Below are 144,179 nucleotides of genomic sequence, written 5' to 3' on the forward strand. Positions count from 1 at the left end.
CACGGTAAAAAGCTTTGCAAATGCTCTGTGTGTTGGTTTTCTACTCTTTTTTTGAAGGGGAAGAGTTGTCAAATGGGGAGTGATGCTGAGGAAGTCACCAGAGGTGTTGTTAGGTGTTGGTGTGGTATCTGGTGTTTTTGGGCTTTTTATTTTACTGTTTTTGGTGGTTCAGTAGTACCCCCACTCAGCTCATCAGTTTCCAAGCTCAGTAGATATCTTGGCTCAGTAGTTCCCCAATCTGTATTTTTCTGGCTCAGCAGCTTCCCAACTTATTTGTACCCCCACTCAGTAGATTCCCTGCTTTCCCAATGCCCTGGCTCAGTAGTACTCCCAGCTCTGTAGATCCCCCACTCTGCAGTTTCTGAGCTCAGCAGATCACCCACTCAGTAGTTTCTCCTTGGCTCAGTAGTATCTTCCTTCGCTCTGCTGATACATCACCTTGCCCCCTACCCCCACCCTTCTTCCCACCCTCCCCCCTTCCATTTACCCCAGTCCATGTCCTATAACCCAGTTTCCATCTTCTCTCATAATTTTCTCTCTCACACCTCCACTTTCTCTTTTGGGTACTCCGTTGAGCCCTCTCTAGATTTCCCCCTATACTCTGACCGACTTCGAATATCTTTTAGATGTTTTAAAGTTTAACCAACTGCTCCACGTTTTCCTAAATTTTTCTGTTTTATCCTCCTCTATGTGATACAGCTCCTCCATCCTATAAATATTTTCCACTCTATTTATCCAATCATTTATTCGTGGCAGCTCTAGAGCTTGCCAGAACATGGGAATCAAGCCCAATTCTGTATTTTTGGGCAATCCCACTATATATGTACCATTGTTCACTTTTCCCCGTAACCTCTTCAAAACAACGTTGATACCTTTGCCTGTTGTTTTTGTGCCATACTCGCCAAGCATTTATAGTTCATTTCAACTGTGCTCATGTTTATCACCTTGTGTGTTACATTAAATATTTTATTCCTTTATTGCTCATTCAATTCTGTTCCAAGTTCCTTTTCCCTTTTTGCCCAGAACTGGGGAGGATCAGCTCCTTCCATATCCATAAGGATCTTATAAATCCTAGAGGTAGATTGTTTTGGACCTGTAGTTACATTCAACAATTTTTCAAATGGATACTGATCCTCCGACGTCCTCAGTGGTTTTGGGAGCATTGAAACAAAATGAACTAATTGACCATATCGCCACTCATCTAATGTAAAAAATAAATCTTTTTTCCTCTTTATATCTAAAAAAGTGTGAAATTTCTCTTCATTCAAAATATCCTTCAAACTTGCATTTTTATCTTTAATCCATTTCCCTGAGATATTATCCTTCCCTGGGGGAAAATACTACGTTCCCATCAAGGGAGTCAATACTGAATTATATTTCCATCCTTTTTGCTTAAACATTCTATCCCAAACACTTAAAACTTTCTTTGTCAATGGACTAGTATTCACATCCAATGTGCAAAATTTATGTGGAATCGAAACTATCTTCTCTAACTGTGCCTTACTTAAAATCCCTTCCATATTAACCCAACCTTTCCTATGTGAATTAAATGTCCAATCTACTATTCATGATAATAACACCGCTAAATAATATTTCCTAACATTAGGCAAACCCAATCCCCCCTTCCCTTTTGCCCTACATAATACCTCATACCTAATTCTCGGTTTCTTGTTAGTCCATACAAACCTGAGTATCATCTTCTTTATTATCCCAAAGAAAGATCCTGGTAGGTGTATTGGAAGCATGTGAAACTTATACAGGATTTTTGGTACTATCACCATCTTTACCAGATTTATACAACCTATCCAGGAGGCTCTTCCACAGTTCCTCCTTTATTTCATTTATTAATGAAATATCATTTGCCTGGGATAGGCCTTTTATTGAAGGTGTTAGTTTTATTCCCAGATAGCCTATTTCCTTTTCCCTCCAGTTTTGGTGTATTGATATTTAAAATTTCTGACTTTGCAGGGTTTATTTTCAGGTTTGATAGCTTACCATACTGTTTTAATAATCTCAGCAAATTGGGTAATGTTATTCTAGGATTTACAATATAGAATACCATATTATCTGCATATGCTGCTACTTTATGCTCCACTTCCCCTATATTCCTACTATATCTACGCATTTTCTTACCCTCGCCAGGACAGGGTCCAGGGATAGAACAAACAACAAAGGAGAAAGTGGACACCCTTATCTAGTACCAATGGACATTTTGAAAAACTGAGAGAGGGATCCATTAACCTTAATCACCGCTGACAGACCATTATACAACCCTTTTATTCACCTTATAATTTTAGGCCCTAATCCTAAGGCCTCTAGCGTTTCAAACATAAACCCCCAGTTAACCCTGTCAAAAGCCTTTTGACAGAAATATTGTCGGCTGATTCTCACTCTTTGTCTTTTGTAAGAGGAGCAGTGATCTCAGGCCATTGTCCTTTCCTCCTCTTCCAAGAATGAATCCTACCTGATCCAGGTGTATCCACTCTGGCATCAGTTCCTTCAATCTAGTTGCCAGAAACTTAGCGTACAGTTTAGTGTCAATATTTAATAAAGTTATGGGCCTATAACTGGCACACTGTGAGCTATCCTTTCCTTCTTTAAGTATAATCGTCATGTAGGCTTGCAATGACTATTCCCTCATTTCCAGCCCCTCCCCTACTGCATTCATATATCCACACATTTTCGGAAAAAGGAGATCTCTAAATTTTTTAAAATATCCCACCGTATATCCTTCCAGACCAGGGCTCTTTCCTGTGGCCATGTTCTTTAAGGCCAAGGTAATTTCCTCCGGGTTAATAGTTCTCTCCAGGGCCTCTAATTTTTCTTCTGCTATTCTTGGCAACTCCCCCTCCTTTATATATTCCTGCCTGATTTTCTTCTTTTCATCCTCTGTTTCTTTTTGAATTCTTGGGCTCACATCGTACAGTCCACTATAATATTTTTTAAACCTATTGGCAATATCAGTGGTGGAATAAACCATTTCTCCTTTTCCATATTTAATTTTTTCAATAAAGTTTTTTGATTTCTTTTCCTTTAACTTTTTCATTAAATATCTTCCAGGTCTTTTCCTCACTGATATCTTTCTTTTGAAACCCTATTAAATATTTTTCTCGATTCCTGTTCCATAAGATCTTTTAGTTCTTCTCTTTTGGAAATTATCTTCTGATAAACATCTGTATCTATCTTGTTTTTATGAAACTGTTCTAACTTATGGAGCTCCTCTATCACCGTCTTTAATTTTTTTTCCCTCTTTCTTTCTTTTTTTCCGCCCCTATCGAAATCAATATTCCCCTAATATATGCTTTGTGTGTCCCCCAAATTATAGCCACTGAAACCCCCTCAATTTCCTGCCTTAACCTTGTCTCTGTTTCAGGATCCTTTTTAAACATCTCATTTAGTCTCCACATAGTTAGTTTATCCTGACCCCCTCCTTTTTTTTTTCCATAATGTTTATTGGAAACAAGAAAACAATACAAGTCAAGAATACAGCATAAAGGAGATATCATAAGAACACAATGGTCAAGGCATGTAGAAAGGCACAAGCTTTTAGGCTATACAATTAGTCCGAAACACTCAATCAATATATAAGGTGGAGAGGGAATGTAGGGGAAATTACATCCAGACTAGAGGAAAAGCAAAATCAAACCAAGTGTCAGGGTCTCCGTCGCCGTGCAGCGGTGCGACGGTGACAGACCCCAGTGAGTTGCGGCGGTATGAGTGCGCATGCGCAGTAGCGTACCTGTCACGTCTGGTGGGCTATTTAAACCCGCTGTGAATAGTAATCATTGCCTTCTGGTCTAAACACGTTCCTGCATACAGTCCTGATCTGATCCTGGTACCTGCATTCTGTCTACCCGCCTGTGAACGAACTCTGCCTGCACCGACCCCGGGTATCCCTGACCATTCTCCTGCCTGCTCCTTGTGTACTGATCTGCCCACTAGTTACCGACCCTGCCTGCCTGATTCTGCTATACTGCTCTGCCTGTACCTGCACCTGACCGGCATCTTGTCAGCTCCTAAATCCCTTTACCGCTGCACCTACACCCCTGCATCCGCACCTAGTTTGTGCCCGGACCGCCTGGGTCCCCAGTTACCTGCTGACGGCTGCAAGACCCACACGACATTCCGGCCCCTCCTGGCTCTGCGCCCCTGCTCTTACCTTCAGGGGCTCCGAACAGGAGTTATAAGGAAATGCTCTCTCTCCACTTCAGGCTCCCCCAATCTGGTACATATTGCACTCTGTTCCTGCTGGCAGTCTCCTCTACCTCAGCTGGATGAAACTGGGGGCCGCGACCTGGTCCCAGCCTGCTCCAAGTCCATCCCCGCCATCAGGGGCCCTGGTGAGCAAGCAGACTGGGGCTTAGACTCCGCTCCCTGGGGAACCCCAAGCTGTGGATCTATAGAGCTATCCGCTATAGTCGTGACACCAAGTTTTGGGTGTATGGATCTGCATAAGGGCATAAATGTCCGTCTGGTCTGAAAGCCAATTAAAATATCCTGGAATCATATAAGGATCAATGGGGGATGAAGCTTGGCATGAAAACAGGTAAGACTACATGGGAGGGGAATACAGATTGGAATTTCAAGTAACTGTATGTCAAGCAAAGGGGTACATATTGTGTTTTCAGAAATGAAAAGTGTGCCTGGCAATATGAAACCGCAAGAACTTTAAAAAAGTGTATACAGGAAGAAGCTAACAATAGTGTGAATTGTAGGGCAGAATAAAGAGAAGATGAAAAAAAAAGGGAAATAGCAAAGAGAAGGAGATGGGGGAAAGAATCACCAACTGGAGGCAAGTAAGGGAGAGGTGGGGGGAGAAAGAGGGGGCAAAAGTAGGGGAGGGGTGAGAGAGCAGTGGAGCGGGATAAGGAAAGGAAAAGAAAAGGGAAGGGTGGGTATACAGAGAGAAAGAGGGGACAAAAAAAAAACGAAAGGGGAAAAAAAAAGAAGAACCCCGGGGGAGGGGGGGGGGGGGTGGACAGGGCCTGGGGTACAATTCAAATGGGTCAGGACTGGGAACCAATCATCAGAGGCCTGGTGAGAAGGCAAGTCGCAATTCCTCTGAGAATTAAGAGAAGGGCGTTCAAATCCAAGGGGGAAGGTTGGGTAGAACAAGCCCTCAAGCAAGTAACAACAGGCTGCAGAAGCAGTGGCAGTCAGGGAAGGGGGCCCATGATGGAGCGATACTCAGGAGTCGTTTGGAAGTGGATCCAACAGGCCCAAGTATGTGAGAATTTAGTCGGATTATCGCGTGAAGATTTGATGAGTTCCTCCATCTCTGCTATTCTATTCAAATGGATCATCCAATCTCGAATCGATGGCGGTCGGGATGATCTCCATAAGACAGGTATGCTTAATTTGGCAGCGTTTAACATATGCATAGCTAGCAATTTTAAATATAGGCGCCTAGGGATAGAGGTATGGTGGAGTAGGCAAAGGGCTAGGGAAAATTCAAGAGGTAGCGAGGAGACCGACAAGGTTATGCGATGAACCTCTTTCCAGAAGAGTTGGATGGCCAGACAGGACCACCAAATATGAAGGAGGGAACCTTCCTCAGAATCACATCTCCAACAGGAATTAGGTAAGCTGGATTAAAGCGATGAAGTCTAGAGGAGGTCCTGTACCAGTGGGAAGCCAATTTATATCCATTTTCTTGGGTTGAAACGTTCAAAGAACCTTTTTGCACAAAAGTGAATATTTGGTCCCAATCCAAAGAAGATAAATTGAGCTCCAAATCTCTCATCCATGCTCAGCAGACTGGGAGTGCGGAAAGGGATTCGGTCTCCAAATAGGAGAAGATACGTGGTGGAAACCAATTGCCGTTGGGGTTCCGTTTTGGAGCAAATGGCCTCGAAGGGGGTGAGTGGGCGAGTCCAATTGTTGTGGTGGGCTTTTGAGAGGAGAAAATGTCTTATTTGGAAATATGCCCAAAAGGGGAAGGTGTGATCCTTCATGGAGGGGATAAGTGAGGCTAGGGTCTACAGTTGGCCTTTACAAAAGAAATGTTGAGCACGCACATGTTGGTGAGGCCAATGCTCAGCTAGAAAAGATGGGTCCAAGCCCGGTGGGAAATCCGGATTCATGCGTAGGGAGGTAAGAGGATTAGGAGCATCTGAAATGCAAGCGGACTTACATTTCAACCGAAAGATCTTCAAGGTCGCTCCGATCAATGGGTGTATGTGGAGCATCATGGGGGTATGTTTCGATGGGAGCCAAGGAATCAATACCAAAGCAGAGAGAGAGAAAGATTCCTGGAGGCGAACCCATGCTTTTGTTGGGGAATGCACGATCCAATCAATAATTCTGTTGAAATGACAGGTCCATGATATTTTTGGAGATTGGGAAACCCGATACCCCCTTTGGATTTGGGGAGAGTCAAAAGAAGATACGTGGATGTTTATGACTCCAAATGAACTGTGAACAGATTTTCCTGGAAAGAGCAAAGAAGGCCGGTGGCAAGTGGATGGCAATGGTCTGGCAGAGGTAAAGTAAGCGGGGGAGGATATTCAGTTTAAGAATTGCAGCCCTTCCGAACAAGGAAAAAAAAGGGCGATGCTATTTTGAGAGGTTTTCCTGAATGGTTCGAAGGGCTGGGATAAAGTTTTTAGCGTATAAATCCTGGAGAGAACTAGGGAGCTGTATTCCAAGGTAAGTAAGGGCCGCCGATTCCCATTTGAACGGGAAGTGTGATTTAGACGTAACAACTACATCAGGAGGGAGGGTCATGTTGAGAGCAGAGGATTTAGAGAAATTAATTTTGAGATTGGAGAGGAATTGAAAGGAATGAAAGTCTTGAAGGAGATTGGGCAGGGTAGTTCTGGGTTTCCGAGAGAAAGAGTAAAATGTCATCCGCGTAAGCTGCGATTTTGTGCATGTGTCCCACGACAGAGACTCCTTTGATATTGGGGTTCGCCTGGAGTTTACGAAGCAAGGGTTCCAACGTAAGGACAAAAGAATCGGTGAAAGGGGGCAGCCCTGACGTGTGCCATTTTTGAGACGGAATGATTTTGACAAATGCCCATTTACCTGAACTTGGACCGTGGGACATGAGTACAAGGCCATGATGTATTGAAGCATATTATCTTTTATACCCAGTGCGCTCAGGGAGGCCTTTAGATAGTCCCAGGCCACCCTGTTGAAAGCCTTCTCAGCGTCCAAAGAAAGAAAGAAGCCAGGCTGTTGGGAATAGCAGAGGTAGTGAAGGATATTCAGGGCCTTAGTGGTATTATCCCTCGCCTCCCTCCCCGGGATGAAACCTACTTGGTCCAAGTTCACCAAAGATGGGAGCAACGGTAGCAGTCGATACGCCAACATTTTTGCGTAAAGTTTGAGATCGACGTTTAGTAGTGAAATTGGCCTATAGCTAGTAACTGAGTTCGCATCCTTACCCCCTTTGGGTATAACAGTGATATGGGCTTCCAGGAAATGGTTTGAAGGGGCAGAAGGGAAGTTAAGAGAATTGAAGGCCTCAAGACAGGGATCACGCAGGATGTCAATGAAATTCTTGTAGAAGGCAAAAGGGAGGCCATCCAGGCCTGGGTTTTTGCCAGGGTTTATTTGTTTGAGGGTGAGAAGTAACTCATCAGAGGAAATGTTGTGTTCCAGATCCTGTGCAAGGTCTTCTGAATTGCAGGAAGGCTGTAGAGGTGTAGGAACTCCGAAATCAGGGTGGATCTGGATTTTTCTGATTTAGTTGGTCGGACGTTCTGGAGGAAGGTTATAGAGAGGGGAATAATACTGTTCAAAGTGCGAAGCAATATCTGTGTTTGAGATGGCTAAAGAGCCGTCCGCACCCCTTTTTTATGGACTGTCAAATTGGCTTTTTTTGCTCGGAAGGCTCTCGCCAAGAATCTACCACTCTTGTTTGGTACTCATATAAAAGCTTTTGGGAGAAGATAAATCTGTGTTTGACCATCTTGCCGAGTTCCAACATCAGTTGTGAACGGGTGGTAGTGAGATCTTCTAAGGTCGTTTTAGCCTGGGTGTGCTTATGAGCCTTTTTGAGGTAACTGATTCGGTCCACTAAGAGTTTTATGGACGCCTGTCGGTCCTGTTTACGCTTGGTTGCCATCGCAATGGAAGTCCCTCGAATTACACATTTGTGTGCTTCCCACTGGGTAAAGGGAGAGGTGTCGGGAGTGTGATTGATCAGGAAGTACTCCCCTAATTTGAAGCGCAGATAGGCCTCGTTTACTACATCAGCAAGGAGGGACGTATCAAGCCGCCACACTTTAGTGCGGGAATGTTTCTCAGGGAAGCTTAAGATCATGGAAATAGGGTGATGGTCCGATATAAACATAGGCTCTATGGTGGAGTTGTGAAGAAAAGGAAGGTCCACTTGATAGAGGAAAAGGTAGTCGATTCTAGAGTATTTGTTGTGGGGGCTGAAAAGAACGTATAATCTTTAGGATTCGGGTGAAGCAGTTGCCAAGAGTTATGAAGTTGGAGATCTTGGAGTTGGGTATGAATCTGGTGCAAAGACCTGTAAGGCAGAAATGAGGAACCTGAAGAAGAATCTAATAGGGGGCAGAGAGGGACATTAAGGTCCCCCCCCCCAGGATCAACATTCCCGAGTGAAAGGAGGAGAGTAATGAGGTGATCCCACGAAAAAAAGGTACCTGCTTAGAGTTTGGCGCATATAAATTTGCGAGAGTGATGGGTCTGCCAGCTAATGTGCCTTTGAAGAATAGACATCTGCCTTCTGGGTCGATTAATGAATCCGAAACAATCAAGGGAATGTGTTTGGCAATTAAGATGGCGACTCATTTGGATTTGGCTAAGGGATTGGGAGCATGAAAGACTGTGGCAAAACTTGCATCGTATAGTTTGGAGACCACATCTTGCTGGAAATGCGTCTCCTGGAGAAAAACCAAGTCAGCCTTATGTTTACGCATGTAAGAGAGCAAGAGGGACCTTTTTTTGGGAGTATTTAATCCCTTCACATTAAGGGAGATGACTTTTAAGGTCAAACGACCTGGTGTGGTCATGGTGGTAGTAGGAGGGGGAAGGAAACCCAGGGGGAGAGATGGGGAGAGGAGAGGAAGAGAAAAGAAAAGGAAATGGGGGAGGGGAAGGGGAGAGACCAGGGATGGGGAAAAAGGGTGAAGAGGGGAAAGGAAGGGAGAGAGAGGGGGGATGGTGAGCAAGGGGGAGAAAGGGGGCAACAAGAGGATGAGGGGGAGAAAGAAGTGAAGGAGGGAAGGATATCCGGAGGGGAAAGAAGACCAGCTCAGTCCCTGAAAAAAACAAGGAAACAAAAAAAAGGGAAGAAGACAAAAGAAAGGAGGAGAGGGTTGTCAGGGCTCCCAGGTATGACCAGAGGTGTGTGACTGATGCAGGGAAACGCAGACTTCAGATATGTGATAAACAATACAATTTATTAACACTAACAATACAAACATAAACGCAGTGCAATACTAAAACATAACACAGTGCAACCAAACCAAACCAACCACCCACAGATAACAGTATATACAAGCAAGCGTCGTCAGGCAGGCCGGGTCAATATCAATGGGCAGGTAGGTACAGGGGGAGCAAGCAGAGAATGGTCGGGGTCACAGGCCAGGTTCAGCAGGTAGCAAGCAGCGTAGTACAGAGGGTCAAGCAGAGAGATGGTCAGGGTCACAAGCCAGGGATCAGGACAGGTAGCAGAGAATCAGACAGGAACAGGTAGCAGGAACAGGATACAGGGCCAAGAGAAACACAACACCAAGGCAGAGTCTGCAAGTCTGGCCATCCCTTAAATACCCCAGTATCATCAGTTCCAGGTGTTAGCTGGCTGAAAGGTTGAGTCTCTGATTGCTGGGAGCACCCGCTGGCCAGCCCTGGTACTGCAGATCAAAAGGCAGGTGAGTCCCACCATTGCTGGCCAGTCCATTCCTAACAGTACCCCCCCCTCAAGGAGCGGCCTCAGGACGCTCCAAACAGTCCTAGCTGGGCAAAATGTTCCACCGCCCGGGTCTGGTAACTGGCGGGATATCAATGACTGGCACACCGGGCAGGACTCCGGGCAGCGGCACACCGGGCTGGACTCCGGGCAGAGGCACACCGGGCTGGACTCCGGGCAGAGGCACACCGGGCTGGACTCCGGGCAGAGGCACATCGAGCAGAGGCACATCGAGCAGAGGCACACCGGGCAGAGGCACATTGGGCAGAGGCACATCGGGCAGAGGCACATCGGGCAGGACTCCGGGCAGAGGCACATCGAGCAGAGGCACACCGGGCAGAGGCACATCGAGCAGAGGCACACCGGGCAGAGGCACACCAGGCAGAGGCACATCGGGCAGGACTCCGGGCAGAGGCACATCGGGCAGGACTCCGGGCAGAGGCACATCGGGCAGCACTCCGGGCAGAGGCACATCGGGCAGGACTCCGGGCAGAGGCACATCGAGCAGAGGCACACCGGGCAGAGGCACATCGGGCAGGACTCCGGGCAGAGGCACATCGGGCAGGACTCCGGGCAGAGGCACATCGGTTTACCAGGCAAAGCAGCAGGCAGCGGGCCACCAGGCGGAGCAGCAGGCACCGGGCCCCCGGGCGGAGCAGCAGGCACCGGGCCCCCGGGCTGAGCAGCAGGCACCGGGCCCCCGGGCTGAGCAGCAGGCACCGGGCCCCCGGGCGGGGCGACATGCATCGGGCCCCCGGGCGGAGCAGCAGGCACCGGGCCCCCGGGCGGAGCAGCAGGCACCGGGCCCCCGGGCGGAGCAGCAGGCACCGGGCCCCCGGGCGGAGCAGCAGGCACCGGGCCCCCGGGCGGAGCAGCAGGCACCGGGCCCCCGGGCGGGGCGACATGCATCGGGCCCCCGGGCGGAGCAGCAGGCACCGGGCCCCCGGGCGGGGCGACATGCACCGGGCCCCCGGGCGGAGCAGCAGGCACCGGGCCCCCGGGCGGAGCAGCAGGCACCGGGCCCCCGGGCGGGGCGACATGCATCGGGCCCCCGGGCGGAGCAGCAGGCACCGGGCCCCTGGGCGGGGCGACATGCATCGGGCCCCCGGGCGGAGCAGCAGGCACCGGGCCCCCGGGCGGAGCAGCAGGCACCGGGCCCCCAGGCGGGGCGACAGGCACCGTGCCCCCAGGCGGGGCGACAGGCATCGTGCCCCCAGGCGGGGCGACAGGCATCGGGGCGACAGGCATCGTGCCCCCAGGCGGGGCGACAGGCATCGTGCCCCCAGGCGGGGCGACAGGCATCGTGCCCCCAGGCGGGGCGACAGGCATCGTGCCCCCAGGCGGGGCGGCGGGCGCCGGACCCCCAGGCGGAGCGACAGGTCTCGGGCCCTCAGGCGGAGCGGCGGGCGCCGGACCCCCAGATGGAGCGACAGGTCTCGGGCCCTCAGGCGGAGCGGCGGGCGCCGGACCCCCAGGCGGAGCGACAGGTCTCGGGCCCTCAGGCGGAGCGGCGGGCGCCGGACCCCCAGGTGTAGCGACAGGTCTCGGACCCTCAGGCGGAGTGGCGGGTGCCGGACCCCCAGGCGGAACGACAGGTCTCAGGCCCCCAGGCGGGGCGGCGGGCACCGAGTCACCAGGCACAACCGTGGGCTCCGAGTCAACTGGGATGACCGCTGGCACTGGGTCAGACATTGGATCGTCTGGCTGGACAGCGGTCATCGGGTCACCAGGCATCAGGTCATTTGGCTCGACAGCGGGCACCGCGTCATCTGGCAAGGCAGTGGGCTCCGAGTCAACTGGTATGACCGCGGGCACTGGGTCAGACATTGGATCGTCTGGCTGGACAGCGGGCACTGGGTCACCAGGCATCAGGTCATTTGGCTTGACAGCGGGCACCGCGTCATCTGGCAAGGCAGTGGGCTCCGAGTCAACAGGCACGACAGTGAGCACCGGGTCATCAGGTACCGGATTGTCTGGCTCGACAGCGGGCACCGCGTCATCTGGCAAGGCAGTGGGCTCCGAGTCAACTGGTATGACCGCGGGCACTAGGTCAGACATTGGATCGTCTGGCTGGACAGCGGGCACTGGGTCACCAGGCATCAGGTCATTTGGCTTGACAGCGGGCACCGCGTCATCTGGCAAGGCAGTGGGCTCCGAGTCAACAGGCACGACAGTGAGCACCGGGTCATCAGGTACCGGATTGTCTGGCTCGACAGCGGGCACCGCGTCATCTGGCAAGGCAGTGGGCTCCGAGTCAACTGGTATGACCGCGGGCACTGGGTCAGACATTGGATCGTCTGGCTGGACAGCGGGCACTGGGTCACCAGGCATCAGGTCATTTGGCTTGACAGCGGGCACCGCGTCATCTGGCAAGGCAGTGGGCTCCGAGTCAACAGGCACGACAGTGAGCACCGGGTCATCAGGTACCGGATTGTCTGGCTCGACAGCGGGCATCGGGTCACCAGGTATGACAGCGGGCACTGGGTCACCAGGCATCAGGTCATTTGGCTCGACAGCGGGCACCGGATCAGGTACCGGATCATCTGGATCAACAGCGGGCATCGAGTCAACTGGCCTAATAGGATCGTCAGGCTGGATCAGTTCATCATGCTGGGTAGAGGCATCAGGCCAAGTAGAGGCTTCAGGCCGAGTAGAGGCTTCAGGCCGAGTAGAGGCTTCAGGCCGAGTAGAGGCTTCAGGCCGAGTAGAGGCATCAGGCCGAGTAGAGGCATCAGGCCGAGTAGAGGCATCAGGCCGAGTAGAGGCATCAGGCTGAAGAGAGGCATCAGGCTGCGTACAGGCATCAGGCTGAAGAGAGGCATCAGGCTGCGTACCGGCATCAGGCTGAAGAGAGGCTTCAGGCTGAACCACGGAAGGCAGGTTCACCGGTTTGGATACTGGCAGGATGGTATTGGTTGGAAAGAATTTTCGCTTTTTTCTGGTTTTAACTACTGGAGCACTGCAAGTAAACGCAGGTCTGCAAACGAATGGAGCAGCTGGAGACAGAGAAGAACTGGAGGATGGAACAGGAGAGGGAGCGGTTGCTACAGAGGGCTTTTTTACAGGGTTAAAGGCAGGATAGGTGCAGCGAGTGGGAACAGGGTACTGACATGCGGTAGATAGCAGGGCAGGAGGAGCTGTTGGGAATGCAGGAATAGAGTTTTGAGGAAATAGACTAGAAGCAGGACTGGGTCTTTGTAAGCTGACTGAGGCTGGGTGCAACAAATCTGTCCATGTCTGCAGTATGGGTTGAACAAAGCTGAGCTTACACAAAGCCTGTCTGGTCAATGACTGCACTGCGTTTATACAGTCTCTTAGTACCTGTGGTGAACATGTGGAATAATGCTCCAGAAAGTAACCCACATCATCCTCTAATAACCACACCAGGGACTCTACCTGGTCTGCACTAAATGGTGGCAAAAATTCATCCCTGCATTCGGGGGAACCAGATGAAACCAATTCAGCACATACTTCAATCAAAGGCTGCACCTCAGAGAACTCTATGCCCTGATCTACTAGAACATGAGCGAGCCGTATACATTTTAGCAGTTCATCCCGGGTATACTCCTTCAGAGTCTGATAAGCATACTCCCTGTCATCAAACACTAGCAGATATAAATATTCAACCTCATCCAGATCCATCCTTCCCATCAACAAGCCAAGATGGCTTCCCTGTGCAGCCACTTCTGGTCAGGATTGGCCTTGGTGTAATGTCAGGGCTCCCAGGTATGACCAGAGGTGTGTGACTGATGCAGGGAAACGCAGACTTCAGATATGTGATAAACAATACAATTTATTAACACTAACAATACAAACATAAACGCAGTGCAATACTAAAACATAACACAGTGCAACCAAACCAAACCAACCACCCACAGATAACAGTATATACAAGCAAGCGTCGTCAGGCAGGCCGGGTCAATATCAATGGGCAGGTAGGTACAGGGGGAGCAAGCAGAGAATGGTCGGGGTCACAGGCCAGGTTCAGCAGGTAGCAAGCAGCGTAGTACAGAGGGTCAAGCAGAGAGATGGTCAGGGTCACAAGCCAGGGATCAGGACAGGTAGCAGAGAATCAGACAGGAACAGGTAGCAGGAACAGGATACAGGGCCAAGAGAAACACAACACCAAGGCAGAGTCTGCAAGTCTGGCCATCCCTTAAATACCCCAGTATCATCAGTTCCAGGTGTTAGCTGGCTGAAAGGTTGAGTCTCTGATTGCTGGGAGCACCCGCTGGCCAGCCCTGGTACTGCAGATCAAAAGGCAGGTGAGTCCCACCATTGCTGGCCAGTCCATTCCTAACAAGGGTGATAAGGAGGATAAGGGGGGGGGGGGGGAATGAAAGAGGAAATATCCAGAGTGAGCCAGTGAAAGCTCTGTGAGCTCACTGTGTGGGAAACGCGGAGGCCGAGGAACCAACAATAGGGAGCCTGCTGGCTGGGGGATCCAATTGAATGCTGTAAGTGCAGTGGCCAAATGGCTACATGACCATGGTGTAGGTGGTGCAGGTGATGCCGAGGCAATTCAGTCAGCAGAAGAAGAGGTTTCCCTAACGTGTGAGTGTACTAGGAGCATACTAAGAGCATGAGTCAATGGTCAGGGTGGTCTATATGGCTATAAAATCTGGTATCGGATAAATGTTGGCATAGAGAGCAGACAGGGGAAAAAAGCAGAGTGGATTGTCGGGAAAGCCTGGGTCAAGGGTGTGGCGTGAGGTATGACCTCAGAAGTGCATGTGTGATCCTGAAAGGAGTGAGCCTAACCATGAAGGCCTGCTATAATTGGGCCACCCTTGAGGAGCCTCAGTAGGGGAGCAATGGGGGCCCATACTCACCCAGATGAGGGCAAGCGGAGGGCCCAGGAGAGGATGAGGCATCATGTATCAAGAAGAGTTTAACAACAGAGTGAGCAAATAACATAAGCATTTTAACAGGAAAATTCAAACCACGGAACAAGTATGCAGTTCACATAAACCTGAAAACCTCGGGAGACCCGAAGGCAAGCAGCACTTTAATTCATAAGGGCCAATTAGTCTCCAAATATAGAATGGGGGAGAAGGAGTGGGGGGGAGTCCTTGGGACTATACCGGGAGCCCAAAAACATGGGTGACAACTCCGGGATTACATAATCAATTAAGATATGAATCAGATTGCTCTGGCGAGGCAGCCAACTGAGTCAGCAGAATCTTAAGCACCTAAAGAACTAATACCAGCACTGCTCGCTCACGGGACGGGGCAAATACCTTGAAAAAAACTATTCTTACATTCTAGACACAACCCCCCACCCCAAAACTACCCACCCACCTTCCCCCCCTCCCCATCAAGGACCCTTCTGCAAAAGGATAAGAGTCACTAGGAGGAACATGGTGCAAACATTAGGGCCATCCAGCTTAGTTCGGCTCATGTTGAAGCAACCTCTGTGTTGAGGTGTCGAGATCTGGAAGTACCGGTGGGGAGGCATTAGAGCCCATGGGCCAGAATGGAGATCCGTTGCGCCACGTGAGGGGGGGTAGAACTACTAGGACCATCTCAGGGCCTCCAGAAACCAACGGATTTCAAACTATCTAGCAGGAGAGATGAAGAGGCTGAGCAGAGGATATCCAGGAAACACAGAAAAATGACTTGGTTGAGGGATCAGAGGAGAAATCTTGGAGAAATTCAAAATGGGGGAGGAAGCCAAGATAGGGAGTGTAACAGGCATTCTGCGGGTGAGAAGGGACGAAGATCTGGAAGTCCTTTGTGTGGACAAAGCAGATCAAGTGGAGGAAATCCAGGGAGGTCAGATCAGTGCGGCCCCAGAGGGAATGCAGTAGATGGGATGTAGAGGCACTGGGGAGTAAGGCACACACACACACAAAAATTTTTTTTAAAAAGGGGGGGAATGGGAGGGGTGAGCCACTGGAGAGGTCTACACCTCTCGGCGGGGCCGCCGGTGTGCTGGAGATGCGGTCGGGCTGTTAATAGTGGCAGGTCCTCTGGAGGATGGTCTTGGAGGCGTCTCAGGGAAGGAGCGGCGGCGACAGGCAGAGTGACCTTGCCAATCCATGTCACTGGAATCTGGCCTGCCTTCCGTGATGCTTGGTAGACGCATGGTTCTGTATCAGTCTGGGAGCTCAATCATTGGGATTTCTAAAGTGGCGCAAAAATGCGGCAGGTCTTCCAGAACCCTCAGATAAGCTGTGCGGCCCTGTGCTTGGGCCAAGAGGCAAAAAGGGAAACGCCATCTGTATGGCATGTTATGAGAGCATAGCAAATCTAGAAGGGGTGGAGTTCCCTCCTTTGTTGCAGGGTAAGGTTAGAGAAATCTTGAAATAACTGAATCTCTGTACCACAGTATAGGAGGCACCTCCTTTCTCTAGCGCTTCTCAGGGTGTCTTCTTTAAGTGGGAAGTTTACTAAACAGCATATAATGGCCCGTGGTGGGTCGGTATCCCTGCCCGTGGGTCAAAGTGATCAGTGCACTTGTTCTAATTCAATAGGGGATGCTGGCGGACGCCCTAAGTTAAAAATCACCATGACCGTTTTAGAAATGTCACTTGACTTAATGGACTCTGGCAGGCCGCCAATGTGCCTGTATCCGCGATTATCCAGATCTTCTATGTGTCTGTAGAAATCGTGGATGTGTTGGGAGTGAGAGGTCATCATCTGCTTTATTTCCAATATGGCATCAGCCTGCTGTCTATTCGCAATTCGCATCACGGAGGTCAGACAGGGCTGTAGTTACGGTAATTTTAATATCAGCAGCCACTGCATGTAAATCTCTTAGGAGTAGTGTGTGGTTGTCATTAGGATCATGCTGTGGAACTGTGTCAACAGGGGAGTCTGTGACCGTCCCTGTAGAGCTGGCTGCTGTGGCCAGAGCAGAGGAAGGAGAGGGGGAGAAGGAGAGGGGGATGGCTGCGGCCTCTCCCTCTGCTGGGAGCGGAACAGCTCCTGAATATGTCGGGACTGCTGACTGCTGGAAGCCCATGGGGAGCGGGACCGGGATCCCTATGTACTCCGGTCCCCCTTCCCCATCATTAATTATGCACTACTCACCCGATCCTCTGTGAGCTTTGTGCAGGGATCCCCAGCCGGCAGGAGCTCCAGACTCAAGCGGCCATGTCGTGACTCGGCAGACCACGCCCCCCTGATCCTCTCCTATACGTAGCTTCATTGTGATGGGAGCATAATTAGAGAGGGACATAACTTCTATGTTGGAGCTAACCAACGACTCCAGTTGTCTATGTTCGATCATTATATAGTCCAGTCTTGAATACGAACCATGTACCGGAGAGAAGAAGGTATAATCTCTTTCTCTTGGATGTTTTACTCTCCTAGTGTCTGTCAGTTGGCATTGATATAATAACATGTTCAATAATTTTAATTTCCTACTCCCCTGCTCTCCGCATACCTAATGGTGTATCCAACTGAGGATCCAGATACAAATTTAAATCTCCTGCCAATATCAGGGTACCCTTTTTAAATTCAAGAAGCTTTCTTAACACACCCTTCAGATATATTACTGGGTTTTAATTCGGGCAATAGATATTAACTAATGTGTATTCAGATCCTTGTAATTTTCCCCTCAGGAACACATACCGACCTTCTGGGTCCTCTAATCTCCCCTCCAAGGTGAAACTTACATTTTTTGAAAACCCAATTGCTATTCCTTTATCCTTTTTAATTGGAGAGTCAGCATAATACCACCTTGGATAATGCTTTGAAAATAACTTGTTGTTTGTATCTTGAGTTATATGTGTCTCTTGAAGAAACAATATCTTGTTTTTTTGGTCGAAGAGTTTAACCCTTTCACATTATATGTCATAAATTTAATTAGGCTCATTTCTACTGTTAGTTCACTATACTACCTAACTCACCATCAAAGGAAGACATAGACATTTTAAGATATGAACGTTCTCCCTTCCCCACCGAAAATTTCCCTCCATTTCCCTCCCCACCCCCATGTATTCTCCCACTCACCACTCAACTTCCCCCCTCCCTTCCCCCTTCTTTTCTTACCCCTAAGACCCTCTGGGCCTACAAATTGTCCTGGAATCTGTCATGGATTGATCCCACTCGTGTTTCCTACTTTGGGGTAAGACTCAAAACATGCACGCCCCCTCCAAACCCTAGCTCGTGTCATCAGTCAGATTGGAGTTTGGAAGCACACATGACCTCCAGGTCACCCGCCAGGCCCACGCCTTCTCTCCCGCTCCCTCCCTCCCCTCCGAGATCTCACCAGATAGGATGGGACTGAGGGCGAAGGAGTCATAGAGCAGGGAGCAAGGAGAGGGGGGAAAGAGAAGAGAGAGGAGAGAAAATAAAAAAAGCCCCCTCTCTAAACCTTCCCCCATCCCACCCCACACCTCCCTACATCTTCTTTCTAGGTACCTACTGCCAATTCCCTGATCCCTGCCCTCCACTCTTTTTAAACCCCTCTGACCACCCTTCGATGTCTAATTTCTCACAAAAGTCGCTGAGATCTTTTGGGAACCTCAGCCTTGCTGATTTTCCGTCTTTCAATCCGATCAAGCATGCTAGAAAGCCCCAGTTCTATCGAACTTTTTTCTCTCTCATATGCTCCAACAATAGTTCCAGAGCTCTTCTAGCCAGTGTCTCTGGAGCAATGGCATAAAAAATATGCAACTTTGTTTCCTCATATTTTATTTCGGTAGTGTTACGCAAACTTTTCCATATTCTTTCTCTATCTTTGTAGTCATGTAATCGAACTATTACGTCTCTGGGGCTTTCCACCAGCACTCCTCTTGGCCGTCTGATCCTTAGTACTCTCTCAATTTTTAGTTTTTCTGTCACTGGTCTTCCCATTATTGGGTTACACATGTAGCAATTGTACGTACAGAGATGGACGCTGTCATCCATCTTGCTAAAGATCCTCCATCTTGTATCATTCTCTCTCCCTCCAATCCCCCTCCCTCAGGAATGTGGTCGGTGTGAATGCTGAATTCACAAGGCATCAGGCACAGCTGGATAGCCTTGGCCCAGTATGTCTGTGAGACTCTTGCTTGGAAATGATCGTAAAGCTATAAACCAGTCCTTCACTGGACATAAAAGACATTCCGAGATAACAGTAAAACATACATCCCATTTAAAACCACTTTTCCATACAATTTCATATCTTAAGATAGGAAATACTTCCAATGAAACAAAGCATATATTCCGAGAGGTCCCTTTAATACAAGTCACCTGATCCCTTACACCCCTAGTTAAAGTCTACAGGAGAGTAGAAAGCTATATAGTTCTAGCTGAAATAGTAAGATATGGCATATTTGATGTCTGGACGTTCAGGATATCATTCTGCATATTAATCTACTAGTGGCTAGGTTGCTACATGTACCTAGGGAAGGTTATTGACCATGGTATAATTTGGGAGGGATTTGGCCATAGCCTGAGTTCCCCGCCTAAACACCCATCCCCAAATGAGGCGATTGGTTCTCTGCTTTAAGCAGAAACCCTGCTGAGTTCCTAGAAAAGAGGTTGTCAGGCTTGGAGAAGTAAGATGAAGAATTCTCCCTTTTTAACATCAAGAAAAAACTTGAGAGAACGGTACCCTTTTGTTCAGGACACTTGATCTGCTTAAACCAAGGCTGACGGCAAGTATTCTACCTCTCTAAACTTCTTTCTGTTATCTCTTTGTTGTGTTATTGCTCTGTGTGTGTATATATATATATATATATATATATTTTGGCTACATCTTTTTCTGTAAATATTTTTATTGCACCATTTTGACCCTTTTAGTAATAAATCCTATTTTCTGAAAAGTGTTGAACTGTTTTTAAAGCTCTTTAATGCAAACTAAGAATCCCTGTCTCTGAAGAGCACTCCTGTGTGTTTTTTTAAACTTCTGCATACATCTGCCTGCGGTGACAGTGCGTATACAGACGCTTATTCCAACAACATAGAGTTATTGCTAATATTGGTGAGCTTCCTCCTTCTCTGTACAAAAAGGTGGTGGTGGCAGTGTGAAGGGTTAATTGCGTACTTAGCCTGACCCAATAACAATTGCTCTCAGGCTGCAGTACATAGATTGTGGTCCATTAGCTGGAAAATCTTTGTGCAGGGTGCAGCTGAGAGTGGCATTGTTATGCACATGACAGCGCAGTTTTAGATTGGCTAGTCCTTCTGTCACAAGTTGGTGAGAAGGGTTGAGGGTCTGATGCCACGACCGTCACAACACACTCTTTATTTTCTCCCATAGATCCTCTTCCTGTTCTTCTTCTGGTAGATCCTTAAATTTTTTCTTCTGTCCCAGTTCTCCTGATCTTCCAGTTTAAATTAAAGCTTTCACTGTTCTCTATGCTTCTCCTCCATCTGTGTTTCTAGTTTATTAATTAGTTGAACGTGTTCCTCCATTCTCCCCTCTACTTCTTCCACTCGCATTAGTACCCCCATCTCGTTTTTGAAAGACATCTCGAATTTTGCGAACATTTCCGCCATATCAGTTTTTGTTGGTATTTGTGACATGGCTCCTTGCTGTTCCGTGACCCTTTGTTCCATGACACTGTCCAAATGTATTGAATCGTTAATCTGGTTCCCTTCCCGGGAAACAGATAACAATCTAGATTGATCTCTGTAAAATTTTCCAGCTCCTTCTTGTTGTCTTTTCTGAGTTCGATTCTCAGGACTTTTTTCCTGGAAGGGCAGATATTTTTTAATTGCAGTAGCCTTCGCATTCGGTTCCTTCATTCCTAGTTCAACTCTGTCACACAAGTAATCACCTGCACATCCTCATACTGGAGTTTCTGTTATAATGCAATAGAATCATTCCCAGGAAGAAGGCCTTTTTTCTTTTACTTCTAATAAATTTTGCCACTCCTGTTCTATTACTTTGGGGTCCAGAATAAGTTGAGCAGTTCTGCCAACCCAAAAAGAACTAGTATGACCTAAGGGAACCCCCCCACAGTATAGTCCTCTGTCACCCCCAGTGTTCAGATATGTTTGACTTTGATTTGACACATATGCATCAGATACAACAAAAAGTTAAATACCCTGCCTTTACTCATGGCAACTCACTCTCTCCCTTTTCACCGACCATTCAGTACCAATCCATCCCTGTTCACTCTTCGGCCAAGGCCTCTGCGATGGGCTTCCAAACATACCTGTGGAGGGGACTCTTATGCATAGGTGATAGTCTGTGGGGTCTCTAGGTCTCCTGAGGTTAGTATCTCAGCACTGGAGGGGTCCTTCCGCAGCCTTGTTTCTGTTTCCTCCGCGGTGCATCCCTGTTCTCCTTTACCTTTGGGACTTCCCCTTTGGACTGGGAAGTCCTCTGTTACCTGGGCTCTCCTAGCCACAGCCACCCACTCCTGGCCCGCCGAGGACTCAGATCTCCTGCACTCTCCCGGCTGCCGCTGATCCTCTGCCCATACCAGTCACTGCCGTCCGGCCACCGATGGATCGCTGCCCCCTCTGCTCCTCTCCAGCCTGGGCTTTCCCTCGGGTCGGATAGGGGAGGTTGGGCACTTCACTTGCTACATTACTGGCGGGCACCTAGAGCACATGCTGCTCATGGCGCCATGTTCAGGCCCCTCCCCCTGAGACCTCCAGAATCACTACATCTGAGCACCGCCTGAGCAAGAACACTCCTCCATCTACGCTGACTGAACCAAAAGCAGTGCAAGGTCCTAACCATTTTATTTAGTGACAGGTGCATTGTTTAGCAGTACACATGTGCGATTCTTTTTTTTAGGGATTGAAATTTGCACGATTTGAAAATTAGGATGTATCCGAATCTCCAAATCACAACAGTAATGAATTCAACTAATCTGAAATAGGCTATAACAAAAATAATGAATTCATTCATATTCATTTGTTTCATTTGGATGACATGATACAATAGATTTGGCCTTTTGTTAATGTTTGAAGCATCCAAAATAACATAATGACATAACAAAATATCTGAATTGATCCGGATCCATTTGTTTTTATTCCAGCAAGCGTAGCGTGAATATTCTAACAAGATTCTTTTTGTATTGGGGTTGAACTTGAGAGACCATTTGTTAAACTTCATTGTGCACAGCCCAACAAACAAAGGCAGTTGGGAATGGGGAAATTAATTTAACTTAATAACATAATAAATGAATATGTATTAATTGGGTTAAAATGATTATAGCCAATATTCTGAAATAACTTCTGAACAACGAATATATACAGTTGTGTTGAAAATAATAGCAGTCAGACATCACTAACCTGATCAATCACTGTTTTTGGTAGAAATTATATTTCTACATGGCAAATAATTTACTAGCAGGTGTAGTAGAGTAATAGAAATCCTACAGACCCAACAGTCATGACATGCATGCTGCTGATTCTGTGTCATTGAATCACTAATTGAAAGGGGCATGTTCAAAATAATAGCAGTGTGGATTTCTATTAGTGAGGTCATTCATTCTTTGAAAAACAGGTGGCAATTATTGCCCTTATTTAAGGAAGGAAGGTAGCAAATGTTGTACATGCTGGTTACAGTGCATTTCTCTCTGAAATTCTGAGGAAAATGGGTCGTCCCAGACATTGTTCAGAAGAACAGCGTACCTGGATTAAAAAGTTGATTGGAGAGGGGAAAACATATAAAGAAGTGTAGAAAATGATAGGCTGCTCAGCTAAAATGATCGCAAATGCTTTAAAATGGCAACCAAAACCTGAAAGATGTGGAAGAAAGTGAAAAACTTCCATTCGAATGGATAGAAGAATAGCCAAAATGGCAAGGATTCAGCCAACAGTCAGCTCAAGGAAGATCAAAGGTCTAAAGTTACCTGTGAGTACTGTTACAATTAGAAGACGCCTATGTAAAGCCAAGCTATCTGCAAGAAGCCCCCGCAAAGTCCCACTGTTGAAAAAAAGACATGTGCTGAAGAGGTTACAATTTGCCAAAGAGCACATTGACTGGCCTAAAGAGAAATGGCGCAACATTTTGTGGACTGATGAAAGTAAGATTGTTTATTTTGGGTCCAGTGGCCGGAGACAGTTTGTCAGATGACCCCCAAACACTGCATTCAAGCCACAGTACACTGTGAAGACAGTGAAGCATGGTTGCGCAAGCATCAGGATAAGGGGATGTTTCTCATACTACGGTGTTGGGCCTATTTATCGCATACCAGGGATCATGGATCAGTTTGAATACATCAGAATACTTGAAGAGGAAATACCCTTGAAATGGGTGTTCCAACAAGACAACGACCCCAAACACACCAGTAACTGTGCAACATCTTGGTTCCAGACCAACAAGATTGACGTTATGGAGTGGCCAGCCCAATCCCCGGATCTTAATCCAATAGAAAACTTGTGAGGTGACATAAAAAATGCCATTTCTGAGGCAAAACCAAGAAATAGAGAACTGTGGAATGTAGTCCAATCATCCTGGGCTGGAATACCTGTTCACAGGTGCCAGAAGTCGGTTGACTCCATGCAACACAGATGTACAGCAGTTCTCAGAAACAGTGCTTATACAACTAAATATTAATTAAGTGATTCAAAGGAAAGCAAAATCTTCAAACATTTTTCAGTTTATATAGTGAATGTTCAAGTTTGTAAAGAAGAATACAAACACTGCTATTTTTTTGAATAGTCTAATATTCACTTTTCTTCAATTTTTTTTAGAGGAACAACACAAATTATATATATTTTTCTTCCTGTTTTGATTTGGAATAGAATGTGTAGTGTTCCCAATGCATTTGTGTGTATGGAAATAAAAGCTATTAGAAGGATTTTGAGCTTTATTCACTTTTTTCAACACACTGCTATTATTTTGAACACAACTGTACATGTGAGTATATTGGACCAATTAAAATATTTTGAAAGTATGTCTGTACATTTTATAATTATTTAATACCAACCATTCTAATCTTCTTTAACCTTTAGGATACATCGCTTATGCCCAGCACCTCTCTACCACTGCTGCCTTTGCCATGGTTGCCAGCAATTATTAGCTGTCAAAATGACATTTAGGGATTGCTTTGTACTACACAACAGCATCCACTGTCAAAATTGAGCATGAAAAATGTCACTTGCAGGCAGTCAGCAAGTTACATTGTTAGTTGAAAAAAGACATTACTCCATCTAGTTCAACCACTAAAAAATAGAAAACCTCTATATATACAATTCTATATCCACAGTTGATCCAGATGAAGGCAAAAAAACCCAGAATGACCCAATTTGCTCCAGTGAGGGAAAAAAAAAATCTTGATCCCCCATGAGGCAATTGAGTATTCACTAGATTAAATATTCCTGTTGTCAGGACATTTTTTCTCAGAGAATAAGTGAAAAAATGCATCCTCCTGGCAAACTTCCCACCCCCCAACCTTTGTGTTCCTGAAGGAGAGATGTAAAGCAGTGTCAAATAAACTGCGCATTCCACAAGGCATAGAGTAACTCTCTCAGTACTGCACAACAAACAGGGCTCAAGAGTGCATACTGTGCATTGCTGAGGTGTTTGTGTCACACAGGGCACAGAAAAATATCTGCACAAGGAACAATACTTATGTATCCCCTCCCAAAGTAACCATCTATTGCTTACCTCTGTACCCTCTGTCCACAGCTCACCTATGCCTCCCCTGTCCACAGCTCACCTCTGCAACCTTCATCCACAACTTACCTATGCCTGTTTACAGCTCACATTTTCTTTCCCCCAGCCATAGCTCACCTCGTCTTCTCCCATCCACAACTGCTCTCCTTCCCCTGTCCACAGCTCCCTTCTTCTCCCTCAGTCCACAGCTCCCCTCTTCTCTCCATTTCTACAGCTCCCCCTTTCTCCCCAAGTCCACAGTTTCCCCTTCTCCACCAGTCCACAGCTTCCCTCTTCTACCCAAGTCCATAGCCCCTTCTCCCCAAGTCCATAGCTCTCCTATTATCTCCAAGTCCCCAGCTCCCCCCTTCTCTCACAGTCCATGGCTCCCCTCTTCTCCCCAAGTCCACAGCTCCCCTCTTTTCCTCACATCCACAGTTCCCCTCTTCTCCCGAGTCTACAGTTCCCCCCTTCTCCCCAAGTCCACAGCTGCTCTATTCTCCCCAAGTCTATAGATCCCCCATCTCCTTCAGTCCACAGCTCACATCTTCTCCCCAAGTCCACAGCTCCCCTCTTTTCCTCACATCCACAGTTCCCCTCTTCTCCCCCAGTCTACAGTTCCCCCCTTCTCCACAAGTCCACAGCTGCCCTATTCTCATCAAGTCTATAGATCCCCCCATCTCCCTCAGTCCACAGCTCACATCTTCTCCTCAAGTCCACAGCTTCCCTCTTTTCCCCAAGTCCACAGCTCCCTCCTTCTCCTCAAGTCCACAGCTCCCCCTTATCCCCAAGTCCACAGCTCCCCTCTTCGCCAAACCAGAGCTCAACTCTCCTTGCCATCCACAGCTTGCACCCCCAGCTGGGGATGGGTGTCAGTTTACACAACCTACCCCCCACAGACACACACACACATCTCTCCCTTTGCACAAATGGTGCATCTTTTCCATCACAGCTCTCACCTTTTTTCACAAAAAATCCCCCTTAGCTAGCATGTCTGCACTACACTTCCAACCTCTCCATAGTTGCATCTCTGCACAAGCGCCCCCCCCTTTTCTCTTCACAGCTCTTTCACTCCTTTTTACAAAAGCTTCACAACATAACAGCCAGCAGGTGTGCGTGGGATTTTTTTTAAATGACCAATACTGTGCAATCTCTGCCTACCAAACACACAGGCAAATCACTTCACTCATTTCTGTCCAAGTTAAGAGTGAAGCTCGTGACGTCAGAACGCTAAGCGGCCGATGGCCGGAATGCCTGTGTAATGCATTGGGGCAACTGCAGCCCAGTGATTGTCTTTGACGACTTTATGTTTTTAGACAAATTGTAAGTGCAACATTTTACTTTCAATACATTTTTATGTAAGGACATACTGCACTATTAGCCTTTGCAGTATATCTTGCATGCCTCTATTGGTGGAGTTGGAGTAGAACCACAGGCTGAAATTGTGCCATCATCATAAATAATAGTGGGGTTAACCGCTAAAGTGCTGTTGGCTTTTCATTCATTTGAAAGCCCAATAGCACCAGTAAGTGCTCCTACTTACTTGTTGATGTCACCAGGGATTTTGAGGTGTCATCCCTTCTCTTCGGTTTCATTGAATGTGTGTGGTTTTTTTTCTCCTTTTCTTTTGATGATTGGATTCATTTTCCTTTATGGAGTTTTATTTGAACATGGACTTTAATTGATGGAATTTTTCAAAACAATATTTTTGATCATTAATATTTTAGCACTGCACTTTTAGCACTATTTGAGGTTTTTTATCTTTTACCTGTGCTAGTTGCTTTCACCATATCATGATTTAATCTGAGCATAGAAATTTAGTTGGATTTATACTTTAGGCTATTAGCATTTTTTGAGTTTCAGCATCTAGGAGAAGAAAAAAATTGTTTTTGTAGAGTTTTTTGGAGCATTTTTCCAGCAGAAAAAAACGCTAAACGCTAGTAAAATGCTCCTAACAACTTTTTTCGAGCTTTTATTTTTTTTTTCTCTACATGTTCTGTAAAAATGCTAATAAAACGCTCCTAAATGCTTCTGAATGCTACTAAAACACTACTAAAAATGCTATTACCAGCATTTTTTGGGCATGGAACCTAAAAGAGAAAAGAATGGATAATATGAGATTTATACTCTACATAACTGAAAAGGAAAGAGAATGAGTAACACCAAATCCTTTGGAAGGATGTGATGATGAATTACAGCTATATCAAGGGATTTGATAGGAATACTATAACCTGCCTGTCTGAGTACTAAATATATGATAACTTGGTCATGTAAGGGCCAAATCCACTATAGAGGAGCAGGGGTACATGTCAGCGATCAGTTCCCTCAGCCTTAACATTGCCCCAATAAAATGACAAAGGCAGGACATTTTAAAAAGTATTCAGCAGCACAAACATTGAGGTAGCTCCCAATTCATCAGTCCAGCTGGCCATACACACTGTCTGAATCTATAGAAACAGGGTCACAACTGTGCATGACAACCAATAGACTTCACTTGACACTTCCCAAACTTTGATGTACTGTGTTAACCTTCCAAGTTCAAAGCCATGACCTGAATTTGGATACAACTAAGGAAATGCTAATATAAGTCAGACCAGATGGCCTGTGTAATATAATAAGCCTGCAGAGATTGGACGTTGTGCCACAGTTCTGGACTTGGAGAGTGCTCTGCACCCAACTAATAGTGTAGAGAGAGGTCTGGGAAGCTCTAAAATGCAGAGCCCAATTTACAAGTCCAGTGGGATGTGGGTAGGGCCTCCAAAGCTATGAAAAAGAGATACCAGGTTTTTCATCCAGAATGGATTACTTACAAAGTGGGTCTTCACAGAGACTGGGTCCCATCACAGGCTGGGCCACAGCTCTGGACCTGTAAGGCCTGGAAAGCTCCAGAAAGTAGATCCCAGATCCCAAAGGTTACACTTCTGGATAACCCCACAATGTTTGGTCCAGTGGAGTCAGGGTGCAGACTCCAAAGCTGTTGTTGATAGCATGCCAATATGAACAATTGTTGTAAAGAGACTAGCTCAAATTTATCTATGGTGTACTAAATATCTTAACTGAAGAGATAATCCCAGTAAAAAGTATAGTCAGAGTTGAGAAAAAGGCATCCATTCTTCTAGGACACTAGCAAAAAAAGTCATGACAGTTGCAGGCAGAGTTATTACAAGATCATAAACTCACATCCATGGTGACTAGCTAACCAGGGCATGGTCTGTGACTGAGGTAACAGGGAATGAGGGGGACTTACTTTGACCATATAAGACTGGCTGTGATACTCTTTCCCATCCCACACTACCTCTGGCCAGCACTAGAGGGAGACTCCCCTCCAATCTATCTGGCTCACCACACACAAACATATTCGAATCTCATACACAATCTGGTGCACTCTAGGGGTTGGGAAGCAGTCTAGCAATTAGCGCACCCTTCTAGGATTTCTCCAGCTATCCTACAACTGGGCCTTGTTAGGAGGAAGTGGGCGTGGTTGTTGCAGACTGCTGTGTGTGTGTGGACTATCCTGAGCTCCACAGGCCTCATCTGGAGCCTGGGGCTCAATTTTGGAGCCTATCCCAAAAAGGATGGCAGAGCCCGGCCGTGACCCAGGTGGCGGTGGAAGTCATGGGGCACCGAGTACCGGTCCTGGGACATCTACAGAGGACCTGGGAAAGGGCCCTAAGCCTGGTGAGACATATACAGCCCATCGGGGATGTATTACTACGCATGTAAGGAAAATTTCTAAGGTGCAGAAGTTGGCTCAAATGAAACTTGAGCTGAAGAGGTTTAAGGCCTCTTTTGATCGTTTTCAGAGCACAAAGAGGAAAAGTAGGAAGCCAGAGTTGGAGAGCATGGAGCGGGCGGTCCGTGTGCAGAGTGACCTTGTCTCCACGCTGAAAGCAGCGAGCGGTATACTAAGGGAGAAGTATGTTAATGAGGACCGGGTAAAGCAAGCGTGGGAGAAAGCCTTGGGGCCAGATAGAGGAGACCCTTTCATCTGAGGAATCCTCTGACCCTGCAACAGGAGCACCGGCTGGTACGGTCCGGCAGGCGGGAGTATCTACACCCAGGGATACGGTGAGTGAGGGATCGAAGTCCATACCTCCCCAACAGCAAGAGGTGGAAAAAGTAGATTGGGCGTCCCAGGTGGAGCAGGAGGAGGCAGGAGGAGTAATGGAGTTTGTGACTGAGCTGGAGTCTCCCCTGCATGGGAGGCAGTTTGCCTTCTCATCTGAGGACACGGATGCAGAGGATGACAAGTGTCCAAGCACCTGCAGCAAAAGAGCAAGGAGAAAGCTGTGTTTGTTGTGCTGGAGAGGCTCTCCAGTGCACAGGAAAGAGCTGCTGGGCTGGATGTGAGCAGAGTGGAGGGAGAGCCGCAGGGGGGATCTAATCCCAGCGGGACTGTAAGTAACACAATGGTGGACAAAAGGGGGGATGGTGTGATTAATCCTGTGTGTGCAAATGCTGTCAGTGAGGCCTCCCCCCGGGCAGTGCACATGGTAACCGGAGCAAAGCAAGGGTCCGCCCACATCCCTGTCTCCCCATTGCCCAATGGATGAAATTCAAAACATTAACAATAACATATAAAGCCATTTATAACTCTGCTTCAAATTACACCACCAATCTTGTCTCCAAATATTATTTTTACTATTAATATTATACAGGATTTAAATAGTGCCAACAGTTGTGCAATGCTTTACAAAATGAAGGAACACATTACAGTTACAATACAATTTGGTACAAGAGGAAACAGAGGGCCATATCACCCAAACCATCCTCTCCGTTCCTCCCACAACCTCTTGCTCAATAACTCCCTTGTCCCATCCTCCCATGCTTGTCTCCAGGACTTCTCCAGAGCCTCCCCTATCCTCTGGAACTCTCTACCCCAATCTATCTGACTATCACCTACTCTGCCCACTTTTAAGCGATCTCTGAAAACCTACCTCTTCATGGAAGCCTATCCTGTCTACAGCTAGTAACTTAAGCTTCTGTTTCTCCTATCAGTTCATCCCCCACAGTTATTACCTTTTGTACCACCAGCCCCTCTCTCTTAGATTGTAAGCTCCAAGGAGCAGGGCCTTCCCAACCCTCTTGTATTGAACTGTATCTTTGTTGTATTGTCTCTCTTTATATTGTAAACTGTTGGCGCTAAATAAATCCTATATAATAATAGTAATGATAATAATCATTGTGTTCACCATTCCCACGGAAAGATTAATCTCTTTCACGGCAGGGTATGCGTTGAGTATGCGGATCAGCTGTTCCACTTGCTGAATGTTCAAAGGAACGACTTCTGAGGGTTGGGAACCACTACAACTGGGATCGTCACGGACAAATGTACGGCCATCTTTGAAATGTTTACACCTTTAAAATGTCTCACAGTGGCTGAGTGTCTCATCACTATAATGTGCATGAAGTCTTCTGTAGATATCTATGAGGTTTACACCTTTGTTCACAAGAAACTTCATCACCACACACTGTTCCATGCATGCACTTACACTGTTGTCTGCCATTAATTGTCTCTGGACTGGCCCACGACATGTGCACTGCCTATCAGTAATAGGACACACTTGCCACGTACTACTGCGTGTAGTACCACCATGCTAAGCAGCCCTTTTTATACCTGTAAAAGTAAAAGTCCCGGTTTGACTTGAACACCCCTCGTATTTCCACAACAAGATAACACCACCACCATGGTTCTCTATGGTGAAAGTATTCTCAGTGTGGTAAGCAGTGTTAGTTGTCCACAACAAACAGTGTTTTTGAGCTAAATCTAAAATATTCTTCTGGTCTTATTTAACTAAGAAAACTTTTTCTACTGGTAAACTGTGTTTTCCATATACCTTTTGGCAAACCACCATATGAGGTTTGAAATTGGCTTTTTTTCAGCTTGGGCTTTCTTCTAATCACTCTTCCACACCAAGACCAGCTTTGTGGAGCATCTGAGCTATAGTTGCTCTCCAAATGATTGTTCATATCTCTGCTACGTATAGTAGTTGCCATTCCTATTTAAACTACAGTTGCCAAATACTTTAAAATGTTATTTCAGCTTGCATTATATTTAAACTGCAATATTTAAATAGGATACCTATAATTTTAATATAAACCATCATCAATGTCCGGGCACACATTCTGGACACAGGACCCTGTTAGATAAACACAGTAGTCATCTAATTTCATTCAAAAATCCAAGCTAAACATTATTATTATTATTATTATACAGTATTTATATAGCGCCAAAAATTTTGCTCAGCGGTGTACATTATAGTGGGAGACAGTACATGAGACAATACAGTAACAATACAATACACGAGGGGTTTGAGGGCCCTGCTCCTTGGAGCTTACAATCTAGGAGGGAGGGGATAGTGGTACAGGAGGAAATGGCTGTGGGGGATGGAGTGGAGGAGATCGGCAGTTAGGTGAGGGCAGGGTAGGCTTCCCTGAAGAGATGGGTTTTCAGGGTGTGCCTAAAGGTGAGGAGGGTAGGTGACAGTCTAATGGATTGGGGTAGTGAGTTCCAGAGGATGGGGGAAGACCTGGAGAAGTCCTGGAGTCGGGCATGGGAGGAGGAGACCAGGGAGCTAGAGAGTAGGAGTAGGAGAAGTAGTGATGAAGATAGAAAAAAAGTCATGATAGAAAGACAATATGAAATCTATTGACTCCAATTTACTCAGGTAGTAGAGCATACCATGTTTTACTTTGCAATATCAGCACAATGTCCTCTCATTCATCAAGGTAAGTAAAAATTCCCTTTCCAAAAAGAAACACACTTTACAGTTAACTAATATCAGAACACCCCTAGTACTTCAACAAGCTGTGATTCTGTTGACCACAACTCTAATTAAATCTTCCATGATTCTACTTCTATTAGATGCTGGGTTATATGACAATGTCGAGAAAAAGGCATCTTTACAGTGTGAAAATGTTCTTATTACTTAAAGACAGAAAAGTCTTAAAACCTACTTAAGTCTTGTTTTAACTCTAAGGTACCCACCTGCTGTGTAAAACCTATGGCAGCTCTAGGTCCTACCAGTGTGTTAGAAGAGGTACATGGCATACAGGATTCTCACAGATGCTGAATGAAGGGCTCCCGAATGTCTGTTTTGAGTGGAAAATTGCTTTTTTAGTTTTGAAATGCCCAGATTGTGGTCTGGAGTCCAGAGGCTTCAAAGAGCTTTGGGAGGGAAAATCCTCTACCTCTGTGTTCAGGTTTTACCAACAACAACCAAAGTGTGCAGCTGTGTACACATGTCATAATTAGAGATGAGCGAAGTATTCAAAAATTCGATTCGACTGATTCGGCGAATTCGTAGAAAAATTTCGATTCGAGTCGAATATATTCGCTGTGAATTTAACTTAAAAAAGGGTGTTTCTAGGCTTCAGAGAGACTTAATATTAGTGCTGAACACTGTACCTTTAATTTAAATGCCCTTGGAGTCTGCTGGGGAAGAGAAATAATACTGTCAGGCAGTATGACATGCAGATGAGTGCCGTCGATCTTAGAATCACCGCACACTTCACTCATTTGGGCAGTCACGGGGCCAAAACCAGAGTGTGGAGCCACAGTGTGGCGGTGGAGGCAGCAGCAATGGGAGGCCATACAGCACCCTATGACAAAAATGGAAACCACCAGCAGTGTGAGGAGACCTGAAAGTGGCACATGGCAGAGTGTGGCGATAGAGACAGCAGCAATGGGAGGCCGTACAGGGACCCATGACACACTCTGGACCTGGCAGCAGCATGAGGAGGCGGTACAGGGGCCCATGGCAGATTACGGGCCTGGCAGCAGCATGAGGAGTCGGTACGGGGGCCCATGGCAGATTACAGGCCTGGCAGCAGCAATGGGAGGCCGTACAGGGACCCATGACACAATCTGGACGTGGCAGCAGCATGGGGAGGCGGTACAGGGGCCCATGACAGATTACGGGCCTGGCAGCAGCATTTGGAGTCGGTACGGGGGCCCATGACACACTCTGGACCTGGCAGCAGCATGAGGAGGCGGTACAGGGGCGCATGACAGATTACGAGCCTGGCAGCAGCAACTTGGACAGGAGGACGTTCAGTTTCTGCACCGTCTGGTGCGTGCTCGCAAACTGTTGTCTCTTGGAAATGGATTCCAAGAAAGACTGCTGACGGAATCCGTGAAGAGGAGTAGCAGGAGAAGGAGCATCTGAACGAGCGGAATATGCCAACAAGCGACAACAGGGGCCCATGGCAGATTAGGGGCCTGGCAGCAGCTATGGGAGGCCCGTAATCTGCCAGCACCCTATGTCAAAAAATTCTACACACCAGCAGTGTGTGAGACCTGAAAGTGGCACATGGCAGAGTGTGGCGATGGAGACAGCAGCAATGGGAGGCCGTACAGGGACCCATGAGAGACTCTGGACTTGGCAGCAGCATGAGGAGGCGGTATAGGGGCCCATGGCAGATTAGGGGCCTGGCAGCAGCTATGGGAGGCCCGTAATCTGCCAGCACCCTATGACAAAAAATGGAACACACCAGCAGTGTGAGGAGACCTGAAAGTGGCACATGTTTGGGGCATGATTCATGGCGGATTTAGTCAGTTGTGTCAGGAACTGGTGGTTTGAAATCCAGACTAATCCACGCCTGATTCATTTTCACAAACGTCAGTCTCTCCACACTTTGGGTGGACAGTCGTGTCCTCCGCGGAGTTGCAATACCTCCTGCCGCACTAAACACGCGCTCCGATGCCACGCTACTGGCCGGGCATGACAGCCTTTCAAGGGCAAATTCAGCTAGTTGGGGCCAAAGGTCAAGTTTCGTTGCCCAGTAGTCAAGGGGATTGTCTACCTCGGTTGGCAGGGTGCTGTCCAAGTAGGCCTAAGCCTGTTGTTTGAGGTCCTGCTCCAGGTCCACCTGATGCTGCTGCTGCTGCTGCTGCTGCTGCTGCGGCTGGTTAGTAGTTTCCTCACTGCGCTGGTGAAGAAAGCTACTCATCATCGACTGCAGACTGAGGCAGCCGCTGCTGGTGGAGCTGCCACTGCTCCTACCACCCCACCCCTCCCCTGCTGCCATGGCAGCGGAACGCGAGCGCACAGGGCCCACAGTGTCTGAGGATGGACGTTGGCGCAGACAGGCAGAGACCAGCTGACTACATAGGTGGTTTTTATAGTACGTTATTTTGGCCTCCCTCTCAGCAGGTGTGAAAAAGGCCACCATTTTTGAACGGTAGCGAGGGTCCAACAAGGTGGACAGCCAAAAGTCATCCCTCTGTCTGATGGTTATTATTCGGCTGTCGCTACGCAAGCAAGCGAGCATGCTATGGGCCATTTGTGCCAAGGAATGCGAGGGACTCCCTGCCTCCATCTCCACAGCATACTGCCACGGTGCGTCTGGGTCCTCTGTCTCCTCCTCCTCCTCCTCCTCTACCAGATGCTCCTGCTCCTCCACTCCTGTCCGCTGAGTGGAAAAACCACCCATTTCACTCAATAATTCCTGAGCACCAATGTCCTCCTCTACCTCCTCCTCTTCTTCCTGTCCTGCCCCCACAGGGGTCATGTGGCGTTGAGATCTGTGCGCCACGTCTACCGCACCCTGACCAGCCATTGTTAACAGCATTTGTTCCAGGACGTGCAACAGAGGAATGACGTCGTTCATCCCATAGTCCTGCCGACTCACGAATAGCGTGGCCTCCTCAAAGGGCCTGAGCAAGCGCAGGTGTCACGCATGAGCTGCCAATGGCTGACATCTAAGTTACACAGGGAGTACCTTTATCCGCTTTTAACATCAGGAAATCGGTGATGGCCTTTCGCTGTTCGTAAAGGCGGTCTAACATATGTAGGGTTGAATTCCACCTTGTTGCAACGTCACAGCATGAGGAGTCGGTACGGGGGCCCATGGCAGATTACGTGCCTGGCAGCAGCAATGGGAGGCCCGTAATCTGCCAGCACCCTATGTCAAAAAATTCAACACACCAGCAGTGTGAGGAGACCTGAAAGTGGCACATGGCAGAGTGTGGCGATGGAGACAGCAGCAATGGGAGGCCGTACAGGGACCCATGACAGACTCTGGACCTGGCAGCAGCATGAGGAGGCGGTATATAGGGGCCTATGGCAGATTAGGGGCCTGGCAGCAGCTATGGGAGGCCCATAATCTGCCAGCACCCTATGTCAAAAAATTCTACACACCAGCAGTGTGTGAGGAGACCTGAAAGTGGCACATGGCAGAGTGTGGCGATGGAGACAGCAGCAATGGGAGGCCGTACAGGGACCCATGAGAGACTCTGGACCTGGCAGCAGCATGAGGAGGCGGTATATAGGGGCCTATGGCAGCTTAGGGGCCTGGCAGCAGCTATGGGAGGCCCGTAATCTGCCAGCACCCTATGTCAAAAAATTCTACACACCAGCAGTGTGTGAGGAGACCTGAAAGTGGCACATGGCAGAGTGTGGCGATGGAGACAGCAGCAATGGGAGGCCGTACAGGGACCCATGAGAGACTCTGGACCTGGCAGCAGCATGAGGAAGCGGTATATAGGGGCCTATGGCAGATTAGGGGCCTGGCAGCAGCTATAGGAGGCCCATAATCTGCCAGCACCCTATGTCAAAAAATTCAACACACCAGCAGTGTGAGGAGACCTGAAAGTGGCACATGGCATGAGACACTGTGGACCTGGCAGCAGCATGAGGAGGCGGTATATAGGGGCCCATGGCAGATTAGGGGCCTGGCAGCAGCTATGGGAGGCCCGTAATCTGCCAGCACCCTATGTCAAAAAATTCTACACACCAGCAGTGTGTGAGGAGACCTGAAAGTGGCACATGGCAGAGTGTGGCGATGGAGACAGCAGCAATGGGAGGCCGTACAGGGACCCATGACAGACTCTGGACCTGGCAGCAGCATGAGGAAGCGGTATATAGGGGCCTATGGCAGATTAGGGGCCTGGCAGCAGCTATGGGAGGCCCGTAATCTGCCAGCACCCTATGTCAAAAAATTCAACACACCAGCAGTGTGTGAGGAGACCTGAAAGTGGCACATGGCAGAGTGTGGCGATGGAGACAGCAGCAATGGGAGGCCGTACAGGGACCCATGACAGACTCTGGACCTGGCAGCAGCATGAGGAAGCGGTATATAGGGGCCTATGGCAGATTAGGGGCCTGGCAGCAGCTATAGAAGGCCCATAATCTGCCAGCACCCTATGTCAAAAAATTCAACACACCAGCAGTGTGAGGAGACCTGAAAGTGGCACATGGCAGAGTGTGGCGATGGAGACAGCAGCAATAGGAGGCCGTACAGGGACCCATGACACACTCTGGACTTGGCAGCAGCATGAGGAGGCGGTATAGGGGCCCATGGCAGATTAGGGGCCTGGCAGCAGCAATGGGAGGCCCGTAATCTGCCAGCACCCTATGTCAAAAAATTCAACACACCAGCAGTGTGAGGAGACCTGAAAGTGGCACATGGCAGAGTGTGGCGATGGAGACAGCAGCAATGGGAGGCCATACAGGGACCCATGACAGACTCTGGACCTGGCAGCAGCATGAGGAGGCGGTATATAGGGGCCTATGGCAGATTAGGGGCCTGGCAGCAGCTATGGGAGGCCCATAATCTGCCAGCACCCTATGTCAAAAAATTCTACACACCAGCAGTGTGTGAGGAGACCTGAAAGTGGCACATGGCAGAGTGTGGTGATGGAGACAGCAGCAATGGGAGGCCGTACAGGGACCCATGAGAGACTCTGGACCTGGCAGCAGCATGAGGAGGCGGTATATAGGGGCCTATGGCAGCTTAGGGGCCTGGCAGCAGCTATGGGAGGCCCGTAATCTGCCAGCACCCTATGTCAAAAAATTCTACACACCAGCAGTGTGTGAGGAGACCTGAAAGTGGCACATGGCAGAGTGTGGCGATGGAGACAGCAGCAATGGGAGGCCGTACAGGGACCCATGAGAGACTCTGGACCTGGCAGCAGCATGAGGAAGCGGTATATAGGGGCCTATGGCAGATTAGGGGCCTGGCAGCAGCTATAGGAGGCCCATAATCTGCCAGCACCCTATGTCAAAAAATTCAACACACCAGCAGTGTGAGGAGACCTGAAAGTGGCACATGGCATGAGACACTGTGGACCTGGCAGCAGCATGAGGAGGCGGTATATAGGGGCCCATGGCAGATTAGGGGCCTGGCAGCAGCTATGGGAGGCCCGTAATCTGCCAGCACCCTATGTCAAAAAATTCTACACACCAGCAGTGTGTGAGGAGACCTGAAAGTGGCACATGGCAGAGTGTGGCGATGGAGACAGCAGCAATGGGAGGCCGTACAGGGACCCATGACAGACTCTGGACCTGGCAGCAGCATGAGGAAGCGGTATATAGGGGCCTATGGCAGATTAGGGGCCTGGCAGCAGCTATGGGAGGCCCGTAATCTGCCAGCACCCTATGTCAAAAAATTCAACACACCAGCAGTGTGTGAGGAGACCTGAAAGTGGCACATGGCAGAGTGTGTCGATGGAGACAGCAGCAATGGGAGGCCGTACAGGGACCCATGACAGACTCTGGACCTGGCAGCAGCATGAGGAAGCGGTATATAGGGGCCTATGGCAGATTAGGGGCCTGGCAGCAGCTATAGGAGGCCCATAATCTGCCAGCACCCTATGTCAAAAAATTCAACACACCAGCAGTGTGAGGAGACCTGAAAGTGGCACATGGCAGAGTGTGGCTATGGAGACAGCAGCAATAGGAGGCCGTAAAGGGACCCATGACACACTCTGGACTTGGCAGCAGCATGAGGAGGCGGTATAGGGGCCCATGGCAGATTAGGGGCCTGGCAGCAGCAATGGGAGGCCCGTAATCTGCCAGCACCCTATGTCAAAAAATTCTACACACCAGCAGTGTGAGGAGACCTGAAAGTGGCACATGGCAGAGTGTGGCTATGGAGACAGCAGCAATGGGAGGCCGTACAGGGACCCATGACAGACTCTGGACCTGGCAGCAGCATGAGGAAGCGGTATATAGGGGCCTATGGCAGATTAGGGGCCTGGCAGCAGCTATGGGAGGCCCATAATCTGCCAGCACCCTATGTCAAAAAATTCAACACACCAGCAGTGTGAGGAGACCTGAAAGTGGCACATGGCATGAGACACTGTGGACCTGGCAGCAGCATGAGGAGGCGGTATATAGGGGCCCATGGCAGATTAGGGGCCTGGCAGCAGCTATGGGAGGCCCATAATCTGCCAGCACCCTATGTCAAAAAATTCTACACACCAGCAGTGTGTGAGGAGACCTGAAAGTGGCACATGGCAGAGTGTGGCTATGGAGACAGCAGCAATGGGAGGCCGTACAGGGACCCATGACAGACTCTGGACCTGGCAGCAGCATGAGGAAGCGGTATATAGGGGCCTATGGCAGATTAGGGGCCTGACAGCAGCTATGGGAGGCCCATAATCTGCCAGCACCCTATGTCAAAAAATTCAACACACCAGCAGTGTGAGGAGACCTGAAAGTGGCACATGGCATGAGACACTGTGGACCTGGCAGCAGCATGAGGAGGCGGTATATAGGGGCCCATGGCAGATTAGGGGCCTGGCAGCAGCTATGGGAGGCCCATAATCTGCCAACACCCTATGTCAAAAAATTCTACACACCAGCAGTGTGTGAGGAGACCTGAAAGTGGCACATGGCAGAGTGTGGCGATGGAGACAGCAGCAATGGGAGGCCGTACAGGGACCCATGAGAGACTCTGGACCTGGCAGCAGCATGAGGAGGCGGTATATAGGGGCCTATGGCAGCTTAGGGGCCTGGCAGCAGCTATGGGAGGCCCGTAATCTGCCAGCACCCTATGTCAAAAAATTCTACACACCAGCAGTGTGTGAGGAGACCTGAAAGTGGCACATGGCAGAGTGTGGCGATGGAGACAGCAGCAATGGGAGGCCGTACAGGGACCCATGAGAGACTCTGGACCTGGCAGCAGCATGAGGAAGCGGTATATAGGGGCCTATGGCAGATTAGGGGCCTGGCAGCAGCTATAGGAGGCCCATAATCTGCCAGCACCCTATGTCAAAAAATTCAACACACCAGCAGTGTGAGGAGACCTGAAAGTGGCACATGGCATGAGACACTGTGGACCTGGCAGCAGCATGAGGAGGCGGTATATAGGGGCCCATGGCAGATTAGGGGCCTGGCAGCAGCTATGGGAGGCCCGTAATCTGCCAGCACCCTATGTCAAAAAATTCAACACACCAGCAGTGTGTGAGGAGACCTGAAAGTGGCACATGGCAGAGTGTGGCGATGGAGACAGCAGCAATGGGAGGCCGTACAGGGACCCATGAGAGACTCTGGACCTGGCAGCAGCATGAGGAGGCGGTATATAGGGGCCTATGGCAGCTTAGGGGCCTGGCAGCAGCTATGGGAGGCCCGTAATCTGCCAGCACCCTATGTCAAAAAATTCTACACACCAGCAGTGTGTGAGGAGACCTGAAAGTGGCACATGGCAGAGTGTGGCGATGGAGACAGCAGCAATGGGAGGCCGTACAGGGACCCATGAGAGACTCTGGACCTGGCAGCAGCATGAGGAAGCGGTATATAGGGGCCTATGGCAGATTAGGGGCCTGGCAGCAGCTATAGGAGGCCCATAATCTGCCAGCACCCTATGTCAAAAAATTCAACACACCAGCAGTGTGAGGAGACCTGAAAGTGGCACATGGCATGAGACACTGTGGACCTGGCAGCAGCATGAGGAGGCGGTATATAGGGGCCCATGGCAGATTAGGGGCCTGGCAGCAGCTATGGGAGGCCCGTAATCTGCCAGCACCCTATGTCAAAAAATTCAACACACCAGCAGTGTGTGAGGAGACCTGAAAGTGGCACATGGCAGAGTGTGGCGATGGAGACAGCAGCAATGGGAGGCCGTACAGGGACCCATGACAGACTCTGGACCTGGCAGCAGCATGAGGAAGCGGTATATAGGGGCCTATGGCAGATTAGGGGCCTGGCAGCAGCTATGGGAGGCCCATAATCTGCCAGCACCCTATGTCAAAAAATTCTACACACCAGCAGTGTGTGAGGAGACCTGAAAGTGGCACATGGCAGAGTGTGGCGATGGAGACAGCAGCAATGGGAGGCCGTACAGGGACCCATGAGAGACTCTGGACCTGGCAGCAGCATGAGGAAGCGGTATATAGGGGCCTATGGCAGATTAGGGGCCTGGCAGCAGCTATAGGAGGCCCATAATCTGCCAGCACCCTATGTCAAAAAATTCTACACACCAGTAGTGTGTGAGGAGACCTCAAAGTGGCACATGTTTGAGGCATGATTCATGGCGGATTTAGTCAGTTGTGTCAGGAACTGGTGGTTTGAAATCCAGACTAATCCACGCCTGATTCATTTTCACAAACGTGAGTCTCTCCACACTTTGGGTGGACAGTCGTGTCCTCCGCGGAGTTACAATACCTCCTGCCGCACTAAACACGCGCTCCGATGCCACGCTACTGGCTGGGCATGACAGCCTTTCAAGGGCAAATTCAGCTAGTTGGGGCCAAAGGTCAAGTTTCGTTGCCCAGTAGTCAAGGGGATTGTCTACCTCGGTTGGCAGGGTGCTGTCCAAGTAGGCCCAAGCCTGTTGTTTGAGGTCCTGCTCCAGGTCCACCTGATGCTGCTGCTGCTGCTGCGGCTGGTTAGTAGTTTCCTCACTGCGCTGGTGAAGAAAGCTACTCATCATCGACTGCAGACTGAGGCAGCTGCTGCTGGTGGAGCTGCCACTGCTCCTACCACCCCACCCCTCCCCTGCTGCCATGGCAGCGGAACGCGAGCGCACAGGGCCCACAGTGTCTGAGGATGGACGTTGGCGCACAAAGGCAGAGACCAACTGACTACATAGGTGGTTTTTATAGTACGTTATTTTGGCCTCCCTCTCAGCAGGTGTGAAAAAGGCCACCATTTTGGAACGGTAGCGAGGGTCCAACAAGGTGGACAGCCAAAAGTCATCCCTCTGTCTGATGGTTATTATTCGGCTGTCGCTACGCAAGCAACCGAGCATGCTATGGGCCATTTGTGCCAAGGAATGCGAGGGACTCCCTGCCTCCATCTCCACAGCATACTGCCACGGTGCGTCTGGGTCCTCTGTCTCCTCCTCCTCCTCCTCTACCAGATGCTCCTGCTCCTCCACTCCTGTCCGCTGAGTGGAAAAACCACCCATTTCACTCAATAATTCCTGAGCACAAATGTCCTCCTCTACCTCCTCCTCTTCTTCCTGTCCTGCCCCCACAGGGGTCATGTGGCGTTGAGATCTGTGCGCCACGTCTACCGCACCCTGACCAGCCATTGTTAACAGCATTTGTTCAAGGACGTGCAACAGAGGAATGACGTCGTTCATCCCATAGTCCTGCCGACTCACGAATAGCGTGGCCTCCTCAAAGGGCCTGAGCAAGCGGCAGGTGTCACGCATGAGCTGCCAATGGCTGACATCGAAGTTACACAGGGGAGTACCTTTATCCGCTTGTAACATCAGGAAATCGGTGATGGCCTTTCGCTGTTCGTAAAGGCGGTCTAACATGTGTAGGGTTGAATTCCACCTTGTTGCAACGTCGCAGATCAGGCGATGCTGTGGAATTCCGTTCTGCCGCTGCAGCTCAAGGAGGGTGTGCTTTGCGGTGTAGGAATGGCTGAAATGCATGCAAAGTTTACGTGACATTTTAAGGATGTCTTGCAGTGGGATGGTGGATTTTAAGAACCGCTTGACAACCAGATTGAACACGTGAGCCATGCATGGCGCATGGCACAACCTTCCTTGACGCAGAGCAGACACCATGTTCTTTCCGTTGTCGGTCAACATGGTTCCGATTTTCAGTTTGCGCGGAGACAGCCATCTGTCGATTTCTCTGTTCATTACACTCAGAAGTCCCTCCCCTGTGTGACTACGTTCGCCAAGGCATACCAGGTGCAGAACAGCGTGACACCGTTGCGCCCTGCACATGTGATATGCCGGTCGGGTAATGGGACTTGGCACGGGGGTGGCGGCTGAGGACACGGCGGAAGAAGAGGTGGTAGAGGCGGACATCTTTGCCGGACCAAGGACGTGCAAACGTGGAGGCAAAAGCGGCGTGACCTGTCCAAGTTGCTGGTGCGGCTGTGACGGCACCACGTTCACCCAGTGGGCCGTAAATGACATGTACTGTCCCTGACCGTAGTTACAGCTCCACACGTCGGCGCTGCCGTGCACTTTGGCAGAGACCGACATGCTCAAAGACTGGCCCACCATGTCTTCTACATGTGAATGCAGGGCTGGCACTGCCTTTTTGGCGAAGAAATGACGGCTTGGCACTCTCCACCGCGGCGCGGCACAAGCCATCATTTCTCGGAAAGGTGCTGAGTCCACCACTTGGAAAGGGAGGGACTGCAGCACCAGCAACTTGGACAGGAGGACGTTCAGCTTTTGCACCGTCGGGTGCGTGCTCGCAAACTGTTGTCTCTTGGAAACGGATTCCAAGAAAGACTGCTGACGGAATCCGTGAAGAGGAGTAGCAGGAGAAGGAGCATCTGAACGAGCGGAAGATGCCAACGAGCGACAACTCCCCTCAGCAGAGGTGTTGGAGCCTTGACTGGCTGATGGAGGGCGATTGACGTCGGGTGACGGAGCAAGTAACGGAGCGGGTGATGGAGCGGGGGCTGGGGCGGGCAGAACCGCCGTATCTTTATCACGGTTTTCCCAGGCCACCAAATGGCGACGCTGCATATGCTGCCGCAACGCTGTAGTCCCAACATGGGCCCCCTGGCCACGCTTGACTTTCTGGCCACATAGTCGACATACGGCTACGTTTACTTCCTCGGGCGGCTTGACGAAAAATTGCCACACCGCCGAGTAGGAAACTTTGCCCCCGATACTCCTCACTGGCTGACTGCTGCTTCCTCCGTGCACACCGGCACCACTACTGGCCGTGGTGGTAGGCTGCAGTGGAGCTGGTGCTCTACTCCGTGGACGTTTGGCTCCACTGACACTGCTGCGACCCTGCTGCTGTCTCCTGGGCAACCCACCGACTGTTTTGCTCGCTGCCAAGCTGCCACCCTCTTCTCCTGATGATGCGGAAGAAATTGCCTGATGACGACGAGGCTGCCAAGTGCGATCAACCTCCTCATCATCAAGTAGGGTCTCCGCCTCACTACTAGCCCCCTCGGCTGCGTCTGGGTCAGGAGACAGACCTGTCTCTAGACCGGCTACCGAGCCACTCTCCTCGCCACTACTTCTTCGCCTGGCTGCTGAAAAGGCGGATGTCTCCCCCCGTTCCTGACCGCCCTCTGTTAGCTCTTCCTCACTGTACAGTGGGGCTGAGCCCACAGCATGCGATACTTCGCTTGGTGAGGGAACACCAAAGGACAGGGGCAGGTAGAGGACACGTGATTTCAGTGGGCTTGGTCCCGGGCCATGCCAACTAACGGTTGTGTCTGACGTACCCACCGACCGTTGGCTGTAGGTGTCAGAGGTGACCTGGGAAGAGGAAGACGACCGAGCCAACCAATCGACGACGGCAGGGTTGTCGGTGGAGACACGACCGCTGGATGACACCGGGAGCACTGGCCTCTGGCTGCGAATAGTGCTGCCTCGACCCCTTCCTCTGCTGCCACGTCTGCTCGCTCCTAAAACATTGCCTCCTCTGCCACTCCTCTGCATGTTGTCTGACATACTCTTTAATTAAACGATTATGTGTCCCTGAGTAACAATTCTGTGTCCCTGAGTAACAATTCTGTGTCTGTGCGAGTAACAATTCTGTGGCCCTAAGTAACAGTTCTGTGGCCCTCAGTAACAATTCTGTGTCCCTGATTAACGTTTCTGTGGCCCCAAGTAACAGTTCTGTGGCCCTCAGTAACAATTCTGTGTCTGTGCGAGTAACAATTCTGTGTCTGTGCGAGTAACAATTCTGTGGCCCTAAGTAAAGTTTCTGTGGCCCTAAGTAACAATTCTCTGGCACTCAGTAACAATTCTGTCTGTCCCTGAGTAACAATTCTCTGGCACTCAGTAACAATTCTGTCTGTCCCTGAGTAAAAATTCTGTGGCCCTAAGTAAAGTTTCTGGGGCCCTGAGTAACAATTATCTGGCACTCCGTAACAATTCTGTCTGTCCCTGAGTAACAATTCTCTGGCACTCAGTAACAATTCTGTCTGTCCCTGAGTAAAAATTCTCTGGCCCTAAGTAAAGTTTCTGTGGCCCTGAGTAACAATTCTCTGGCACTCCGTAACAATTCTGTCTGTCCCTGAGTAACAATTCTCTGGCACTCAGTAACAATTCTGTCTGTCCCTGAGTAAAAATTCTGTGGCCCTAATTAAAGTTTCTGTGGCCCTAAGTAACAATTCTCTGGCACTCAGTAACAATTCTGTCTGTCCCTGAGTAACAATTCTCTGGCACTCGGTAACAATTCTGTCTGTCCCTGAGTAACAATTCTCTGGCACTCAGTAACAATTCTGTCTGTCCCTGAGTAAAAATTCTGTGGCCCTAATTAAAGTTTCTGTGGCCCTAAGTAACAATTCTCTGGCACTCAGTAACAATTCTGTCTGTCCCTGAGTAACAATTCTCTGGCACTCCGTAACAATTCTGTCTGTCCCTGAGTAACAATTCTCTGGCACTCAGTAACAATTCTGTCTGTCCCTGAGTAAAAATTCTGTGGCCCTAAGTAAAGTTTCTGTGGCCCTGAGTAACAATTCTCTGGCACTCCGTAACAATTCTGTCTGTCCCTGAGTAACAATTCTCTGGCACTCAGTAACAATTCTGTCTGTCCCTGAGTAAAAATTCTGTGGCCCTAATTAAAGTTTCTGTGGCCCTAAGTAACAATTCTCTGGCACTCAGTAACAATTCTGTCTGTCCCTGAGTAACAATTCTCTGGCACTCGGTAACAATTCTGTCTGTCCCTGAGTAACAATTCTCTGGCACTCAGTAACAATTCTGTCTGTCCCTGAGTAAAAATTCTGTGGCCCTAATTAAAGTTTCTGTGGCCCTAAGTAACAATTCTCTGGCACTCAGTAACAATTCTGTCTGTCCCTGAGTAACAATTCTCTGGCACTCGGTAACAATTCTGTCTGTCCCTGAGTAACAATTCTCTGGCACTCAGTAACAATTCTGTCTGTCCCTGAGTAAAAATTCTGTGGCCCTAAGTAAAGTTTCTGGGGCCCTGAGTAACAATTATCTGGCACTCCGTAACAATTCTGTCTGTCCCTGAGTAACAATTCTCTGGCACTCAGTAACAATTCTGTCTGTCCCTGAGTAAAAATTCTCTGGCCCTAAGTAAAGTTTCTGTGGCCCTGAGTAACAATTCTCTGGCACTCCGTAACAATTCTGTCTGTCCCTGAGTAACAATTCTCTGGCACTCAGTAACAATTCTGTCTGTCCCTGAGTAAAAATTCTGTGGCCCTAATTAAAGTTTCTGTGGCCCTAAGTAACAATTCTCTGGCACTCAGTAACAATTCTGTCTGTCCCTGAGTAACAATTCTCTGGCACTCGGTAACAATTCTGTCTGTCCCTGAGTAACAATTCTCTGGCACTCAGTAACAATTCTGTCTGTCCCTGAGTAAAAATTCTGTGGCCCTAATTAAAGTTTCTGTGGCCCTAAGTAACAATTCTCTGGCACTCAGTAACAATTCTGTCTGTCCCTGAGTAACAATTCTCTGGCACTCCGTAACAATTCTGTCTGTCCCTGAGTAACAATTCTCTGGCACTCAGTAACAATTCTGTCTGTCCCTGAGTAAAAATTCTGTGGCCCTAAGTAAAGTTTCTGTGGCCCTGAGTAACAATTCTCTGGCACTCCGTAACAATTCTGTCTGTCCCTGAGTAACAATTCTCTGGCACTCAGTAACAATTCTGTCTGTCCCTGAGTAAAAATTCTGTGGCCCTAATTAAAGTTTCTGTGGCCCTAAGTAACAATTCTCTGGCACTCAGTAACAATTCTGTCTGTCCCTGAGTAACAATTCTCTGGCACTCGGTAACAATTCTGTCTGTCCCTGAGTAACAATTCTCTGGCACTCAGTAACAATTCTGTCTGTCCCTGAGTAAAAATTCTGTGGCCCTAATTAAAGTTTCTGTGGCCCTAAGTAACAATTCTCTGGCACTCAGTAACAATTCTGTCTGTCCCTGAGTAACAATTCTCTGGCACTCGGTAACAATTCTGTCTGTCCCTGAGTAACAATTCTCTGGCACTCAGTAACAATTCTGTCTGTCCCTGAGTAAAAATTCTGTGGCCCTAATTAAAGTTTCTGTGGCCCTAAGTAACAATTCTCTGGCACTCAGTAACAATTCTGTCTGTCCCTGAGTAACAATTCTCTGGCACTCGGTAACAATTCTGTCTGTCCCTGAGTAACAATTCTCTGGCACTCAGTAACAATTCTGTCTGTCCCTGAGTAAAAATTCTGTGGCCCTAATTAAAGTTTCTGTGGCCCTAAGTAACAATTCTCTGGCACTCAGTAACAATTCTGTCTGTCCCTGAGTAACAATTCTCTGGCACTCGGTAACAATTCTGTCTGTCCCTGAGTAACAATTCTCTGGCACTCAGTAACAATTCTGTCTGTCCCTGAGTAAAAATTCTGTGGCCCTAATTAAAGTTTCTGTGGCCCTAAGTAACAATTCTCTGGCACTCAGTAACAATTCTGTCTGTCCCTGAGTAACAATTCTCTGGCACTCCGTAACAATTCTGTCTGTCCCTGAGTAACAATTCTCTGGCACTCAGTAACAATTCTGTCTGTCCCTGAGTAAAAATTCTGTGGCCCTAAGTAAAGTTTCTGGGGCCCTGAGTAACAATTATCTGGCACTCAGTAACAATTCTGTCTGTCCCTGAGTAACAATTCTCTGGCACTCAGTAACAATTCTGTCTGTCCCTGAGTAACAATTCTCTGGCACTCGGTAACAATTCTGTCTGTCCCTGAGTAACAATTCTCTGGCACTCAGTAACAATTCTGTCTGTCCCTGAGTAAAAATTCTGTGGCCCTAATTCAAGTTTCTGTGGCCCTAAGTAACAATTCTCTGGCACTCAGTAACAATTCTGTCTGTCCCTGAGTAACAATTCTCTGGCACTCCGTAACAATTCTGTCTGTCCCTGAGTAACAATTCTCTGGCACTCAGTAACAATTCTGTCTGTCCCTGAGTAAAAATTCTGTGGCCCTAATTAAAGTTTCTGTGGCCCTAAGTAACAATTCTCTGGCACTCAGTAACAATTCTGTCTGTCCCTGAGTAACAATTCTCTGGCACTCGGTAACAATTCTGTCTGTCCCTGAGTAACAATTCTCTGGCACTCAGTAACAATTCTGTCTGTCCCTGAGTAAAAATTCTGTGGCCCTAATTAAAGTTTCTGTGGCCCTAAGTAACAATTCTCTGGCACTCAGTAACAATTCTGTCTGTCCCTGAGTAACAATTCTCTGGCACTCGGTAACAATTCTGTCTGTCCCTGAGTAACAATTCTCTGGCACTCAGTAACAATTCTGTCTGTCCCTGAGTAAAAATTCTGTGGCCCTAATTAAAGTTTCTGTGGCCCTAAGTAACAATTCTCTGGCACTCAGTAACAATTCTGTCTGTCCCTGAGTAACAATTCTCTGGCACTCCGTAACAATTCTGTCTGTCCCTGAGTAACAATTCTCTGGCACTCAGTAACAATTCTGTCTGTCCCTGAGTAAAAATTCTGTGGCCCTAAGTAAAGTTTCTGTGGCCCTGAGTAACAATTCTCTGGCACTCCGTAACAATTCTGTCTGTCCCTGAGTATGAATTCCGTGGCCCTAACTAGCGTTTCTTTGTCCCTAAGTAAAGTTTCTGTGGCCCTCAGTAACAGTTCTGTGTCTGTGCGAGTAACAATTCTGTGGCCCTAAGTAAAGTTTCTGTGGCCCTAAGTAACAATTCTCTAGCACTCCGTAACAATTCTGTCTGTCCCTGAGTAACAATTCTCTGGCACTCAGTAACAATTCTGTCTGTCCCTGAGTAAAAATTCTGTGGCCCTAAGTAAAGTTTCTGTGGCCCTGAGTAACAATTCTCTGGCACTCCGTAACAATTCTGTCTGTCCCTGAGTAACAATTCTCTGGCACTCAGTAACAATTCTGTCTGTCCCTGAGTAAAAATTCTGTGGCCCTAAGTAAAGTTTCTGTGGCCCAGAGTAACAATTCTCTGGCACTCCGTAACAATTCTGTCTGTCCCTGAGTATGAATTCTGTGGCCCTAACTAGCGTTTCTTTGTCCCTAAGTAACAGTTCTGTGGCCCTGAGTAACAATTCTGTGTCTGTGCGAGTAACAATTCTGTGGCCCTAAGTAACAGTTCTGTGGCCCTCAGTAACAGTTCTGTGTCTGTGCGAGTAACAATTCTGTGTCTGTGCGAGTAACAATTCTGTGGCCCTAAGTAACAGTTCTGTGGCCTTCAGTAACAATTCTGTGTCTGTGCGAGTAACAATTCTGTGTCTGTGCGAGTAACAATTCTGTGGCCCTAAGTAAAGTTTCTGTGGCCCTAAGTAACAATTCTCTGGCACTCAGTAACAATTCTGTCTGTCCCTGAGTAACAATTCTCTGGCACTCAGTAACAATTCTGTCTGTCCCTGAGTAAAAATTCTGTGGCCCTAAGTAAAGTTTCTGTGGCCCTGAGTAACAATTCTCTGGCACTCAGTAACAATTCTGTCTGTCCCTGAGTAACAATTCTCTGGCACTCAGTAACAATTCTGTCTGTCCCTGAGTAAAAATTCTGTGGCCCTAATTAAAGTTTCTGTGGCCCTAAGTAACAATTCTCTGGCACTCAGTAACAATTCTGTCTGTCCCTGAGTAACAATTCTCTGGCACTCAGTAACAATTCTGTCTGTCCCTGAGTAACAATTCTGTGGCCCTAATAACGTTTCTGTGGCCCTAAGTAACAATTCTCTGGCACTGAGTAACAATTCTGTCTGTCCCTGATTATGAATTCTGTGGCCCTAACTAGCGTTTCTTTGTCCCTAAATAACGATTCTGTGGCCCTCATTAACAAGTCTGTGTCCCTGAGTAATGGTTCTCTGTCCCTAAGTAACTTTTCTCTGTCCCCAATTATCGTTTCTGTGGCCCTAACTCTGTCCCTGTCCCTAGTACAGAGCGGTCTGCCTCTGTTCAATAACTGCAGGCAAATGAAGAATTCCAAAATGGCCGCTATTTATAGCTCGACCATTACACAGTGCTGGCTGGCTGGCTGCTGATAGGCTGATGCGATCACATGTAGTTGAGGAATGCATTATGGGTCAGCGCGCCTTGTCTGCGCGCCTTCCCAGACATCCCCGCTCCGTCGCCGCACATGTCAGCCGCCATTTTCTGAAAAATTTCGATTCGCGCGTCCGAATTAGGCTATTTTTCGGATTCGGCACGAATCGAAATTTTTCCGATATTCGACTCGAATTCCACTTCGGATACTTCGATTCGCTCATCTCTAGTCATAATCAAGGGCATAACAGTGGTTCATGGCTCCACCTGAGATATAAGAGGCCAGGGTGTGAACCAGTGCAGCAGGGAACTGTGAGAGTGCAGAGAGGGCTGTGAGAGCTGAGAGAGAGAGATATATAGTTGTACATGAACACAGTGGTGTTATGTAATGGTCTGAGGGACCAGTCCAAAAGCATAGGCTTGAGGCCTGAGCAGCAGTGCTGCGAAAGAAAGCCAGGAGCCTTAAGGATAGTGGAAACCTGTTTGAGAAATGAAGCAGAAAGTGCCTCTAAGTGTAGTGTCATAAGACAATTTGTAACAAAAAAGGGGGGAGGGCTTACAAATAGCCGCTTACATGATATAGGAGGGTAACATGCACATCATAAAGTGCACTGCAAAATCCTTGGTGGCTGAAGAGGTAACCGCGAGCCATCTCAGATGACCAAGGGAAGAAGATCGCTAGATCTCTGTGTAGATGGTGGGGACCAGAAGCTCTGACAGGTGGTGGAGCAAATGACAATGCATAACTGGTTGTGAAGGAAAATACACCTATGTATAACTATCACATTGTGATTTGTGAATTAGAAATAGTCCCCCACCCAATTATTCCTTTTCAGTTAAAAAATCTTTATTGAGAATTGACATTAAGAATGAACATAAATGAAAATCAATTAACATCAATACATTAATACATAGGAAAAATCATTTTAATGTATTTATAAAGTTATGAACATCTTCCTAAGTAATTTGGAGACAAGTATACAGTAAGTTATTAACTAAATACAGTATGTTAATGGTATAGTGGTGTAGACAATAAGTTGGACTTCAAAAGCTGCATGTGAAAAATTAGGAAGAGTATGTGTTGTTTAAAACTGAAAAAATTGAAAAAAGAAGTAAAAATTAGAATGAACATTTGTAGGAATTTGGTGTATTATAGAAAGGGATGGTAAGTTTGTAAAAAAGGAAAAGGGTGTGAAAAAAGGGGAAGTGTAAAATTAAGTCTTGGCTATAGGTTATATAGTTACCCAAGGGAACCAAATTTTAGTAAATTTTGGGGTGGGGTCAGTAATAATCACAGATAATTTTTCATTAACCACTTGCCTACGGGGCACTTATACCCCCTTCCTTACCAGGCCAATTTTCAGCTTTCAACGCTGTTGTACTTTGAATGACAATTGTGTGGTCATGCAACATTGTACCCATATGAAATTTTTATCATTTTGTTATCACAAATAGAGATTTCTTTTGGTGGCATTTACTTTCCACTGGGCATTTTACTTTTTGCGCTATAAACAAACAAATAGCAAAACATTTGAAAAAAAAAAGTTTCTTTGTTTCTATTATAAAATTTTGCAAACAGTTAATTTTTCTCCTTCACTGATGTGCGTTGATGAGGCTGCACTGATAGGCAGCACCGATGGGCACTGAAAGGCGGCACTGATAGGCAGCACTGATGGGCACTGATAGGTGGCATTGATTGGCACTGATAGGCGGCACTTATAGGTGACACTAATGAGGTGGCACGGATAGGCGGCCTGATAGGCAGCACTGATAGGTGGCACTGATGATCTGGCACTGATGATGGGTGCTGATAGTCGGCACTGATAGGTGGCACTGACTGGCGACACTGTGGGGCACTGACTGGCAGCACTGCTGGGCACTGACTGGTGCAACTGCTGGGCACTGACTGCGGCACTGCTGGGCACTGACTGGTGCAACTGCTGGGCACTGATTGGTGGCACTGACTGGCAGCACTGCTGGGCTGCACTGATGGACACTGGTGGGTGGCACTGGTGGATACTGATGGGCACAGGTGGGTGGCACAGATGGGCGGCACTGCTGGGCACAGATGGGCAGTACTGCTGGGCACAGGTGGGCAGAACTGGTGGGTGGCACTGCTGGGCACCGATCATCAGGGCACTAATCATCGGTGCTGATCCCTGCTCTGACAACTGCCAGTTCTCTGCAGTACTTTCCTCACGCTCTGATAGCGTGAGGAAAGTGCAGCCAAGAACCGGCAATTGCATTTCCCGGTGATCAGCGTGTCATTGGACACGGCTGATCACGTGGTAAAAGATTGCTGTGATTGGCCTTTTACCACATCACGTGATCAGCTGTGTCCATCGGACACAGCGATCAAAAAAGATCGCCGGGTGTGTGCCCCCGGGTGCACGCAGGAGAGTGCGTTCTGGGAGGATGTCATATGACGGCCTCCCAGAACTGTCCGGCCGCAGTGCAGCCGTCATTCAGCTATCTGCTGTTGGCAACTAGTTAAAGTATTACTAAAGGCATTTTTTTTTTGGATAGAGAAATATGGGGTAATTTTAAATTTGCCATATGTATCCCATTGTGAAGATTTCCCTCCACTTCCTGTCCCATAGCCAACACAAGAAGAGAATGGAAATCTGTCCAAAGTGGGAGAATTCTAGGATGTCACCAGAGTCACCAGAACTAGTGTGCCCATTGGAAGATTTCTCCTCTACTACTTTTCTGGGGACAACCCAAAATTTGGGATTTTTGTTTTATTTTTTAGTGATAATGGTAAACATGGCAAATACAGAGGGTGAATCTTCCTATCGGAGACACAGACAGCACTAAAAGCCTGATAGGGATTCTAATCTCTCTCCATTTTATCCTAAAGTATTCACTTTAGTTGTACTTTAACCTTCGTTCAAGTATTTTGATTTTTGAAGGATTATCTTTATTACTTTTCATTTTATTATTTATCTGTAAAAGTTTAAAATGAGTTTTTTTAGGCTGTATGTTTGTTACGTGTTCCTATTCACACAGCATACCTAAAATGTTTTTAAAAATATATATTTCTTACCTTTTAGAAGTTTCTCAGGAGAAGGCCTAGTGGCAGACCACAAGCATTACTGAACAATTTCAGGGTGACTCTGTGCCAAGCACAGGTTCAATTTCCTCTCATTAACATACAATGCGGGAGGAAAGCCTCTATTTTAACCCTTTGTTATGACAGTGTTTAAATGTATCAGAAAAGATCATCTAAAATGGTAAGCAGCAATTATTATTATTTTTTTAAGTTATGCTATGTGAATAAGAATATGTAAGCTACCAAATATTATTGTATAATTTGTAATTATTTTTCAACACAAAGTTGGTTGTTAAAAAGCAAAGACACAGCGAAAGAGTGTCTACCAAGGGAACTGTGTGTCATTACATCAAAATTGGCTTATTTAACTTAGTCAAAAGTAGCTAATTAATATTAACATCAGAATTCACAGAACTACTGTGATGCCTAATAATGCATGCTAAAAATATTCTGAACTGAAAAATTCATAACAGAGCCATCATGAATACTAAATAATGCATTGTGCATTAAGCACGGATATGGGATTCATTAACAGAAATATTATCAGATCAGATAATGATTAATGAACTTTTTGGTGTTCTTATTTGTGCTATAGACTTATGTACCCTTCACTTATTTTTCCTAACAAGCTGATAAAGGCTACTTTATTAATGGGTTTGTAGCCTAATGGAAAACCTACCTAGGTTGTATGTTATCATACTGAAATAAAGGTCCGCCAGATGCAATGTTAGCAGTTTGATCGAATTTCTCCATGACCTCCAAACAGAAAATATTCTGCACAGGCCCAGGTGACCCAGTAGGCACTTGGGTGCTTAGGGCTTGGTGTGCATGAGGGAGCCAGGCCACATGATTAATGAACTATGGATCAGTTTTTTATATTTTTACTTACAGATAAAAATTTCTGTCTGTACATTGCTGGGCAGCAATACAATTAGCTTTGGACTTCCTTATCAATGTGGGTTTGTGTGCACAAGAAGTCACTTTTATGAGTAAATGAGAAATTTACTCTCACCACTTCTGCAGTATTAGCAAGCTTTGCTGGACCTGCAAAGTAATAACACTAGATATTTTTCTAAGGGTCTACGGCTGTTTCTGGGAATAAAGGAGATCAGTACCTTGAAGCCTTTTTTTGCCCACACAGCATTGTTAAGTATAACACGAAAAGTTAATAATATCAGATAGATTACACAATTCTCTGCATAAACTTAACACTTCTCACCCTTGCAATAATTTGGCTGAGCTCCTAAAATGATTTCAAACTTATTTACAACAGTATAATGTTGGAAAACAAAATGCTTGTTGTAATTATTATTATTATTATTATTAATAATAATAATAATAATAATAATAATATTAGACATCTTTTCTATAAACTAGGTTCTGGGGGGCAGTGAACAGAGAAGTGTATTCCATATGGTCAGCAAGGGTCTACAGGAGAATGGGATATAGAGGGGATAGAATAGTGAGGGGAGAGGGACTCAAACTAGACAGCAGAAAAGTTTCATCACCTAAATCCAATACAAAAAGAGGTGTAGACTCAAGTTATAGCTTGAAAATTATTAATAATTATTTTGCTGAGAATACCCCAGAAGACACATCCCCTCTATTACATGGGCTGCACATAAGGCGACGATTTGGGGTAAACGTATCCAAATAGCTTCTAGGGCAAAATGGAACAGGGACCGGCTTATACGCCAACAGGATGAAGAGCTTCGGGAACTACTCAGAGAACAAAAAAAGAACCCGCATATAGATATTAGACATAAAATAGATGTGGCAAGGACGTCTCTTAATCTTAGCTTAACCACGAAAGCCAAAAAATATCTTCGCTGGTCGAAACATCGCTTTTATACCTTTGGGGATAAGCCCCACACTTTGCTTGCACAGAAGCTTAGGCCACGGGTTTACTCCCCGGCCCTACCAAAATTGCGCCTGAGTAACGGACATAGATCTCAGAACCCTCAATTGGTGGTGCATGAATTTTTCAATTTCTATTCTAGATTTTATTCCCAACCGGAGCCAGTCCACCCATCTAAATTCAAAACTTTTTTCCAAAATCTCCCCTTACCGTGTATCACTCCAGCTCATATGGAACTCATGGAGTGGGAATTTCAAGCTGAGGAGATCGCGGAGGCAATAAAAAGCCTGAACTCCTCTAAAGCGTCGGGACGGACGATTTTTCGGGACATTATTAGAAAAAATATTAAGAAGTCTTAATTCCCCACCTATGTTTTTTTTCAATGACATTCGCCGGGGTACTCTGCTTACACATTTTGAAAATAATGCATTTATCCATGTACTACCTAAACTGGGTAAGGATCATGGTGACTGTGCTAATTATTGCCCAATTTCCCTCATTAATGTAGACCTTAAGATTATGACAAAGATACTGGAGTGTAGATTGAATTCCTTTTTGGCGGGCTTGATCCATCCGGACCAAGTGGGATTCGTTCCCCATAGACAAGCACCTGACCAAACGAGGCGACTGATAGATATAATATCTTCACTCAAATCTAACTGGGACAGCCGAGGGGAGGGGTAATGCTCCTGTCTCTTGACCTCCGTAAGCTATTCGACTCCCTGTCTTGGGAATATTTATTCCATACGTTTGACCATTATGGTTTCGGCAAGAATTTTCTTACCATACTCTATATGTTGTATAGTGGACCAATAGCCAGATTGTCAGTCAAGGGATATGGGTCAGATTATCTTTCCATACACAGAGGCACTCGGCAGGGTTGCCCATTGTCCCCTATTTTATTTGTCCTGGCAATGGAGCCTCTAGCTATTAAAATATAGATATATTGGGCATTCCATGTGGTGACTGGGAACATAAGTGTGCTCTCTTTGCAGATGATCTTTTAATACTCTTAACATCCCTGATCACGTCTATACCTAATCTGTATAGTGACCTATCATATTTTACAGTGCTCTCTGGCATAAGTGTCAATCACTCTAAGTTCCTGACCGTCAATTTGACTCTGGATGCTTCTACAGTTCATTCTCTAAAACAATATTTCCATTTTAAATGGCAAGTGGATACATTACCTTATCTAGGCATTAATCTAACTACGTCAGTTGACACCTTGTATCAACGAAACTATCCCCCCCTATTTAAAGAATTGAGAGATGATCTTTTCAAATGGGCCGTTCATTCCCCATCATGGTTCAGTAGGTTGTACTCTGTAAAAATGAACACTTTGCCTAAAATTCTGTATATGTTTTGTACCTTGCTGATAATGCTAAACATGTCAGACTTACAAATTTTCCAACAGCAAGTGTTAAGGTTCATATGGGGAAACAAGAGACCTAGGGTGAACAGATGTACACTCTTTGCTTCAAGATTAATGGGAGGGCTGGGGGCCCTGGACCTATCTAAATATTTTTATGTGGCTCAATTGGCCCTATTATTACACTTCCACTCTAAACACATCCGCCCCCTGTGGATGCAGTTGGAATCATCCCTTATCTCTATTACCCCAATCAGCCATATGTTGTGGCTGAAAGCTAAAGATAGCACATTATTGTTCTCTCTGTCCTTATGGGATAGATTGGCTAATAAACATGGTTTTAAATCCCTCCATACTCTTTTAGCTCCTTTGCTGGGTAACCTGGCTTTTTCCCCGGGCTTCAGCCCCTCTACCTTTGCATGGTGGATTAATAAGGGATTTCTTCGGTTGGTGGATTTTTGCGATCATAAAGGCCTCATACCTAGAATAGTATTTAAGGAGCAGCATCATCTCCCCACTAGGGAATTCTATCACGTTTCTCAAATAATTCATTTATTTTCAACCCTCAGACGTATTAATGACTTGTCCTCTCTGGAACATTTTTGTAGAACTCTAGATAAACACACAAGTCATATTTCCATGATCTACGCTATCCTGCAAATTGACTCTTCCATTTTGCCCTATATAGAGAGGTGGGAATGAGACCTGTGAGAAGTTATGGAAGTGGCTGAGTGGAATAAACTGGCGCAGCTTAACTCTAAAAATGTCATCAATACTTCATTGATTGAAGCTAATTATAAGGTCTTCATGTGGTGGTATATTGGTGCCCTACTGCTTGGCTTCCTTTGTTCCGTGGGCCTCCTCTGACTGTTTCCGCAGTTGTGGACAGGAGGGCACAGTCCTCCATACATGTGGACCTGTAGCAAAGTAAAGCAATTTTGGATTTGCACATATAAGTTTATATACTCACTGACTCAGGTTAATCTTATCAAATCACGGCTCCTGGCTCTCCTAGGGAAGCCGGTGGAGGGGGTACCTAGACATGTGAAATGCCTGATCACATTTACATTTACTGCTGCCAGGATATCCATTGCACACTCTTGGTGGTCCCCCTTGGTCTCCCTGGATCTCTTGAAAGCTAAGCTGACCTGGATAATGGTCAACGAATGTTTGACCGCTATTCTTCAGGACAGGATGGCATATTTTGAGAAAACCTGGGATCCTTAGATGCAAAATCTTTCAGCATCGTCCTAGGATGGATGGTGGTCGACATGGGATGTTCATAAACATTAATCGTCTTGCTCCCCGCATCCAACTGCTAGCCAGATCCTTCTCCACCAAACGTCCTTTACTTCTTCCTTTTTTTTCTTTCCTTTTCTCCCCCTATCTCTATTCTCACTCCTCTCTCTCTATTTCATTTCTCCTTCTCCTTTTTTACTTTATACAGGTCAGGGTAGTCTGAGACACCGGACCTGACCAATAGTTTTACATTAGATTTCATCTTTTTCTGTTATCTAATTGTTGCATATCTTCCATCTACAGGTCCCTAAGGGACACCTTTGGTCACCATCAACAGCTAACTGTTTTGAAACATTGTATTTTACGCACTGCCTGTTTCAGCCCAAAAGGGCTGCAGTTTATATGGGGGGGGGGGGGGAATTTATATTTTTCTGTGCTGGTTTGTAACTTCTTTCTTATGTAAAAAAATGAATAAACACTATTGAAAAGAAAATGAGTAATAGAATAGAATATAAAATGCTAATACAAAATTAAAATGTACGTTCATGAATGCAAGAATGGAGGCAAAAAATAGATAACTAGAAAGTCTGGTATTCGAGGAGCCCTTTGACTTCTTGGGAATATCAGAAATCAGGTGACCTAGCTGATAATATCAAGGGGTACATGCTATATTGCAGGGACAGAATAGCCAGAAGAGGTGGAAGGGTATGCATGTATGTGAAGAATGATCTGAAAGTGAATTTGAGAGATTATATCACTAGCAAGAGCTGAGGTGGTGTGGGATCATTATAGTTAGAACTCCAGCTTGATATATTTTTTTCTACTTCTAAACGACCCTCCATGTTAGCCTATGTGTCCATGAACACATACTGTAGGTGTTTACAGGAGTTTAGAGGCAGGAGTGTTTGGAGGCAAAAAAATACCCCTGGTGCATTCAAGAGAGGAGCATTTTGGTTGAAAAAACACCAAATTGTGCCTATTACTACATAAGTTGAACTAGGTGGACTTGTGTGTTTTCTAAACCTTATAAGTTATGTGACTATGTATAAAAGATTGTTATTAAGTGATAAATAGTTATATTGTCCTTTCCTTAAAAATCCATTTCAGTTATTTTATTACCGTAAATTATAAAGTACTATCTCCAATTTTGTCTCAATTCTCTTTTTTTTAACACTGTTTATGCAACCTATATGTATTTATTTAAAAACAATATTAATGGCATGTTCTCAGAATTGCAACAGTTTTGGTCAACACATCATTCATTGTGCATGACATGTATTTATGTCTAGTATACTTTTTTTTACAAGCATTGATTACAAGGTGTGCTCATGTCACATAATTTCCACAGCACTATGGACCAATTTACTGTCAGACTCACATATAAGTGTAGCTTTTCAAACCAAATTCACCGGCGCAGATCTACTTCCTTTAAAAATTTTAATTAAATGTGGAAGCTTACATAATTGTGGCTTATGGCAAACGGTTTGTAGGTCTGTTACTATGATTGGTGCATGCATGTTGATTGTCTTCATTGACAGCAAAGAATGTTGGCTTGTGTTGCCTTGTGTTTTCAAAGTGACTGCTTTTGACATACATTTTCAAAACTTTTTGTCTCAACGGCAGAGTAAAACACACATTGTGATTGGTGTAGGGTTTGTCAAATTACTTTCAATATGTGGCTGGTTCTCCTAGTGATCAGCGACTCTGTCTGGAACATCTGTGTTAAAATTAGCCACCAATGAACCCAATTAGCAGAACATCATTCCCACTGAAGACTGAAACCAAATTATGCTCAATTACCTCACTCTGTATGGCCCATGCTGTGCTTCTATTTCTGCAGTGCCAGGAATGTGCCATTCATCAGCAGTGGTGTGTTAGGTACAGATTGGTGTGGAGCAGAATGTCATCAGTAATGTGGCTTATATCTGCAGAAATCAAGATTGTCAATGGATACTGTAACCCATTGACAATCCTGATTTCTGGTGATATTATTTTTTTTATATATTTTTTCTTCTTTCAATTAAAGGGCATTTTAAAAGTGTCATGCTAGAAAAATAACTTCTAGAGTAAACTGGAGTTTATTGTATGACAAGAAAAAACACCCATCACCCCCATACAGCTGCAGAGGGGCTTGCTGTGTAGTTAAATGATAATGAGGATAATGTAGTGTGTGGAGAATATATTTTATGTTATATAATTTAACAATGGTCACCCATCCAAATAAAGAAAATAATAAAGATAGATAGATAGATAGATAGATAGATAGATAGATAGATAGATAATTTGTGAAAAACCAAATAAATTCACTTGATCTCCTGCATAGCTCTGCAGAGTAAAAGGATTTATAAAGAAGTTGTTATATCATTACCTGCTCTTCTTTAGAAACCAGGTTTTAAAAGTATAGTCAATGTTCATGTCACAATAAAATTAATACACACCATCAATGTACAAGCATTTGACTATTTAAAAATGGCAGAGAACGAGGAAGCAAGGTAAGTTGTTAGGTCCCAAAAAGATTATTGGAAAACCATTGAGAATTAAAAAATGTACCTAACCTTTCCAGAATTTGAAACCTAAAAAACATTAAATGGAAAAAAAAAACAAATATTCATACTATGTGACTTAATTACTTAAAGGCAAAAACCTGTTAAAATACAATCCAACTTATTAGGTATATAGGTGTTGTCCCTCAAAAAAAGAGTGATCATAGTCCCTGATGAGTCAGAGCCAAATGTCTCCAATCAGCAGACAAACATGTACTTAGCTGATTTCAGAGCTATAGGTCTGACTCAATGGACAGCATGTTGGACCTCTGCAATGAGACCACTATTACCCCACAGAGAACAAAGGCCCCACTTTGAATCTCTTGGAAGGGGACAGGTGTTTTTACTCAGGCTCTGGCTGCTTTAGAGAAAAACAAGCTTTGAACATTCTATGTTTTCATGTGCTTGGAATGTATTTAGCTAAATTAAGCTGAGGGTTGGCTTTCAGATACCTGTGTAGATGTGTTATACATTTATGCTCAGTGCACCATGCATTACTATCCAAAGTTCCCTGAAACAGGTGCCACAATCTCTTCACTACATGAATTAATTTAGCATGGCTTAACTCTGGTAATCTGCTATTTAAAGAAAAACTTCAATATTACTGTTATAAAGGAAAACATACACACTGGCTATGGCCTGACTGTAGGTGATGAGGTATTAGGATGATGGAAAATGATGCAATGAGATGTAATACCTGCCAGTATGCAATAGAATCCCAAGGATCAAATATACCAGGTTTCATACACCTGATTATCAGTGGTTGCCTGGCAGTAACATTGTTCACTCATGCTGACTCTTTGCTAATTGACAGCTCTTTTTGTTTCTGCTTATCTCAGTAAGCTTCCACCCTCTCTGCCTTCTCAGTGGTGCTGAACTCCTAGGTGGAGTTTTAGGAAGTTAGGATAAAATCCTGCACTGCATTGTGACAAGCAGCTGTAACCTAAAGCCCAGCCTAGGGTCAAACCCAACTTCATGAGCTCCATACAACAAATGGCACATGAGCTAAGTACTGTGCTAAACCCAAGCACATTTGCAGTTATAATTTCAATGAATACAAGGTTTGTTTAAAGGCAGAACTGCCTGAATGTTGTTTTATTTATAGACAAACTTAAAGTGATATTAAAGCTTCCAGTTTTTTTTTCTTTTTTTTAATTAAAATAAAAAACATGTTATAATTTACTTGATCTGTGCAGTGGTTTAGCATAGAGCAGCCCTGATCCTTCTAGTTTGGGGTCCCCCGTCAGCACTCTCGGTTCCTCCTCTGCTCTATGTGCCACAGTAGGAAGCCACTTCCTATGGTCGCACACATGCAGGCGTGCTCCCAAGCCCCACTGTCTGTGTCACTGGCTTGTCCCATCCCTCATCTCCCTGCTCATTGGATTTGATTGACAGGAGAAGGAAGCAATGGCTCCTGCTGCTATCAATCTGCCCAGTGAGGAGGGAGAGGGCCGAGAGAGCCGCTGGTCTTGTGCACGTCGCTGGATCGAGATCTCGCTCAGATAAGTATAATTGAGGATCGGTGGGGGATTGTCTGCAACAAAAAGTTTTTTATCTTAATTTTATCTTCAGGTAAGAAAACATCAAGGTTGTAGAACCATTTTAGAGTACATATAAAGCCAAAACCTTTTTTTTAATTTGCTTTTGATAGAAAAAGTGGATAAAGTGTTAAAGTACCTGTCACTCTTTTGCTTTGTACTTCCCAGTGGTTTGATTACCGTTTAGTATTCTGTGCCATAGGCACATCAGGAAGTATTGGGAAACTATAAGGAGACCTCCGAACTGAGGGAAATCCTCTTATAAGCTGGCCATACAATTAGATTGTGACACTGTGAGGCACTAGCTTTTTTGCTTAGCCTGTGGGCTACGCAGCATGGATAGACAAAGCTCCTGCTGTTCCTTTGCCTTTTGTATTCTGGCAGATGTCACCAGTAACTGTCAGAATACTGGTATAGTGGCTGCATCTGATCGGTTGATGCCACTATTCAACCAAAAATTTTCCATTGGGCACCTTCAATTTTTCAATCAAATGATGTCAGGCAGAAAGGGGCCAACTAGACAACCCATTTAGTGAATTTTGAATGGTTCATTAGCAACTGGTTGAAATTCACATGGTGTCTAGCAAGCGTTAGACAGTTGTCAGTTCAACAAGTCTCCTAACTGAAATATTTCACCTCTATTCCTATTCTGGTGACAACTATGCATTTTGGATTTCCCCTTACTTTCAGTTTTAGTGAGAATAGATTTAAAAACAAACAGCATGGGCAAAGGGAAGTACACAGTGTCAGATTGCAATATAAACCTGACGTGGGTGCTAACACTTCCCTACTCTATTCAAACGTAACAAAAAGTTTGGCGTTAGATACACTTGACATTTCATATCTCTAATCCTGAAGTACAAATTACTGTTTAGACATTCAATGTTATTCTGAAGCAGAATGTTCCTTTCAGATATATATTCTACATTTCTTAACAGCTTATTTATGCTCATTAATACTAAATTCTAATACATACAAATTTAATTGTCTCAGCATTTAACATTTTGTATAGTGTTTGATAATTTGTCACTATTGCTTTATAGCTAGCTTTTGGCAAAGAGCTTTAAACAAATTGAAAATCAATAGCAGAAAAAGAATGTAAACAGAAAAAATTGCAGTTCAGGCAGAACAAAAATATCCATAAATATTGGAAATTGTGTAAAAACAAGGCTGATAAAGGATGTGTGAAGGAATGAGGGGAGCAAGCTACATGAAATCTGTCTTCGGATTTTGAAGCTAGTATATAGAATCAGTTAGAGGAAATTAAACGTTCATTCCAAAAAAGGGGATCATTACAGAATCCAGAGGTTCTAATACCCACAGGCTTTCTATCCCTTTCAGGAATACAAGCAGGGAGAACTTGATAGGTATCCAGGTCCTGCTATGGACAATTATGAGTGGATTTCAATCTGCCTTTATTATACATTTGTACAGAAAAATGTGAAGCTGTGCAGTAAGGATAGGGAGAGTTGAAGCCTGGATCCTATTTATATTTCCTGTAGATTCCATGAGATATATAGCATGGTTGGTTTGACCCTTCTAAGTGCATTCTAATTACACTATCTCAATCACTTTATTACCAGGTGCATTTTAGAGGATAAGTTCACCTTTGGGAACATGTTACATATTCCACCTGTTTTAGGGTGGAATATGTAACATGTTCCCATAGCTGCAGCTGAGCCCACCACTCCTTCTTCTGGCAGATAATATGGGGAGAGGTTTCCCCATACTATTTATTTTTATTACAGGTATTTGTATAGTGCTGTCAATTTACTCAGCGCTTTACACATATATTGTACATTCACATCAGTCCCTAACCCTCAAGGGGCGTACAATCTAAGGTACCTAACTTACATTCATACATACTAGGGCCATACATTCATACATACTAGTTAGGATCCAATTAACCTAACAGCATGTCTTTGGAGTGTGGGAGGAAATCAGAGTACCTGGAGGAAACCCACGCAGGCACAGGAAGAACATGCAAACTCCAGGCAGGTGGTGCCATGGCTGGGATTCAAACCAACAACCCTAGTACTGCCAGGCAGAAGTGCTAACCATTAAGCCACTGGGCTGCCCACTACTATCTACTACTGCTCTACTATCTGTCAGATTTGAAAACAACACCCACACAGTCACGTCATTCATTCACGGACTTCCGTGAATTAATGAACAGCAAGTCCCGACAGTCTTAGCGGCTGTGGGCTTGTAGTTTTCAATTAACTACCATAGCCCTGTGGAGAGCTGTGGTAGTTCATTCAAACTTTCTGTGAGAATATCTGCTTGGCCATACATCCCGTATGGCAAGCAGATATTCTGACAGGTTTGCAGGAGACCTGCATGGCATCAGTGATCTACTAATCGATGGTGCAATGTTTTCCAGGCTCCTTTGGAAAAAAAATAATAAATGCACATTTTTTTTGCCTGCAAAAAAATGTGCATTTATTATTTTTGTACAAAATGTGAACTTATCCTTTAAGTGTGGGGTAGACCATAAAGAATGTAACTAGGAAAAAAATAGGCAAAAAGTTATATTTTCATATAAAACCAAAAACATGTCTTGACAAATACAAAAACACTTAAGAAAATAAAAATAGTAATTCATATTAAAATAATAAAATGGACCATCTGTATCATTTTCTTGTGATCCCCACAATTCATAACCATTCTTTCTTTACCCTTTTCCTATTCACACAGGGAATGGGGGGGGGGGGGGCTCCATGCCATTTTACACATCACTTCCCAGCTCCTTTCCCCTTTTATTTTTCTGTTTTATTTTTCACTTCAGTTGCTTCTGAACTGCTAACCCCTTTCCATGTAGCCTCCCAAAAGTGTCCTCTCTGCAACTGTGGGGTCTATGTGCTGTTTGCCTTGAGTTTAGCTTCAAATTACAAAACCTATCACAGTCTGACTAACTAATCACTTATAGAAAGTGAAAGATAGTGTACCTAATAGTTAAGATTTTAGAGAAAGCATCATAGATTTGTTTGGGCTCATGAAAAAAAATAGTATTGATTTACAGTAGGCTTCTGAGCAGGACAGATCAGGATTAACCATACAGTAGCTTTGTTCCAAAATTTGATCCATAGTTGAACTGGTACCTTCCCTGTACACATTTCAAGATATTGTTTTTTTGTATTACTGGACTGTATCTTTATGTTCCCCTTTCCTCGATTCAAGAACTAGGAAAGCCCAGTCAATAATACAATAGCTTGTTCAAATTTATTGTTCCTGGAGTATTTATCAGTAGTTAATAATGAATGGAGGAAAATATGTTGAAAAATCAGTTCTAGTTGTTACCATGCAATGATCTATGGGTTGCTCATTAACACAATTTAGATTTAGCTTTATAACCTATTAACGTGTATGTCGAGGTTAAAAAAAAACAAACATATGCAGTCAATTTCTGCAATACATGTATATTTACCTGTGTTTTATCTAATTAAAGAACCTGGAAGTACAGAAAAACTTCTAATTTCCTAGTGGTGTTGTCAGACTAGACCAAGTTTCTTTTACTTAACTGTTAACCAGCCTTCTTCTCCAAAGCATAAGCACTAATTGATTTGTAATCCAGAACTAGGGAGGCTAAATAGACTTTTTGAGATAACTCAGAAAGTATGCAGAGGCAAAATAAAAGCCCTTTCTAACAAGAGTAAATAATATATATAAACAGATATAAAAAAATGCTTTCAGTGATGCCTTTAAGAGACCAAAAGGTAGTAAATCAGTTCATTGTTTGGGTTTGCATACATCTAGTTTATGATAGAGGTACTCTCTGGGGTTGATTTACCAAAATCTGGTGCAGCTGTACATGGTAGCCAACCAGCTTCTAACTTCAGTTCGTTAACGACTTCCATACAGGGCACTTTTACCCTCTTCCTGCCCAGGCCAATTTTCAGCTTTCAGTGCTGTCGCTCTTTGAATGACAATTGCGCAGTCATGCAACACTGTACCTATACGACATTTTTGTCATTTTTTTTCACACAAATAGAGATTTCTTTTGGTATTTAATCACCACTGGGTTTTTTTTTTTTTTTTGCACTATTAATAAAAAAAGACCCAACATTGTGAAAAAAAGGTTTTCTTTGTTTCTATTATAAAATATTGCAAATAAGTAATTTTTCTTCATAAATTTAGGCCAAAATTTATACTGCTACATTTCTTTGGTAAAAATAACCCAATTCGGTGTATATTATTTAGTCTGTGTGAAAGGTATAGAGTCTACAAGCTATGGTACCAATCATTGAAAATTGATCACACCTAATCACCCCTGATGTACTGAGGGCCTATTTCATTTCTTGAGGTTCTAACATGCTTGGAAAGTACAAATAGCCCCAAATAACCCCTTTTTGGAAAGTAGACATTCCAAGGTATTTAGTAAGGGACATGGTGAGTTTTTTGAAGTTGTAATTTTTTCCCACAATTCTTTGGAATATTAAGAAATTATTATTTTTTTTCTTTACACATGTTTGTCACATTAATAAGTTAATTCGCACACCTGGCACAGGAATACTTGCAAATGCACCCCAAAACACATTCTGCTACTCCTCCTGAGTATGGTGATACCACATGTGTGAGACTCTTCCACAGCCTGGCCACATACACAGACCCAGCATCCGAGCAGCACCTTCACGCGTTCTAGGAGCATAAAAAGGAAAATAAATTACACATCTAATTTTCTGACTACCTATTGCAGTTTTGAAGGTCCTGGAGCACCAGGACGATGGAAACACTCACAAAACCCACAAACATTTAGGAAAGCAAACATCCTAAGGTATATTCTCTCAGGCATAATGAGTGTTTTGAACATGTTATTTTTTTCCAAAAGTTTTTATAAAAATTAAAACATTTTTTTTCACATAAAGTTGTCAATTTATAAGATATTTCTAACACATAGCATGTACATACCAATAAATATGCCACAAAATACATTCTGCTACTCCTTCTGAGTTTGGTGATAGCACATGTGTATGACTTTTCTACAGCTTGGCTACATAGAGGGGCCCAACATCTAAGTAACACCTTCATGCGTTCTAGAGGCCTAAAAGAGGCATAAATATACACATTTAATTTCCAGACTACCTATCACAGTTTTGAAGGCCCTGGAGCACCAGGGCAATGGAAACACCCACAAAATGACAACATTTTGGAAATAAACACTCCAACATATATTCTATGAGGCACAATTTTTTGAAAATGTGGAAAGAAAATGAACAAATATTTTTTACACAAAGTTGTCAATTTTATAGGTTATTTCTTATATACTCAAAAAAACATTTTGCTGCTCCTCCTGAACATGAAAATACCACACGTGAGACTTTTTCACAGCCTAGCTGGAGAAAAGATAAACAAAAGATTACCTGTGGTTTTAGTAGAGCAGTTGTCCGCAGAGGAGATCAATGGACCAGGAAGCAGGCAACAGCCACAGGAATCGTTTAGGCACCAGGCAGGAATATGGTGAATAAACAATCCAGGGTCAGAACAGGCAGCAGGCTGACATCTAGGCAGCAGGCAAGAACATGGTCCAAAAAAAGTCTTGGGTCAATACAGACAGCAAGAGGAAATATGGTCAGCACAGCCAATGTACTGGTCCAAGCAACAGGCAGGAACATGGTCCATAAAAAGTCCTGGGTCAGTACAGGCAGCAAGAGGAGATATGGTCAGCACAGCCAAAGTATTGGTCCAGGAAGCAAGCAGGAATATCAGGCTTAGAGCCTCAGTCATGTAGGACTAGGGCACAGGGGTACAGGCTTTGTTCCACCCAATCTCTTTGAAGCCTCCGGACAAACAAACCCTGTTCCGGGAATTACAAAACCTGGAGAAAATCAAAAAAATATTTTTCTCTACTCAGAAACCCCTCACATATGTGAGACCCCTGTGTTATCTTGAATCCCGCTACTGTAGTAGCAGGGTAAAAGATCAATTCAAGTGGCAGCCAAAAACACAGTTGATCAACAGGCCGAGGTCAGTCCAGGATTAAGGCATAAACGTGGTTGATAATCCAGACGACAGGCAGAAGGATAGTTGATAAACAGGCCAGGGTCAGTTCAGGTGGAAGGCAGAAACATGGTCAATCAAGGCAGCAGGCAAAAGATCAGCACAGATAATAAAAATGGGGAAATGGCAGGCTGTTGAAAATAAAAACTAATATTTTAGTAACGTGTGATAACATCAGAAGCAGTCTCCAATGCATAGGCCCGTTTGAAGGGACATTGGTGACAATGAAAACTGATGTCTCTCCTAACTCCCCCTCTGTTGCACACCCTACATTTTTTCAGGCGTCTTCTTCCTGTTTCTGATGATGGAATGTTCTCAGGGAAATGGAGTTCATAAAGTTTTCTGACACAATTGTAGCTAATGCTTTGTGGTGGAGATCCTTGCTGATAGATTAGGGCAGTGACAAAATCTTCTATAAATTTGAGGAAGTTGGTAGGTCTTTCCATTGACTTTTGATAGGTGATGTATGCATTAAAAATGATTATATGGAAAAAGTAAATTACAACTTTTTTATACCAGAAGAGGGACTTCCTTGTTGAAAAACAGGGCTGCAGCATCTGATCATTTAAATCCCCCCCCCCCCCCCCCATAAATAGATTGTAATTGTAGATACACTCTGCCTTTCAGAAAGGGACCTCGTTTTATGTGAATTTCCACCATGGTGTCATTGTGGATAGTGGACAGGGTGTAAACATTTCTCCTATCCCTCCACTTCACGTCCAACAGTTCCTTGTTCCTCAGACTTGCACATTCCCCCCTTTGTAGTCTTGTGTTCACTAGATTTTGTGGGAAGCCCTTCCTGTTTGTTCGGATGGTAATGCAGGCCAATGTTTTCTCAAGGTACAGGTGGCGTAAAAGGGGCAGGCTTGTGTTATAATTGTCTAGGTAGATGTGATACCCCTTTTGGAAAAGTGGAAAAGCCAGGTCTCAGACAATTTTTCCACTTGTGCCAATGTAGGTTGGGCACCCACTGGGATGGAGCTGGGAGTCTTTGCCTTCATACACACAGAAGGCATGTACATATTCTGTGGCACTTTCACAGAGCTTGTTGAGCTTCAGTCCATACCTGGCCCTTTTACTGGGACTGTATTGCTTGATTCCCAACTAGCCAGTAAAGTGGACAAGAGATTCGTCCATACAGATATTTTGGTCAGGGACATAAAGCTCAGCAAATATTTTAGAAAAAAAAATCAATTAGCATGCAAATTTTATAGTTTGTCATAGCCAGGCTGATCTCAGGGAGAGCACTGGGAATTATCACTAAAATGCAGGAAGCACATTGTCATGTCATAGCGTGACCTGGACATTACAGCTGAAAATATGGGAATGTGATGGAAGGGGTGGGTGGATTAATATGAATGTAATTAGTTTTTTTTTTGTAAGCCCCATGTTGGTCATAAGGCCCAAAAACAATTGAAGCTTCTCTACTATTAGGCATCTCCATTCAAATGGACAGGCATAGCATGAATTGGGGGTGTCTGAGATATATTGTTGGGCAAACAGGTTAGTATGGGCCACAATAAATTGAAGGAAATTAACAGGGAAAAATAAATAAAAAAAATCAATCAGGAAAAATTTCCGTGTTGTACTGCACACCTGACTGTATGCTGAAAGGGGGGATTGTAGCTGATCCTGAGCTGGAAGGCAGCCGTAAAGGTTTTGCCAGAGCGCCTGGTAAGTATGTTTGGGCCCGGACTCTTGGGGTCTGGCGTGATATTCCAGTGCTGGTACTGGGCCTTTCATTCTGGGGTCTAGCTCCATTGGCAATTGCTGATTGACCATTGGGATGTATGGTGCTGCTCGTGGTTGCCTGCTCTTCAGAGCGTCTTACTTTTAGGAAGGACTGCTTCCTCCTCCGATTTGGTCACTGATCCACTACTTTTTACTGGCTCGTATTCCGAATCAGACAGTGAGAGCTCCCCGCTGCTCTCGTCCGTCATACTTAGGATTTTGAAAGCCTCCTCACTTGTGAACTTTTTTTTTACATCTTGGCTGTATGACAGGCAACTGTGATGGGTACACTGCTGATGGGTGGCAGTGATGGCAGCTCTGTAATGGACACACTGATTAGGCTGCACTGATGACAGGTACACTGATAAGTTGCACTGGTGTATGCACTGACAGGTACACTGATAGGCTGCACTGATGGATGTGTACAACAGGTACACTGATGGGTTGCACGACAGGTACACCGAGTAGCTGTGCTGACAGGTACGCTGATGGGCTGCACGACAGGTATGCTGCTGGTCTATGCTGACAGCTATGCTGATGGGCTGGTGATGAGGAGAAGCGGTAACAGCAAGTTACTCCTGTTGTTCACATTTGTGATGTTCTGTGATAGGACACAGTCAATCACATGGTTAACAGCCAATTTCATTGGCTGTTTACTTACCTTGAGAAGCACGGTGTCCATTGAACACAGCAGACCAGTGAGCAGTGCAAGGGCCGTGACCGGGAGGATGTCCTATGATTCCGTCGTGGAGGGACGAGAGGTCTGCCCAGCCTATAGTAGAATGACAGGAACAGGATAAATTAAACTTTGACAAAAAAATGTAAGCCGATTGGATTCTATGTAGAGCTGCACCAGATTTGACACTCTCCAGTTTTAGTAAACCAATCCCTCTGTGTTGCTGGTGGGAACCAATCAGATCCTTCTTTCTTGAGTTGTTGCAGCTTATACAATAAAAATGATAAGCTGAATGGAAAGGATAAGCAGTACAGCATTTTTTTCATTTACATTTTGTTACATTTATTCTCACCCTTTAAAGTGAGAATATTATCCCGTACAGTTGCAGGCACAGGGCAGAAACAAGCAACACAAGTAAGTGTTTCTTTATTCAATATACAGTAGTTTGTTATTTCACTACACCAGAAGCACCTGACTTTTATTATATCATATTCATAATCTTACTAACACTAAGCTCCAACGAGTTCTACAAGTGCTGCTTCTAGACTATTGCCAGCATTGTGCAATATATATTTTATACACTTAAAGCATGAAAAAAAACATAAACTACAGAAATTTTCTCACTACATATTTATCTCATACTAGATTATTTAGCAGGTGCAAGGATATCAAAACATTTTATATCTTTAATTACTTGCCGTCCAGCCACTGTGAAAAAATGGCCACAAGGTGGCACCGCTGGGCAAAATCATGTTTTAAAACGTCATTTTGCAAAACAGGTAGGGAGCGCGCACGAGACGCGCGCGCGCCCTACCCGTCCCGCAGATCGCGGCCACAGGTGTCAATCACTGGGTCCCGGCCGGTCATTACCCGCTGGGTCCCGGCGATTTCCAGCAAACAGTGACACAGAGCACAGCTGCAATGTTTACAATGTAGCTCTGCTCCCTGTCAGCTCCTAACACACTGATCCAGAGAGCAGAGTTTTGCTCTCGGGATCAGTGTGTTTCTCAGTGTGATCACTGTAATGGTGTCACTGGGGATGTGACCCCAAGTCAGTTCCCCCCCTCTGTCATAAATCGCTGATCACCGCTATAAGTCGCTGATTGCCGCCATTGTTAGTATAAAAAAAAATCCCAGTATCTTTCCCGCCAATTGTATATGCTATAACTTTCACGTAAACCAATTAATTTACACGTATTGGGATTTTTTTTTAGCAAAGACATGTCGCAGAATACATTTTGGCTGAAATTTATGACGAATTTTGATTTTTCGATTTTTTTACTGAACATGTTTTATAGCAAAAAGTCCAAAATAATGTTTTTTGTTCTCAAAATTGTCAGCCTTTTTTTTATAGCGCAAAAAATAAAAAACGCACAGGCGATCAAATACCACCGAAAGAAAGCTCAATTCGTGGGAAAAAAAGGACGTAAATTTAATTTGGGTGCAGTGTTGCATGACCACGCAATTGTCAGTTAAAGTAACGCAGCGCCGTAACACAAACCGCTTCTTTAACCCCTTCCTGACCACACCATAACAGAAATACTGCTAAGGGGCAGCATGGGTGCACAAAATCACATATATATATATATATATATATATATATACTAGAGATGAGCGAATCGAAGTATCCGAAGTGGAATTCGAGTCGAATATCGGAAAAATTTCGATTCGTGCCGAATCTGAAAAATAGCCTAATTCGGACGCGCGAATCGAAATTTTTCAGAAAATGGCGGTTGACATGTGCGGCGACGGAGCGGGGATGTCTGGGAAGGCGCGCAGACAAGGCGCGCTGACCCATAATGCATTCCTCAACTACATGTGATCGCATCAGCCTATCAGCAGCCAGCCAGCCAGCACTGTGTAATGGTCGAGCTATAAATAGCGGCCATTTTGGAATTCTTAATTTGCCTGCAGTTATTGAACAGAGGCAGACCGCTCTGTACTAGGGACAGGGACAGAGTTAGGGCCACAGAAACGATAATTGGGGACAGAGAAAAGTTACTTAGGGACAGAGAACCATTACTCAGGGACACAGACTTGTTAATGAGGGCCACAGAATCATTATTTAGGGACAAAGAAACGCTAGTTAGGGCCACAGAATTCATAATCAGGGACAGACAGAATTGTTACTCAGTGCCAGAGAATTGTTACTTAGGGCCACAGAAACGTTATTAGGGCCACAGAATTGTTACTCAGGGACAGACAGAATTGTTACTGAGTGCCAGAGAATTGTTACTCAGGGACAGACAGAATTGTTACTGAGTGCTAGAGAATTGTTACTTAGGGCCACAGAAACTTTAATTAGGGCCACAGAATTTTTACTCAGGGACAGACAGAATTGTTACTGAGTGCCAGAGAATTGTTACTCAGGGACAGACAGAATTGTTACTGAGTGCCAGAGAATTGTTACTTAGGGCCACAGAAACTTTACTTAGGGCCACAGAATTTTTACTCAGGGACAGACAGAATTGTTACTCAGTGCCAGAGAATTGTTACTCAGGGACAGACAGAATTGTTACTGAGTGCCAGAGAATTGTTACTCAGGGCCCCAGAAACTTTACTTAGGGCCACAGAATTTTTACTCAGGGACAGACAGAATTGTTACTGAGTGCCAGAGAATTGTTACTCAGGGACAGACAGAATTGTTACTGAGTGCCAGAGAATTGTTACTTAGGGCCACAGAAACTTTACTTAGGGCCACAGAATTGTTACTCGCACAGACACAGAATTGTTACTCGCACAGACACAGAACTGTTACTGAGGGCCACAGAAACTTTACTTAGGGACAAAGAAACGCTAGTTAGGGCCACGGAATTCATACTCAGGGACAGACAGAATTGTTACGGAGTGCCAGAGAATTGTTACTCAGGGCCACAGAAACTTTACTTAGGGCCACAGAATTTTTACTCAGGGACAGACAGAATTGTTACGGAGTGCCAAAGAATTGTTACTCAGGGACAGACAGAATTGTTACTGAGTGCCAGAGAATTGTTACTTAGGGCCACAGAAACTTTAATTAGGGCCACAGAATTTTTACTCAGGGACAGACAGAATTGTTACTGAGTGCCAGAGAATTGTTACTCAGGGACAGACAGAATTGTTACCGAGTGCCAGAGAATTCATACTCAGGGACAGACAGAATTGTTACTGAGTGCCAGAGAATTGTTACTCAGGGACAGACAGAATTGTTACGGAGTGCCAGAGAATTGTTACTCAGGGCCACAGAAACTTTACTTAGGGCCACAGAATTTTTACTCAGGGACAGACAGAATTGTTACTGAGTGCCAGAGAATTGTTACTTAGGGCCACAGAAACTTTACTTAGGGCCACAGAATTGTTACTCGCACAGACACAGAATTGTTACTCGCACAGACACAGAACTGTTACTGAGGGCCACAGAAACTTTACTTAGGGACAAAGAAACGCTAGTTAGGGCCACGGAATTCATACTCAGGGACAGACAGAATTGTTACGGAGTGCCAGAGAATTGTTACTCAGGGCCACAGAAACTTTACTTAGGGCCACAGAATTTTTACTCAGGGACAGACAGAATTGTTACTGAGTGCCAGAGAATTGTTACTCAGGGACAGACAGAATTGTTACGGAGTGTCAGAGAATTGTTACTCAGGGACAGACAGAATTGTTACTGAGTGCCAGAGAATTGTTACTTAGGGCCACAGAAACTTTAATTAGGGCCACAGAATTTTTACTCAGGGACAGACAGAATTGTTACTGAGTGCCAGAGAATTGTTACTCAGGGACAGACAGAATTGTTACTGAGTGCCAGAGAATTGTTACTCAGGGACAGACAGAATTGTTACCGAGTGCCAGAGAATTCATACTCAGGGACAGACAGAATTGTTACTGAGTGCCAGAGAATTGTTACTCAGGGACAGACAGAATTGTTACGGAGTGCCAGAGAATTGTTACTCAGGGCCACAGAAACTTTACTTAGGGCCACAGAATTTTTACTCAGGGACAGACAGAATTGTTACTGAGTGCCAGAGAATTGTTACTCAGGGACAGACAGAATTGTTACGGAGTGTCAGAGAATTGTTACTCAGGGACAGACAGAATTGTTACTGAGTGCCAGAGAATTGTTACTCAGGGTCACAGAAACTTTAATTAGGGCCACAGAATTTTTACTCAGGGACAGACAGAATTGTTACTGAGTGCCAGAGAATTGTTACTCAGGGACAGACAGAATTGTTACTGAGTGCCAGAGAATTGTTACTTAGGTCCACAGAAACTTTAATTAGGGCCACAGAATTTTTACTCAGGGACAGACAGAATTGTTACTGAGTGCCAGAGAATTGTTACTCAGGGACAGACAGAATTGTTACTGAGTGCCAGAGAATTGTTACTTAGGGCCACAGAAACTTTACTTAGGGCCACAGAATTTTTACTCAGGGACAGACAGAATTGTTACTCAGTGCCAGAGAATTGTTACTCAGGGACAGACAGAATTGTTACTGAGTGCCAGAGAATTGTTACTCAGGGCCCCAGAAACTTTACTTAGGGCCACAGAATTTTTACTCAGGGACAGACAGAATTGTTACTGAGTGCCAGAGAATTGTTACTCAGGGACAGACAGAATTGTTACTGAGTGCCAGAGAATTGTTACTTAGGGCCACAGAAACTTTACTTAGGGCCACAGAATTGTTACTCGCACAGACACAGAATTGTTACTCGCACAGACACAGAACTGTTACTGAGGGCCACAGAAACTTTACTTAGGGACAAAGAAACGCTAGTTAGGGCCACGGAATTCATACTCAGGGACAGACAGAATTGTTACGGAGTGCCAGAGAATTGTTACTCAGGGCCACAGAAACTTTACTTAGGGCCACAGAATTTTTACTCAGGGACAGACAGAATTGTTACGGAGTGCCAGAGAATTGTTACTCAGGGACAGACAGAATTGTTACTGAGTGCCAGAGAATTGTTACTTAGGGCCACAGAAACTTTAATTAGGGCCACAGAATTTTTACTCAGGGACAGACAGAATTGTTACTGAGTGCCAGAGAATTGTTACTCAGGGACAGACAGAATTGTTACCGAGTGCCAGAGAATTGTTACTCAGGGACAGACAGAATTGTTACTGAGTGCCAGAGAATTGTTACTTAGGGCCCCAGAAACTTTAATTAGGGCCACAGAATTTTTACTCAGGGACAGACAGAATTGTTACTGAGTGCCAGAGAATTGTTACTCAGGGACAGACAGAATTGTTACGGAGTGCCAGAGAATTGTTACTCAGGGCCACAGAAACTTTACTTAGGGCCAGAGAATTTTTACTCAGGGACAGACAGAATTGTTACTGAGTGCCAGAGAATTGTTACTCAGGGACAGACAGAATTGTTACTGAGTGCCAGATAATTGTTACTCAGGGCCCCAGAAACTTTACTTAGGGCCACAGAATTTTTACTCAGGGACAGACAGAATTGTTACTGAGTGCCAGAGAATTGTTACTCAGGGACAGACAGAATTGTTACTGAGTGCCAGAGAATTGTTACTTAGGGCCACAGAAACTTTACTTAGGGCCACAGAATTGTTACTCGCACAGACACAGAATTGTTACTGAGGGCCACAGAACTGTTACTTGGGGCCACAGAAACGTTAATCAGGGACACAGAATTGTTACTGAGGGCCACAGAACTGTTACTTAGGGCCACAGAATTGTTACTCGCACAGACACAGAATTGTTACTCAGGGACACAGAATTGTTACTCAGGGACACATAATCGTTTAATTAAAGAGTATGTCAGACAACATGCAGAGGAGTGGCAGAGGAGGCAATGTTTTAGGAGCGAGCAGACGTGGCAGCAGAGGAAGGGGTCGAGGCAGCACTATTCGCAGCCAGAGGCCAGTGCTCCCGGTGTCATCCAGCGGTCGTGTCTCCACCGACAACCCTGCCGTCGTCGATTGGTTGGCTCGGTCGTCTTCCTCTTCCCAGGTCACCTCTGACACCTACAGCCAACGGTCGGTGGGTACGTCAGACACAACCGTTAGTTGGCATGGCCCGGGACCTAGCCCACTGAAATCACGTGTCCTCTACCTGCCCCTGTCCTTTGGTGTTCCCTCACCAAGCGAAGTATCGCATGCTGTGGGCTCAGCCCCACTGTACAGTGAGGAAGAGCTAACAGAGGGCGGTCAGGAACGGGGGGAGACATCAGCCTTTTCAGCAGCTAGGCGAAGAAGTAGTGGCGAGGAGAGTGGCCCGGTAGCCGGTCTAGAGACAGGTCTGTCTCCTGACCCAGACGCAGCCGAGGGGGCTAGTAGTGAGGCGGAGACCCTACTTGATGATGAGGAGGTTGATCGCACTTGGCAGCCTCGTCGTCATCAGGCAATTTCTTCCGCATCATCAGGAGAAGAGGGTGGCAGCTTGGCAGTGAGCGAAACAGTCGGTGGGTTGCCCAGGAGACAGCAGGAGGGTCGCAGCAGTGTCAGTGGAAGCAGTGTCAGTGGAGCCAAACGGCCACGGAGTAGAGCACCAGCTCCACTGCAGCCTACCACCACGGCCAGTAGTGGTGCCGGTGTGCACGGAGGAAGCAGCAGTCAGCCAGTGAGGAGTATCGGGGGCAAAGTTTCCTACTCGGCGGTGTGGCAATTTTTCGTCAAGCCGCCCGAGGAAGTAAACGTAGCCGTATGTCGACTATGTGGCCAGAAAGTCAAGCGTGGCCAGGGGGCCCATGTTGGGACTATTTGGGCCATGTTGGGACAATGGGAGACCTCCCATTGCTGCTGTCTCCATCGCCACACTCTGCCATGTGCCACTTTCAGGTCTCCTCACACACTGCTGGTGTGTTCAGTTTTTTGACATAGGGTGCTGGCAGATTACGGGCCTCCCATAGCTGCTGCCAGGCCCCTAATCTGCCATAGGCCCCTATATACCGCCTCCTCATGCTGCTGCCAGGTCCAGAGTCTGTCATGGGTCCCTGTACGGCCTCCCATTGCTGCTGTCTCCATCGCCACACTGCCATGTGCCACTTTCAGGTCTCCTCACACACTGCTGGTGTGTAGAATTTTTTGACATAGGGTGCTGGCAGATTACGGGCCTCCCATTGCTGCTGCCAGGCCCCTAATCTGCCATGGGCCCCTATATACCGCCTCCTCATGCTGCTGCCAGGTCCAGAGTCTGTCATGGGTCCCTGTACGGCCTCCCATTGCTGCTGTCTCCATCGCCACACTCTGCCATGTGCCACTTTCAGGTCTCCTCACACACTGCTGGTGTGTAGAATTTTTTGACATAGGGTGCTGGCAGATTAAGGGCCTCCCATAGCTGCTGCCAGGCCCCTAATCTGCCATAGGCCCCTATATACCGCCTCCTCATGCTGCTGCCAGGTCCAGAGTCTGTCATGGGTCCCTGTACGGCCTCCCATTGCTGCTGTCTCCATCGCCACACTCTGCCTGTAAGGGACCGCCCGGCGGTACTACTAGCACTCCACTGAATAGGCGTCCCCAGCGCACGGAGTCTAAGTCCCAGGGTGCTTGTTCACCAGGGCCCCTGATGGTGGGGATGGACTTGGAGCTCCCTGAGACCAGGTCGTGACTACCGGGTGCGTCCGTCAGTGGTAGTAGTATGCGCAAGGGGCTCCCACGGGGAAGAGTCTGATGTGAGGAGGTCAGAAGACCCCACTGCACGGGATGGATGGATGGATGAGCAGGGTCAGACGGGCCGGGTCGGTAACAGAGAGGGCGGCAAGGTACGAGGCAGCGGGCATAGAATGGTCGGGTCACACGCCAGGTCAGCAACAGCAGGTCAAATCCAATAGGGGGCATTCAGGAGAGAGGTCAGGCAAAGCAAGGGTCAGAACAGGAGAAAACAGCAAGGTCAGGTACAATCCGGGTCAATAACTTACAGGGTACAGGTTCACAGGGTTCAGAATGCAGGAAAGACCAGAAGGCACTGAATGACAGCTCAGGGTCGTTTAAATATCCCGCCCTGCGCTGCCATTGGTGCCCAGCGGGCGGCCGCGGCTTCTACTGCGCATGCGCGAACTCGAACGCCGCGGCCGGCCCGGAACCAGTGCTCGAGTCCCTGCGCCGGGCGGCATACTGCGCCTGCGCCGGGACCAACGCGGCGGGGATCGAGGGGATCCCTGACATTGCCCCCCCCCTACGGGCAACCTCCGGATGCCCACCCGATCTCTCCACCACGGGTGATCGCGAAAGAACCTCCGGACAAGTCTGGGTGCATGGACATTATGGGCTGGTTCCCAAGAATTGTCCTCAGGACCATAGCCCTTCCATTTGATAAGGAATTGGGTCTGGCCTCCCCTCCTTCGACACTTCAGGATAGTTTCAACCTCAAATTCTTCTCCTTCGACCGTTACCGCTTCCGGGGGTCTAGATTCCCGGTCAGGGAAGGCGTCTGGGACCACAGGCTTCAGAAGGGATACATGAAAGACCGGGTGGATCTTGAGCGTGTCAGGGAGGGCGAGTTCATAGGCTACTTCGTTAACCATCCGTTTAATGCAGAAGGGGCCTATGAATTTGGGTCCCAATTTCTTTGACGGGCAAAGCATCTTTAGATTGGACGTCGCCAGCCAAACCTTCTCCCCTCGCCGCTAGAGGAGATCTGCAGGCACCTATCCCGAGCCCGAAGTGCGGCAGTATATTCGACAGTATGGGGAAGGGAACGTGATTACTCCGGTCTCCCAGTCAATCTGGGGGTTATGGGCCCGTAACCATGGGAGCCCCAGAATGACTGGGAAGAGGGGTGAAGCTATAGCATCCAGGCGGAGGAGTTCCTGGTGCTGGCCGGCAATGACAGTGGTGATGGAGGGGGTTTCCTGGTTCACTACCCCCGATTTTATTCGGGAACCGTCGGCCAAATAAATATTGAACCCCTTCTGTTTCAAGTGAAGGGGAATACCCTGCTGGTGAGCAAAATTAATATCCACGAAGCAGCTGCATGCCCCAGAGTCAATTATGGCCGATACTTCCACGGTCCTTTCTGGAAGCTGAAAGGAAAGGGGCACCACTAAGTATTGGGATGGACCAACATTGCCAAGGGATAAGGAAGAAGAGGTGCACTTACTCAGTTTCTGCGGGCAGGAACGCGCCATATGACCAGCTTCTCCACAATAGAGGCACAGGTTCTGGGATCGTCTGCGCAGATGTTCCTCTGGGGATAGTTTAGGCCGTGCCAGGCCGAGCTGCATGGGTTCGGGGTTGTCTCCAGGTGGCCGGTTTTGGATGACTGGCCTAGGTGTTTGACTGGGACCCTGAAATGATCCCCAGGGATTTCCGTGACCCTGGCCGGACCTCTCAAACCTGCGTTCCCGCAGTCTACGGTCAATTTTAATGGTCAGTGCTATTAGGTCCTCTAAAGTCTCAGGTACCTCCACCCGGGCGAGCTCGTCTTTCAGGCCGTCTGATAGGCCAACACGGAACTGATGCAGGAGTGCGAACTCGTTCCAGCGAGTATCCCCCATCCACCGCCTAAATTCAGATGCGTACTCCTCCGCCGCTCGGCGGCCTTGCCGGAGTGTGTACAGAGTAGCTTCAGCAGAAGCTGCCCGCTGCGGGTCATCATAAAGGATGGCCATAGCATCAAAAAAACTGTCAACCGAACCAAGGTGAGGGTCATTTTTTCCCCGTAATCGATGGGCCCAGTCTTGGGGTTCACCCTGCAGGAGGGATATGACGAACCCCTCCTTCACGGATTCAGTCACGAAGGTTCGGGGTTGTAGCTCAAAATAGAGGAGGCAGGACTCGCGGAATGATCTGAACCGAGTGCGGTCCCCGTGGAAACGTTCTGGTAAGGGTACTCGGGGGTCGGCCGCCGGGAGTGGTGCGGATGCCCCAGACACCAGCACAGGGACTGCTACAGCTGGAGGTGTGGGGACCGCGGCCTGTGGGGCAGGAACGGATATAGTGCAGGCCTGGAATTGAGTTTCAATCTGCTGACATCTATCCTGCAGGGCCGATACGGCCTGTGTCAAATTGGATAGGTGCCTGCAGATCTCCTCTAGCGGCGAGGGACCTCCTCTAGACTCAGTCATGGCCTTCTGGTACTGTAAGGGACCGCCCGGCGGTACTACTAGCACTCCACTGAATAGGCGTCCCCAGCGCACGGAGTCTAAGTCCCAGGGTGCTTGTTCACCAGGGCCCCTGATGGTGGGGATGGACTTGGAGCTCCCTGAGACCAGGTCGTGACTACCGGGTGCGTCCGTCAGTGGTAGTAGTATGCGCAAGGGGCTCCCACGGGGAAGAGTCTGATGTGAGGAGGTCAGAAGACCCCACTGCACGGGATGGATGGATGGATGAGCAGGGTCAGACGGGCCGGGTCGGTAACAGAGAGGGCGGCAAGGTACGAGGCAGCGGGCATAGAATGGTCGGGTCACACGCCAGGTCAGCAACAGCAGGTCAAATCCAATAGGGGGCATTCAGGAGAGAGGTCAGGCAAAGCAAGGGTCAGAACAGGAGAAAACAGCAAGGTCAGGTACAATCCGGGTCAATAACTTACAGGGTACAGATTCACAGGGTTCAGAATGCAGGAAAGACCAGAAGGCACTGAATGACAGCTCAGGGTCGTTTAAATATCCCGCCCTGCGCTGCCATTGGTGCCCAGCGGGCGGCCGCGGCTTCTACTGCGCATGCGCGAACTCGAACGCCGCGGCCGGCCCGGAACCAGTGCTCGAGTCCCTGTGCCGGGCGGCATACTGCGCCTGCGCCGGGACCAACGCGGCGGGGATCGAGGGGATCCCTGACACTGCCATGTGCCACTTTCAGGTCTCCTCACACACTGCTGGTGTGTAGAATTTTTTGACATAGGGTGCTGGCAGATTACGGGCCTCCTACAGCTGCTGCCAGGCCCCTAATCTGCCATAGGCCCCTATATACCGCTTCCTCATGCTGCTGCCAGGTCCAGAGTCTCTCATGCCATGTGCCACTTTCAGGTCTCCTCACACTGCTGGTGTGTTGAATTTTTTGACATAGGGTGCTGGCAGATTATGGGCCTCCCATAGCTGCTGCCAGGCCCCTAATCTGCCATAGGCCCCTATATACCGCCTCCTCATGCTGCTGCCAGGTCCAGAGTCTGTCATGGGTCCCTGTACGGCCTCCCATTGCTACTGTCTCCATCGCCACACTCTGCCATGTGCCACTTTCAGGTCTCCTCACACTGCTGGTGTGTAGAATTTTTAGACATAGGGTGCTGGCAGATTACGGGCCTCCCATTGCTGCTGCCAGGCCCCTAATCTGCCATGGGCCCCTATATACCGCCTCCTCATGCTGCTGCCAGGTCCAGAGTCTGTCATGGGTCCCTGTACGGCCTCCCATTGCTGCTGTCTCCATCGCCACACTCTGCCATGTGCCACTTTCAGGTCTCCTCACACTGCTGGTGTGTAGAATTTTTTGACATAGGGTGCTGGCAGATTACGGGCCTCCCATTGCTGCTGCCAGGCCCCTAATCTGCCATGGGCCCCTATATACCGCCTCCTCATGCTGCTGCCAGGTCCAGAGTCTGTCATGGGTCCCTGTACGGCCTCCCATTGCTGCTGTCTCCATCGCCACACTCTGCCATGTGCCACTTTCAGGTCTCCTCACACTGCTGGTGTGTAGAATTTTTTGACATAGGGTGCTGGCAGATTACGGGCCTCCCATTGCTGCTGCCAGGCCCCTAATCTGCCATGGGCCCCTATATACCGCCTCCTCATGCTGCTGCCAGGTCCAGAGTCTCTCATGGGTCCCTGTACGGCCTCCCATTGCTGCTGTCTCCATCGCCACACTCTGCCATGTGCCACTTTCAGGTCTCCTCACACACTGCTGGTGTGTAGAATTTTTTGACATAGGGTGCTGGCAGATTACGGGCCTCCCATAGCTGCTGCCAGGCCCCTAATCTGCCATAGGGCCCTATATACCGCCTCCTCATGCTGCTGCCAGGTCCAGAGTCTCTCATGGGTCCCTGTACGGCCTCCCATTGCTGCTGTCTCCATCGCCACACTCTGCCATGTGCCACTTTCAGGTCTCCTCACACACTGCTGGTGTGTAGAATTTTTTGACATAGGGTGCTGGCAGATTACGGGCCTCCCATAGCTGCTGCCAGGCCCCTAATCTGCCATAGGGCCCTATATACCGCCTCCTCATGCTGCTGCCAGGTCCAGAGTCTCTCATGGGTCCCTGTACGGCCTCCCATTGCTGCTGTCTCCATCGCCACACTCTGCCATGTGCCACTTTCAGGTCTCCTCACACTGCTGGTGTGTAGAATTTTTTGACATAGGGTGCTGGCAGATTAAGGGCCTCCCATAGCTGCTGCCAGGCCCCTAATCTGCCATAGGCCCCTATATACCGCCTCCTCATGCTGCTGCCAGGTCCAGAGTCTGTCATGGGTCCCTGTATGGCCTCCCATTGCTGCTGTCTCCATCGCCACACTCTGCCATGTGCCACTTTCAGGTCTCCTCACACACTGCTGGTGTGTAGAATTTTTTGACATAGGGTGCTGGCAGATTACGGGCCTCCTATAGCTGCTGCCAGGCCCCTAATCTGCCATAGGCCCCTATATACCGCTTCCTCATGCTGCTGCCAGGTCCAGAGTCTCTCATGCCATGTGCCACTTTCAGGTCTCCTCACACTGCTGGTGTGTTGAATTTTTTGACATAGGGTGCTGGCAGATTATGGGCCTCCCATAGCTGCTGCCAGGCCCCTAATCTGCCATAGGCCCCTATATACCGCCTCCTCATGCTGCTGCCAGGTCCAGAGTCTGTCATGGGTCCCTGTACGGCCTCCCATTGCTGCTGTCTCCATCGCCACACTCTGCCATGTGCCACTTTCAGGTCTCCTCACACTGCTGGTGTGTAGAATTTTTTGACATAGGGTGCTGGCAGATTACGGGCCTCCCATTGCTGCTGCCAGGCCCCTAATCTGCCATGGGCCCCTATATACCGCCTCCTCATGCTGCTGCCAGGTCCAGAGTCTGTCATGGGTCCCTGTACGGCCTCCCATTGCTGCTGTCTCCATCGCCACACTCTGCCATGTGCCACTTTCAGGTCTCCTCACACTGCTGGTGTGTAGAATTTTTTGACATAGGGTGCTGGCAGATTACGGGCCTCCCATTGCTGCTGCCAGGCCCCTAATCTGCCATGGGCCCCTATATACCGCCTCCTCATGCTGCTGCCAGGTCCAGAGTCTGTCATGGGTCCCTGTACGGCCTCCCATTGCTGCTGTCTCCATCGCCACACTCTGCCATGTGCCACTTTCAGGTCTCCTCACACTGCTGGTGTGTAGAATTTTTTGACATAGGGTGCTGGCAGATTACGGGCCTCCCATTGCTGCTGCCAGGCCCCTAATCTGCCATGGGCCCCTATATACCGCCTCCTCATGCTGCTGCCAGGTCCAGAGTCTGTCATGGGTCCCTGTACGGCCTCCCATTGCTGCTGTCTCCATCGCCACACTCTGCCATGTGCCACTTTCAGGTCTCCTCACACACTGCTGGTGTGTAGAATTTTTTGACATAGGGTGCTGGCAGATTACGGGCCTCCCATAGCTGCTGCCAGGCCCCTAATCTGCCATAGGGCCCTATATACCGCCTCCTCATGCTGCTGCCAGGTCCAGAGTCTCTCATGGGTCCCTGTACGGCCTCCCATTGCTGCTGTCTCCATCGCCACACTCTGCCATGTGCCACTTTCAGGTCTCCTCACACACTGCTGGTGTGTAGAATTTTTTGACATAGGGTGCTGGCAGATTACGGGCCTCCCATAGCTGCTGCCAGGCCCCTAATCTGCCATAGGGCCCTATATACCGCCTCCTCATGCTGCTGCCAGGTCCAGAGTCTCTCATGGGTCCCTGTACGGCCTCCCATTGCTGCTGTCTCCATCGCCACACTCTGCCATGTGCCACTTTCAGGTCTCCTCACACTGCTGGTGTGTAGAATTTTTTGACATAGGGTGCTGGCAGATTAAGGGCCTCCCATAGCTGCTGCCAGGCCCCTAATCTGCCATAGGCCCCTATATACCGCCTCCTCATGCTGCTGCCAGGTCCAGAGTCTGTCATGGGTCCCTGTACGGCCTCCCATTGCTGCTGTCTCCATCGCCACACTCTGCCATGTGCCACTTTCAGGTCTCCTCACACACTGCTGGTGTGTAGAATTTTTTGACATAGGGTGCTGGCAGATTACGGGCCTTCCATAGCTGCTGCCAGGCCCCTAATCTGCCATAGGCCCCTATATACCGCCTCCTCATGCTGCTGCCAGGTCCAGAGTCTGTCATGGGTCCCTGTACGGCCTCCCATTGCTGCTGTCTCCATCGCCACACTCTGCCATGTGCCACTTTCAGGTCTCCTCACACACTGCTGGTGTGTAGAATTTTTTGACATAGGGTGCTGGCAGATTAAGGGCCTCCCATAGCTGCTGCCAGGCCCCTAATCTGCCATAGGCCCCTATATACCGCCTCCTCATGCTGCTGCCAGGTCCAGAGTCTGTCATGGGTCCCTGTACGGCCTCCCATTGCTGCTGTCTCCATCGCCACACTCTGCCATGTGCCACTTTCAGGTCTCCTCACACACTGCTGGTGTGTAGAATTTTTTGACATAGGGTGCTGGCAGATTACGGGCCTCCCATAGCTGCTGCCAGGCCCCTAATCTGCCATAGGGCCCTATATACCGCCTCCTCATGCTGCTGCCAGGTCCAGAGTCTCTCATGGGTCCCTGTACGGCCTCCCATTGCTGCTGTCTCCATCGCCACACTCTGCCATGTGCCACTTTCAGGTCTCCTCACACTGCTGGTGTGTAGAATTTTTTGACATAGGGTGCTGGCAGATTAAGGGCCTCCCATAGCTGCTGCCAGGCCCCTAATCTGCCATAGGCCCCTATATACCGCCTCCTCATGCTGCTGCCAGGTCCAGAGTCTGTCATGGGTCCCTGTACGGCCTCCCATTGCTGCTGTCTCCATCGCCACACTCTGCCATGTGCCACTTTCAGGTCTCCTCACACACTGCTGGTGTGTAGAATTTTTTGACATAGGGTGCTGGCAGATTACGGGCCTTCCATAGCTGCTGCCAGGCCCCTAATCTGCCATAGGCCCCTATATACCGCCTCCTCATGCTGCTGCCAGGTCCAGAGTCTGTCATGGGTCCCTGTACGGCCTCCCATTGCTGCTGTCTCCATCGCCACACTCTGCCATGTGCCACTTTCAGGTCTCCTCACACACTGCTGGTGTGTAGAATTTTTTGACATAGGGTGCTGGCAGATTAAGGGCCTCCCATAGCTGCTGCCAGGCCCCTAATCTGCCATAGGCCCCTATATACCGCCTCCTCATGCTGCTGCCAGGTCCAGAGTCTGTCATGGGTCCCTGTACGGCCTCCCATTGCTGCTGTCTCCATCGCCACACTCTGCCATGTGCCACTTTCAGGTCTCCTCACACACTGCTGGTGTGTAGAATTTTTTGACATAGGGTGCTGGCAGATTACGGGCCTCCCATAGCTGCTGCCAGGCCCCTAATCTGCCATAGGCCCCTATATACCGCCTCCTCATGCTGCTGCCAGGTCCAGAGTCTCTCATGGGTCCCTGTACGGCCTCCCATTGCTGCTGTCTCCATCGCCACACTCTGCCATGTGCCACTTTCAGGTCTCCTCACACACTGCTGGTGTGTAGAATTTTTTGACATAGGGTGCTGGCAGATTACGGGCCTCCCATAGCTGCTGCCAGGCCCCTAATCTGCCATAGGCCCCTATATACCGCCTCCTCATGCTGCTGCCAGGTCCAGAGTCTGTCATGGGTCCCTGTACGGCCTCCCATTGCTGCTGTCTCCATCGCCACACTCTGCCATGTGCCACTTTCAGGTCTCCTCACACACTGCTGGTGTGTAGAATTTTTTGACATAGGGTGCTGGCAGATTAAGGGCCTCCCATAGCTGCTGCCAGGCCCCTAATCTGCCATAGGCCCCTATATACCGCCTCCTCATGCTGCTGCCAGGTCCAGAGTCTGTCATGGGTCCCTGTACGGCCTCCCATTGCTGCTGTCTCCATCGCCACACTCTGCCATGTGCCACTTTCAGGTCTCCTCACACACTGCTGGTGTGTAGAATTTTTTGACATAGGGTGCTGGCAGATTACGGGCCTCCCATAGCTGCTGCCAGGCCCCTAATCTGCCATAGGGCCCTATATACCGCCTCCTCATGCTGCTGCCAGGTCCAGAGTCTCTCATGGGTCCCTGTACGGCCTCCCATTGCTGCTGTCTCCATCGCCACACTCTGCCATGTGCCACTTTCAGGTCTCCTCACACACTGCTGGTGTGTAGAATTTTTTGACATAGGGTGCTGGCAGATTACGGGCCTCCCATAGCTGCTGCCAGGCCCCTAATCTGCCATAGGGCCCTATATACCGCCTCCTCATGCTGCTGCCAGGTCCAGAGTCTCTCATGGGTCCCTGTACGGCCTCCCATTGCTGCTGTCTCCATCGCCACACTCTGCCATGTGCCACTTTCAGGTCTCCTCACACTGCTGGTGTGTAGAATTTTTTGACATAGGGTGCTGGCAGATTAAGGGCCTCCCATAGCTGCTGCCAGGCCCCTAATCTGCCATAGGCCCCTATATACCGCCTCCTCATGCTGCTGCCAGGTCCAGAGTCTGTCATGGGTCCCTGTACGGCCTCCCATTGCTGCTGTCTCCATCGCCACACTCTGCCATGTGCCACTTTCAGGTCTCCTCACACACTGCTGGTGTGTAGAATTTTTTGACATAGGGTGCTGGCAGATTACGGGCCTCCCATAGCTGCTGCCAGGCCCCTAATCTGCCATGGGCCCCTATATACCGCCTCCTCATGCTGCTGCCAGGTCCAGAGTCTGTCATGGGTCCCTGTACGGCCTCCCATTGCTGCTGTCTCCATCGCCACACTCTGCCATGTGCCACTTTCAGGTCTCCTCACACACTGCTGGTGTGTAGAATTTTTTGACATAGGGTGCTGGCAGATTACGGGCCTCCCATAGCTGCTGCCAGGCCCCTAATCTGCCATAGGCCCCTATATACCGCCTCCTCATGCTGCTGCCAGGTCCAGAGTCTCTCATGGGTCCCTGTACGGCCTCCCATTGCTGCTGTCTCCATCGCCACACTCTGCCATGTGCCACTTTCAGGTCTCCTCACACTGCTGGTGTGTTGAATTTTTTGACATAGGGTGCTGGCAGATTATGGGCCTCCTATAGCTGCTGCCAGGCCCCTAATCTGCCATAGGCCCCTATATACCGCTTCCTCATGCTGCTGCCAGGTCCAGAGTCTCTCATGCCATGTGCCACTTTCAGGTCTCCTCACACTGCTGGTGTGTAGAATTTTTTGACATAGGGTGCTGGCAGATTAAGGGCCTCCCATAGCTGCTGCCAGGCCCCTAATCTGCCATAGGCCCCTATATACCGCCTCCTCATGCTGCTGCCAGGTCCAGAGTCTGTCATGGGTCCCTGTACGGCCTCCCATTGCTGCTGTCTCCATTGCCACACTCTGCCATGTGCCACTTTCAGGTCTCCTCACACACTGCTGGTGTGTAGAATTTTTTGACATAGGGTGCTGGCAGATTACGGGCTTCCCATAGCTGCTGCCAGGCCCCTAATCTGCCATGGGCCCCTATACCGACTCCTCATGCTGTGACGTTGCAACAAGGTGGAATTCAACCCTACATATGTTAGACCGCCTTTACGAACAGCAAAAGGCCATCACAGATTTCCTGATGTTAAAAGCGGATAAAGGTATTCCCTGTGTAACTTAGATGTCAGCCATTGGCAGCTCATGCGTGACACCTGCGCTTGCTCAGGCCCTTTGAGGAGGCCACGCTATTCGTGAGTCGGCAGGACTATGGGATGAACGACGTCATTCCTCTGTTGCACGTCCTGGAACAAATGCTGTTAACAATGGCTGGTCAGGGTGCGGTAGACGTGGCGCACAGATCTCAACGCCACATGACCCCTGTGGGGGCAGGACAGGAAGAAGAGGAGGAGGTAGAGGAGGACATTGGTGCTCAGGAATTATTGAGTGAAATGGGTGGTTTTTCCACTCAGCGGACAGGAGTGGAGGAGCAGGAGCATCTGGTAGAGGAGGAGGAGGAGACAGAGGACCCAGACGCACCGTGGCAGTATGCTGTGGAGATGGAGGCAGGGAGTCCCTCGCATTCCTTGGCACAAATGGCCCATAGCATGCTCGCTTGCTTGCGTAGCGACAGCCGAATAATAACCATCAGACAGAGGGATGACTTTTGGCTGTCCACCTTGTTGGACCCTCGCTACCGTTCAAAAATGGTGGCCTTTTTCACACCTGCTGAGAGGGAGGCCAAAATAACGTACTATAAAAACCACCTATGTAGTCAGCTGGTCTCTGCCTGTCTGCGCCAACGTCCATCCTCAGACACTGTGGGCCCTGTGCGCTCGCGTTCCGCTGCCATGGCAGCAGGGGAGGGGTGGGGTGGTAGGAGCAGTGGCAGCTCCACCAGCAGCGGCTGCCTCAGTCTGCAGTCGATGATGAGTAGCTTTCTTCACCAGCGCAGTGAGGAAACTACTAACCAGCCACAGCAGCAGCAGCAGCAGCAGCATCAGGTGGACCTGGAGCAGGACCTCAAACAACAGGCTTAGGCCTACTTGGACAGCACCCTGCCAACCGAGGTAGACAATCCCCTTGACTACTGGGCAACGAAACTTGACCTTTGGCCCCAACTAGCTGAATTTGCCCTTGAAAGGCTGTCATGCCCGGCCAGTAGCGTGGCATCGGAGCGCGTGTTTAGTGCGGCAGGAGGTATTGCAACTCCGCGGAGGACACGACTGTCCACCCAAAGTGTGGAGAGACTGACGTTTGTGAAAATGAATCAGGCGTGGATTAGTCTGGATTTCAAACCACCAGTTCCTGACACAACTGACTAAATCCGCCATGAATCATGCCCCAAACATGTGCCACTTTCAGGTCTCCTCACACTGCTGGTGTGTTCCATTTTTTGTCATAGGGTGCTGGCAGATTACGGGCCTCCCATAGCTGCTGCCAGGCCCCTAATCTGCCATGGGCCCCTATACCGCCTCCTCATGCTGCTGCCAAGTCCAGAGTCTCTCATGGGTCCCTGTACGGCCTCCCATTGCTGCTGTCTCCATCGCCACACTCTGCCATGTGCCACTTTCAGGTCTCACACACTGCTGGTGTGTAGAATTTTTTGACATAGGGTGCTGGCAGATTACGGGCCTCCCATAGCTGCTGCCAGGCCCCTAATCTGCCATAGGCCCCTATATACCGCCTCCTCATGCTGCTGCCAGGTCCAGAGTCTGTCATGGGTCCCTGTACGGCCTCCCATTGCTGCTGTCTCCATCGCCACACTCTGCCATGTGCCACTTTCAGGTCTCCTCACACTGCTGGTGGGTTCCATTTTTTGTCATAGGGTGCTGGCAGATTACGGGCCTCCCATAGCTGCTGCCAGGCCCCTAATCTGCCATGGGCCCCTGTTGTCGCTTGTTGGCATATTCCGCTCGTTCAGATGCTCCTTCTCCTGCTACTCCTCTTCACGGATTCCGTCAGCAGTCTTTCTTGGAATCCGTTTCCAAGAGACAACAGTTTGCGAGCACGCACCAGACGGTGCAGAAACTGAACGTCCTCCTGTCCAAGTTGCTGCTGCCAGGCTCGTAATCTGTCATGCGCCCCTGTACCGCCTCCTCATGCTGCTGCCAGGTCCAGAGTGTGTCATGGGCCCCCGTACCGACTCCAAATGCTGCTGCCAGGCCCGTAATCTGTCATGGGCCCCTGTACCGCCTCCCCATGCTGCTGCCACGTCCAGATTGTGTCATGGGTCCCTGTACGGCCTCCCATTGCTGCTGCCAGGCCTGTAATCTGCCATGGGCCCCCGTACCGACTCCTCATGCTGCTGCCAGGCCCGTAATCTGCCATGGGCCCCTGTACCGTCTCCTCATGCTGCTGCCAGTTCCAGAGTGTGTCATGGGTCCCTGTACGGCCTCCCATTGCTGCTGTCTCTATCGCCACACTCTGCCATGTGCCACTTTCAGGTCTCCTCACACTGCTGGTGGTTTCCATTTTTGTCATAGGGTGCTGTATGGCCTCCCATTGCTGCTGCCTCCACCGCCACACTGTGGCTCCACACTCTGGTTTTGGCCCCGTGACTGGCCAAATGAGTGAAGTGTGCGGTGATTCTAAGATCGACGGCACTCATCTGCATGTCATACTGCCTGACAGTATTATTTCTCTTCCCCAGCAGACTCCAAGGGCATTTAAATTAAAGGTACAGTGTTCAGCACTAATATTAAGTCTCTCTGAAGCCTAGAAACACCCTTTTTTAAGTTAAATTCACAGCGAATATATTCGACTCGAATCGAAATTTTTCTACGAATTCGCCGAATCAGTCGAATCGAATTTTTGAATACTTCGCTCATCTCTAATATATACAGTGAGGAACAGAAGTATTTGAAACCCTGTGATTTTGCAAGTTCGCCCACTTAGAAATCATGGAGGGGTCTGAAATTCACATTGTAGGTGCATTCCCACTCTGAGAGACAGAATTTAAAAAAAAATTCAGGAAAACTCATTGTATGATTTTTAAAGAATTTATTTGTCTTGCACTGCTGAACATAAGTATTTGAACACCTGAGAAAATCAGTGTTAATATTTGGTACCGAAGCCTTTGTTTGCAATTACAGAGGTCAAACGTTTCCTGTAGTTCTTGACCAGGTTTGCACACAGTGCAACAGGGATTTTGGCCCACTCCTCCACACAGATCTTCTCTAGATCTGTCAGGTTTCAGGGCTGTCGCTGAGCAACACGGAGTTTCAGCTCCTTCCAAAGATGTTCTATTGGATTTAGGTCTGGAGACTGGCTAGGCCACTCCAGAACCTTGATATGCTTCTTACGGAGCCACTCCTTGGTTATCCTGGCTGTGTGCTTTGGGTCGTTGTCATGTTGGAAGACCCAGCCATGACCCATCTTCAATGCTCTGACTGAGGGAAGGAAGTTGTTGCTCAAAATCTCACAATAAATGACCCCATTCATCCTCTCCTTAATACAGTGCAGTCGCCCTGTCCCCTTCGCAGAAAAGCACCCCCAAAGCATGATGTTACCACCCCCATGCTTCACAGTAGGGATGGTGTTCTTGGGATGCAACTCATCCTTCTTTTTCCTCCAAACACGACGAGTGAAGTTTAGACCAAAAAGTTCTACTTTGGTCTCATCTGACCACATGACTTTCTCCCATGCCTCCTCTGGATCATCCAGATGGTCATTGGCAAACTTCAGACGGGCCTGGACATGTGATGACTTGAGCCAAACCAGGGAGCATGGGTGTCTGGCTTTTTACAAATTTCGAGTCATTGGCTGCTGATTGATAAGTATAAAAACAAATCTCATATTCAGGTTTCCTTTTTTCCCTCACTCCACTCTCCACTCTTTTGACCTGGAGTCATTCCCCAACATATAATTTTGAACTTTACTTAGAAGGTTGTTCACATGGAAATTAAAAGATGCACTTTAAAGGGAACCACGAATGAGAAAATATAAATTCAGGACATAAATCCTAACCAGACAGCCTGTTGGTTACTGTCACTCTGAGGAAGTCTAAACATTTTCAGACAAAACTTGTCAGCACCTGATGCAAATTTTACAGCTGACAAATTATTAAGAAAATATATAGAAAAACTAAGAACCCCGGAGCCTGATGACAGCACTTTCTGAAATGTTGAAATTGTAACCACAAAAGGGACGAGGCAGCGTTGCTCCAGCAGAAACGTGGACATGAGTTCGGCTTGTTAGCAGTGGGTTGTACAGATAAAGAGTGCTGCCAATCAATATGCTATGGAGAGTTGAAGAGAAATGCTTGATAGAAATGACTGCTATCAAGAGCCATGAGTAAAAACTGCTCTGCAGTAAGTGCTGTGATAAAACTGTCTACCACACAGGAACTTATATCAAATTGTTTGAAAAAGTATTTCTGTCTGCTAAGGGGCACAGAGTGCAAACATAACATTGTTACAACTTTGAATAGTTATCGCACAGCTAATTGGCTATCTGCAAGAGAGATGTAACATATGTGCTGATTACATCTGTATTCCTTGCAAAGCAAGCTAACTTTTTGCATTTTCTTTGTAAAAAAAAAATCTCAAGAGTCTACTGTTTTCTCTCTTTGAACAGGAAATGTATACACTTCTTGTGGATATTTCCTATAGTGAATTAAAACATGTGTGGGTGGTTGTATGCAGGTCTGCAGTGGGACTGGTGGTTTGGAGGGGAATACTTTTATTTATGGTGGTTTCAGGGTGAAAGAAAAATTGGGAGAGACAATTATCACCCTACTTTATGCATCTTTTTAGAATTTTTAGTTTTAATATTGTTAACCTAACTGGTACCTCATGATGACTTTGTGATTCTTTTTCATGTAATATTGTACATACTAGGTGATGTTTTTCCATCTTCCATTTGAAGTTAGTGTAAAAGGAATTAAAAAGGATAGCACAGACTCAGGAGGTTGAGAGTAGAGATCTAAACTGATGTTCGCTGGGAAGTCTTGCATAAATAGGGCACAATGCAGTGGTTTCTACTTGCTGTTTGACAATGAAAAGTGTTTTTTCATAAATTTATTAATGTATTATGTTTAGAATTAAGAACGTATACTTTGAAGGTTTTTTTTTTTTTCTTTTAGTCAGGTAAATATGAAATATTTTACATAATTTCAAATGTACCCTTCTGCAACCGAGTCTGGTTTCCAAGGCCTAAGATTACTTTGGGTCTTGATCTCAATCTGGTAATTACAGGGGAGAATATCATGCAAAAAACAAGGAAAAAACAGAATGACCCAGCCCCCCCCAAAAAAAATCCATTCCAGACTCTTATCCAAGCATGCAGCTTAGCTGGCCAGGAAAGGGATAGGGGATATGAGCTTCCCCCCACTTCTGAGCCACACTAGGCTAGATGCCTTCAACATAGGGACAAGGGCCTCTTCCCCACAACTCTAGCCCAGTAGATGAGGGTCTACAGGTGGGGGGCTTATCAGAATCTGGAAGCCCCTTTTAACAATAAACGGGGTCCAAGATACTGCCCCTTATATGACTGAGTAAGAAAAACATAGAGCCCAGAAATATTGTAAACAGTAAATAAACTAACTGACACTTTTTGACTAGACCTTTAATCCAAAAAAATATGTCCCACAATGTAAATCCATTGTCAAGCACAGTGTCCAGCTATGCATATCCACATTGATCACAGCTAAGAGTCTAGCACGTATTTTTAGGAGGAACACTATGCCATTTTTTTATTCCTATGGGGGTTAGGACATCCCCCAGGCATGCTATTTATAGAAACCTTTAATTTTTAAGGTTTCACTTAAAGCACTGCTTCCCTGTCAAACTGATTTTTTATATGTTCCCATGCATGTTCCTCAAGGTAGTGTCCAGACCCCTCAGAACATAAATTTTGTGTGGCAATGTACTTGTCCTTGAAATATTAAAATTTCTTGTTCTTGCAATACCTTTGAAGTCAAATGGGATTTATTAGAAACAATGACTGAGAGCAGCACACAGATTTTTAAATAACTGACTCAGCATTCATCATAACAGAAGTACCCTTCATGAGTGTCATTTTAGTATCTAACTTATGAAAAGTACAACCTCTAAAAGTTTCATGAGGCTAACTAAAATAGCTACTTATTGTCCTTTTTTAAAAGCAGGTATTAGGTATCAGTCTGTGTTGGACTCAAAGTGTTACTAAACCCACAACAGTAAAATCAGTCTGTATATGCAGTAAAGTATGCTAGTTATACTCATTGTGGAATCCAAGGGGTTAATCAAAAATACTGTTTGATCCTGACTTCTCTGATCCTTCCATCTTCCAGTGCCCCCCTCTTATCTCCTGATAAGACATATTGTGTGGAGACACTCTGCACATGCTTAGTTTAGTTTGTATTGCTAGAGAGGGGTGATCAGCACAGGACCAATCAACACTGTCCAGAGAGTGGTGTTGAAGATGACCGCCGCTCTGTTCAGACCGCTGGAGCACACTCTGGAACGCACTATGTCCACGGACCGGAAGTGACGTGAGCATGGAGTGGTGACACATTTCGGAGCATGAGCAGAGCTTCTCCCTAAGCCTGGACATTGGTCTTGAAGAAGGAGCTCTGCTCATACTCCGAAACACGTCACCACTCCATGCGCACATCACTTCCGGTCCGTGGACAGCGTGCGTTCTAGCGTGTGCTCCAGCGGTCCGAACAGAGTGGTGGCCATCTTTAACACCTCTCCTCAAGCTCCCCCTGCAGCTGCTGGCTGGCACTACAGCTCCATCACTCAGAGGACAGAGCCCTGCTACTGACGGATTACATTAGAGCCTGTTTGTACTACTACATTGTAAGTGTTTTTTTCTTTTCCATTCATCTTTTTATTTAGTAATTATACAAACATCATTAAAACATTTTCTCATACAGCATATACTTTTCTCATTTTCCCGTATTATAAACCCTTCCAATTAACCCCCCCCCTCCCCCCCACTCCCCTCCTCACCCCAACCCACCCCCCCAGACATCCCAATCTTCTATCTATATCCTTTTTCCATCTCTTTTATTTCATCTAACTTTCCTATAACATCTTAGGCTACCTCTTTTGCTCTAATTAATTGTGCATAAATTTCTGAGTTTTTAAATTGCCTCCAAACATTCCATAATTTTTTAAACGTTCCTATCTTATCCTCATCTGCACATCTCAGTTCTTCCATTCTAAAAATGCCTTCCACTCTATCTATCCAATCCACCATCTTGGGAACATCTGTTACTAACCAGAACTTTGGTATTAATCCTTTTGCTGCACTAATTAAATGATATAGTACATTATTCATACCTGTTCCTACATTGGGCTCACAATAATAGAATAAACATTTCAGAGGGTCTCCCTGGATATTTACCCTGCAAATCTCTTGAATATAATAAGCTATTTCCTTCCAGTAGTCCTGTATCCTCAGGCAACTCCACCAAATATGTCCCATATTACCCTTTTCTCCACATCCCCTCCAGCACCATGGGGAACAATCCCCCAGCTGCTTTTGGGCAATATTTGGTGTTATATACCATGTTTGTTACTTTATGTGTTAAGTTACATATGCCTTTTCTTTGCTGGGGGTTAATTTTTATTCCTAATTCCTTTTCCCATTTATCCCAATACCCAGGGGACTCTACTTCCTCTAAATTCATGAGAATCCTATATATCTTTGAGGTGATATGCTTTGGACTTACGTCTATGTTCATTAATTTTTCAAATGGATTCATATCTTCTTCCTCCCTCAGTGGTTGTGGTAAATTTGCAACAAAATGTGATAACTGATTATACCTCCACTCATCAAACCTAGCAAACAAATCCCTATTTTCCTTTAAATTCTGAAACGTGCCTAATCTCCCCCCTTTTATAATATCTTTCCACTGTGTGTTTTTATTTTTAATTCATCTCCCACTTATTTTAACATTTCCAGGTGCAAAAAAATCTGTCCCAACTAAGGGTATCAATAATGAATTAAATTTCCATTTTTCCTTATTGTGTAATTTATCCCATGTATCCAATACTATCCACGTCAATCTACTTGTCTCTACATCCAGGGCACGAACCATGAGGTATCCAAATCACTTTACCTAAATGTGCTTTACTTAATTCCTCTTCTATTCTTTCCCAACATTTCCTCTGTGCATTAAAAAACCAATCTATCACCTTTGACAAATTACAGCTGTGTAATAATTCTTTATATTTGGTAACCCTAAACCTCCATTTGCTTTTACTCTACATAACACTTTATAACTAATCCTAGGCCTCTTATTTGCCCATATGAACTTACTAATCATCTTTCGGATTATTGCAAAAAAAAAAACTCCAGGTAATGATATCGGCAGCATTTGACATTTATACAAGATTTTAGGGAGTATCACCATCTTAACTAAGTTAATTCTTCCAATCCAAGAGGCCCCTCCTTTTATTAGTCTTTTCAGCTCATCTTTTATCTCGTTTATCAGGGGAATGTAGTCCGTTTGATATAAGCTTTTTACCGATGTCGTTAATTTTATTCCAAGGTATCCAATTTCATTTGTCTTCCAGGAAAAAGGGAACATTCCTTGCAGCCTTCTCTTTTTTAATTCTATAAGATTGATGTTTAGGATTTCTTCAAATTTGATACCCCCCCCCATATTGTTTAAGTCCCTTCAGTAAATTGGGTGATGATATAATAGGGTTGGCCACATAGAACATCATGTCATCTGCATATGCAGTGACTTTGTGCTCCCTATCTCCTATTTTTATCCCTCTTATATCCTTACTTCTCCTTACCCTCTCCAACAATGGCTCCAATGATAACACAAACAGCATGGGGGACAGGGGACAACCCTGCCTGGTTCCATTCAACATTCCAAAAAACTGAGAGAAGGTTCCATTGACTTTTACCGCCGCAGATGGGTTCTTATATAAGCCTTTTATCCAATTCAACATTCTAGGTCCCATTCCCAATTTCCCCAATACATCAAACATGAACCCCCAATTAACCCTGTCAAATGCCTTTTCTGCATCTATTGACAACAGAATCACAGGTGTTTTTCCTTTCTTAGCTTTTTGAACCAGCAACAAAGATCTCAAACCATTGTCCTTCCCCTCTCTACCGGGTACAAACCCCACCTGATCCAGATGCACCCTACATTGTAAGTGTTTTTAACCACTTTTTATTAAAGTTGACCTGTAATACTGCACTTAGAAGCACCTTCCTATTTCACCATAAAAATATACATACATAAGCCCACTCACAGACATACATACAATCACATACATACACTCACATATATACACACACACGATCACATACGATACTTATATACACACATACGTACCCCCACATACACATTCACATACATACATACCACCACACACACACTCACATGCATACATACCCCCCACACAAACACTCACTCACATACATGCATACACCAACACCACATGCATATGGCCTCTTCAAAAGACATGCATTCACTGTAGCTGAATGTCCCAGGACTCTTCTCCCCTTAGCTGATTTCACTTTGTTAAGCCCCACACAACTGCCCAGTCTGCTGAGTACTTGTGTATTTACAGTGTTGTATGGTGGACATTCAGTGTGCAGAACAGACACAGACTGCATGCTATAGTGCATCTGCTGGAGTATTTACAATTTCTTCGGCATGTGATAAGGAGGGAATAGCTCACCATGTGGCAGTCCCAGGGGTGCACTGACCATTTGGAAACTCAGGCACTGCCCGAGGGCCCGGGGTCAGTAGGGGGCCACATGGGATGCCCCTGGTACCTTTTTCATAGGCTTTTTTGAGTTTGGGCAAGGACACAGGGGCCCCATGATCCCCTATTGCCCAGGGGCCCCGTGAGTTTTCAGTCCGCCCCTGGGCAGTCCCCCCCCCCCTTTCCAACACACACATCAAAAATTTCCCAAGCTTGGGACAGGTAATACAGTACTTTAACCACTTACCCTCCTGAGGATTTACCCCTCTTCCTGACCAAGCCATTTGTTGTGTTACAACGCTGCGTTACTTTAACTGCAATGTTGCACCCAAATTAAATTTACGTGCTTTTTTTCCCACTAATTTAGCTTTCTTTGGGTGGCATTTGATCGCCTGTGTGTTTTTTATTTTTTGCGCTATAAAAAAAAAGACCGACAATTTTGAGAGAAAAAATGTTTGACTTGCTATTAAACGTGTCCAGTAAAAAAATTTTAAAAAATCAAATTTGTTATACATGTAGACCAAAATGTATTCTGCAACATGTCTTTGCTAAAACAAATCCCAAGACATGTAAATTAATTGGTTTATGTGCAAGTTATAACGATATATATTCTGGAATTTTTTAATTTTTTAAAATGGCGGCGATCAGAAACTTATAGCGGGACTGTGGGACTGCAGTGGGCATTCTGACACTGGGGGGAACTGACTTGGTGTCACTGATATTCCCAGTGACCCCAATACAGTGGTCAGTGCTAAAAAAAACCCTGACACTGTACTAATGACACTGGCCATGCAAAGCAGTGTGCATGACCTGACAGGGAGGAGAACTGTGTTGTTTACAAACAGTTCTCCTCCCCGTCAGAGATCCTCGGCAATTACCGGGCACCGGCAAGTAATCACCTTCCGGGACCCGGTGATTGACAACCGAGAATATTTCTGCTATAGGGCGGACGGGAAGCGGTGAAAGAATATTATGCATACTTATCAATAATAACATGCAAATCATTTAGTGTTATAAAGCAATGTAAAGCAGAGTTTCTCAACCAGGGTTCCATGGAACTTTAAGGTTCCTCCAAAGGTTGCTAGGGGTTTCTTGGTCAATGAGGGAATTCTGCCTTTCAGATAAGTTCCCACTGACATCATTGATCTTTTTAGCTATATGTAAGGGGGTAATACTTCCCAATGACCACAGGTATAAGGAGAATTCTTCCCACTGACCATCACACCAATGTATCATAAGTTGTAGATATAGTAATTTTTAGCAGGGGTTCCCTAAGACCTGAGTTTTTTCAGGAGTTCCTCGAAGTACTTAGTAACTTAGTATGATGCCTGATCCTTACATTTTGCACTTGCATTCTATGTGAAAATCTAGGAAGCCCTACATTCAGCCTCAGTGGCATACCTGTTGCATTTTTGATATTATTATATTCTGAAGCAGAATGGCAAGGCAAATAAACTGAACTTACTGTTAGAATGATTTACGAGTGCATAGTAAAACATAACACTGGCTTCTCATTGCCGAACGAATAAAATTCAAAACATTAACAACATATAAAGCCATTTATAACTCTGCCCCAAATTACATCACTAATCTTGTCTCCAAATATCACCCAAACCATCTTCTCCGCTCCTCCCACGACCTCCTGCTCACTTGCTCCCTTGTCTCCTCCTCCCATGCTCATCTCCAGGACTTTTCTAGAGAGTCCCTCATTCTAAGGAACACTCTAACCCAAACTATCCGACTATCACCTACTCTGCCCACTTTTATTCAATCTCTGGAAACCTATCTCTTCAGGGAAGCCTATACTGCCTTAAGCTAATAACGGAATCTTCTGTTCCTCCTATCAGTTCATCCCCCACAGTTATTACCTTTTGTACCACCAGCCCCTCCCTCTTAGAATATAAGCTCCAAGGAGCAGAGCCCTCCTAACCCTCTTGTATTGAAGTGTATCATTGCTGTATTGTCCCCCTTTAAATTGTAAAGCGCTGAGCAAACTATTGGTGCTATATAAATCCTGTATAATAATAATAATAATAAGGCGTGTACTATGCAATAGCTCATAAAGATTTTTATGGCATTTTGAAAGAAATATATTTCTTATTGTCAAGCTTTTTTTTTTTTTTACCTAGTATAAGGGTTTTTGTGTTCAGCTGCTATATGTTTTACACCTCATTTTTGATTATTGATTATCTATTTATCTTATTGGCGCAGGTTTATATATATATTTATCCTTGTTTCTGTATTTGATACACAATTCCTGTAGCTGAGTTTTTTATATTATTTCACGTATATATTTTTCACCATGGATGTTTTTGATTATTGGATTCAGAGTAAATTAGATGTGGTAGGGGTTTTTGACAGCACAAATGAGTCTAAGGACAATTTGGTAGGTTATTTTTTGAGACTTAAAAACCTCATGATAACCAAAATACACACAAAATGGGATATAGCTTATCCAGAAAAATATGTCCAGGACAAAAATATTGCTTAGATATTTGTACTTAAAGTGGCTATTAAACCAAAAAGCAAACATGTATTATACGTATTGAAGCTTACCACTTCTTACATGTGATGGCTGAATTCATTTCTATCATTTTCATCAGGTGATCCAGCCTATAAGTCTTTTGTTTTTCTAAATAACAAGCACTGCAGCAGAATGTGTCAGTTACAGAATGACAAACCATTTAACACTAGCAGAATCCCACTGCATACTGACCATGTCTCTGCCTGCCATCTAAACTGACCCTGACTTGTTAATTGACCATGTTTCTGCCTGCTGCCTGGACTGATCCTTTCCCTGCATACGGACCACATCTCTGTCTTCTGATTGAACTGACATGGCCTGTTAATCGACCATGTTTCTGATTGTCACCTCACCTGCACTGATTGTTTTCTTGCATACAGCCATACGTCTGCCATTGCCTGCATTGACCCTAATCTGTTAATTGACCATGTTTTCACCTGCCGTAAGGACCAATCCATGGCTGACCACATCTCTGCCTGGCACCAGTACTGACTTATCTACAACTCCCACTGACTACATTAATGCAAGACACCAGTCTCATTCACCCTGTGCTGACAATTGCACTACTGAATATACAGGTACTCTTTTATTTTAACTTTGTGTAGTCTCCTGTATTTCAGTGAACATAGCATTGTGCATTGGGGTAGCCACAAAAAAGTAGGCCTGCTTGGCTTTTAGGAACAGTGACCGCTGTAGGTGAAGCTACATTATTCCCTGACCGCTCACACAGAGGCAAACATTACAGTACATTGTTTTCTATACAATGCTGATTCATTTGTTTTAATACACACTATGCAATGTTAGGTACATAATCGTTCCAAATGTTGAAAAGGTCTTGCACATATGGTAGTTGAAAGGATGATTTTCTTTATCCCCTCAGAGACCCCCAGTCTGTGGAGAGATTCCTGGTTTATCAGCAGAATTCTGGGAACACCCCTTGAACACGGAAATAACGGCAGCTTATGTTCAGAGATGTTCAAAGTTTATTAGACATTACTAAGATTATATAGGATACAGAAAAATAAGGGAGGGGGGAGCGAGTTTCAAAACTGTAACTTGTAACTTTCCATCATGAGCTAACTACATGAAACATGACATATACATTTCTTGGTACAAATTGTTTTGGCTAGCTTTCTGAGAAACAACCAGACAAAGACATTGTCAGGGTCATGTTAGCTTCTGTTGATACATCCTTGAACAACTAAAACAGTTTCATTAAGCTTTTAATATATCTGCAAAAAGCTAACTTAATACTTAAAATGGCGTACATTAACAAAATGGAGGTTATCTAGATCCTTTCAGTAGTCAGGAAATTAGGTGTGTAATTTATGCCCCTTGAAAACCTGAAGGCGTTCTTTGGCTTTTGGGCCTCTCTATGAGGCTAGGCTGTGAAAAAGTCTTACACATGTGGTATCCACATACTCAGAAGTAGGAGAATGTGTTTTGGTTTGTAATTCTAAGTATGTCTATACTGTGTGTTAGAAAGATCTTATTAATTAACAACTTTGTGTTATAAGAAAAGATTTTCCAAAAACTTAAAAAAAGAATTTCCAAAAGACTCACTATGCCGTTTAGAAAATGCAATGGAGTGTTTGCTTTCTAAATGTAGCCATCTTGTGGGTATTTGTGGGTGTTGCTTCAAAAAATGTGATAGGTAGCCAGGAACATAGATGTCTGCTTAATGCCCATAAAAATCCTGACGGTACTCCTCGGATTTTGGGCCTTTCTATGTGGCTGGTCTGTGAAAAGGTCTCACACATCTGGTATCTCCATACTCAGGAGACGTAGCAGAATGTGCTTTGAGTTGTATTTCTAAGTATGTCAATACAATGTGTTAGAAATATTGTATTCCTTTAACCACTTCCTGTCCGGTCCATGTACATAAATGGCCGGACAGGAGCACCCGCTTTTAAAGCCTGTGCACGCTCCCTGGGAGCGCACGGCACCGCAATCCGGTGCCCGCTGTGTCCGGAGGACACCTATCACTGTACAGGATCTCTGTGTGAGGTTCCGATCAAGTGATCACTGATTGGCCAATCAGTGATCACATGAATAGTAGCAAGCAAAATGTAATTTCTGCCATCATTGCTTACTACTTGTGAAATCTGTGAATGATCACATTCACAACAGCCTTGTACCATGTGACAAGATGTGACCAATCACAGCTCTCACAGTTATTTCTCAATGGCTGCAAGGATGCAGCCAGGGAGAGGGAGAAATGGTTGCTTTTACAGCCTTTATGGGTGTAAAAGCAATCAGTGTAAAAAAAAAATAAAAAAAAAATCTTCATCACCCCCCACAAGTAGTATAGTGTCACTATGGTGACACTGTACTGCTAGGGTGAAAGTATGTTAAAAAAAAACAAAAACAAATAATAATAGAAAACAATAAAAAAAAGTAAAAAATATTTAGAAAAATTATAATTTTTGGTTATAAATTAATTTGGGTTATTTTTTTTTACTAAAAAGATAACTGAATAAATTTTGGACAAGATTTATAAAGAAAGATTATTTATTTGCAAAATGTTATAAGAAAAACACTTTTTTTCAAAATTTTCGGACTTTTTCATTTATATAGCAATAAAAATCCCAGTGGTGAATAAATACCACCAAAATAAAGTTTTATCTGTCTCAGAAAAAAATTATATAAAATTTTGGGGACAGTGTTGCTTAACTGAGTAATTATTCAAAGAGTGACAGTGCTGAAATAGTGAAAAGTGCTAAAACAATCCAGTCTTGAAATGGTTAAAGAGTTTAGGTTTTAGAGTTTTATACTTTTCCCCTAATTAAATGCTTATTAAGTGAATATGGCTGGTGTCTAATTTATTGATTTTCAGTTTATAGTTGTAAGTGTTTTAATATATTTCTTTCCATGGTAGTCCCTAGCATTTTTTTTGTTCGTTTTTCTGTTATTTATTACATACTCTGTAGTGTTTCTTTTTCTGTTATATTAGTATGAATATGAAAAGTAAGACTCAGTTCCCACTGCTGTGACTTGGGATCTGACTTGAGAGACCCCAAGTCACATTACATGTGAAATCCCATGTTAGTCAATGAGAACTGTCTTATTAGCACTACTGAAGTATCTCTGACTTTAGAAAAGGTTCCTGTGCTACTTGAAGGAGACTTGAAGGTGACTTCTATCTGACTTGTGCCTGTGGACTTTTATGGAAGTCGCCTCTTAATCTATAATTGATGTGATTTAGATCGGACATTACAGGAAGATTACCCAGGCAAAGTCGCATGGATGAAAGTTGCATATCAAATCGCAACAAGCTGTACTCAAACCGCATCAAGTTATTATTATACAGTATTTATATAGCGCCAAAAGGTTTGCTCAGCGCTGTACATTATAGGGGGGACAGTACATGAGACAATACAGTAACAACAGTACACAAGGGGTTCGAGGGCCCTGCTCTTTCGAGCTTACAATCTAGAAGGGAGGGGATAGCGGTACAGGAGGAAGTGGCTGTAAGGGATGGAGTGGTAGGCGGAGTGGTAGGAGGAGTGGAGGAGATCAGCTGTTATGTGAGAGTGGGATAGGCTTCCCTGAAGAGATGGGTTTTCAGGGTGCGCCTAAAGGTGAGGAGGGTAGGTGACAGTCTGATGGATTGGGGTAGTGAGTTCCAGAGGATGGGGGAAGTCCTGGAGAAGTCCTACAGTCGGGCGTGGGAGGAGGAGACCAGAGAGCTAGAAAGTAGGAGGTCTTGTGAGGAGAGAAGAGTACGGGTTGGGTGGTATTTGGATATCAGGTCGGTGACGTAGTTTGGGGCAGCGTTATGAATGGCTTTGTATGTCAATGTTAGTAGTTTGAATTTAATGTGTTGGGCAATCGGAAGCCAGTGGAGGGAATGACAGAGGGGGGTGGCAGAAGCGGAGCGGTTGGTAAGGTGGATGAGTCTGGCCGCTGAGTTCAGGATAGACTGAAGCGGGGATAGCCTGTGTTGGGGTAGGCCGGTGAGGAGGGAGTTGCAGTAGTCCAGACGTGAGATAATAAGGGAGTGAACGAGTTGTTTAGTGGTGGCTGGGGTTAGGAACGTACGTATTTTGGAGATGTTGCGGAGGTGGAGCCTGCATGAGTTTGCCAGTGATTGGACATGGGGTTGGAAGGACAGGTTTGAGTCTAGAGTGACACCTAGGACTTTGGCTTGCGGGGTGGGACTAATGGTGGCGTTGTTGGTCGTGATGGAGAGGATGGGGGGCACGGGCTGGGGGGAAATAAGAGCTCGGTTTTGGAAAGGTTCAATTTGAGGAAATGGAGCTACATCCAGTCTGATATGTCATTCAGTAGGTGAGTGATACGGGAGGAGACTGAAGGGGTGAGGTGAGGGGTGGAGAGGTAAATTTGCGTGTCATCGGCGTAGAGGTGATAGTTGAAGCCGTGGGAGTGTATCAGTTTGCCAAGGGAGGAGGTGTAGATGGAGAAGAGAAGGGGCCCGAGGACAGAGCCTTGGGGGACCCCAACAGAGAGGGGGAGGTGGTAGCGTTATAGGTAATGCTGAAGGAGCGTTGGGATAGATAGGAGGAGAGCCAGGAGAGAGCAGAGTCTCTGATGCCAAGGTAGTGTAGTTTATTAAGGAAGAGGGGGTGGTCAACTGTGTCGAAGGCCGCAGAGAGGTGCAGGAGTAGGAGGACTGAGTAGTGGCCATTAGCTTTGGCGGTTAGCAGGTTGCCAGCAAATCGCCAGGAAGTCACTAGGCGAAGTCGCACGACTTTCAGGTCACAGTAGTGCGAACCAAGCCAAAATGTGTTTTCTAAGAAACAAACAATATAGTTAAATGTTATCCTTGCAGGGATGCTTCCCAACTCTTGGTTGTGCATTTCTAAGACCTCTGGAAAACGTGAAAAATTGTCTCTCTGGGGTTCTATGATAACATCGGTGATTATAATACCATATAAGGCATAATATGTAATATCCTGAATGATATTCCTAGCCATGATTTCACTAGAGATAATATTAGGATTTTTCTCTTCTAAATTTATAGTATAACTTAGCTATTCTTGTTTTTGTTAGGCATCCTATGTCATGTAGTGCAGGAAGAATATGTATTTACATACCACAATAATCATTTCCATAATAACTCCCCAAGGAAAGGGGAGGAGATCGTGGATAAATGGGGACTTTAAAGGTGCATGCAAACTCAAAAAAGAGAATTATAATATAAAAAAACTTTATATTACACAAGTTAAAAAAGTATTTTTGGTTGTATAAGAACATACAATACCAGCTACAGTACAGTCAGAAGGTACATATTTTTCAAATCGAAAAGAATATGTACTTATACTGTCAGAGTTAAAAATCCTCGCTTATAGGCACCAGTAATTTTCCTGTCATTTTAAACTTTGTAGCCTTGTCATTTCAAAGCCATTTATGGCTAAAGAGTGAATTGCAGAATTTTAAAAAGAAATCAAAGCAATCTCTTATAAATGCTGGCTCTGTAAAGGTTTACAACCCTCTTTTTTAGTGTTCTCAGGGGGTCCTTTTTTCTTATTGCATGGTAAAACATAATGGTGAGGAGGTTAGAAAGGAATTATGGATCCTTTACATGAATGTTTAAATGTAAAGAATGAAAAGATTCTTAACTAATCCAAATAATAAAAGGCCTAAACAGTATTTTATATCTTTTGTGGGTTGTGGTAGCCAGATCTCTGTGTATGGATTCTTAGGTCTGCACAAGAAGCCATCACAAAGAAGTCTGACTCTCTGTTGGTTTTGTTATATTTGTAAGGACTCTGTCCTAGGCATTCTGCTGGGTGCTGCCTTGTATTTTTATAGATCAGTAGAGGTGTGATTCCAACCTGCTATATGGGAGATCTTTAGCCACTTGAGCTCCAGAAGGTTTTTCCCCCTTCATGACCAGGCCATTTTTTGCTATTGACTGACAATTATGCAGTCATACAACACTGTGCTCAAATTAAAAATATGATTTTTTTTCACATAAATAGAGCTTTCTTTTGCTGGTATTTAATCACCACTTAATTTTTTTATTTTGTATTATATAAATGAAAAAAAAATGTGAAAAAAGACCTGAATATTTTCAACTTTCTGTTAAAAAACAAATCCAATAAAAAATAAAAAATACAATTTCTTCATAAATGTAGGCCAAAATGTATTCTGCTACATGTTTTTGGTAAAACAAAAATCCCAATACGTGCATATTGATTGGTTTGTGTTAATGTTATAGTGTCTACAAACTATGGCATATAAATTTGAAAATGTATCAGTTCTGATGTACTGAATGAATAATCTCATTTCTTGAGGCCCTTAAAATGCCAGGACAGTGCAAATACCTGCCAGAATACCTCTTTTTGGAAAGTAGACATTCCTAGGTATTTAGTAAGAAGCATGGCAAGTTTTCTGAAGTTCTAATTTTTAGTCGCAATTTTTTGAATATAAAGAAATCAAATAAAATGTGATTTTTCTTTCACAATATTTTTTTACATACTATCACCAGTGCAATGCAGCATCGTCATATGACTGGTGTGTTAGTGATCAGAGACACTGACTGGTTGACAGTATGCTAAAAAAAAAAAAAGGAGAAAACCAATTAATAATGTTTCTTCCATTTTTAAAAACTAAACACATTTAATATTTGTTTTCTTTTTTTTAATCAAACAAACTTCTAAGCCCACAACAGTAAAAATCAGTTTGCATATGCACTAAAGCATGATATACTCAATATGCAGTTGGATCCTGACTTCTCTGTTCCTCCCCTTCTTCCAGTGTCCCCCTCTTATCTCCTGATAAGACATATCATGTGGAGACACTCTGCACATGCTCAGTTTGGTGTGTATTGCTAGAGAGTTTTTTTTTTCAGAGTGCATGTGATCAGCACAGGACCATTCCAGACAGAGGTCAGGGGTTCTGCATCCTTCTAGAGCAAAAAGAAAACTCTTCCTACATGTTTTAACCAGTGCTCTGCTGAACACTGATAGAAGTCACAACCCTGCTCTGTTGATGACAAAAGGTATGTAGCAGTTTATAGTTACTAAAATAATTGCATGTCCATGTAGTGTGTAGTGTGGGAGAGCAGATATAGTGAATGCGGTGAATGGGTTTAGTAACGCTTTAACTTTTGTTTTCTTTTTTTTTTCTTTCTTTTTTTTTACATTTTTTTACATACTTTCATCAGAGTAGTTCAGTGTCACCATAGTGTCTTTCTGACTGTCATCAATGGATTACATTTGTGACAGCTGTGATTGCTAGTGATCTGTGATTGGCTACCGCTAATCACATGGTACAGAATGCTTTGATTGTCCCAGGTACCAAGTGATAGCCATGGGCCAAACACAGCATCACTATAGGAATCACAGCTGTTATGAATTAATTAATTAATTGTGATCATGTAGCAAAGTGATCGGTTACCGAGAACCACAATCTGCTGTTTCCTGAGGACACAGCAGTCTTGGGAGTGGTGCACTGTGTGCCCCAGGGGGCAAGCCAGTGTGCATGTGCTAAGCAATGTAAGGTATGTCACTTAACCTGTAGCTGTTGCCCACAGTATATGGACTGTGGGTGGTTGGCAACTGTACAAGGAGGGCTCTTTTCCCAAATTTGCTTGTTGCTTTAATACCAGTAATTGTTTTAGCAAGGTTGTTTATGATTATTTTGAGCGGTGCTTTCTTCCGTTTCAGATTTTCTTCTAATAGAACTTCTAACAAAGGAACAAAGTTATGGCTTCTTATTTTCAGTTGTTGTGCAGGGCCTGAGCAAGTGAGGGTCCTAGGTACTGTTCAGTGTTCAATTTGAAAGTTGGTACTATATTTTGTACTTGACTTTAGTTCCAATTTGAGAGGACTACCATTTTAATTTCTTAGTGAAAAGTATACCTTATGGCGCCACTCCAGGCTATGGATGGAAGGAAAAAGATCACCCCACCGGCAAGTGAGAGGTGGAGAGCATGAGTCTGAGCAATTCCAGTGTCCACCAATAGAAGTGGAGGCATAGATGCTGCTCAACCGACCCAGGAGTCTAATGTTGAGGATTGGCCTAGGCCGCTGTTCTGACCATGCCCTCTGAGGCCATTCCTCCAAGGTCAAGTTGAGCAGCGTCCAGCACTTCATTTTAATTTCTTGACAGTTCCATGCTCCTAAACTTAGGCTCACAATTTCCTGGTATCCAACAGTGTTACAGGACCATAGCATGCTTGGGGAAGATGGTTTCACATAAGTCCAACCTTTTATTTTGAATTGTTGAGAATGCAAAAGAAAAAGAGGAAATAGAAAAAATACACATTAGGAAGGAACATGGCCAGAAACTAAGGCACAGATATTTTCTTTGCTGGACTTTCCATGAAATCTAAGGCCTGCTCAGCCCCTAATATTACACCTGGCCCTTCAATTCTATAATATACAGTATATCACATGCATCTCAAAAATGTGTGTGTTTAGGGGTGTATATAATAATTGTACATATAAATAAAAATGTATATGTTTAATAGGCAACATTTAAATTACAATGAGCTGTGAGTAGTTATTGTAGGACAAACAACATGATTAAACAGCATCTCTAGACAACAAAATAAACCAATCAGTAAGCTGTCAAATGCTACCACCACAAATGTCCTGAAGTCAATGGTTTGGTGCACTATTATGCAGATGTGTACTTTAAGGCTTAATTTTGAATATGCACTTAAATTAACCTGTCATTTCAAACTTTAAGAAGAAAAAGTCATTACTAGAAAAAGAAGCCCACTTAACCTTTGTTAATCAAACTCTTCACCTTTGAATACCTCTGAATCTTGCATCTCTTAATGTCTACAAGAGAGAGTACATTGACATCCAGTGAGAACATTTCCATTGGACAGGGAAATGGCTGCATAATTTGTGTAGTATCCTGTAATCTGGGAAGCTGAACAGTTATACAGTGCTTTGCTAACTTCAGGGATCCATAAATTTCCCATAACAAAAACACAAACCAAAACTATCTTGTACAGAATATACTGTTGAAAGTATTATACTTATAACAACTGTGAATAATGATTTCTACAGCTCAGATGAACGAACACCTCATAATCTGCTCATAGTATAAAATAATCTTAAATAAATAAAAATCTAGATAACAACAATGTAAATAATTATATCACAAAACACTATCATGCATTTTAATCACATCATCTAATTCTTTGAATATGTCTAGGCAGTTTGAATTATCAGTAAAATATAGCAAAATGTCCTTCATCAAATTAACTTTTGAAAAGTCCTGCCTAACAGACCCAAGACAACTGGCATTCTATATGCATCCATCAGACAGTCCATACTGTAAGTGTAAGGTCCTTATTAACCTTTCACTCTAAGTGAAAAAAAAAATTGAATATTCTCAGACTTAGCCAATTTTCTTAAAGTGATACTAAACAGATACGTGTTAATTGTCATTATTCTTTCACATAACTCATGTACAGTATATACAGTTGTGACCAAAATTATTCAACCCCCACTGAAATTGAGTGTTTTGGCCAGTTTGACATTGCTTTTGATCATTCAGTCATCTTGCTTACATTTACATTAAAGAGGCACTTGTAGGTCAGACAAATATAACATAACAGTTATAATGAAATAACCACAAATGTCTTTTCTGTGCTCACAGCATTATCAGTTTTATTCAACCCCCAAGTGACATTCAATCTTAGTACTTAGTACAGCATCCTTTTACAGTTATAACAGCTTTTAAACGTGAAGCATAGCTTGACACAAGTGTCTTGCAGCGATCTACGGGTATCTTCGCCCATTCTTCATGGGCAAAGGCCTCCAGTTCAGTCACATTCTTAGGCTTGCGCACTGCAACTGCTTTCTTTAAGTCCCACCAGAGGTTCTCAATCGGATTTAAGTCTGGTGACTGCGATGGCCACTCCAAAATGTTCCAGCCTTTCCTCTGCAACCATGCTCTAGTGGACTTGGAGGTATGCTTGGGATCATTGTCCTGTTGAAAGGTCCAACGTCTCCCAAGCCTCAGGTGTGTGACGGACTGCATCACGTTTCCATCCAATATCTCCTGGTACTGAAGAGAATTCATGGTACCTTGCACACGCTGAAGCTTCCCTGTACCTGCAGAAGCAAAACAGCCCCAAAGCATGATTGACCCTCCACCATGCTTCACAGTAGGCAAGGTGTTCTTTTCATCATAGGCCTTGTTCTTCCTCCTCCAAACATAGCGTTGATCCATGGGCCCAAACAGTTCTAATTTTGTTTCATCAGTCCACAGAACACTATCCCACAACTTTTGTGGTTTGTCCACATGGCTTTTGGCATACTGCAGTCGACTCTTCTTATTCTTTGGAGACAGCAAGGGGGTACGCCTGGGAGTTCTGGCACGGAGGCCTTCATTACGCAGTGTGCGTCTTATTGTCTGGGCTGAAACTTCTGTACCCACATCTGACAAATCTTTTCTCAGTTCCTCAGCAGTCACACGGGGACTTCTCTCCACTCTACGCTTCAGGTAGCGCACAGCAGTCGAAGTCAGCATCTTCTTTCTGCCACGACCAGGTAGCGTTTCAACAGTGCCCTTTGCCTTGAATTTGCGAATGATGCTTCCTAAGGTGTCTCTTGGTATGTTTAACATCTTTGCAATCTTCTTATAGCCATTGCCCTTCCTGTGAAGAGAAATCACCTCTTCTCTTGTCTTCCTGGACCATTCTCTTGCCTTCACCATGTTTGTAACCACACCAGTAAATGTCTAGAAGGAGCTGAGTATCACAGTCATTTTAAAGCTGCCTAATTGGTGCTTATTATGCTTGATTGCTGCTCGGTGACATCCACAGGTGTTTTCAATACCTGATGGAAAGCACCTGTATGAACCTCTGTTCTTCAGAGTGGTAGTCTTTAAGGGGTTGAATAATTGTGGCAATGAAGAAACCACATAAGAACCATTTACTACTGTATTACATAAACAATTGATGTCATTTTAGTTGCATTTGGGTAGTTACAACGTCCTTGTAGGATTTGATTCTGAATACAATTCCAAATGTACACTATAGTCCCTAAACCCCTTTACAGCATTGGGGGTTGAATAATTTTGGTCACAACTGTATACAGTACAGTGCTCAGCCTAAATTATTACACCCCGACACATTTGTCATAAAACCTTTATTTTCTTTTCAAAATCAACATTTTCTATAGGACACTCGACTACAAAATACTCCTACAAATGTGGCCCATTGATTGCAAACAAGATTTGTTCATTTGCACACACCAAAAAGTATTTTTCCTCACAAATTCATTCAAGACCATGTTGCAATAATGAATACACCCCAATGAAAGTTTTAGGAGCAAAGCTAAATTTTAGACAATAAAATGCTAATTAACAAGAATTCAACTACAAGTGAGTCAAATTATTCATTAAACAGGTGTCCAGCAGACAGTTGATTATAAAAGGGCGTTATTTAACAAAGTAAACCCCTTTCCATTCTATGCCATCAGCAATGGCACCACATGGAAGAGAAATGCCACAAAGCCTGAGAAAGAAAATAATTTCTTTACACAAGAAAGGTGAAGGCTACAAGAAGATCAGCAAAGCTTTACTTATCAGTCAAAATACTGTAACATGTAAAGTGATACAAAAATGTAACAAAGATGGAACTGCAACCATCTCACAGAGACATCCAGGCCATCTATGGAAGTTAACACCTTGACAGGAGCGTCTTCTGAGGAAAGGGGTTGAAGAAAATCACCATGCAAGTTCACTGCAGTTATCTAAAGAAGTAGGAAGCCAAACTGGGGTGATTGTTTCCCGTGACACAATATGGCGTATACTGCAGAGGAATGGCATACATGGGTGTCGTTCATGAAGGAAGCCTCTCCTAAAGCTCAGGCACATCTAGAAGCTCAAAGCTCATATAGAATTTGCCAAGGTCCATGCTGAAAAAGAATAAGACTACTGGGACTCTGTACTCTGGAGTGATGAGACCAAGATAAATGTTTTTGAAACTGACGGCTTCAAAACTGTATGGCGTCACAAAGGTGAGGAGTACAAAGAGAAATACATGGTGCCTACAGTGGAACATGGTGGTGGCAGTGTCCTTCTGTGGGGCTGCATGAGTGCTGCTAGTGTTAGGGAGCTGCATTTCATTGATAGTATGATGAATTCATAGAAGTACTGCCCTATATTGAAAGAGAAGATGCTACCATCACTCCATGCCCTTGGTCATCGTGCACATTTCCAACATAACAATGATCCAAAACACATACAGTATCTAAGGCCACTGGTGCATTTCTGAAAAAGAACAGGGTGAAAATTTTTCAGTCACCACGTATGTCTCCTGTTCTGAACCCAATTGAACACCTATGGGGTATTCTGAAGAAAAAAGTTAAGCATCACTCTCCATCCAGCACCCAGGCACTAAAAGAGGTTGGTCCTGAAGGATGGAAAAAGATAGATGTTGCTAAATGTCACCAACTTGTTCATTCCATGCCTGGAAGACTTGGCGCTGTCCTTACAAATCATGGAGGTCATACAAAATACTAGATGTAGTAGTTTGTGTTGTGGGGTGGATTAATTTTTGCATCAACTAATTTGAGTAAAATTGAAGATTCTGTAATCCAAGTTATATTATTAACCTTACTTTCATGTAATGATCTAAACAAATGTCCTATAAAACTCAGTTTTGTTAAAAGATTGGAAATTATTCTTGATAATTATTATTATTATTATTATTATACAGGATTTATATAGCACCAATCCCGGTTGGACAGTTCATGAGGATCTGGAGAAATTGCTCAAAAGACGGTGACTACAGGCAGGAAGCCGATAAACTTTTCAAACACTTCAGAGAAAGGGGTACTTGTTAATATGCTGAGAGAAGCAAAAAAGAAAGTAGCTGCAAAGGATAGGAAAGAGTTCCTGGGACCCAAGAAAACATGTGAAAAGGCTAATAATGATAAGGGACCGGTGAGAATAATAACACAGTATGATTTATATGCCAATACGTCCTCATGAAGCCCACTGCTCAGTGGGCGAAATCCATTGACGTAAGCAGCGTCAATGAACACGAGCTCTGTTTATGCCAACATTTTTCCATCTACCGCCCCTGCTGATTTGCTGTCCGATGATGGGGCAACCTGAATGGGCTGATAACATTGCGGGATTGTATGGGGATCTCTTAGACACCACGGACTTACAGGCAGGAAGCGCCTGGACTATATCACTTGACACCAGATGGATGAGAGCCTCCGGGCAATAACTCTATGATATAGCGAGGAATTCTGGAGATGACTTATGTGTGCAGCTGAAGTGAAGTCTGTGGGAACTGATATTAAGTCTGTGGCCATGGAGCAGTTCTGCTTTCTCCACTATGCCTTACTCTCAATATGCTTAACTAACTGCTTGCTTTCCTGTTTAATTTAATCCTATGCATTCACTATAGCCTATACTTCAGAGGAATCAGCTAAAATGCTGATCGGCCGTTAAAGTGGCTAGAACTCTAGAATTGGTTATGCTCAACAGCTTTTCTATGGGATACCTGCTACAGCCTAATTGAAATGAGGCTAATTAATATGTTGAGTGCTGCTGAATCTTGATACTTGATCCTTAATGAATAACACATACTCCATGTTGCTGGATAATCTTGATTTGAGCTAAACCCTACCTAACTAATCTGAGACAACACTACCTATGTGGTCTAACACTAGTGTGATTATTTCTATGCACAACTATACTCAAAAATGTGGCAAGTTTCCTCTGATGCCTCTGTCCCAGGTGGAGCCGCTAACGGCTTGAGCTATCTTGTTTTGCATGTAATGAGTCTATCTCATATATTAGTTTCACCTTTTAAGTTGCATTACTGAAATAAATGAACTTTTGCACGATATTCTAATTTTTCGAGTTTCACCTGTAAATCACTTGGCAGAAAAGAGTGTATGGTACAATGTGGGTAGTCAATATATTACCCATATGTTTTGTATATTTTGAAGAAGGGGGGGTGAGAAAGAATAAAACCAAAGGACCCGGCACTAAAAGAAAAAGGTTTTCCTCTGAGAAAGTCACTGCATCACGTGACGAAACACGTCAGAGGCAGAACCACATGACGTCACCACATCCAGAAGTCAGTGGTTGGCCATCTTACATGTTATTCCCACTGATGCCTATCATAAGGGGGCAATGTGCTGATCATTTAAAAAGGTGATTTATCTAGTGCACTGGAGTTTTTAGTGCACTACATTTATGAGTTTTTTTTTTCTTTTAACTAATAAAGCTACTGAGTGTGTTTGTACTACACCATGAGAGGTTATATGTTTTTTCTTTCTTGCTGAATGGTCTGGATCCTGTGTTACATAGTGGATCATAGACTCTTCTGGTGGACTGCTGCAGGGAAGTGACTCAGGTTTATTTATTTATTTCAGGTACGTGTATAGCGCCGTCAATTTATGCAGCGCTTTACATATATATATATTGTACATTCACATCAGTCCCTAATCGTCAAGGGGTGTACAATCTAAGGTCCCTAACTCACATTCATATATACACATACTAAGGACAATTTAGACAGGAGCCAATTAACCTAGGAGCATGTCTTTGGAGGGTGGGAGGAAACCGGAGCACCTGGAGAAAACACACACAGGCACAGGGAGAACATGCAAACTCCAGACAGGAGGTGACGTGGCTGGGATTCAAACCAACGCCCCTAGTACTGCCAGGCGGAAGTGCTATCCATTTAGCCACTGTGCTGCCCAGGTTGCTGGGAAAGCGCATGAAGACCCTACCTTTGTGTAGGTCAATTTTTGAGGTAAGCGTCAGCAATGAGAGATGGTGGTACACAGTGGTGGAGCACATTTACATTTTACATTGGAGCACACATGACAAGCACACATGTGAGAATATGCTATGATATCTCCGTGAAAGCACAAAAATAACAGAGGATTGTAGATTTAATATATATAAAGGACTTGTTTTGATGAATATTTTTATTTGGTCATGTTTAATGTTATTTATGTATTTATTTATTTGATTGCAATTTCAGTATTTTAATAATTTAATTTGGTCACATTTATTGTTATTTATTTGATTGTTTGATTGATTGAAATTTCAATATTTTGTTGCACAGTTTGGCATTTTTATTTGAATATTCTTATGCTACACTTTGGGATATAGCAACATTAAAAGTCTACAACCTCAGCATTATCAGAGTATCTTTTTTTGCTAAAGAAGTACCAAGTTTGAATTGCTTTTTCTGCCTGTGTTTGCTTTACCATGGCAGGGACCGCATTACTAGCAAAAAAAAAATCATACATTTCTATAAAATCTGCAAAGTGCTATAACAATATGAAAAAAATACCATGTATAATATAATTTCCAGTTCTTTGCACAATGCAGTCACGATGTCACTAAGTGATGAAGCTTTGGGCACTGGTATCATAGGGGTATCTGGAGCTGTTGTGATAAGACCATTCTGTAGATTTATTGTAGCAAAAAGATCCCTGCCCAGTATCGCAGTTCCTTTCTTTACAATGTATAATTTGGTTTGCATGCTAGTTGACTGAAAATACTGGCAGGCAACCAAGCACAAGAAAAGGGTCCCTATGATAACTAACCAGTTTCAGAGTAGGTGCAGTAAATGGTTCATTTGCTAGTGCTTCCGGTAAATTTCCTCAAGCAGTATAGAGACAGCAGATCCTGTATCTGCATCATGATAACATGTTAGCTGAAGCAATAATAATAAAGAACACAAAAGTTTATCTGGAATGGAACCATCATATTTATCTACACTTAACAGACCACATAGCTGGTGCAGCTCAGTGTACCTGCAGGTTAGCTGTGCTTTCCCATAGCGTTCTATTAGGTCCTTCAGTTTAGGTGTGCTTTCTGAAAGTGCACCAAAATTCCTGCATGCTGCATCTTTGGTGGTGTTTCAGAAAGTGTATCAAAACTGCAGGACCTAATAGAACTCTCTGGGAAAGCGCTGCTAATCTGCCCCAATCCCAAGGGTACACTGTGCTGCTCCCATTGTGCAGTCAAATCGCACTGCAACAGTCTGAAAGCAGCTCTAACCTGTTTGTCAGTAACATCACAAACCTTTATAGCTGTAGAAGTATGGAAAAATGTTGGTGTCCCATTGTCAGGCATGTACCACACCATACATATTTTGCAGGGCATGTAGAAGAAAATGCAATATGTTGTATTGAACCACACCTGGAGCACTACTTGTTCTGTGCTCTGCACTGCAGTTTAGATGAATCTCTTATAGCTTTGTATTGGTCCTGAATATATACAGTGTGAAAGGCAGATTCTGAATTTATAGCCTATATAGTGCCAGTAGTCCTGTGACTGAGGGTTTTTCCTCAGCTACGGCTTTTTTACTTTGGCTTGAACTTGTAACAGCAATTTTATGTTAAATTATGTCCCCAAAACAATCTTTCTCTAATGCTGGCTGAGTTTGTTTGATTCTTTTTTTCTAATAGTTGGTCTCTTATCATTTTATCTGTCAGAGCATCAAAATGACAGGTAACAACCAACTCTCTCAACGTTGCTATAAATTGTACTTTGGATTTTCCAAATATGCTGTCTACATTGCCAGAATTTAAATAGTTTTGCAACCACTTTTACTCTAAGTACAAAGATGTTTTTTAATGAATTGGCAGCAGAAACATAAGTGTCATCTTCTGCTGGTGGAGTATAGAAAATATGCTGTTCTTCTGTTCCCAGGCAGTGAATCAGTGAAGCATGCTTTGTTATAATATCACTAACAGTTGATCATGAAATATTTAGTAGCAAGGAAATTTCCCGGATGGACTTATTGCACAGGTGGCAACCTATCACGGTTCTACACTTGAATTCACTGAGCTCCTGAGAGTGACCCATTCTTTAAAAAATATTTGTAGAAGCAGTCTGCATGCCTAGGTGCTGGATTTTATACACCTGTGGCCATGGAGGTGATTGGGACTCCTGAATCCAATGATTTGGAGGGGTGTCCCAATACTTTTGGCAATATAGTGTATATATATATATATATATATATATACAGTGGGGATCGAAAGTTTGGGCACCCCAGCTAAAAATTTGTATTAATGTGCATAAAGAAGCCAAGGAAAGATGGAAAGATCTCCAAAAGGCATCAAATTACAGATTAGACATTCTTATAATATGTCAACAAAAGTTAGATTTTATTTCCATCATTTACACTTTCAAAATAACAGAAAACAAAAAAATGGCGTCTGCAAAAGTTTGGGCACCCTGCAGAGTTAATATCTTGTACTGCCCCCTTTGGCAAGTATCACAGCTTGTAAACGCTTTTTGTAGCCAGCCAAGAGTCTTTCAATTCTTGTTTGAGGTATCTTTGCCCATTCTTCCTTACAAAAGTCTTCCAGTTCTTTGAGATTTCTGGGCTGTCTGTCACACACTGCTCTTTTAAGGTCTATCCATAGATTTTCAATTATGTTGAGGTCAGGAGATTGTGAAGGCCATGGCAAAACCTTCAGTTTACGCCTCTTGATGTAATCCCCCGTGGATTTTGAGGTGTGTTTAGGATCATTATCCATTTGTAGAAGCCATCCTCTCTTTAACTTCAACTTTTTCACAGATGGCATCAAGTTACCATTCAAAATTTGCTGAAATTTTATTGAATCCATTTTTCCTTCTACTCGTGAGATGTTCCCTGTGCCACTGGCTGCAACACAACCCCAAAGCATGATTGATCCAACCCCATGCTTAACAGTTGGACAGAGGTACTTTTCATTAAATTCTGTTCCCCTTCTTCTCCAAACGTACCTTTGCTCATTCCGGCCAAAAAGTTCCATTTTAACCTCATCGGTCCACAGAACTTGTTTCCAAAATGCATCAGGCTTGTCTATATGTTCATTTGCAAAGTTCAAACGATGATTTTTGTGGTGAGGACGTAGAAGAGGTTTTCTTCTGATGACTCTTCCATGAAGACCATATTTGTACAAGTAACTCTTTATAGTGGAATAGTGTACCACAACTCCAGTGTCTGCCAGATCTTTCTGGAGGGATCGTGCAGTCAAACGTGGGTTTTGAATTGTTTTTCTCACAATCCTGCGATTGTGCTTTAACTTCCACTGTTCCTGATGACTGCCATTTCTTAATTACATTCCGAACAGAGGATATTGACATCTGAAAACGCTTTGCTATCTTCTTATAGCCTTCTCCAGCTTTGTGAGCGTCAACTATTTTCAGTTTCAGTTTTCTAGACAACTGCTTAGAAGAACCCATGGTGCTGATTGTTGGGGCAAGGTCAGATGAGTCTGGGCATTTAAAACCTTTGAGATTGACATCACCTGGTCTTCCCAGACGATGATTGAGAACAATCCATGACACTGGCAGGTCTCAGCTTGGCAAAGGGGGCAGTACATGCTATAAATTCTGCAGGGTGCCCAAACTTTTGCAGACGCCATTTTTTTGTTTTCTGTTATTTTGAAAGTGTAAATGATGGAAATAAAATCTAACTTTTGTTGACATATTATAAGAATGTCTAATCTGTAATTTGATGCCTTTTGGAGATCTTTCCATCTTTCCTTGGCTTCTTTATGCACATTAATACAAATTTTTAGCTGGGGTGCCCAAACTTTCGATCCCCACTGTATATATATATATATGTAGCACTCACCCCCACAAAGGCTGCCATATCTTTGCCCAGGGTTCCTTCCCCAGTAGTCGCACAGTATTCTAGTTACTCTTCAGGCTCATTAACCAATCTAGGGGTATGCTTTCTTTGATGCTTTATTGAAATCTTGAACTTAGATAGATAAAGAGGGTGACTGTAGGATAATCCAGTAACTCCTAGCAGCAATGAAAAAATGAGTCCTTGCTTGCAGCAAATATTGTACTGAGCTATTCAGGAACACTATACTTGTGCATTCCCTCTAGGCAGAACTGAGATAAGCTGACTCTATTGCAAGAGGTATAGCAGCAACACACAGTCTCAGAGATTTCTCACACAGATCTGTACTATTTATCTGGCTGTTTTTAGTGATTTTATTAACATTAATATGGAGTAAAATTTTATTTACACGTGTTGTTTTTGAAAGATATGCGCCCACTGATATGCAAATGAACCCGTTGGACTGGTTTATGAGCTCAGCAGAGGAAGTGATGCTACAAGATATGATGTAGCAGGAAGTACGGGGAGGGGAAAAGGATTTGGAACTACGTGCTCAAACTCCAAAGGAAGACAAAGGAAGAGTTGTGCTGGAAGACAAAAGAGGAAAGAGTTGTTCTGAGGACTTGGGAGAAGCAAGAAGCAGTCTGGAAGATCCTGGATCCTAGCAGATACCTCCATCATAGAGAAAGATCCATGTTAGGTAACTGTTTAGTTTATGCCTATCACATACATTGTACATGCTTATTTGATAGGAGGATAGTCAGCTTGTGCACATTGTAGTCATATTGTGTTATACTTTGCAGGCTATTAATTTATTTTCCTGCAGTTGTATGTGCAGCCATTTCTGTTTATTAAAGCAAATATTAATACACTATAGAGTTCTAAGCTTCCTTAGGTTTACCACAAGAACCTCAATAGACACCAGGCAAAACACCTTCAGGACTCCTCTTCCAGTGATACCAGGCCAGATCCTCAAGGAGAACAAATCTGCTTGGTAAGTTTCCGCAAAGTAACTGTAGAATGGGTCCCCAAAACAACGTAGCTGGGACCTTAATGAGCAGCAGAAAGAAGAAGAACATGCTGGCTGCCCAGAAGGACAACATGCTCTCTAGGCTCGACCTCATTCTCTGTAGGACAAGACACGGCTTCTCTAAGTCACATACTATTTATACCCCTTCCCAGCAACTACATGTGCATGACTTCATCAAGATTGGTTAAGATGGAATAAATATTCATGCTGCCCATTACCATTACTATACACCTACTGTATGTTCCAGAACCTACAAGATAGTTATGAAAAGACAAGGAGAGAGCATTCAAACGTGCAGCCTGTGAGGTACAGAACATACCTGACCAATCACATGCAGCTGCACTGTCTACAGGGAACTAGAACTAATTTTGCCTAACACAGGAATTTCAGCCAAGCTGATTGCAGTGAGGCAAACTAAATTTACATAAAAACAAAAACACAGCTCTACAGAACACAGGGTACCAGAACTATATTTATTTAAAGTGATATTAATGATAATTAAAAAAACAAAAAAAATTTCATACTTACCTGCTGTGTGCAGGGGTTTTGTGCAGAGCAGCCCAGATCTTCCCTTGCAGGCACTCCCCCTGCCACAGCAAACAGCTGGCTATGGGGGCACCTGAGCAGGCTCGCTCCTGAAACACTGCTCTGTGTGTCCATTCACATATAGCTCAATCCTGCCAGCCCCCCCCCCCCCCCCCCCCGCTGGCTCCTCATTGGCTCACTGGCTCTGATTGACAGTAGTGGGAGTCAATGGCTCCTGCTGCTGTCTCAGCCAATGAGGAAGGAGAGACCCAGGGCAGCCGAGGCTCTCATGTGCTTCGCTGGATCAAGATGGGTAAAACTCCTTGAGCCTTTACAACCACTTAAAGTCATTTAAGGTGTCTCAGCTAAGATAAGAGTGAAGTGTTAGGCCCCTTTACTTTTACTGATCTTCTGATCAGTCAAGTTTTTTCAAAGGAAAAACATACTCAGTTTACATTTTTACATCAGTTTTCAGTTCAGTTTATGTCAGTTTACTATAGTTTTCACTTCCGTTTATTTCAGTTCAGTTTACATCAGTCTGCATCTGTTTTTGCATATGTTTTTACTTAGTCGTTGCCAAGACCAAGCAGAGGTGACAAAAATATAAACAAAAAATGTTCTTGCCTAAAAATGGACATAAACGGAACTGATGTCAGCCGATGGCACCCGTTTACATCCTTTCTATTCGCTATTCGCTTTAATGGATCTGGACGTACCCTTGAATGTTTAAAAAAATGGACTGTAACAGACACAGATGTAAACGGATGGTAAATGGATGATCCTCCGTTCACATCCGCTGGTCCAAGGAAATACATTGCTGTCCATTTTTCATCTGTTATTGGATGGATGGAAAGCGGACAAATGGTGCTCAAACAACTTTTGTAGGTTATGTCCATGTGTACTGTTGGTGACACTACAAAGGAGATTTTAATGGTATGCTATTATGCAAGTTAACTGCAATCATCTCTTTGCAAGACATTCATATCACATTGATTTGTGGTTTCCAACAAGAGGATAAATCATTCAGTAGCTTGATTTAAAAACTGCCCTTAACACTTATCCCTTAGACCGACTACCTTTGTGCCTTGAATATCTGAACATTCCAACACAGCCCTGCACTAACACGAGAACACCATTCCACATTCATTGCATCTTCATATATAGCTGTTTTATGGAGTTATGGTTTGACATAAGAATATACTGCATACAGTGTTTATTGTCATTTATTTTTTACAGGTATTAATAGAGCGCTGTCAATTTATGCAGCACTTTACATAAATATATATAAATATACATATATTTTTTTTTCAATATATATATATTGTATAGTCCCACATGGAAGAAAAATATATTTGACATATATTTTAAAAATATTCTTCCCAAATATATTGCCATATATTTGAATTTGAATTTCTACAATTTTGGCCATATTCAATATATTTCAATAAATATATGTATATATATATATATATATATATATATATATATATATATATATATATATATATACACTGCATGTTGAATTGTGTTTTGTGTTTTTATTACAAAAATATATAAAAAATATTTTTTAAAATATATATATAAATATATATTCTTCAGATTTTTTTTAACATAGAAAAAAGCAATTTTAATATATATTTTTACATATATTTGTAAATGCATTCCAAAAATGTAGAATTGTATTTTTAAAGACATACAGTATATTTGAAATGTATTTTTAAAAATATTTTTCATATATTTTGTAATAAAAACGCATTTCAACATGCAGTGTGTATATATATATATATATATATTTATTGAAATATATTTTTAAATATATTGAATATGGCCAAAATTGTAGCATTTTAAATATATGGCAATATATTTGGGAAGAATATTTTTAAAATATATTTTTCTTCCATATGGGGTCACATCAGTCACTAACCCTTAAGGGGCATACAATCTAAGCTCTCTAACTTCCATTCATACATACACATACTAGGGCCAATTTACACAGGATCCAATTAACCTATGTCTACTTTATTGCAATGCTGATTTTATTCCCGTAATTGTAAACTGGTAAAAAAAAACAAAGATAAAAAAACCTATAACTTAAAAAAAATGTAAACATGTTAGGCTAGCCTAAAAATGAAGCAAAAAGAAATATGACTGCGTACTTAATCTCTTCACTAAAGACTGAAAAACAAACAAGCGGCTATTAAATATTACAAGCACCATCTGGTCTAGAAGTGCTATGCTGTTACAGATGAGGGAGATTGGGGAGTGAAACATTCAAACATCACTGTTTTCTGAAGTGATGAACATACAATTCATGTGAAATGTAAGCAAATCAGGCAAGGGTTTGTCATCAATTTCATATTTGCAAATGCCTCAATAAACCCAGTGGCAGTTTAACTAGATTTTACACCGAGAGGAATAAAAATGAAAAAATGTAGAGAGGATAATCCCACCCTTGCTTGCTAATTCTAAATCAACAGACGGCCATGGATACACCAGGCTGCTTGCTCCCAAACACTTCCCGCAGACAGCTATTTTTGGAACATTCATATGAATATTTTGGTAGTAGATTCAAAGGATATCAGTGCTTGGGAAGAAGCTAATGAACCCAAACAGCCCTAGAGCAACATCTAGTGAGACAGAAGAGCATTGATTGTGCACATGGGAACAAAATGAAATCTGTCTTAACGTCTCCTTGGATGTTAATCCAAAAGTGTTTCACTGCTGTATCAGCTTACAGTCTCAGGCTATGGCTTCCAAGCATTTTACAGCAGTACGTAACAGACTAACATTGTAGAGACAACATAAACCTGCACAGGAAGATACAGCCGATAGTTGACTGCAAGATCTAGTGCTGACATTTTAGAATATTCCATTTCACACCTGTGTAGAAGGTAAGCCAGCTGAGAATTTAAGAAAAATGAGCCATTAGAGATGTACACTCACCAGTCACTTTATTAGGTACACCTGTTCAATTGTTTGGTAACACAAATTGCTAATCAGCCAATCATGTGGCAGCAACTCAGTGAATTTAGGCATCTAGACATGGTGAAGACAACTTGCTAAAGTTCAAACCGAGCATCAGAATGGGGAAGAAAGGGGATTTAGGTTACTTGAACGTGGCATGGTTGTTGGCGCCAGACGGGCTGGTCTGAGTATTTCAAAAACTGCTGATCTACTGGGATTTTCACACACAACCATCTCTAGGGTTTTTACAGAGAATGGTCAGAAAAAGAGAAGATATCCAGCAGGGGCGGACTGACCATTGGGGAACTCGGGCACTGCCCGAGGACCCGGGGTCAGTAGGGGGCCCCATGAGATGTCCCTGGTACCTTTCATGGGCTTTTTTGGGTGTGATTTGGGTGTGGGCGAGGACCCAGGGGCCCCATGATCCCCTTTTGCCCGGGGGCCCCATGAGTTGTCAGTCCGCCCCTGATATCCAGTGAGCGACAGTTGTGTGGATGAAAATTGGTTTGGGATGATAGAAAGGCAACAGTAACTCATGTCAATATGGACCAAAATCTCTGAGGAATGTTTGCAACATCTTGTTAAATCTATGCCATGAAGAATTAAGGCAGTTCTGAAGGCAAAAAGGGGTCCAAACCGGTACTAGCAAGGTGTACCTAATAAAATGGCTGATGAGTTTAGGTGGAGGTGCTATTGGATTCTTGGTACACAGTTGATATAAGACAGATGGATGAAAGTAAGACATCCTAAAACTCTTCATTTTCAATAAACCTTACTCCAACACACATTCAATGTACTAAAGGGTGACTTGTTTGTCTGCTTCTTAGCATTGCTTTTCTATGGAAGGACTTGTCTGGTGACATTTTTTATTAAACTGCATGCATCAAAGCCCCATCACTTACTCCTACGCCCTGCCCTTTTCTTTCTAGCTGGAACAAACACAATGTCCCTTACTTAACATGCATTTGGGTTAAGTGTCATTCCTACCTGACACTACATCTGCCTGACAACTAAACTGAAAAACACATTCATAATGTTATAGCTCATTTATTTCATGTATGTTTTTGAACAATTAAAATGTACATTGTGTACAGAGGCTAAACTTGAGGTTTTCATGTCATAAACACACAAGTATGTGATGGCTAGTTGCTTATAGGCATGCCTCACTTACAAACCATCTACAGACAGTCCTACAGGTGCTGTATCTAGAGACTTATACATAGTGGGCTGTCTAGTTTGTTATGACACCAAACTAATGCTGGCCATACACATAAAAATTCAGCCAGTTCAGCAAGGACCAGCCGAGATTCTATCCACTGAAGGGCAAGCTGATTGTACCCAAGTCGATCCATCTATCAACTTCGATACAACCAGCCTGTCATATTTTTTTACATTTGATCACTGCTGGTGACCATAGCCGCCAGCAGTAATCATTGTGCTGTTTCGGCTCAGAAGCCAGGTATCACTGTGGGAGACATTCACCCATCATCACTGACTGTATTGATAGGGGAATTGAGTGAGTTTCCTTCCTTCCACCCACGGTCAAACAAAAGAAAATTGAGTCATCTATGGGATGTCTAAACCTGCCTATCAACAAAAATACATCACTGGTGAAGTTCATATTATTCCTCGAAAAAGTTCAGCGCAATCACAATATAATCAAAAGACAAGAAAATAACTACTGACATGCGTTAATGTGCAAATCCAACTTCAAAGCAATATAACCCAACAGTTTAGAGTGGAATATGAATTCATGTGCAAACAAATGGCATGCATTAACGTATCAAAAATCATATTAACTAAAAATACCATAATGTAATAAATGTGAATAAAATATATTATGTACAAACGTCCAGTCCACAATTTGGTTGATATACTCTAAAGGTGCTCAGTGTCCAAAAACAGTCTTCAGTGAAAATGGTTCAGGATAAATTATCATGTACACCCAGTGTAATCCACCACCAATTACACAGCTGCTCACCTCAATCATGTATATACAAGTGCCTTGCTGCAATAGCTCTCCAGACCTCTCCAGATGTACTTAGGAACATAATCACCACAAGGGATCCCCCACACTCTCCAGAAAGCAATGAACAGTACCACCAGTGAGATGGTGCTTGAAAATAATTAAGAATCCTCATCGCACAGCATTTAAAACACCATACATTTATCAAAACTTTTAAAAAATCCAGAGGGAACATACTCACATCTTCAGTGCACAAATCCTGTGCACTGGACCAATATGCCTCATTAAAACAATGCCAGCTTGGATTTCACAAGTGTGCTTCCTTCCTACTTACCATGCTGACGTCATCAAGCTATGCGCCTGACATGTTTCGCTATGCCCACCTTGTCTTCCTCATGGGGAAATGGAAGCTGTGACATCTGCCTTCATTGTATAAGCTCCTAGGAATGTCCATTGTATAAGCTCATAGGAATGCAGTTCAGTTTTGGGCACCAATTCACAAAAAGAACATTGGGGAACTGGAGAAGGTACAGAGAAGGGCAACTAAACTGATAAGAGGCATGGAGGAGCTCAGCTATGAGGAAAGATTTGAGGAACTGAATTATTTTTAGCTTCCTGAATTTTTTTTTTCCAACAGCAGCAAAAACATTTTCTCCATAATTGCTGTTCCTCCTTCTGAGTCGCAGGTGTTCGTCCTTCTGCATCACCAGTGGTTTCTTTTCTTTTTTTTCTTAATTTTTTTACATTTATTTTATTTTTATTTTATTTTTTGCAGCAGCGGTAAAAAAAAATCTCCATAATTGCTTTACCCCCTATTTTTTTATTAAAGAAATTAATAATAAAACGGTTTATAGTGCTCCAAGCACAAAAGTATTGCACCCAAGCACCAAATTTCCATCCCGCGCAAAATAAAAAGTAATAAAAATCCCCTCAAAAAATCCCCATCATGTCCGAAAGGCCAACAAGGAGAGGCAGATGCTCACAGACAGCTAAAAGAGGGCAACAGCCTCTGTGTCCACAGCGAAAAGTGGTGATAGTGGACATGATGCATCCTCTGCAGGCAGGGCATACTTGTCCTTTTTTTCTGGTGCTGGCTGTGTTATTGAGCCACAACATGCAGAAGAGGTGGTGGAGTGGATAACTTAGCCATCCTCATTCTCCTCATCCTCTGTCACCCAGGCTAATACTAGTTTGTCTTCCACCGCAGCTGCCAAAGTGACCTATTCCACAGGCTCCTTGTCCACAGTTTCTCCTTCCATAGCTCCACCATCATGCACGGAGGAGTAACCTGAATTATTCAATCATAGTATCAGTTACATGCGGCTGGAGGATGCACAGCAATATCAATGCTCCGATGTTGGTTCCCAGGTTGAGGAAGGGAGTGACATGAGCCTAGAGAGAGGGGGTGACAAGTTGACTCCAGTGATGAAGAGGTTAGAGGATGATGAGGTCACTGACTGTACTTGGATGCCTGAGAGAACAGAGACGGAAAGTGAGGAGGAGGCACAACTCCAATGAGGCAGGATATCCTTATCAGTTTAGTGAGCAGGAGTAAAGGCAGCCACCCTATTGCATCACATGACAGAGCTCCACAGGTGCAGGACACTGCTGACTCCCTGCTGACTTTCAAATGTTCATCAGTGTGGGGTTTTTTCAACACATGTGCAGCAGACCACAGTGTTGCTGTTTGCAGTCTCTGTCTGAAGCAGATCAGGCATGGTCAAAACACCAGCCACTTGGGCACCACATGCTTCACAAGACATATGAGGACCTGCCATGCAGCCTGTTGACAACAGTACCTGAAAGACCCACATCATAAAAAAGTGCAGACTTCTTGCTTATCATCTTGGATCTCAACCCCTACTATACCTCAACAGCCTCCACTGAGAGGGATGGTGGTATAGCAATGGGTGCCACAGGTCCTTGCACTCAATCTGCTAGCAGTATACATCCTGTTGATTTCACCAGGCAAAATTCACTACCTCAGTTGCTGAACTGTGTAAAAAAAAATACTGTCTCACCCATCCACATGCTCAGAATCTAAATGCTATCTTGGCCAAATTGCTAGCGTTACAACTGCTGCCTTTCCATCTGGTAGACTCTGCCCCCATCCGTGAATTTGTGGAAAGTGCTGTACCACAGTGGCAGGTCCAAAAATAACTGTATTTTCATGTAAGGCCATTCCAGCTCTGTACCATCATGTGGAAGGCAATGTTTTAGCCTCATTGGACAGGACGGTCAGCAGCAAGGTCCACATTACTGCTGACACGTGGTTCAGCAGGCATGATCAGGGATGTTACATTTCCTTCACGGCACACTGGGTAACTCTGCTGGTAGCTGGTAAGAAACCAGGAGAGGGTTGAGCGCTGGAGTTTGTTCGGCCACCATGCCTCCAAAAAGCTGGTGGAGATTCTGCCACATCTGCCTGCTCTTCCTCTATGGCTTTTTCTGCTGAATTTTCCTCTGAACCAGCAGTGCTCAAGGAGTCAGGCTAAAAGCTTGAGACAGGAATGGTTGCATGCACCAATGGCACCAACCTTCTCTCTGCCCTCCGACAGCCACACTTGACACATGTTCCATGCTTGGAACACTTCCTGAATTTGGTGGTGCAGCATTTCTTGAACAAGTACCCAGGCTTACAAGATCTTCAGAGGCAAGCCAGAAATGTCTATGGCCAGTGTTCGGCTGGCTGACATTCAAAAGGAATTCAATCTGCCCACCAGTCGCCTCATTTGTGACAAGCCCTCCAGATTTAACTCAACATTGGTAATGCTGCAGCAGCTGCACACACAGCATCAATGAGTATCTGTGTGAGTATGGCACAAGGACAGGCTCAGGGGAGCTTGGCTTCTTTTCGCCACACAGGTGGCTGCTGATAAAGGATGTATGCACTGTCCTTTCACCATTTGAGGAGGCCACAAGGATGGTGAGCTGTGACAATGCATGTATCAGTGAAACTATCCCTCTAGTCTTCCTGCTGGAGCACACGCTACATGGAATAATGGAAAGGGAACTTGAGGCAGAACAGCGGGAGGAGGAGGAGGACTTCCTTTTCTCCCAGTTTATGCAGATACCATTCCTGAGGGGCTGCAAAACAGAGAGGTGGAAGATTGTGACAGCATGAAAGTAAAGTATAACATATGGCAGTGATGAGGTGATGGTTTTTAGTCCCCAGAAACTCAGCCAGGAGTAGTACATAGCTGGGAGGAGGTAGTTCCTGACAGTGTCATCCTCAGTGATCCAGAGGACTCAGAATCTCATGCCTCCTCTAACTTATGCTGCATGGGCTCCCCAATTCTGCAAAGCCTGCAAAAGGACCTGACGATTCATGGTATAAAGGAGAGGGATCATTACTGGTTGGCAACCCTTCTTGATTCACATTGCAAGAGTAAAGTTGCAGAGCTCATCCTGTCTTCACAGAGGGAGCAGAGGATAAAACATCTTCATGCGCCTTGAAGAAAAATGTATGTACCACCTTTCCAGACACTGGGAGGTTACCATTTCCTGGACAGCTGTCACATGTTAGACTGCAGTTTCGTTTGTGTTCTTACCTTCTTGCTGCAGTCCTGTTCCTGATCCCTTCTCATGTTTGTCTGTGCTCATCTATGGGCGTCGCCTGCTGTCCTCTGGGTTTTATTTCCTTCCATCACTTCCTGTCCCGCCTCCTTGTTTGCCTGTCTATATAAGACGTGCTCAGACTGGGCCACTTTGCCTTAGCAACTTCTTAGTTGGAGCTCCTGTGTGTTTCTGCTGTTTGATTCCTATGGTGTATACTTGTGTACCGACCCCGGCTTTGTTCCCTGACCTTGCTTGTTTTCCGCCTGTCCTGACCTCGGCTTGCCTATTGGATTCCATTTGTCCTCTCCCATTATACTCTGCTCCCACGAGCGGTCTCCTCCACCTCAGCTGGGTGTACCTGGGGGCCGTGCCCTGGTCCCAGCTTGCTGCAAGTCCATCCCCACCATCAGGGGCTCTGGTGAACAAGCAGGCTGGGGCTTAGACTCCGTGCCCTGGGGAACCCCAAGTTGTGGATCAATAGAGCTCACTACCACAGGTGCTGACAACAACATGTTTCTGAGGCTTTGTTCGGTCAAAAAGAAAATGGTGAAGAAGACTGACCAATGCCTTTAAACAATTTTGTAGTCCTCAGCACCCAGGGCTGTTAGACTTAACCACCCATCGGCATATGGTTCAGGATTATCTAGGGGCAAGAACAGAATTGGAGACCTTTTCAACTGAGAATCCACTGGGTTACTGTGTCTTGAGGATAGATCACTGGACACAACTTGCTCAGAATGCAATCAGAATGCGTCTGCCCACAAACTCCATTGACCGGCTAACATTTATCACAATGAATCAGTCCTGGATCAACAGCAGCTATCAAGTCCCTGATGCTGATGTAACAGATTAAATATGTTAGGGATCTGGGATCCCTTGAAGACTGCCTTTGCTGCCTATCCTATTCCTGAATCCTGACTATGCTAGCTTCCAACAATGTTTTGGTTTAGGGCGCCACTAACGTCAAGGTCTAATTTTTCTGCACCTGTTTGACAGATGCATCAAATTAAAAATTTTTACAATATTGTTTCTAATTTCTAACAATTTTGGAACAGCAGGGCCCATTCCTGCACCCAGTAAGAGTAACTGTGAGAGGTTACAGTGTTCTGGCACCACCAGCACCCAAGGCCCAATTTTTCTGTAGTTGTTTGACAGGTGCATCCAATTTAAATTTTTTACCAATCTCTTTCTAATTTTTAACAATTTTTAACAGCAGGGCCCATTGCTGTGCCCAGAAAGAGTAACTGTGAGGGGTTACAGTGTTCAGGCACCACCAGCACCCAAGGCCCAATTTTTCTGTACTTGTTTGACAGTTGCATCCAATTTCAACTTTTTTTCTAATTGTTAAAATGTTTTACAGCAGGGCCCATTCCTGCGCCCAGCAAGAGTAACTGTGTTCAGGCACCACCAACTTCCAAGGCCCAATTTTTCTGAACATGTGTGACAAGCCTTAGTCATAACCCATACCATATGGTTCCCCCTAAAAGCCATACCAGGCCCTTTAGGCCTGGTAAGACTTTAAGGGGAAACCTACCTCCCAAAAAATGGGGGGGGGAAAGCTTGGGGTCCCCCCTAAATTCCTACCAGACCATTGATTCGAGTACAGGCCTGGCAGGCCAGGAGAGGGTGGGCGAACAAGCACCCCCTTCCTCCTTGAGGCTTTCCAAGCCACATGACCTCGGCATAAGGACAGTGTCCCCATGCCGATTTGTACAAGTGCCTCTTACCCTCAACCCTTGCCCGGTGGTTGGGGTGGTCTGCAGGCAGGGGGGCTCATTAGCATCAGGGTAACCATTTAAATAAGGGAGCACCGTGATGCTGCCCCCCTTGTGAATGAGTAAGGGGTACTTGTACCCCTACCGATTCACTAAAGGGTTAAATTTGGAAAAAATAAACACGCCGGACTTTGAAAAAATCCTTTACTGAACAAAAACAAAACAACAGTTTTTGCCAAGTCCTTTATTTAAACAAAGCCAAACAAATGGTTCCATTGTAATCCAACGTCAGCATTGTCCCGATGATGCCAGCTTGCCAAAATATAAAAACCAAAAAACCAAAGCCCGCTGACCCGTCCGCATCTGAGTACGCAATCTGACATTTGTGGGTCTGATGTAAACAACTGGGTGGAGCTAGCAGTGATGTCACCACTAGCTCCTCCCAATTGCTGATGTCTGATTGACAACTGTCAGCACTGTCATCAACAATTGGGCAATGCCGGTGCTAGACTATTTTGTGCCCTAGGCAAGACCAGTTACTTGTGCCCCCGTCCTCAAAAAAATAAGTACAACATTTTAAAAACAGTAGAAAATGAACAAAACATGAAGCTGCTAAATTTCTTTTAATTTGCAAAAATAAGTGCCATAAGATGCCAAAAGCACCAATTTTAACCGCCTCCCAACTGCCATATATATAAGAAATGACGGGCGCAAGGTGGTTCTTTCGTTCTGGGAGGAAGTCATATGACGTCCTCCCACTCTAACCACGTGTGCGCACCCCCGGGGGGTGTGTAGTGCGGCGATCGCTGGTGCGCTGTGTCCCTGGGACAAAGCGGATCACCGATCAACAGAAAGAGCCGAAGACGTCGGCTTTGTCATGTGATCAAGTGTGTCCAATCACAGCTCATTGCATGTAAATAAGGAAAGACAGCTGACAGCTCGTGAGGAGAGGAGAGCCGGTAATCATCATTACTCAGAGGGGACGCGTACACTGATCATCGGGGCACTGATGATCAGTGTGCCCTGATGATCAGTGTAGCCCCATCAGTGCCACCTGACAGTGTACATCAATGCCACATCAATGCCACATATCAGTACCTACCAGTGCACATCAATGCCTCATATCAGTGCCTACCAGTGCACATCAATGAAACATATCAGTGCCCATCTGAGCTGCCTTTCAGTGCCACCTATCAGTGCCACCTATCAGTGCCAATCAGTGCCATCTATCAATGCCAATCAGTGCCGCCTATCAGTGCCAGTCAGTGCCGCCTATCAGTGCCAGTCAGTGTCGTCCATCAGTGCTGCCTATCAGTGCTGCCTAACAGTGTCAGTCAGTGCCACCTATCAGTGCCACCTATCAGTTCTATATAGGAGTGCTGCCTTTCAGTGCCCATCAGTGATGCCTGTCAATGCCCATCAGTGCCACCTACCAGTGCCTACAAGTGCCTCCTCATCAGTGCCCATCAGTGCAGCTTATCAGTGCCCATCACTGCAGCCTCATTAGCGCATATCAGTGAAGAAGAAAAATCACTTATTTACAAAATTTTATAACAGAAACTAAGAAAAAACGTTTTTTTTTACATTTTCAGTTGTTTTTTGGTTTGTTTAGAAAAAAAAAACCCAGAGGTGATTAAATACCACCAAAAGAAAGCTCTAGATGTCTCAGAAAAATTATAACATTTTTATTTGGGTACAATGCTGCATGACCGCGCAATTGTCATTCAAAGTACGACAGCGCTGAAAGCTGAAATTGGCCTGGGCAGGAAGTGGCTATAAGTGCCCTGTAGGCAAGTGGTTAAAGCCAAAATCAGTGTCACGGATGAACTGTATCAAAAATGACTGCCCCTATAAAAATGGTACTTTTTGAAAACATTTTTTCACTGATTCATGTCCCACAGGGCAGTACCCAAGTCCACATACCCCTTTTATGGCCAATAACTTGCATATAAACCTTCAAAATGGGCACTTTTGAATTTTTTAAGTTCAAGTCCCATAGACTTGCACTGAGTTCAAAGTTCGTGGTCGAACTTTTGTTAGGTTCAAATGTTCGACCGTGAACCAAACAGAGGGGTGTTCGGTCCATCACTAATAATGATGTTCCTTGACCACTTTTATGAAGATAAAAAAAAGATCCTTTCCAGCTCAGATATACGCATTTTTTTTATCTAACAGAAATTAAATGTTCTTTTAAGATGTTAGTAGCAGAGTAGTAATACAACAAATGATATCTAGAATATAAACTTACCCAATCAAATAGGTTCTATTGAGGTGCTATAGTGTAAAGTGTCGCTCTTGGGAGGCACAATCACATTTCTGTCTCTGATAATTGATATTCAATATCTAACTAAGGGCCAGTTCCCACTACATGCATTTCAGTGTGCTTTTTTCTGCCTCCAAAATGCACAAAAAGCAGATTATATGGTTGTCAATGTCATAGTTCACATCAGTGCTTGCAGTTCCAGTGTGTTCCAGTTGCAGAAGTTGCATAAGTAGAACAGGCTGCATTTTTCCTGCACAGTACTGTACTGGAATGCGGTAAAGTGCATTAAAAACGCACGGAATACACCAAAATGCACCAAAAATGCACCAGAACATGTAAAAAATGCATCAAAAAGGCACAGAATGTGCCAAAAACATGCATGCAGAAACACATCCGGAACGCATGTTGACTGCGTTTCTATATAGTGAACCGGCCCTTAAGTTTGTAGAGCAGTTGTATAAGGCAGTATAACATAAACTCAGTGCTGGGACAAGGTCCTCTAGAGCTCGAGGCAAACATGACAAATTGCATCCCCCCCACTCCAAAATAATTGTGCATTATGCGTCAGAAAAAATCCCCTCCCACCCAAAAAATAGAGCACTAATCTGCATGCGTACACCCTAAGCATAAATGCCCCCTCCTTCCAGTACAGATCCATACTCTCCCTACTGCAATCCTCCCTCCCAGCACAAATCTTTGCCCCCCAAGCTCAAATCCTCTCTAGCCCAATATACCCCCATTACAAATCCCTCCAAAAAAAAGACCCCTCCTAGCACAAATCCTCTGCCCCTCAAATTTCCCTTCCAAGCCCAATTCCTCTTCCCCCCACTTTAAATTCCCCCCTCCCAGAACAAATTCCCCTCTCCCAATCTTTCCATCCTAGCACATATCCTCCCATGATACCACAGTGCCCAGGGCAGCTGCCCCTACTGCCCACCCCTTGTCCCGACCCTGCATTAACTTTAGACTGTACATTGGTTACACATATATCTGATGTAATTTTTTTGCATAGGGGTTGGTATATTTGTATGAATACCTGTGAAGTGTGTAAGTTAGAGACTCCATCTCTAGAAACAAGGCTGAAAAACCACTGCTGGAACAAAACCTAGGCATCCAGAGGTGCCTTCACAATGCTGCAGCAGCCTTAAAAAGCCTTCAGATTCTGATGAATGCCACTTGAATCTGACAGGCAAAGCTCCAAAACTTTCTTAGAGTGCCAAAGTTTTTCAGCCCCTTTTTACCTGTTACACATTCCTATTGCTCAGTGAGGTAACCCATCATAGTGATGGGCCAATAGGAATTTCAGAGGGTGGGATTTAGCAGCAATCTTTGACATTACCTGGAAGGTTTGAAGTTTTGCCTTTCAAAACTTGCCCAGCTTATGACTGTATCAGAAAGGGTTTTAAAACTGCTGCAGGTATATAGGAGGAGTTTGGGCAGAGGTGAGGTTGTCATCTGACGTCAGCTGCCTGAACCCAAAAGAGGCAGCCAGCTTCCAATGACTGAGGAGGACCAAGATGGCAGCACGGGACCTGGGCTGCAACACCTGATCGGTAGAACCACTGGGCAGGTGAGTTTCTAAATCCAGGACAATCCTGCATGACAGAAAAGTAGAGCTAAAAAAATCAGAGGAGCAACTAAAGTTCCTCTTTAAGATGCTTCTCATAATTAATGACATTGTTTCCAGGTTTAGTCCTTGAAAGCAAGCCTTTTGGGGAAAAAATTAATGTAATTACGTAATTACGACATATCTAGTTTAACCGCTTCCTGACCACCCTATAGCAGACGTACTGCTACAGGGCAGCAGGGCTGTGCAAAATCACGTATATATACATGAATTTGTATTTCCGAGTGTGTGTGCTCACACATGCGCTGCCCTACCGCGCTGCCATTGGCAGCTACAACTGTTGATCACCGGGTCCCGGCCAGAGATTCCCCGCCAGCACCTGGCAATCACCAAGGAACACTGCAGAGGATAGGTCTGAATGTAAACAACACAGATCCTTCCCCTGTCAGCACCAGCATGCTGCTTTGTATTGCTCTGCATAGCAGAGCAATACAAAGTAGCGTGCTTACACAGTAAAGCACATACAGAGAAAATAGTAAAACAGCACACAGTTAACCCTTTGATCGTCCCAGATGTTATCCCTTCCTGCTCAGTGTAATTAGTACAGTGTCAGTGCTTTTTATTAGCACTGATCACTGTATTGGTGTCACTGGGGATGTCAGTGGTAGTTAGTCAGTTCCCCCCAGTGTCAGAATGCTCGCCGCAGTCCCGAAGTCCTGTTATAAGTCGCTGATTGCCGCCATTACTAGTAAAAAAACAAAAATCCCAGTATATATACAGCCATTTGTAGACGCTATAACTTTCATGTAAGCCAATTAATTTACACATATTGGGTTTTATTTTAGCAAAGATATGTAGCAGAATATATTTTGGCCTAAATTTATGATGAAATTAGATTTTTTTTATTTTTTTTACTGGATATGTTTTATAACAAAAAGTCAAAAATATATATATATATATTTTTTTTTTTTTCAAAATTGTCTGTCTTTTTTTGTTTATAGCACAAAAAATAAAAAAGCACAGGCGATCATATACCACCAAAAGAAAGCTCCATTTGTGGGGAAAAAAAGGACATAAATTTCATTTGTGTGCAGCGTTGCATGACCGCTCAATTGTCAGTTAAAGTAACGCAGCACTGTATCGAAAAATTGGCCTAGTCAGGAAGGAGGGCAAGTGGTTAAAGGATAAGTTTGCCTTTCCAAAAAAAAAATAAATGCACATTTTTTTGCAGGCATTACTATTTTTTGTGTTAGGAACCTGTAAAGTATTGCACCAGTGATTAGCAGGTCTTCCGCACATTATTAGGCTCCATGCACACTGGGCGTTTTAATAACGCTGGTAACGTTAGCTGTGTAAAGTCATGTTGAAAATTCAATTTTTTTAGCAACTTTGTATTAGCGTTTAGCCACGTTTTTTCACATTTGCGTTTTTTTACCCCCCCCCCCAAAAAAAATGTCCAAAATGCTGGTTTGCCACGATTTATTATGTTTTACCGTGTTTTTCAGCTTTAGAGCGTTTTTACAGTTAAAAATCTCCTGTAGAAACCCACTAGTCCTGGATTTTTTTTTCAGATAAAAAATCCACTGCCAAAAAACGTTGATTACAGTCTATGTGTGCATGGACACATAGGATAACATGCTGGCTGTAGAAAAAAAGTCAAAAGCCAAAAAAAGCAGCTGTAAAAAGGTTTAGTGTGCATGAGGACTGAGTGTCTCTGCTTGCTCGTACATCCCATACGGCGCAAGCTGATACTTGCTGACAGAAAGACTCAATGAACTACCACAGTGCTCATAGCGCTGTGGTCAGGGGCATATTTACCACAAGGCAAACAAGGCAGTTGCCTAGGGTGGCATTTTTCAGGGGGGGCAGCACTGCCCCCTGGAAAAAGGGACACTTGCAGCATGGGGACCAGGTGGGAGCTGAGAGAGGCTGCAGACTTATTGATAGTGTATGCAGAGCCCGACTCTTGTTCCCAGGGATGTCCGGAGCTGTAAAGGTCAGTGACTTTCTCTCTGGGTGGGAAGCAGGGGTGTTGTTGGTCAATGTCAGGTGGGCAGGGGGGTCTGATTTTTGTGTTGCCTAGGGCAGCACAAAACCTAAATACACCACTGACTGTGGTAGTTCATTGAGGACTACAAGCCAACAGCCGCTAAGGCTGTCAAGACTTGAAAATTATTCATTCACAGAACACTGTGAATGAATGACATGGCCATGTGGGCAGAGCCCAGCATGGCCGCACTCTTTTTGAAAAAGGACAGCTAGTGCGTGGAACTTCACCAGGGGGAACAGTGGGCGGCGGCTGCAGAATCGGGAACATGTTATATGTTCCACCCTAAAAATGGGTGCAATATGTAACATGTTCCCAAAGATGAACTTATCTTTTAACCTCCCTGGCGGTATTCCTGAGTGTAGCTCGGGGTAGAGTTTTAGTACCAAAAGCGGTAACCCCGAGCTACACTCGGGCTTACCATGCGGCCCTGCATAGGGAGTCCCTGCAGCACTTACCTTGTCCTTCGCTCCCACGATGTGTCCCCTGAAGCGTCCCCGGCCATCTCCTCCGGCTGATGCCGGCATCCGGCTTCTGTGTTCCGGTCCCCTTGACGTCGGGACGTACGGGCGGTGGCGGCGGCGGGAAATTTGAAAATTTTAAAAAATGTCATTTTTTTCAAAACACATTTTTCACAGTAAAACATTGCTGTTTCAACCCATTTCACATACATATTGTCCCTAGTGCTTTGTCTTGTGCCCTGCCTACATTTTGTCTGTCTTTCTGCCTGGAAACTTAGAAAAATCCATGGCGTCCAAAAAGTGTCCTTTTAGGTCAAAAGCGGGTTTAGACCAGCTAGAGAACAGCGATAGTAAATCAGAACCACTTGCAGAATTGACTGATAATGATTCGTGGGGGAAATTCGTCATCAGACACTGAAAACGATTTTGCGACTTTGCTCAGCAATGTACGAACTTGGCGCTATATTTCAAATTTCAGTGTTTTCGGTTTGATTATATTATTGAATTAAATGTATTATTATTATATTATTATTTTTTATGATTATTTATTAAATTATAATTTATGATTTCGTGTTTCAAATTTTATCATACCCGAGATGTTTAATAGACTCTTGTTCGGACAGATTTCAGTGAGTTATTCCTAAGAATTACAGGCCTACAATAAAAAAACTACATATTTCCATGCAAAATAATGGTACCGCTTTTAGCACCAAAAATCTGAAATAATCATACCGCCAGGGAGGTTAAACTGTGCGGTTTGGGTAGTTATAACTAAATACTGCATGAAACACCAGCTGACTATCACCAAAATGTTCTTTTCCTTTTGCTTCTATGCATTTTTGGTATTCTTTCAACATGCAACTGGGTGTGTAAAAAAGCAATTGTGACATTCTAAGAATAAACAAGTTTACAGGGCTGTGCTACTTCAGGAAATAAAGGAGCTGTTGTTGCATATTAGTGTTTAAAGGAATATGCCCCAGGGTTAGCAAAAATATATTTGCTTTACTACATGGTAAATCTTTGGCTAGAAAAAGGATGCATACTGTATATCAGGTATTCCAACACTTGATATGGGTGGTTAAATCACCAAGTATTAAATAAAGGATAAGAATAAGACTTCTATATTGGAAAAAATATGCACCAATGAAAGGAGCTCCAAACTAAAGGATAAAAGAGTTCAAATTCATTTATTAGCTTATACTACAAAAAAACAGCCAACACGTTTCAGGGTTAAGGAAAAACTCCTCCTTCATCAGGGCTACAACAAAACACAATATAATGTAAATTTGACTGACATCATCAGAAGTCTAGCAATCAAAAAAATCCTAGATATACATATGCGTACATATTACATGCATACATAACTGCACACATTTAAATACACAATGGAAGGAATAAAGAATTATTTTAGGTGCCAAAAACATGATACTAACAACCACATAAAATTCAACAATTTTATTGTATGATAACATATAAAACCAAACACCAAGAGTATGGTATTGTTAAAATCAGCATAAAGTTACACTGGAGATTACTGTGACTTTTTGGTGAATTATTGCAGCAACTCCATTTCATAATTACACGCATATACAGATACATGTACAAATACATGCAAAGACAACAAAATATCAGATGGTGAGTGATAATGTATGGGGTTTTTTTTAGCATAAACTAATAAATTAATTTGGACTCTTTTATTCTTTGTTCTGATGCTCTTTCCATTTGTGCTTGGTTTTTTTATTCTGGTAACCCACCAGGGTGCCCACTGGAGGGTAGCCTTGTCTGTTGTGAGCAGGCTGACCTGAGCCTGAGAGCTTTCAAAATCTCTTTGTTCTCTCCCTACATTGTATGAACTCACACATCAAAGTTTCAGCACCTCTTGGATGCTTTATTCTTCATTGGGGACCTGGATATTGCACCTTGAAAAACAAATAAGCAATGACAGCCAATATATTTCTAGCCTGACAACTTCCTTTTTATTTTACTGCACAGTTGAAGTGCCTCACTTCAATTTTCTTTTACAGCTATGGATCTTTATTGACATTTTTTGGAGTATGGCATTACAAAAAGTAATGCCCATAAATATCAGAACCAAGTGAGATCCCAATTTTCACATACAATAGAAAGTCAGTGTTCAATATTCTATGATACAGAGTAATAAATATATAACTTTCTTATACCTAGTGCTAGCTATGATCATTGACTCTGAGAGCAGTGTTGGTGTCACCATACAGTGTTGGTGTTTGCCTATAAAGATGAAGAAAGATACCAAAAGTACCAAAGGAGGATGAGAGAAGAAAGAAAAGTGGGGAACTAAAAATAGGAACTGTAAAGTGTAATGAAGTGTATGTATCATCATCAAACTATTACAGAAAAGAAGCAGAGATTGGCATTTATGGTATATTTGATAAAAAGTCATGTACCAAGTGGGACAGGTAAAGTTATTGCTTAACATGCAAGAAAATTATATACTATGTTAAAAAACCCAACAAAATAAGCAAGAAAGAGTCTTCTCAATGCAGCCAGGTGCTGGCTTTATCATTATGCCATTTAAGGACAGATGGGACCAGAGGCGGACTGACAACTCATGGGGCCCCGGGCAATAGGAGATCATGGGGCCCGTGTGTCCTTGCCCAAACTCAAAAAAGCCTATGAAAAAGGTACCAGGGGCATCTCATGGGGCCCCCTACTGACCCTGTGCCCGAGTTTCCAAATGGTCAGTCCGCCCCTGGATGGGACTACAATTAATCCTTTTCCCCCTAGTGCCCAGTATTGGGGCTGCTACATCACTTCCTGTTAGCTGAGTGGATACAGCTCTTCTACAGCTGAGGATCTTGGGATCTGTAGTCCTAAAGCCAGTGACATGATGATACTGCAGAGTACAGAACACAGGGGGACTGCCATCCCTGATGAAGTCACGAGGCACGTGATGCAACGCGTCGGTACGCCATTTCCGGTACGAGGTGACGCACTTCCGGATGCAGCGGCCATATTGCTACACCCAGTAACCATGCAGTACACCCATCGGATGTGGTGACAGGCTGTTTTCACTGGGAAATACATGTGAGTGCAATATCAAGTCCATTTATTTTCTAAATAAAAAAGATTACTGCACTATGGAATGATTTTTGCTTTGTATCTCATATATGTGGACATAAGAGGAGGTGGAGTAGATAAGGTGCGCTGGGGAGACGTCCATATTCAATCCCATAGTCCCTGTGATGAGGAGCAGAATTGAGAGGATCTGGTATTGTTAAACATAGCCTTTTGGCCCTGTGTGGGTCAGTTTGTGGAGGTGAACAGGCATTGCTGCCATTTGAGGATCTTTTTTCTGTTTCACTGGAGTCAAGATCACATTGGCACAGGCACACTTGCATGGACTTTATGTTTCTAATTACACAGATGTATTTTAATGTTTTTTCATTCATATTGTATTTATAATAGATATCGTTTAATCAGTACGGGATGATATCACCCTTTTTTTTATATACAATTAATACTCTCAATTTGTCGGATTTGTTTCACATTTCTTAATGGTTTTTGTCACTTTATATTTTGCTTAATATATTATATTTGCTATTTTTCTCACTGAGCACAATTGTATTGGAACAGTTAGCAATATATAGCACGTTAGTATTGCATATGCGTTAAATTTATATTTTATAGCGCTTCACTATTTATTTATATTTTGAGTCTACACTTATTGGTTTAAGTTGAGTGGCAACAGCTATAATTATATTTGCATCCTCCAAAATAAGCACAGGAGGATATCTACATTTACTTTAGAGACACTGCATGCAGACACCTTTACACCTCAGTACAAGATCTTTGCTTTGAGCATCTACCACAACTTATCTGTTAATGTCATTGAATTACCAGTACTCACTAATGTATATGGGCCCCACCATTGCTAGCAGAAGACAACAGATACTATTACATCAGAAACGTTAAACATCACAGGATTCAAGTTGTAATTTCTAGTTAAAGGGTTCTATTCAAACTTAAAGTGGAGTTCCACCTGAATAAACAATAAAAGTCAGCAGCTACAAAAACTATAGTTGCTGACTTTTAAAGTACAGACACTTACCTGTCCCTCGGTCCAGCGGTGTCCTCCCCACTGCTGGTTTCACCAGCCGTCTTCTCTCCCTGGCGCCTGCATCTTCAGTGTGGACACCTGGCTGTGACAGCCGGGTGCCCACTGCGTATGCGCAAGAAGCGCTGCGCTTTGTGAATGGCCGCATAGTCTTCTGGGACCTGTCACGTGTCCCAGAAGACTATGGGGAGGGAGAATGACTTCCGCTTCCGATCACCTAGGTGATCGCAGCAGAAGTGGGAGCGGGCACCAAAGGTGACAATCCTTAATGGCTAACGGGGGACAAAGGTTTAAAGCGGAACTTCCCCTTTTGGGTGGATCTCCGCTTTAAGCCATTGTTTTTCAAAATAGGGTGTCTATACCTATTTATGCCGGAGTATATATATTTACATAAATCTTTGCATTCCCCATTGTGACAGCAGTGGCCCAGAGGGAGATGATAAGTCAACAAGCCTTCTCTTCCCTCTCCTGCTGCTGGTGCTGCAGTTATATAGTTACAGCATATTATTTTTGACTGTATATTCTGTTAAACTGGTTATTTTCATATAGAGGTGTTGCTAAAAAAAATCTTGTCTCTTGCCTTAATATTTAATATTTTAGAAATATGTTTGAACCAAGAGTGTCAGACGTCTTGGGAGGCTTGCAAGGTCAGGGCAGCCATTGGAGACAACCATTATCAAGTGTTCTCTACAGGGGCAGCACTACACCAGAAAAAGGTATTAATCTTGAACCTTGCAACTATTGTCTATCTACCAACAAGTCCAATTGCTTTGAAATTTAGGTCAGGCATTATGCATTTGGGCAAACATATTTTTGAATGAGGTGTGTATGTTGAAAATGCTCACTACAGAGGATAGTGAGGGGCTTTCGATTCTGACTATGAAAAAAATAGTACCATAGGTGAGTCAGGGGAGCAAAAGATGTTGGTAAAGGAGGTGGTAAATTAAAAGATTTCTTTCCAGAAAAGTATTGGACAGTTCCACCAAACATAATCTAAGAATCCATTTTATCCAGTTTCATCAATAGAGTGGGGAGTGTTGTTGTGGGATACACAGGACCAGTTTTTGAGGTGTAAAATACTGTGTAAGATGTTTTTGTACTTTTTCCCATCTGGAAAGACAACATTTTTATGCAAGTTTTCACAGGGAGGAAGGACCTTTACTGACAGAAATATCTGTATTTCATTGATCTTGTATCACTGGGATTTATACTTACTAGTGAAGCAATTCTGCTATATGATAGACCACGGGTGTCAAGCTGGCGGCCCTCCAGCTGTTGCCAATCTACAAGTCCCATGAGGCATTGCAAGATTGACAGTTACAAGCATGACTCCAAAAAGCAGAGGCATGATAGGACTTGTAGTTTTGCAACAGCTGGAGGGCCACCAGCTTGACACTCCTGTGATAGACCATTACTCTTGGAAAAAAAATTAGGAAAGGCTCATAAAAAAATGCATCAGGGGATCTTGTAATTGGAACACCAGCACTCCCAGATCAGTTGGAAGACATTGTTCTGAAGAAATGTTATAAAACTCATTTCTAGGAGAGAATCCCCCCCCATCTCTATTAGCTGTATTTAAAAAAATACTTAAAATTCCCATTTATTAACTAAAATCTGTGACGCTCCAGTCCTTACCCAGTATTTTCTGTACTTCAGAGTTGGATGATCCTTCCTCAGGTACGCATGTTGTTACCTGGGTGACAGGAACACTTCCCATTGGCTGTCCAGCAGTGGGGTTTTCTCAAGCTCCAGAAGACTGAAGTGGTGGGATGACATCAGCAGGAGATAACTGGTCAGCATGAGCACAAACTGCAGTGCTGGATCACCAGTCTCTACTCCAGTAGGAGGCACTGGCAAGGGACACATGACAGTGCATTCAGGTAAGGAGAATGAGGTGGACTTTAAAAACAGGTTGATTTCAATATCATATACATGGGCATTAAGGAAGAGGTTTGAGGTTTACATTGGTGTGGTGCTGCAGGTGTTGCATGTTGGCGCTAAGACCGAGGAAATTAGTGATTATATGATTTCTGATCACTCAGCACTTGGGCTGCTCTGAGCGAGCCAAGAGCGGTGACTGCCAGTCACCACTCTCCACTCTGCTCCTGCTTACTCACTGGAGCACTGCCCAAGAAAGGGGCAGGTGCAGCTGGCTCTAGCTCTCAGCCGATTGCTGAGGAATTTCAGTCAGTGTGTGCTACAGCCCTCTGTCAGCTGATTCTGGGACACAGGAGAGCAAAAGTGAGTGAACTCCTGTGACCCACAGGAGAAGTAGGACAAAAAAAGCTTTGGTCATAATTCTATTTTAACCTCAATAGCGCTAATCCCGAGTGTGAGGCGGGGTTAATTTACAGTACCAAAAGCGGTAACCTCGAGCCACACTCAGGATTACAGTATAGTGCTTCTTCTGCGATCCCCTGATCCTTACCTTGTCCTGCAATCCCATGATGTCCTCCCGCTGTGTCCTCCGGCCATGTCCTCCGGCCAATGCCGACATCTGTTCCCTGTGAGTGTCGGGACGCAGGGGGGCGGAACCGGCGGGAGATTAAAAAAAGTAAAAATATGGCATACACACAATACATTGTAATCTGTTAGGATTACATTACTGTATCAAACTATTTCACCTCAGTTTTGTCCCTAGTGCTTTCTCCAGTGCCCTGCCTGCACTCTCTCCCTGGAAACTTGAGAATGTCCATGGCATTCAAAAAGCATCCCTTTAGGTCAAAAGCGGTTTTAGACCGGCTAGAGAACAGTGATAGTTAATTAGAACCACTTCTAATTGAGTGATAATGATTTGCGGGGGAAATTTGTCATCAGACACTGAAAACGATTCTGCGACTGAGCTCAGCGATGTGCAAACTTGGCACTATATTTCAAATTTCAGTGTTTTTGGTTTGATTACATTATTGAATTACATTTATTATTATTGTTATTTTTTATAATTATTTATTCTATTATTATTTATGATTTTGTGTTTCAAACTTTATCATACCCGGGATGTTTACTAGACACTTGTTTGGACAGATTTAAATAAGTTATTCTTAAAAATTACAGGCCTACAATATAAATACAACAAATTTACATGCAAAACAATGTACTGCATTGACATTCAAAAATATTGATTATTTAGACCTCCAGGGAGCTTAAAGCACATTCCACAACTGTGGTTCATTTCAAGTCTAACAGTGCTACTTTTCATGCTAAGCCAAAAGCATGTAAAATTAAAAAAATGGATGCAGATTTTTTTAATTCATATATTTATTTAATTTATAATGCAAAATAAAAAAAAGTTTCTTGAATTAAATGTATTATTATATTATTATTTTTTTATAATTATTTATTATAGTATAATTTATGATTTTGTGTTTCAAACTTTATCATACCTGGAATGTTTACTAGACTCTTTTTTTGGACAGATTTAAGTGAGTTATTCCTAAGAATTACAGGCCTACAATATAAAAAAAACACATTTCAATGCAAAAAAAGTACCATTTTGACATTCAAAAATATTGATTAGTTAGGGAGGTTAAAGCCAGGGAGGTTAAAGCACATTCCACAACTGTGGTTCATTTCAAGTCTAAGACTGCTACTTTTCATGCTAAGCCAAAAGCATATAAAATTTAAAAATTGGATGCAGATTTTTTAATTCATATATTTATTTTTTATATTTTATATTTATTTATCCTAGATTGTAAACTCGAAAGAGCAGGGCCCTCGAACCCCTCGTGTATTGTATTGTTACTGTCTTTTCTCATGTTCTGTCCCCCTTGCTACTGTACAGCGCTGAGCATACCCTTTGGCGCTATATAAATACTGTATAATAATAATAATACAATAATTTATTTCATTTATAATGCAAAAGAAAAAAAGTTTCTTGAGATAGTTGTCCTGTGTACATATCTATTTATTCAAAAATACTAGCTTTGTAATGCTTTATGAAACTACTGAGAAAAATATATAAATACCTCAAGGCTTTCTGAACACTGTGTTTTATTGTAACTTCTTTTTTGTCTTCTTAATCATCTTTAAATACTTTCCAAAAACAACATTATCCAGAAGTCAAAGTGAGCAAGATGTGTGTGTTTGCGCATATTATTTTGTTAAGCTTTCACTTAGTATAGCCTAGGGTGATTTCCCACCATTGTAAATTTTTAGTTTCATAAAATTCCTCTATTGCAGCCAAATTATGGTTTTGTCTTAATTTTCCCATGATAAGACACAGCTTAGAGTATTCATTGATGTTATTTTAATCTACTGCAGCTAGAAATATGGCCTTTATATTTTCATACTGGTTATAATAACAGTTGCACTTTGAGTTGCTGCTTTTATTCTGCTCATAACTCTCCCATTCATTCATGTGCATGTGTTTATACTGTTTCATGTTATGAAGAGATACACTTATTCTTTTTTAATGCATGAGAAAACTACCTGCTTGGCCAAACAGCTTTCATATTAAACCAATTCCTTCCTTGAACAGGACCAAGGACAAAGCTATAGTCAAAGAGGCCCAGGAGTTCAGCCAAGCCTCTGATCTGCTTCCCTAACTTTTTCCCAACTCTCAATACTAAATTGTTGCAATCTAAATTAGTAGAAGTACAAAATTTTGAGGATCTATAGAATCTAGCAAATTTTCATTACTGTAACATGCTAAACAGCAGTCATCTTAAAAGCATCTCAACACCTTTTACACTAAGGGCTCATGTACACGAGGCGTTTGGAAAGCTCTTCTGAATGATGGAAACTGACTGCTGGAAAACATAGGTTAAAAAGCGCCTGTTTAGCCGCGTTTGCATACCATGTTTATGCACGTTTATGAGCGTTTGAGTTTAGAAGCGTTTTTAAAAAATAACCTCAGAAGACCCTCCCAAATGCCCAGAATGCACTGAAAAACAGTAAAAAATTTACTATTTCAGACCTTTTGAGAGGAATAGAGAGAGCAGAAGCAGAGAGAGCAGTATGTGTTGAGATGACCTGTCTTTTTTGGTTGTATTCACTATGGATGCTATCATAATGCAGCACGTTTTACCATTTTTTCCTTCACGCAAAACCTGCAACTGACTGCGCTGGTGTACTAGGTCCATTTGAGTACCTGGAAAAAGCTTAGCATGCATTTCTGATGATTAAAAAAGGCTCCGGACAGCATCTGGACATGAAACAGTTAAAAAACGCTTCTAAACGCAAATGCTTCTAAACGCGTTTACATGCATTTCCAAGCGTTTGGCGTTTGAAACGCCAGTAAAATCTACTCCGGAACA

The sequence above is a fragment of the Staurois parvus genome, unplaced genomic scaffold (genome assembly GCF_062004578.1).
Source record: "Staurois parvus isolate SC_StPar_1 unplaced genomic scaffold, SC_StPar_1.0 ptg000130l, whole genome shotgun sequence".
Lineage (NCBI taxonomy): Eukaryota > Metazoa > Chordata > Amphibia > Anura > Ranidae > Staurois > Staurois parvus.